Source organism: Urocitellus parryii, chromosome X (genome assembly GCF_045843805.1).
Source record: "Urocitellus parryii isolate mUroPar1 chromosome X, mUroPar1.hap1, whole genome shotgun sequence".
NCBI classification, from domain to species: Eukaryota; Metazoa; Chordata; class Mammalia; order Rodentia; family Sciuridae; genus Urocitellus; species Urocitellus parryii.
In genome coordinates, this window is record NC_135547.1 from 113,653,645 (window position 1) to 113,797,823 (window position 144,179).

The following is a 144,179-nucleotide window of genomic DNA, read 5'->3' on the forward strand; positions in this document are numbered from 1 at the left end:
TAAGATGGGGGTGGTTATCACATCTCATTGTTATCAATAAACAATCTTGACAAGTTGGGTCAAACTGCCCTGAAACTCTTTGGACTCATGGTTACATAGAGACACTATTAATCAATATGCTTCATGCTTTGACCAGGAGTCAGTGTCAAGAAAAATTTTTTAACCAAACATCTCATGCGAATTGCAGACCTACTGTGATTAACCCTTACAGTACCAAAGCACTGAATCTCAACAATTTCTAAAAAGCAAAACCATACAAGCTCCATTTTAGACCACAATTCAAAAAATGAATAAGCATGATGCATAAAAAGCAATCAAAATGCAAATTAAGACAAGGTACTTTTTTTTTAACAATGTAAGTCTGATGAAAATGAATAAGAATGTTAGTTCAGTATCTGTAAGGATCTGGGCAAACTTAGCCTCTTTATTTACTGCTTCTAGGACAAATTTGTGGAAACTTTCTCAGGTACCTCTTGGCAATATGTATCAAAATCCTTAAAAAGGTACATTCTCAATGCTCAGAAATTACATATTTGTCTTTTCATCCTGCGGAAACAATTAAGGGCTGATGAGGATGTTTATCACAGCATAGCAAAGCATGAATAACAGAAAAATATAGGAAAGAACCATGATGTCCAGCAATATACAGTGATTTCAGCAAGTTATATCTATATGAAATTATTCAAAATAATTTTGTAGAGGCTTATTTTGCAGCAGACCCCCTTAGTTGTATTACTAATATCCTTTCCTTTCTTCTATGCTAACAATCCAGATGTTGTTCAGGGTAGCAATATTCATTGTTCCCTACACAAAATTTTGACAGTCCTGATCCCAGTCTCCCAGCTTCCCTGGTGACTAGGAGTGGCCACAAGTTCCAGTTCTAGTCAATGAGATGTATGGAAAGGTCTAATAGGGCCCGCTTTTTTTTTTTTTTTTAGTTGTAGATGGACACAATACCTTTATTTTATTTATTTATCTTTATGTGGCGCTGAGGATTGAACCCAGGGCCTCACATGTGGTAGGCGAGTGCTCTACCATTGAGCCACTACCCCAGTTCTAATGGGGACCTTTTTGAGAAAGTTTTTGGCTTTCCTAATAGGAGGGACCAATGCTGTTGATGTCAGGAATCGTCTACTGCAGACCTTGTGTTACATGAGAAAAATGAACTGTTTATTAAGCAAGGGTCAGTTAGCTTTTCTGTTAAATGTGGTAGATTCTGTGATCCACCCTGGATCTCTCTTCAAAAACTCCCAGGTACCCTGTTAGCTAACTTCAGGAATTGTACTCAGCTGTACTTAGCTGTCTTGCCCAATGTCTTCCTAACCCCTTCCAGAGGCAGCCCACATCAACCTACACAGGGGTATAAAAGCCCAGCCTTCTTTCTTCCATTTGGGACGACTCTGTAGGGCCTTCTCAACTCCAAAGCTGAAGATCTTCTGGCTACTACAACATCACCTAACTCCCCCTACTGCTTTATCCTACCTTATTCTCTTCCCCCATAGGTGTTGATCTCCAGAACATTCCCTAATAAATTTCCTGCACACAAATCTCTATCTCAATCTATTTCCTGGGGAACCACACCCATAGCACTACTGACACATTTATTCATGCAAAAGATCTGATCTTTGGGGCTGGGGCTATGGCTCAGCAGTAGCACACTTGCCTGGCATGTGTGAGGTACTGGGTTTGATTCCCAGCACCACATATAAAAATAAATAAAGGTCTATCAACAACTAAAAAAATATTTTAAAAAAGATCTTATCTTCAAAATATATTGCTGAATGACACAACTGGTTAAAAGCAGCACAATGGTATTTTTTATTATATAGATTACATATCTGCATGGAAAAAATTCTCCAAAGAAATACATCTTAACAGCAGGACTTGTTTTTTCCAACAATATACTGCATTAGATGTTCAGAGAAACTTCTAGTTCAGAACACGTTAAGTAGGGGCTGGGGATGTGGCTCAAGTGGTAGCGCGCTCGCCTGGCATGCATGTGGCCCGGGTTTGATCCTCAGCACCACATACAAATAGAGATGTTGTGTCTGCTGAAAACTAAATAATAAAAAAATATTAAAAAATTCTCTCTCTCTCTCTCTCTCTCTTAAAAAAAAAAGAACACGTTAAGTGCCCAAAAAGTTTTAATATTTTAATATATAGGGTAATAGTGAGAAAATAAGGGAGTTCCTGTCAAGGTACAAATAATAGGAAAACACAAATCCACAAGAGCTAGAAATCGTATTTACTCTGGAGTTATCTACTGATACCTGTTGGCTTAGAGCCAAGTTTTAATGAGACCTTTCTGTGTGGGATGGGAAATGAAGCCCAGAGCTTAGGCGGTGGTCAAGGTCAGATTGGAGACCCTTGCATGTGAGAGTCAAGGACATACCATCTCAAAATATGCCAAATTAGTATATTGATTATTTCAAGCTGCACTCACTTGAGGAACTGTAACTGTCTCAGGAAGAGCCATTTGGCCTATCTTTCCCTACATGCAGCAAGCCATAAAAATTATTTTGGAAGGAATGTTCTTCACATACAAAGACCGGAAAATAGCCTTGATCACCAGAGACCGGTAACTGGGGCTTCAAAGAACCTGAATAAACAAACTCTTTCAAGTGACCCTTATCTTCTACTACACTGTACCCCATATATCTCTTAGTAACATCTATAGAATTTACCACTGTAGTCCAGATATCCATTTGTCCTGTCATTCCTTCACAAATGTATATTCTTTCCTTGAGTTATGCCATCAGACTCCATGCTCTTATGAAGATCCCCATATATATGTAAATTAATAAAACTTTTATGCTTTCTCCTTGTTAATTAGCACTTGTATTAATTGGGTTCCTAGATCCAGTCAAAGAGCTCACAGAATAACTAAGAGGGGAGTGGTAAAAAAAATCCCTTTTTCCCTTACACATGAAATCAGGAACCAAAAAGCAATACTCTCAGGAAGTTAAATTTGAAAAAGCCCATCCATGGCTGGGGTCTGTGGTACACTCCTATAATCCCAGAGACTCAGGAGACTGAGCAGGAGGCTGAGGCAGGAAGATCAGAAATTTGAGACCAAGCATGAGCAATTTCACACGGGTGTGGCCAGATGGAAACCTCAATCTTAGGCCCAAAGTAACCTCCATGCCAAAAATAGAGTTCAAAGTGGTCCTGAGTGGTACCTACAGGAAATAAAAAAATTCTCTGCAGATATACATCCTACAGACTTTAAAAAATTCCCATAAAGTTACAAATTCAGATTTTAAAAAGTTATCAAACCCATGAAGAAAGAAGCCATCATTAGGGCAGAAACATCAAACTTCAGAAGCAGGCACAGAAAAATGATGATAGATAGTGGGATTTTCAGATATTGTATATAAAGAATTAAAGATAAATTTTATAGAATTAGAAAATAAGAGACTATCAAAACTGTCCTGGAGCTTAATATCCAAAATACATAAAGAACTCAAATAATTAGCTAGCAAAAAATAGTTAATATGATTAAAAAGTGGGCAAGAGACCTAAATAGACATTTCTCAAAATAAGACATACAAATAGTCAACAGGTATATGAAAAAATGTTCAACATCACTAATCATAAGGGACATGCAAATCAAAGTTACAATGAGATATCACTTCATTCCAGTTAGAATGGCTATTATCAGCCAGAATCATTATTGAATAATTATAATCCTAGTGGCTTGGGAGGGTGAGGCAGGAGGATCTCAAGTTCAAAGCCAGTCTCAGTAACTTAGCAAGGCCCTAAACAACTTAGTGAGACCCTGTATCTAAATAAAAATTATAACAGGCTGAGGATGTGCTTCAGTGGTTAATCACCCTTGGGTTCAATCCTCATACCAATAAATAAATAAATAAATAGGCTGCTAAATTTTGGGCTAATTTGTAATGCAGTAATAAACAATACACTGTCAATTCTCTCTGAATTGATTGAATGATTCATTGCAACCCCAACCAAAATCCTTTCAGAAAGACTTTGTAGAAACTGTCAAGCCGACTCTAAAATTAATATATTTTTAGGCAAAGAATCTATACTAATTATAACAACTTTGAAAAAGAACAAAGCAAAGAACTCACAGTACCTGATTTCAAGATGTACAATGAAACTGGAGTAATCAAGATGGTGTGGTATTGGCAAAAGAATAGGCCCAGGGGCTGGGGCTGGGGCTCAGTGGTAGCACACTTGCCTGGCACATTTGAGGCACTGGGTTCGATTCTCAGAACCACATATAAATAAAGGTCTGTCAACAACTAAAAAAATTTAATAATAATAATAATAATAATAAAAAGAATAGGCCCAAAGGTCCATGGAATACAACAGAAAGTCGAGAAATAGAACCACACATATACAGCCAATTGATGTTTTAAAAATATTTTTTTTAGTTTTCAATGGACCTTTATTTTATTTCTTTATATGTGGTGCTGAGAATCAAACCCAGTGCCTCACACATGCCAGGCAAGTGAGCTACCACTGAGCTACCACCCCAGCATGGCCAACTGATTTTGATGAAAATGCAAAGGCAAATTTTAAAAGATAATCTCTTTAACAAATGTTGCTGGTGACATCCCTAACAAATAAACAAAAGAGCCACATTGTCTTCCTCATGTCCTGTGTAAAAAGGAACTAAAAATGGATAAGGGATCTAAATATAAAACCTAAAACAATAAAACTTCTAGAAGAAAATATTTTTTAACCTAGGTTAGACAAAGACTTCTTATTTCTTATATTAAAGGAATATCCATAAAAAAGTTAAATTAAGAACTTCTGCTTTTTTGCAAAACACACTGTTAAGGGGTGAGGGAAAACCACAACCTTGGGCTGGGGCTGGGGCTCAGCAGTAGAGCTCTTGTCTGGCATGTGTGAGGCACTGGGCTTGATTCTCTGTGCCACATATAAATAAATAAAAAATAAAGGTCTATCAACAACTAAAAAAAAAAAAGAAAGAAAGAAAAGAAAACCACAGCCTAAGAAAAATATTTTGCAAAACACATATATCTAATAGTTGGGCACAATAGCACATGCCTATAATCCCAGAAACTTGTGAGGCTGAGACAGGAGGATAGCAAGTTTGATAGGCCCTAAGCAACTTTGCGGCACCCTGTCTCAAAATAATAGTAAAAAAAGGGCTGGGGATGTAGCTCAGTGCTCAGTGGTAAAGCATCCCTGGATCCAATCCCCTGTACCAAACCAAACCAAACAATCCCACACATATGATAAAGGAATTGTAAGCAGAATATATACAGAACTCTCAAAAGTCAATAATAACAACTGTGGTTCTAGGGATTGAACCCAAGGCCTTGCACATGCTAGGCAAGTGGTCTACCACTGAGCTACATCCCTAGCCCTCTCTGGCCCAATTTTCTATGTGCAGTTTATAACCACAGTCATGCTTGACTAGGTACCCACCATTCACACAGCAAGGATTCAAGGCCTAAGTTAGTTTTCTCCTCTTTGAAAATTATTTATTCTCTCTATTTTTTTTTTTTTTTTGTACTGGGGATTGAACTCTCAACTGCTGAGCCACATCCCTAGCTCTTTTAAAATTTTTATTTATGGGGCTGGAATTGTGGCTCAGCCATAGAGCGCTTGCCTAGTACGGGCAGGACCTGGGTTCGATCCTCAACACCACATAAAAATAAAGGCATTGTGTTGTGTCCATCTACACCTAAAAAAATAAATATTAAAAAATAAAATTTTTATTTAGACACAGGGTCTCACTAAGTTGCTTAGGGCCTCCTTAAGTTGCTGAGGCCGGTTTGAACTCGATTCTCCTGCCTCAGCCTCCCAAGCTGCTAGATTTATTTGCTTTTTTTTTTTTTTAATATTTATAAGTTTTTTAGTTCTCGGCAGACACAACATCTTTATTGGTATATGGTGCTGAGGATCGAACCCGGGCTGCACGCATGCCAGGCGAGCGCGCTACCGCTGAGCCACATCCCCAGCGCCCGATTTATTTGCTTTTAACTTTCAGATTAATCAGGTTTGATCCTGATTAATTAGTACAGATCAACATTGGGCTGAAAGAGAGAGAATTTTAATAAAGGCAGGAGGAAATCAATGAAAGATAAGAAAACAAAACTTAATTAAAAATTCTATCATAAAGTGTTGCTCATTATTATTGTTGATCTCTCAGTATGAACAAAATAGTTAAGTAAGTATTATTGATTTCAAGAGTGAGGAGCTTCTAGTCTGGAACCAATAATGGAAAAAAATGGAGTCTTGTCAGAAAAGAAGTGTGACTGCATAATTCAACCTTTGTTCTAGCTATTGTAGTGTGCAAAGCCACACACTGTCTAACATTTATGCATCAAGAACATATAAGATGGGGTTGGGGATATAGCTCAGTTGGTAGAGTGTTTGCCTCGCATGCACTAAGGCCAACACACACACACACACACACACACACACACACACAAAGAAAAACATATAAAAGGACGGGCACAGTGGTACACGCCTGTAATCCCAGCAGCTCGGGAGGCTGAGGCAGGAGGATTGCGAGTTCAAAGCCAGCCTCAGCAACAGCGAGGCACTAAGCAACTAAGTGAGACCCTGTCAGACACTGTCTCTAAATAAAAAATACAAAAGAGGGCTGGGGATGTGGCTCTGTGGTCAAGTGCCCCTAAGTTCAATCTCTGATACCCCCCCAAAAAAAGAACATATAAGAAAATAATATAAATAATTATTATGCAAGTTGGCATAATGTGGTGAATTTCTTCTTAAAAAAGACTTTCATGTTGGGCAAAGAAAATAAAACATAGTTATATGCTATTTATCAAAGACACATTGGACTGGGGTTGTGACTCAGTGGTAGAGTGCTTGCCTAGCATGTGTGAGGCACTGGGTTCGATTCTTAACACCACATAAAAATAAGTAAAATAGGGCTGGGGTTGTGGCTCAGCGGTAAAGTGCTCACTTAGCACGTGCAAGGCCCTGGGTTTGATCCTCAGCACCACTTATAAATGAATAAAATAAAGGTATTGGGTCCAACTACAACTAAAAAATAAATATAAAAAATAAGTAAAATAAATGTCCACTGACAAGTAAAAAAACTACTTAAAAAAGACACATCAATAAAGCCAAAGTTAAAAAATAAAATCTGGGGCCGAGGTTGTGGCTCAGTGGCAAAGTGCTTGCCTTGCATATGTGAGGCACTGGGCTTGATCCTCAGCACCACATTAAAAAAAATGAATAAATGAAATAAAGATATTGCATCCATCTATAACTAAAAAATATTTAAGAATAAAATAAAATCTGAGCAAAGCTATACCAAGCAAATTCTGGCAAAAACAGAGCATTATGGAAATTTTAATAATAGGCAAAGTAGAATTCAAGAAAGCAAACTTTTAATAAGACAAAGATGGATATTTTACAATTATATAATATATAATCCATGAATCTTTATGTATGCCCAATAGTAGCAAAATATAGAAGAGCAGGTAGAAACACAAGAATACAGCCATAGAAAAGGCAGAAAGGTCCTGCCCTGTGACAGCATTTCCACCCCAATGGGCAGGACAAACTCCTCTTCTTTATGCTTTTTTGAACACTCTATTATGGCTTTTTTAATGATTGGTAATTTGCATTTGCCAGAAATTTATGCATACCAATGTGTTTACTGTCCCAGGGGCTTACATTTTAAAGTACTTATATTATTTTTAATTGTGGCTTAAAGATTCTTTCTTTAATTAAAGAGATTTTCCCATGTAAGTTAGTTGGGGAAAGGCAGGGCAATAACATGGCTTTTTCTGCAAGAACACCTGCTTCAGTCTTATTAGTGTGCCAAGTGAGGCGAGATCAAAAAGCATAGCAGAGTACATGGGCCAGGCCCCTTTTCCCCTCATCTCACTCCCATTCCTTGGCAGAAAGAATAATGAGGCACTTCGATGTGGTAGAAAACCCAATAGAGTAGAAGTAATGGTTCTAGCTCTAGCCAAGCCTTAACTAGTTTTATGTCAGTCTATACTTTAATCACTTGAAAAATGATGATAACCAAGAATACAAAACCAATAGTGTGCCTTTCCCTCTTTTGTTATAATCACATAACTCAGAAGATTTTTAAAAAGTAAAAAAAAATTTTTTTTGGTCCTGGGTATTGAACCCAGGGATGCTTTACCACCGAGCTACATCCCCAGCCATTTTTATTATTTATTTTGAGACAGGGTCATACTAAATTGCTGAGGATCTTAATAAGTTTCTGAGGCAGCCTTGAACTTGTAGTCCTCCTGCCTCTGTCTCCTGAGTTGCTGGAGTTACAGGCATGCACCACCACACCCAGCTTAAACTCAGAATTTTAAAAAAATTTACCTTGAAATAACTAAACCTACAGGAAGTGGCAAAAATTGTATAAAGTGTCCCATGTACCTTTCTCTCAGTTTCCCCCAATGGTGATATTAAAAAAATTTTTTTAGTTGTTGATGGACCTTTATTTATTTATTTAAATGCAGTGCTGAGAATCAAACCCAGTGCTTCACATGTGCTAGGCAAGCGCTCTACCACTGAGCTACAACCCCAGCCCCCCAATGGTGATATTTTATACAGTCATAGTATAATATATCAAACCCTAGAAAATGACACTGGTCAATTACTCTTAACTAACTACGCTGTTCATTAGACAGTTAGTTTTCAATCATTTTTAATCTGCAGTCATTTTAATCTAGATCTTTAGGTGGGTGTATATTTTATCCACATATAGATTTGGGTACCAACTACCACAATCAAAATATAAAACTGTTCCAAAACCACTAAGAAATGCTTTCTCCCTACTTCTTTGTATTTGCATCCAGTCTCCATCCTATCTTCCTGTTCTTGTTGTTGCCTGGCAACCACTAATTTGTTCTCCACCTCTATAGTTTTGTTATTTCAAGCATATTATATAGATGAAATTATACAGTGTATAACCTTTTGAGATTGACTTTTTTCCCACTGACAATATGCCCTTGAGGCCCATGCAAGTTATTTTGAGTATCAATAATTCATTTCTTCCTAAATACTATTCCATTCTAAAGATGAGTCAGAGTTTGTTCACTATTTACCCACTAAAAGAATTTGGGTTGTTTCTAGTATTTTCTAGTATTAGAAACAAAGGTGCTATGAACATTCATGCACAGGTTTTCTCATTTCTCCAGGATAAATGCTCAACAGTGGAAATATTCACTCATGTGTTTAGTAAATGGTTAGTTTTGAAGAAACTGCTAACCTACTTTTCAGAATGGCTGTACCCACTTTACATTCCCACTAGCAAGGTATGAATGGTCTAGTTCCTCTGCATCCTCACCACCATTTGGTTTTTTTATAAATATTATTTTTTAATTGTGGTTGGACACAATGCCTTTATTTTATTTATTTATTTTTATGTGGTGCTGAGGATTGAACTCAGGGGCCTCGCATGTGCTAGGCGAATGCTCTACCACTGAACCATAGCCCCAACCCAACCATTTGTTATTTTTTACCATTGTACCTTGTAGCCATTTTGATAAGTGAATGACAGTATTTCATTTTAGTTTTAATTTGGCTAAAATCTTGAACATATTTTCGTGTACTTATTGCCATCTGCATATACTTTTCAGTGAAACTTCTGTAGATTTCCTTTGTACATATTCTAATTTTTAAAATATCTTTACTCTTTAGTTTTGATAAGTCTTTATATATTCAAAATACAAGTCCTTTGATGGGTATGTGGCTTGCAAATATTTTCTCCTAGTACGTAGCTTGTCTTTTCATTCTCTCCCATTTTTGTGGGGGCTACCTGGAATTGAACTCAGGGGCACTTGGCCACTGAGCCACATCCCCAGCTCTATTTTGTATATTTTATTTAGAGACAGGCTCTCACTGAGTTGCTTAGCACCTCACTGTTGCTGAGGCTGGCTTTGAATTTATGATCCTCCTGCCTCAACCTCCTGAGCCGCTGGGATTACAGGTGTGCGCCACCACACCCAGCTGTCTTTTCATTCTCTTAACAGGGTCTTTCACAGTATGAAAGTCAATTTTCATGATGTCCAATTTATTAATTTGTATAGATTTTCCTTTTGGTGTTATGTCTAAGAATACTGTTGAGTGCTAGTTCCTGAAGATTTTCTCTTATGCTTTCTTCTAAAAGTTTTAGTTTTATGTGTTACACTGAAATCCATGATCTACTTTTAGTTATTTTTGTATACAGTTCAAACTAGGTTTTTTTTTTTTTTTTGCAGTATTGCAGTTTAGTTTTATTTATTTTTTTGTCTATGGCTGTCAAGCATTGTTTGTTGAAAAGACTATTATTCTTCCATTGAATTGCTTTTGCATCTTTGTAAAAAAAATTTTAGTGTGTTTTGGTCCATTTCTGAGATCTATTCTGTTCCATTGATCTGTGTGTCTATTTCTCCACCACATTTTTTGTGTATATGGTGCTGGGGGTAGAACCCAGGGCCCACGCTGTCTTGATTACTGTAGCTGCATAGTATGTTGATATCAGGTAGAGTGATTATTCCTACTTCATTCCTCTTTTTCAAAATTGTTTTAGCTATTTTAGAGCCTTAACTTTTCATATAACTTTTAGAATAAGCTTGTCTATATCTACACAAAAGTCCTGCTGGGATTCTGATAGGAATTTTGTTAAACCTGTATGTCAACTTGGAGAGAATTGACATCTTTACTGTACTGAGTTTGCCAATTCATGAATGCAGTATGTGTTTCCATTTATTTAAATCATGATTATTTTCATCAATATTTAAAAATTTTCAGCATATAAATCCTGCATATATTTTGTTAGATTTATACTCAGTATCTTTTTAAAAAAGTGATTTTAAATGGCATTGTGTTTTAATTTTGGCCATGAAATCTCCATGTTCATTGTTAGTTATAGAGGAATCGGATAGATTTTTATGTATTTTTCTTATACTCCACAATCTTATTGAACTCATTAGATTTACAAGCTTTTTGTAGATTCCTGAGGGTTTTCTATATAGACAATTGTGTCGCCTACAAATAAGGATAGTTTCCTTTCTTTATTTTCAATTTATATGCATCTTATTTCCATTTCTTGCTTTATTGCAACTTTTAAGACTCTCAGTACTATGTTGAATAAGGAACTATTACAGTGGTCTTAAGGGGAAATCATCAGTCTTTCACCATTAAGTATGATGTTACCTAAAACTTTAGATAGCTGGGTAGACACTTTTTATCAATTTGAGGAAGGTCCCTTGTATTCCTAACTTGTTGAGAGTGTTTATCATGCATGGGTGTTAACTTTTGTCAGGTGTTTTTCTGAATCAATTATATTATCATGTGATTATTCTACTTTAGCCTGTTGATATGGAAAATTACAATGATTGATTTTTTAATATCAAACCATTATATCCTGGAATACACCCCAATTGATCATGGTGTATAATTCTTTTTATATATTGTTGAATTTGATTTGCTAAATTTTTGAAAGAGTTTTTGTGTCTAAGTTCATGATTGATAATATTCTATAGTTTTCATTATCTGTGCTGCCTCTGTCTGCTTTTGGTATTAGGGTAATACTGTCCTTATAAAATGAGTTGAGAAATAGTCTCTACTCTTCAATTTTATGGAAAAGTTTTTGTAGAATTAGTGCTAAAACTCATAGAATTTTAAGCTGAAAGACACCCTTGGAATCAGTATTGACTGGAACCTTGATTTGACTATAGTGACCCCAGAGACCCCATTTTTTTTTCTCTCCACTTAGCTAAAACCAATTGTAGATTTCTATATCTTGGAGTATTAGCAAAAGGAATAAAGTGACTATTGTTGACACAGAGCACAAAGAAGACAGTATGTTCAGAAGTAGCTGAAAAGCCATTTCCTAACAAAGTTGACATTTTCTCTCTTCATTGCACCCAAACCAGGAAATGACAATGAATTCAAATGCAAAGGAAAGAATGAACCTAAGTAGTAAGGGCTGATGAGTCTTAGGTTGGTTTTGTCCAGAAGCTGATCCTGAGGCAAAGATTCTGGTGCACATAGTTTATGTAGAAGGTGCAAAAACCATACAAAAACAAACAAACAAAATCCCTCAGTAAGAGATTGGGGAAATTAGTGGGGAAGTGATACCTTCAAGGAAGCAAGACAGCCAATAAACTGCGTGCTATTAATTGCTTACCACTGTGGGTGTCTGGAACTCAATTGTGCTGAGAAAAGTCTGAGAACCAGTATAAAACACACACACACACACACACACACACACACACACACACACACCCCTTAGTTGTTCTTCAGAAGCAGAAGGAGTTGGGACATCTATATACCAAGTTCTCTGAGGCATTGAGTAAGAGCTACCCTTGAGGGCCATTAGTCCTTGACACTTTGGGTCTGCTTGCATAAATACCAGGGGCAGGAGATACCCTAAACAAAGGACTCCAGAGGCTGGTAAGTTGGAAGTCAAGTGGCAAAGGCCAGGAGATATGGGTAGCCCACCCACAGTATCTGCCACAGCAGATATATATTGGACATAGTGAGAAAAATTATTTTCCAGAGAAAGATTTTTATGATCTGAGAATAAAAATATGAATACCTTGATTTAGTTTATTCCAAAATTACTTGAACTGTAGAAATATATTCCTGGGGTGACACTGTAAACGTTTTGTCAAAAGTAATATTCCTGCTGGGCATGGTGGCACATGCCTGTAGTCCTAGCTACTAGGTAGGCTGAGGCAGGAGGACTGCTTAAGCCCAGGAGTTTGAGGCCAGCCTGGGTAATAAGCAAGACCTCATCTAAAAAAATTCCTTTTATGCTGTGCCTTTAGAAGTAAACTGTGAAGGCAAAAAGAGACTGGCAAAGCATAGTTTTTGCACAGAGCATTGCAATTTATTTTAAATTAATGCAAACCTAAAGATCATCATCTGATTCAATTTAGTTTAGCATGTTAAAAGAATTACATTAACTTATTTGTTAATGTAAAATGCTAAATGAGAAAGTACCATGAATAAGAAAAAAGTAATGGATTGCATGCTGAAAATAACCTATGGATTAATATTTAAAGTTTCTCAAGAGATGATGTCATAATAAAACTCCTTGGGACAGATAGTATAATGGCATTAGTCAGAGATTTCTGGAAATGCTGATCCAACATTTTTTGACACTGGAGACTTATTTATAGAAATCTGTAATAATTATTGATCTAAAATATGCTTAAGTTGTATTCAATTCTTTAAAAAAATTCTATTATAGAATGGTATAATTTTTGTATTCCTTTACTTGATCCATATCCTATCATATCTTGATATTTTCACTTTTAGATGTTTCTCATGTTTCTGCAAATGTTGGAGAATTTTGGAGAATATAATTTGACAGGTTAATTTGAGTGCCAAAGACTGTCATAATTTAATATTACCAGGGAAAAATGAATATTCACTTTTCCAAAAATACAGAAGGAAATGATTTACTCTTGGAGAACTTTAAAAAATGATACACATGAATATTTTAAACTTAATGTCATTTCTATGAATCATAGCTGAATAAAATACTGTAAATTTATAGACTAGGTTTGAAAATTTGGGGATTTGGGGCAATTTTCATTTTTTCACATCTTCTTGGCCCACAAATCTGAGCCTCTCACCTTACTTCCAAGCAAAAGATTTAATAGTAGAGATGAAGTAAGTTCTCATGTTGTAAAACTTCATTAATTTTATAAACAGTAAATTTTTTCACCAGTACATTATGAAACTGAGCACAAAACAATTTAAGCCACACTTAAAATAATTTAGTCAGGTACTGTTCATGAAAATGAAGATTTTAAGCAAATCAACATTTCTTCAAATTGTCATTTTTTCATTATTAGGGATTGAACCCAGGGCCTTGAACATGCTACAAAAGTGCTCTACTACTTAGCTACATCCCAGCCCTTTCAATTTTTTTTTTTAATTTTGAGATGGGGTCTCACTAAGATGTCCAGGATATCTTCGAACTTGCAATCTTCCTGTCTCAGCCTCCCAAGTAAAGTTATTCAACATTATTCTACAAATAATTAGCATTATTTAGGGAAATTGTATTGTTGTTTCACCATAGGAAAAAGCTGCAGAGAGCCTCAAGTTATAGAATCTTATTCTGTGTATTTTTACTTAAGATTAGAAATATGCTGGGCTGGGGTTGTGGCTCAGTGGTAGAATGCTTGTCTGACATGTGTGAGGCACTGGGTTCAATTCTCAGCACCACATAAAAAATAAATAAATAAAATAAAGGATCATCAACAAATAAAAAAAATAAATAAAAATATTAGAAATGTGAGATGACATTTTTTTCTTCTCTTTCAAAATTCTTGATTGTGTTCCTGCAAATTGTTCCTATGAAAACTGCAGCCGTTGTCAGTGGTGTTTGGTCAATGTACCATTGTTAAAAATGTCTTGAAAACCAGCAGCTTTTATACAAGTGGTTATGCAGGTAATAACTTTTTCCCCCTATTTTTATTGGTGCATTATAGTTCTACATAATGGTGGGATTTGTTACATATTTATTAATATATGCACACAATATAACAATATTATTTGGCCAATGTCATTCCCCATTATTTCCCCTTTTCCTCCCTTCCTCTTTCCCCAGGTCTCTTTCCTCTACTCTACTGATCTCCCTTCAATTTTAATGACAGTTAATAATTTCTTTAGGAAGGCATTGCTGCACTACTTTTATACTATTATCAGAGTTCTTTTGTCAGTTAATGTCAGTTACTTCACATATAATGTCTAACATTTTTGAAGATGGCTCCTGAGTTGGAGATTGCTATTGTTGGAAGTGACCCCTAAAGGCCCATGTGTTAAAGGCTTAGTCCCCAGACTATGCTGCTATTGGGAAGTGGTGAAATCTTCAAGAGGTGGGGACATGTGGGAGGAAGTTAGGTCGTTGGGGGAGTGTCCTTGAAGGGGATATTATGACCCTGACCCCTTCCTGACTCTCTTTTTGCTTCTCTGCTGCCATAAGATGAATAGGTGGCCTCTGCCACAGACTTCCACCACATGTTCTGTGCTGCTACAGGTCCAAAGTAATAGAACCAAGTGACCATGGACTGAAACTCTGAAAATAAATCTTTCCTATTTATAAGTTGATTATCTCAGGTATTTTTGACACAGTGATGGAAAGCTGACTAATACAGAGACAAAGCTAATGGTATAGAGTGAAATATAACAATTTGTCCCTCAGGAAGATTCTGTCAAGTTGCCCCCAAATGATGAAAATCCTTAATCATTACGTTATGTTTTTATTCTTTTCAGGTATGTAATATTCAACACACATTTGCTGAATTATTATTTTTGTGGTTGTCATTGTTTATAATAATAAAGAGTGAATCTCTAGATCTAATCACCAATTTACAGGAAATACAGAGGACAGAGGAAGACATCAGCTATATCATGGAAATTCAAACAGCACAATCCAGATCATGAGAGATGCTTCAGGATGAATGGAAAATCAACACATTTTCAGGGGGAAAAAGACGTGGGTGGAGAATCTACAGAATAAAAAGAGGTAAAAGCAATATAAAATATGGGGTGAAATTGGGGTTGGGGATATAGCTCAGTGGTAGAGTGCTTGTCTAGCATGTATAAGGTCCTGAGTTCAATTCCCAATACCACAAAAAACAAAAATAAAAAATAAAAAAAGCTTTAAAAATATGGGTGAAATTAAACCATAATGCATATGGATCATACATGCTTAGGTTATGAAACTATAATGAAATGATTACCCTAAACGCAAGAAATATAGCACTCTTTGGAGATGTAGGGGCAGGTGGAAGATTTCTAGGGTGGTCAGTCATGGTTCTAACATGGATGGTAGTTACAAAGTTGTCTTACCTTTCAAGAATGCATTAAGCTGTACATTTGTTTTATATGGTTTTCCATGAGTAAATACGTTTTTATCAATAAAAAAGTTTAAGAAATATGGGCTGGGGTTGTGGCTTAGAGGTAAAGCGCTTGCCTGGCATGCAAGAGGCACTAGGTTCAATCCTCAGCACCACATGAAAATAAAATAAAGATATTGTGTCCACCTATAACTAAAAAAAAATAAGTATTTAAAAAGGTTTAAGATATAAATAACAAAAATTTTATTTATATATAAATTATACACACACACACACACACACACACAATTTTAGTCAGCTTTTTCACTGCTGTCACTAAAGGACCTGACCAGAACAACTATAAAGGAGGAAAAATTTATTTGAGGGCTCACAGTGTTGGAGGTCTCAATCCATTGACAGAGGGCTCCATTTCCTCAGGGCTTGAAGTGAGGCTAAATAAACATCATGTCAGAAGAGTGTGGTGGAAGGAAGTGGCTCACATGATGATCAGAAAGCAGAGAGAGACTCCACTCTCTAGATACAAAATATATATCCCACAGCCACACCCCCAATGAACCACTTCCTCCAGCCCACACACCACCTGCCTCCAGTCACCACCCAGTTAATCCCATTAGGGATTACTCCACTAATTAGGTTAAGGCTATGACCCAATCATTTCTTCTCCAAACTTTCTTGCATTGTATAACAGGTGAGCTTTTAGGGGACACCACATATAAACCATTTTATATATAAAATTATATATATATATATAATTATGTAAATAAATAAATAAATATATATTTTTTCAGGTTACCAGCATGACATTGCACCACAGTTGGAATGAGAGATCCAGTAACACACCATATGTAGCATTTCTACCATACAGATAGATATAAATAACATCAAGAGCACAGACCATTGTCAAACATAGCAAAATAATTAGAAGTGATGAGTTTTGGGTGGGGAGTATAGCTCAGTGCTAGAGTACATGTGCTTAGAATGTGCATGATCCTGTATTCAATCCCCAGCACCCCCCCCCAAAAAAAAAGTAAAGAGTTTTGAGTGCTTAATCCTGAGCTTCTGGGGCTGGGGTTGTGGCTCAGTGGTAGGTACAGTGCTCATCTAGCATATATGAAGCACTGGGTTTGATCCCCAGCACCACATAAAAAAAAAAAAACTAGACAAAATAAAGGTGTTGTGTCCATCTATAACTAAATTTTTTTTTTAAAAAAACCTGTGCTTCTGATATGGTTTACTTAGTTGAAAGTTTATACAATTCAGTTTTTCATTTTGGCTGAACTTAACAACTGGCTCACGAAATTCCTGAAAAATTAAAAACCAGTGTGAGCAAGCTAAGTTATAAGCTTTTCCAGCACATTTTTGTCTGTATCTTAACAATTCTCTTGCTTTCTTTTTTTAACTTTAGTATTTGAAATGAAGTGCATACATGCACAGAGCTTTAAAAATAAAATATTTCTATAATGACTTCTATAAAAAACACTAGACACTGCCCCTATTTACTTTTTGATTGTTAGAGGCAACCATTTTAAATATTTTAACTGATTCTACTTTTTTTGGGGGGGTGAGTACTAGGGATTGAACCCAAGGGTGCTCTCTCTACCACTGTGCTACACCCCTAGACCTTCCTACTTTTTAAATTTTGAGCCAGGGTCTTGTTAAGTTGCTTAGGGTCTTGCTAAGTTCTTGAGGCTAGTCAGAAGTTGTGATCCTCCTGCCTCAGCCTTCTGAGTTGCTGGGACTGCAAGCATGCACCACTGCACATACCTTACCTGATTCTTTTAGTATTTACCTGCATATCTATAAATTAGATACTTCTGTTTATTTTTTTCATTTTTTTCATTTTTGTCTTACTGGAGATGGAACCTGGATCCCAATGATGCTCTACTACTGGACTTATATCCCTAGCTCTTTTTATTTTTTCCTTTGAGACAGGATCTCCCTAAATTGCCCAGTCTGGCTTTAAACTTGCAGTTCCTCCTCTGCCTCGGCCTCTCGGCCTCTCGAGTCTCTAGGATTTAAATTAGATACTTATTGAGTTTTAGTTTTGGATAGTGCTGTAGACTGAATGTTGCTACTTCTCCCCTCTTTACATGTTGAAATTCTAATCCTCAAGTGATGCTATTAGGAGGTGGGGTCTTTGAGAAGTGATTAGGTCGTAAAGATGAAGCTCTTATGAATGGGATTAGTGCCCTTATAAAAAGGTCCCCAGAGAGCTCACTTGGTGGTCATATTCTTGAGATAAATTTCTTCTAAACTTTCTGGAGAGTATAACTCTATCTCCCAGCATCATTAAGGGGTTTCAACATTCAATATGTAAACTTTTGCTTAATTCCTGTTTGGTACAGTACCCTGACCCTTAGTTGTGCCTTATGTTTTTTCTAGGCCAGAGAACTTTTGTTTTGCCCCCTCCAGACAAAAAAAATCTAATCTTGTGCCTAAGTAAAGGAAGGGCATTTGTCTGACTGCAGGGTGGGCATATTAGTTTCCTAGGGCTGCTGTAACTGAATACCTCAAATGGGGTGGCTTAAAACAAGGGAAATGTGTTGTCTCACTGCTCTGGAAGCTAGAAATTCAAGGTTAAGATATTTGTAGGGCCATACTCCCTTTGGTGCTTTGCTGGCAATATTTGACCTCCCTTGGATTACAGCTGCATAACTCCAATGCCTTCATCATCACATGGTCTTCTACGTGTCTGTCTTTACATGGCTGTCTTCTTATAGGGACAACAGTCATATTGGATTAGGGACCCACTGTACTCCAATATGACTTCATTTTAACTTAATTACATTTGCAATAACCCTATTCTGAAATACTGGGGTTTAGGACTTCAACACTCTTTTTTTTTTTTTTTTTTTTTTTTGGTGGTTAGGGTTGCAATTCAATCCCTAATGGTGAGGAAGGGATTTGGTGTTGTAATTCCTCCTCCTCCTCCCCCCACTTTATTTGCAGTGCTGGAGGATGAACCCAGTGCCTCACACATGCTAGGTGAGTGTTCATCCATTGAGTTTAAACCTCCAGCCCCACTCATTGCTTCTTTTTTAAAAAATATTTTATTTAGCTGTAGATGGACACAATACTCCCCCACCAGTACCCAGCTTCTTCTTCTTCTTTTTTTTTAGTTGTAGTTGGACACAATACCTTTATTTCAATTATTTATTTTTATGTGGTGCTGAGGATGGAACCCAGGGTCTCGAATGTGCCAGGGTCTCACATGTGTGAGGCGAGTGCTCTACTGCTGAGCCACAACCTCAGCCCAGTACCCAGATTCTTTATTATCAAGTGGTGAGAAAACAGCATGTCTACCTAGTAGAACATTTCCTAGTTTTGGTGCTTCCCAGGGCATTATCTACAGAACAAAATTTCATGAGAGAATTTCACACGGTTAGCAGAACAAGAAAAGTGGCAAATGTTATAACAAACAAACTATTGGCTTGGAAGGGTCTAAAAGGCCCTCAATGCCAGTGGAGAATAGCACCAGTGATTCCCTAAGCCATGCCAGTTTTGAGCAGTCACAAAGTAGGTATGAGACAGACAGACGCATCTCTGCTTCCCTCTGTTAATGGGCAGACTGACACCCAGGCCTGGGTAGGAGAGGCTGTGTCAATCACTCAGATGACTTTCTAGGATACAGAAATGGATTGTAAAACCGTGTGTTAGCAGTGATAATGCCATTGCCTTCTAGAATGAATCATAATACCTTTATTTTATTTATTTATTTTTATATGATGCTAAGAATAAAACCCAGTGCCTCACACGTCCTAGGCAAATGCTCTACCACTGAGCTACAGACTCAGCCCCACTCATTGCTTCTTAAACAGATTTTCAATAAATTCCTTTGCCTTTACTCCTCACTTCTTTTTGTTTTAAATGTAGATTGACAAGATACCTTCATTTTATTTATTTATTTTTTGGTACCAGGGATTGAACTCAGGGGCACTCAACCACTGAGCTACATCCTCAGCTCTATTTTGTATTTTATTTAGAGACAGGGTCTCACTGAGTTGCTTAGTGCCTCGCCATTGCTGAGGCTGGCTTTGATCTCGTGATCCTTCTGCCTCAGCCTTCCAAGTCAATGGGATTACAGGCATGCACCACCATGCCAGGCTATTTACTTTATTTTTAATGTGGTGCTGAAGATTGAAACCCAGTGCCTCACACATTCTAGGCAAGGGCTCTACCACTGAGTTACAACCCCAGCCCCTACTCCTCACTTCTCAAGGTAAACTTTTGTTACCAATTCCTGACTCTCTGGGGATCCTTTGGTATAAACTAGTTTGCTTCTTAGCTTTCTTGAAGACCAGCTTAAGACTCCATTTTCCAGATCTGCTAAATCAACTACCACTCATTCATAGGCTTTCCAACTGAAAATTTGCTACTGTTTTCTCTGATTTCTATCATTGAAAATTATCCCTGTTTTTTTAGAAAAATCCTCTTTATTCTAATTTTAGTAGGGTCTGAGGAGGGAGCAGAGGCACAGATATTCAAACAAACATTTTTTTTTTGAGACAGGGACTTGCTATGTTGCCCAGACTGTCTTCAAACTCCTGGGCTTAAGCAATCCTACCTCAACCTCCTGAGTAGCTGGAACCATAGATGTGCACCACAGTGCATGGCTCAAGTCAGCATTTTTTTTTTAACTGTAATATTATTTTTCTTTACTGTGGTAGACCATTATGTTTTTTCTCCCTTAAAAATACATTAATGCCCATCATTATGTACACCAATAAAATATGGGAAAAATAAAAACATTAATGTAATTTTAAAAAATTGACCTGTGTTTTTCCTTTATTCTTTGTGATGTGCTATTGATTTTGTATTTTACTTTTATGGCATTTTATTATATGTGTATGTATGTGTATATATGAAATTCACTCAAAATATTTTCACTTTGTTCCTTTTGTGGCCGTAATTATTAGTTTTATTTCATCATTATTTCTTTTTTTAAATATATATGTATATATATTTTAGTTGTAGGTGGACTGACACAATACCTTTATTTTATTTATGTGGTGCTGAGGATTGAAATCAGTGCCTCACATGTGCTAGGCAAGTGCTCTACCACTGAGCCACAACCACCAGCCCCTCATCATTATTTCTTAAAATAATTTTTATAGAGGAGGTTCTGTTAAAAAAGCATCCACTTGGGATTGGGGCTATAGCTCAGTGGTAGAGCACTTGCCTTGCAGCTGTGAGGCCCTGGGTTCAAGCCTCAGCACCACATAAAAACAAATAAATAAATAAAGATATTGTGTCCATCTACAACTAAAGAAATATATATATATATATATATATATATATATATATATATATATATATATATATTTAAAAAGCATCCTGGGCTGGGGTTGTGGCTCAGTGGTAGAGTGCTTGCCTCACATGTGTGAGGAACTGGGTTCAATCCTTGGCACCACATAAAATAAACAACCAAAATTTTTTTTAAATACAACTAAATATTTAAAAAAGCATCCACTTTACAAGCTGGGTATGGTGTGCATGTCTATAATCCCAGCAATTTGGGAGGCCTAGGCAGGAGGATTATAAGTTCAGGGCTAGCCTCAGCAATTTAGCAAGACAATGTCTCAAAATAAAAAATAAAAGGGCTGGGGATGCAGCTCAGTGGTAAAGCACCCCTGAATTCAACCCCCAGTACCACAAACAAACAAGGATTTACTTTGTGTATCAAATGTGCTAGGTATTCCCCTAATATTTGGTATGTATGTATGTATGTATATATATATATATATATATATATATATATATATATATATATATATTGAATGAATGAACTAATTAATACCAGTAATGCTGATGGGCACATTATGAATATCTTCTTTTCTCAGAATTATTCACAGGATGCCTTAGGAAGACCTTACCCATATTGAAAATGTATACTATATCTCCATAGTATATTTTCCTGACAGCATCAAAACTGTCCTTTTAATATGAAACTTAAATTGTGCTTTGCCTTTGCTGAAAACCCTCAAATAACTTTCCATATTATTCAGAATAGAATCCAGATTCCTTAGGATGACACAAAAATTCCCTATACAATATTTTTCCCTATCTCTGATCTTATTACTCCAGCCACATTCACCTTTAATTGCTATTCCGTCTGCATGGAACATTCTTCCCTAAATTTCTTCAGGACTTTTCTCAAATCACCATATCAGAGTTTTTTTTTAACCTAATCTATATAAACCAGTAAAGTCCTGCCAATCCCCATACTGTTTTATTTTCTTTCATAGAATTTGGCACTTTGCAATATTTATTTCTCTCTCTTTTCTCCTGAAGCCATAAGCTTTATGAAATAAGCCACTATGTTTTGTTCTTCTTGGCATAGAGTTGGTGCTGAGTGACATAGTTTTAGAATGAATGAACTTGCTCATGTACAGTAGAAGTAACATGTTATTCTTGTAAGTATACAGTTATTTTTAAAGGCAGCTGGACTTGGATTTTATGTTCTTATCTAGATAAAATAACATATGCCTGAAACAAACAAAAAAATGAAAAGTTTTGCACCCAGGAAAATAACTTTTAACTGGACCATGGAGAATATTCTGAAAGCTCAAGCCAGTATTTTTAACCAGTTCTACATCTTCCCAAATGGAGCCTTCTTTCTGAATTCTGTCACATTTCAAGCCACAACAAAGCCTTTAAGAAAAACAATTTCTCTGATCTCTATATGTGAAGAGTAGAGAGATGGATGCAAGGATAGAAGGAGAGAGAGAACCACAATTGGTTGATTCAAAACTCACACTCTATTCTTATAGCACTCTGCCTCCATGGAGTAGATAAACAAAAAGCAATCTAGTACTTACCATTCAGAGAGAAAAATGGCTGGAAAGAAATATGACAATGGATACAAATAACTATATATAAAAATGCTTAACACCTCTGGTGTAAGTAGTATCACTCTCAAGATTTTATCCCAAGGATATAATTCAACAGAATTAAATGACAGTGTGAGCTTTTACCTGCCCTGCTTCAAAAAAACCATACAAATCCTATGTAAAATGAAAAACAAATCTTTTAAAAGTCATAGTTGAGCTTGTAAGAAGGAAAATCTTCAGGACTAAAAAGTAAAGAGGGAATTGTATATATTAGCATGGTGAGTGACTGATGCCCTGAGCACAGTGTAGATACAGGAAACCTAAAATGTCAGGTATTAATAATCCTATGTATGTGAGACGCACGATCTTGGACTTAGGGAAAGTAAGAGATTGGAATTGAGACCTCTGCATAAAGTCAGACCCTCAAAGGATAGTGAGATCAAAAGAAACAGAAATAGAGGGCTGGGGATGTAGCTCAGTCATGTAGAGTGCTTGCCTAGCATGCACAAAGCCCTGGGTTCAATCCCCAACATGAAATAAGGAAGGAAGAAAGGAGAGGAGGGAGGCAGAGAAACTAGAAGCTAGACAATGTGGGAGATTCATGGTTAACTGAAGAACACAAAATACAAAGAGAAAATCTTAAAGGTTGTTAGAAAAGAGACATCGTCTAAAGGCAATAACAATTAGGCTTGGCAGCAGCAACCAGAAGACAGTGGAACAATAACTTCAGATTGCTGAACAATAACTTCAAACCACTGTTGATGTAGAATTTGATACATACTGAAATTACATATTTAAGAAAAGGACAACCAAAGCTGAAAGAATTATCACCAACAGATGCTCATTAAAGAAACTTCTAAGAATACATGATAAAGAAAGTATAAAGAAAAATGATCCCAAAGGAAAGTCTGAGATTTACAAAATAATATCTAATTTGGAAGTTAAAAACAAGATAATGTTAAAATATCAGCTATAACAATAACTTGTCACAAGGGGATGGTGATTAGCAGCCTGCCTCTGGGAGGAGAGTGGAGCTGTTAACTTCAGACTTTTAATAGCAGGATTCATTTTGACATATTCGTACATGCACACAATATTATCATTCTCATTTCCCAATATCCCCTTTCTCTCTCCTCCCTCCCTCTGATGTCCTCCCTTCTATTTTGGTGGGGGGCTTCTGGGGACTGAACCCTGGGGCTCTCTACCACTGAGCTACATCCCCAGCCCTTTTTATTTTGAGATAGGGTCTCACTAAATTACTGAAGTTGGCCTGGAACTTTCAATCCTCCTACCTCCCTAGTTGCTGGGATTATAAGCATGTACCACTGTGCCTGGCTCTAATTTTGTACATCAGTGTAACTTTAGCCTTTGAGTACACATGACAAAATTTAAGAGTAATATCTTAAGAATAGAAAGAGAGTGTAAGACTTCCAAAACAGTAAAGGTAAAAAAGTGGAGTCAAAAGAATAATCTGAAAGGAAACAGGAAAAGAGGAAAAAACAAAGAAATGCAGGAAGAATAGCACAAAACAAAATAGTAAAAAAATTCCAAATACATCAACAATGAAATAAAATCATTATAAAGTCTAAATGTAGTAAATTCACAAGTTAAAGAAAAACATGTACAGATTGGATTAAAACAAAATGATCCAGATACTTGCTGTATCCTAGAGAAAGTCTAAAATTCCAAGATACGGTTTATCAGAATAATTAATGTTAGCTGCTGTAACAAATAACCCATTAGATTGCTGGGCTTAACAGAACAAAGTTTCTCTCTCTCTCTCTCTCTCTCTCTCTCTCTCTCTCTCTCTCTCTCTCTCTCTCTCTTTGTGGTAGGGATCAATTCCAGGGCCTCAGGAATGCTAGACAGATTCTCTACCACTACATACCCAGCTTCAAAGTTTATTTTTTGACCACATCACAGTTCATCAAGCCAAGTTCCTGCTCTTCCTCAATCAGTGATTTAGGAATCTAGTATTCTTCACTCCTACTTCTACCACCTTGGAGTTCTTTGCCTCAGACCATGTGAACAGAGGAATGGGTAGGTAGGAACAGAAGATCACATACCCATGTACAATATTTTAGGGGCTAAGCCTAGAAGTGGTATACATCACTTCTGCCCACATTTCTTTGAAGAGAACTCATTCACAAGGTCCCAACATAACTACAAAACAGGTGTTTTTAAATTTGTTCCTAGGAAGAGGAAATGGAATTAATGAGCATCTAGCCAGGACCTGTCACATGAAAACATTGAGAATAAAAAAGATGAAGGGGCTGGGTATATAGCTCAGTGCTAAAGCACATGCTTATAAGTATGCACAAGGCGCTGGATTTAATCCATAGTACCAACCCTTTCCAAAAAAATATAGGAAAGGATATGGATTTGCCAGGCTGACATTAAGCAACAGAAAGCTAGAAGCTTATGTGTGTTTGTGGTACAGTGGTGCATGCCTGTAATCCCAGTGGCTCAGGAGACTGAGGCAGGAGGATTGTGAGTTCAAAACCAGCTTCAGCAAAAGTGAGGTGCTAGGCAACTCAGTGAGACCCTGTCTCTAAATAAAATACAAAAAATAGGGCGGGGGACTGGGGATATAGCTCAGTTGGTAGAGTGCTTCCCTTGCATGCACAAGGCCCTGGGTTCAATCCCCAGAACCACAAAAAACAAACAAAAAAACAGGGCTGGGGATGTGGTTCAGTGGTTGAGTGCCCCTGAGTTCAATCCCCAGTAATCTGCCCCTCCCCCCCCAAAAGAAAGCTAGAGTAGCTCTGTTCATATTGGAGAAACAGTCTTCAAGGAAAAATGCGTTATTAGGAATAAAGAGAGTTAACTATATAGTGATAATATATTTAATTCACAAGGAAAATATGTTAATTCTGAAATTATATATGTGCCTAATATTGTCTTTAAATAACATAAAGCAAAATTGACAAAAAAGTGTCAGTTTTCTATCACTATAACAAATACCTGAGAATCATCAACTTATGAAGAGAAAAGTTTACTTTTGGCTCACTGTTTTGGAGGTTTCTGAACATAATGAATTAGTTCTATTGTTTTGGGCCTTTGGCAGCACATCGTGGTGATGGCTAGTGTCAGAGTAAAATGGATCACCTTGTGTTCAGGAAGGAAAACATAAAGGAAAAAGAAAGGGCTGGGGTCCCATTATCTTATTCAAGGGCATGTCCCCCCATGACCTGAAGACCTCCCACTAGGCCCTACCTGTTAAAGGTTCTACCATCTCCCAATAGCCGAAGATGAAACCTTTCTCATATGGACTTTTGGGGGACACCAAAGGTCAAAACTATAGCACAGAATTATGAGGCAAAACTGACAAGTCTACCCATTGTGGTAGGATATACATAACGTACACCTTTCTCAGTAACTGGTGTCACACATACCAAGAATTAGGAGTATATAACAAAACATTACGTGTGTGTATATTCAGAAAGCATACTATACAGAAAATAATACAATTAACTAGCTTGATCAAAAGGACAAATACAGAACTTTGTATCCAACATAGACAGCATACATTTTTTCTTAGGAATACAGGAAACATTTATGAAAACTAATCATGTACTTGGCTATAAAGCAAGTCTCAACGAGTTTCCCAGAATAACATACAAATCATGTTCTCTGATTACAGTGCAATTAGGTTAAAAATAAATGACAGAAAAATAAATTTTAAAATATAAATAACAGAAAGATAACCAAAAGAAATAAGACTGAAAATATCTATCCTAGTATTAATTACCTACAGTATTAAAGAATTAGAAACAACTGAAATATCCAATGAAATGGGTATGGCTAAGTAAATTTTGCTTTATCAACCCATTGGGCTCCCAGGTGACCCTTAAAACTTATTTTTTTCAATATTTATTGTTTTAGTTGTAGTTGGACACAATACCTTTATTCCATTCACTTACTTTTATGTGGTGCTGAGGATCGAACAGGGCCCCACACATGCTAGGCAAGTGCTCTACTGCTGAGCCACAATCCCAGCCCCCTTAAAACTTATTTTTAAGTGCATTATATTTAAGATATAATATTAAGTGAAAAGCTTAAATCTTTACCTATGATTATAGTCATGTGAAAAATATATGGGCATTTAGACAGATTAAAAAGGTATAATCAAATGAAAATATTTTTGTATTATATTGTTGGGATTATATGCATTTTTGCTTTTCAAAGGATTTTCAGTCACATGGTTATATTGTTTATGTGGGATATCATGAGGAGGAAGTTACAGTTAATGAAATATGAGAGGTGGGTACCATGAGATACAGAGTGTGCCCTTCCTTTGTCCTTTTCCTCATCTTACTACCTGAAATCTCCCTTAGCTTTGTTACTTATTACATGGAATATGAGTACATTGAATGTGACAGGCATTTGACTGGATAAGGAACTGCTTTGCAAATTAATAAAAAGATGCATGACTCATGAGGACAAATAGGTGTTTTTCTATTCAACTAGTGTCCAGTACAAGCTGAAGACAAGGGGATTATCAAATATGTGTGTCTATGTGTGTTTGTGGTACTAGGGACTGAACACAGGGGTGCTCTACTACTAAGCCACACCCCAGCCCTTTTTATTTTGAGACAAGGTCTCATTAAATTGCCCAGGCAAGCCTCAATCTTGCTATCCTCTTGCCTCTACCTCCCTAGTCACTGGGATTACAGGTGTGCACCACCAAGCCCAACTTCCCTCTTTTTTTGGATATCAAATGAAGATGTATTAGTAACAAAGAGTGCATATTTATGTTAAATATATTCTAGTGGGAATCATACACATTTTCTCCAATATTCTTTGCCATTAAAGAGAATATTTTAGCAGAAGATAAGATCCTTTTGTAGATTACTATGTCTGAGTTATATCAGCAATCATGTATTTTAAATGTTAAGCAAAATTTTAAAATTATATTTTAAAAATTCAATAAATAACTGTACTTTTAAAAATTATCACAATCTCTAGTAAGGTTTGATATATTCCAGCAGCCTGGATCCAGAAGAAATTAATAATTTGCACTGTATCAGGACTGTGAATTTATCAATTCAAAATGAAATTGATACATATTACTCTAGTCTTTATACTTGAAAGATATCCAAGGTACAATATTAGAGCAGATGCAACATTCTGCCTCAGGTTCTTATAATGCTCAATAATGATTAGGTATGCTATGTCATGCCTACTGTGGCAACAAATCCATTATTATTTTTATTATAATTCAGAATAGGTCATTCATAAGCTGTTCTGTAAAAACATGTAACTAAAAAAAGACACTGTAGGCTGACTCAAGAGCATTCTTTTATCTTGTGAATTCTAATATTTATGCTAAGCATGGCCTGTTCAGATATTTTTTAAAATGAAAAAAATCAAAATTGGATAAAAGTCCCAGGGATTAATTTACTTATCATTTCTTGAATAAAACTGTATTCTGCTAGTTTGAAGGCTTTTAGTAGAAATAATTTATTTAAATTAAAATCCTGTCAATAAAAAATAATTGCACCCATGTTAATACAAAAAGGCTTACAAATATGTCACACATTTGGTTAACACAGCAGACCCAGGACCTGTTTCTATTTGACTGTCCTTTATTTACAGACAGACAAGCAGATTGTTAAACTACTTTGGTTTTCTGTCAATTAGCTGTGTATCAACATGAGGGAGAATAATCAATATGTAAGTCTTGATACCAGGCAAATAATTCCTCTTCTTCTTTTTCCAATTCACTATCTGATGTAGATTCATTAACTTTCACAATGTCAAAAGAAGGGGTAGAGATGATGATTGTCTCTTGTTTCTTTGCACTTGCTGCATTCTTTTGCAGTTCCTAGGCAGAATTATAAATAAAAGTGCAAGTGTTTTATATTTGGCTTTTACTACTTTATATTTTTTGACTCTTTATACTTAGTCTAATCACCCTAAAATTTATATCAGATTTTTAAAAATTACCAAATAATACATGAATACTTGTTCATTATAAATATTCTGACAATACGAAAGCATATTGAGGCAGACTTTACACAGTAAGCCTTTTATAAGTTTAGATAGAGCCATGCCTATAGTCTCATACTACTTGGGAGCCTGAGATGGAGGACCGCTTGAGCCCAGAAGCTTGAAGCCAGGTTGGGCAACATAGTAAGACCCTATCTCTCAAAAACAACAACAACATTTTAGACAGAAATGTCTTCCATTCTGAGAAAATCACCATCGAGATGTGCTGAATTTAACAGCATCGACATACGGAGACAATAGCTTTTTTTGCCAACTCATGCTGATGTGAAGCCAAAACAGCTGGTGTTTTTCAGAACAGCTACTAAAATTGTTTAAGAATTTTTCAATATGTGTTACTAAGATGAAAGTTGCTTTATACTATTTGAGGTATAACATGCCAAAAGTGTTTTGGCCTTGAAGTTGTAGATTAGGAAAATCTTACACAAGTAGAATTACTTATGGACAGTTTGAATATTGTTCAAAACAATGAATTATGTACAAGTTAAACTTACGGTCACCTCAGAAGCATTCATGTTTTTAGCCATCTTATAAGCTTTTCTCATTTTTTCAACTTTCATTCGAGCTTGCTTGGATCGACGACCTAGAGGTTTCATTTCACTTTGCTGCTGGTAGGGCTGTAATAAAGGCTGCATAATTGCAAAGGATGGGCACCTAGAAAATGTTTGTATTATAGATGGAAAAAGCATTCAAAAATTTAAAATGTGAAGCAAGTTCCAAATTGTATTACAGCATTCTCTAGCAAATATATCATATACTTCAGTATATAAAGCAGCATTGTGTATGAATTTTTTTTTGTACCAAGAATTGAACCCAAGGGCACTTTACCACTGAGTCACAAATCCAGCCATTTTTATTTTGAGACAGGGTCTCACCAAGTTGCTTAGGGCCTCACTAATTTGCTGAGTCCAGCTTTGAACTCGTAATCTTCCTGCCTCAGCCTCCCACATCACTGGGATTACAGGTGTGTGCACCTACTTGTATATGAGCTTTTAGTTTACCATCATCATTTCTGCTTGAGTTTACATAGGACTGTACTTTATCTGGCACTTATGGAGGTGTACAGGTGATGATGTTGATGATGATGAAAGTGGTAACATGAGGTAGTAATTTAAATAAGCTTTCCTGGAAAGTACTGTGCAGTAGCCATTTGAATATTCTTTTACACCATATAGTAACACCAAAAAGCAGCATATTTCATAATAGTGAAAAAATAAACTATTTTTTTTGGTACCAGGGATTGAACCCAGGGGTGCTTAACTACTGAGCCACATCCCCAGACCTTTTTAAATATTTATTTAGAGATAGGGTCCTGCTAAGTTGCTTAGGGCCTCGTTAAGTTGTTGAAGCTGGCTTTGAACTCCTGATTCTTCTGCCTCAGCCTCCTGAGCTACTGGGATTACAAGCCTGCGCCACCGCACCTTGCTAAAACAAGCTATTTTTTAAAATTGATGTTGGGATTAGACACAGTTGGTGCCCTGCCTACAACCCCCTTGGCCTTACCATTGCAGGCACATCAGTTCAGTTTCTACCTGCCAGCATCTGCATCACTTCATCTAAGAGCTGTCTTTGAAAACAAGAGCCTGTTCGGGGAAGACTGAAAGTGCCCAAGAACTAATACCTCTCCTTCTAAACAATGCTAAAGCAATGACTAATGATACTCTGGCCCCTGTGGGATAGCTCTGAGTTGCATGTTCTACACTGGCTCTGATATTCCCAGGAGGGATTAAACTCCAGTTACCCACTGTGGTAACTTGCTTGCAAACACACAGTTTTGGCTGCCTTCCCTTCTCTGTTTCGCTTTTCTATCCTCTTCCATTAGTGGTTCCTGGGATCACCTCCCAAATAAACTACTCAAACTCAAATCCTGATCTCAAGGCTTGCTTCTGGGAGATCTCAGATAAAGACTGCATTCAACGATGGCTTTATGAAAATATATTTTCCTCTTCAGTTGATTTAGAATTTGGCTACTTATGTGGCTCTTAAGTGACTCATCCTTGGATCATCAATAGCAAGAATCCAAATAGCAGGGAGTCTCGGTTATATATGGTGGCAAAGAAAATTACATTATTTATTTGACCTTGGTGGTATTAGGGTTAAGTTCTATATTCAGTGCCTATATGAATGAGTTAGAAAAAATGTATTTCATAGTGATAGACCATGCCCAACTAGGCCATCTGCTTGGCAAATGTATAGCCTTGATCATAAAATAAATGGGTTAAATTATATTATTGGGTCAGCACCACTCATCTATACTCCTGAAAAAAAGAACCCAGCATGTTTGCTTTACAGTGGGTCATCAGTGTCTTCTTCATGTACTAAGGGAGTATTTTTCATTTCAAATGAGTATGTGGAAATAGATTGCCAGTATGTCCTCTTCTGTCTTACCATCTCTATCTTAGAAAAAAGTCAGCTTTATTTGTAAATAGGATGGACAAGGTGAGTCTTAGTAATGGAAAGAAAAAAAGGAATGTAATTGGAGCAATCACATTCTGTCCATGTTGTTTCAGATCATAATACATCTATTCTGCTACAACATCCATTTCCAAAAGGTGAACTGGTTCACATGCTATTGGTAAAGAAAGGAATAATGTCACTGTAATTTATATGCAATTTATCCTAGGCAAGGGGAGCCAGAATAGCAAGAACAGAATTATAACCTTCAGCACAAAAGGAAAAAAAAATCCTTCGGCTCTGTGCTGCATAGGCAATAGGAGCCTTTTTTGATTTTATTTGTGAAAACAAAAATTAGTACTTGCACCCAGAGCTGTCTCCCCAGAGAGACACACCTATCCACCCCCAATCCACTCTTACTGCCCTCCATCCTCTTCCCCACTTTACATGGCTCTTAGTTCTTGCCAGGTTGCACTGCTTCTCATGTCCACTTAACAGGCAGCCATGCTGGCCTAAGGCTCCACTTTCATCTGCACTGTTTCCATGTACACTACCTGCTCTAATTAAAGAGTCACCAGCATTTCTCCTCTATCAATGTACAATTTTTATATTTGCTGTGGCAGCCTCCAGCCACCCTGAGTTGCCTATTCGTTGGTACAAGTTATCTCCCCAGGTACCAATTGTCCTTTTTGTTAGTGCTGTGTTTATGAAGTTGCATGTGTTTTGGGCAATCTGCCCCAACCTTATTTCCCCCAAATGCCCTATTATTTATCTTTAGTGAGTTCTTTGGCAGAATGTGAACATTTTTTGGAACTGTCTTTAGCATTGTAAGCCTGAGGAAGGATCTCTTTTACCTAACTTGAGAAACAATCTTTAGCTGGTGCTGATGCATCTCTTCTGTCCGTGGTCTCTGTAACAGATACTTCATTTCTTTTTGTAAACGGTTTGAGATTACTCCAGACTCTGCATAATCAACTATGTCATATATCATCATTGTCCTAGGAATGTTTTCGAGGTTTAATCTTCGCCAGTGGTTATTCCTGCCACCAGATGACGCAGGGGTCTCATCCAGGAGACTGGAATACTGTGTGGGAAAAAATGATTTGGAATGATTGGTTGCTGGCAATCTATAATGGCTTTAGACACACTTCCCAAGGTTCCATTCAAATGTCACTTAATCCAAGAGCCATTTCTTGGTCTCATCTCTGAACTCTATTGACATCTCTTCTATGACTCTTATCACCAACTAAATGTTCCATCTTTGTACATTTCAGCTCCATTACTGAAAGGCAGGATTCAAGTCACACAGTATAACACATTTATGCTCACTAAATGTTTATTTAATGCATATCACTCAGATAAATTAAACTCAGGAAAGGTCTAAAAATTAATACCCAGGTAGCTATGTGTTCTGCATATCAGTTGTGCTCGTTAATGACATGCTTGGGTTCAGAGGACATTTGCACAAAACCTTTTTAGAAATAATGAGTTCATCTCTGGTCCTAGGTGTAGACCTTCACTATTATCATTCAGTGTACTTGTAGAAATTCCACATTTTTCAACTTACAATTATATCACATTGGGAATTTAAAAATATAAATATATATAATCAATTTAATATTATAAATGCACATTTAAGAGAGAAATAGGGCAGGAGGAGCTACAATTCTAAGAAACAGGGTAATAGTGAGGTCTTTAGGGTACCTTACGCACAAATACACTCTCACACTTTCATGCACACATACGCACTCATGGATACACATGTGCATATGCACACACACACACACACAGAGGCAATGCTCCCTTTGTACCACCTGGGCATGCACAAATTTCAATTACCACCATCTCACTGAATAATCACACCAATCCCCCAACAACATAGTGCCAATTTCAGTTAGCCTGGTGTAACTGGGAGCAATTGCATAAAGTAGAAACACTGCTGCTAGCTCTTCAATTCATAGATCACTACATAAATGACAAATGTGCATCATGATTAGTGACAAATCACAATTTTCAAAATCTGTCAGTGTTTAGTTAGTGCAGATCTGTATTGAGTTTACATGTAGATAGTAAATCATGTAATTGTGTTGCCTCTTTGTCTCACAGTGATAAACTCACGTGACATTTTACAAAAATGGTTAATCAAAAGAGGTGATTAGATGCTGTGCCTTGGAGTATGGTGCAGACACGTCGAGATGGCTACAGTTTCTAATCTAACATTTTCTGGAAAAGTGCCGACAAACCCTAACAATGAGGGAAAGCTGGCTTTTCTGGATATGTCTCTAGATGACATTATAATCCTTAAAAAGGTAGAAACTACCAGCAAGGACAAAAAAAAGAATAAACAACAGAACAATAGAAAAACTGGAGCTTCAAGATGGCTATCAAATGCTGGTAGGCATCACAGGTAGAGAGGATGCATGAGATTCCAGAACAAGTTTGAGAAAAGAGATGATGATAAAAACAAAACAAAACAAAACAAAAAAAACAAGGACCTTTTGGAGTCAAGTCTGGACAAAGCCCTTGAATAAGAAGCCTTCAATTGAGCAGGAGAAGTGCAATGACAATTATAAGGCCCAATCAGAGAGGAATCAAGACCAATCGGAGAAACAGCATCAATCAGAAGGAAATCAAGGCCACTTAGAGATCAGTGAGATCTTCTGGCAAATCCAAGAGATTTCATAGTCAATCAGAGAGATCTCATGGCCGATCAGAGAGATCTCATGGCTACACAGAAAGATCTCATGGCCAATCAGAGAGATCTCATGGTCTCTTGGAGGGATCTTGTGGTAGCTCTGAGAGATCTCATGGTCACTTGGAGAGATCTAATGGTCATTCAGAAAAATATCATGTCATATTAGAGGGATGTCATGGTCAATCAGGGCTATCTTACGGCCAATCAGAGATTACTGAAGATGCTTACCAGGAGGAAGATTCAAATCATCACCTGAAACTGAGTCTGAGTTTGATAAGTTTTGCAATGGAAAAAAAAAAAAAAGGAACGAATACTTCCAGAGACGGGCACAACAAAGAAATAACAAATAACCTACTGAATATAAATTAAGAGATAACATCAGAAAATGAGTGCAACTCCAATGAAACTAAAAGAACTTATGAAAGATATGTGAGTCGTGGAATTGAAGCTTTCCAAATGAGAACTAAATATATAACCAAGAGTTCTCATAGCAGCCCAAAGGAATATTCCTGAATTTCAACTTTCAAGCACTGGGTAATCAGACTAAGCTTTCACTCAACAAGAGATTTTCTAAGCTGAAAATTATGAGAAAAGCAGGATCTATCATCAACTGAAGACCAAAATGTCCTTTCTTTTTAGAGGTTCACTCGTAACAGGAAGACTGTAGTGAATTATATTCAAGAGCCTATATACAATTAACTTTGTACTGTTTTGTTAAAGTATTTTGCCTTATATAAGTTTTTTAAAGTTATTATTTATTTATTTTTTTAAAAATGATTTTATTTATTTATTTATTTAATACACGACAACAGAGATATGAAAAATTGTGGTATATATGTGTATTAAGAATTGTAATGCAAAAAAAGAGTACATGTATAATGCCTTATATAAGTTTTAATAGAGTAATTTGTCAAGACTAAGTAAATGAAAGAAGAAAAATGTTTAGCTTTGTTTGCATAAAAGAACAGGAAAGTAAGCAAGAAGGAGGTGATTTCAAATAAGAGATTTTTAGGAAAAATAGCTCTTTTCAGAATTTTTGGCATTTGAGAATTTGTTTCTTTGTTTTGATTTTATTCCTTAAGCTCTAGAACCCACATGAGTCTTAAGTGGACTGCCTCCATTTCTTCAGTATAGCAAGGTAATTGATAAGGATCTGTTATGATTCAATGTTCTATGCAACAAAGGTCAGTCTTAAAGATTGATTTATACTCTGATTATTAAAATGCTCAATTTGTATCCTAGCTTTTACATTAGTATAAAGATTTTGTGGTTTTATTTTTGACATGGATTTATTGTAAGAACTTTTAATTCTTCTACTGACATTTTTTTTTGTGAATATGTTAAAGGAATAAAGTTTAAATATAAATGGGAAAAAAGAGGAAATTGTCCAGCAAAGAAACAGAAAGTGGTAACACTGGAAGGGAAACTGGAATCAAATGTAAATGAAGTTCTGGAAGAAAGAGGTGACTATGGAATGCTGACACTGCCATCATTTAAAAGACTACAGATGAGCACCTAGAGGAACTTTGTGAAGGTGAACTTATCAACAAAAATGAGGAAAGTGGCTATGATGAAAATGATGAAGCTCTCCCAGAGTAAGTGATGCTGGCCCAAAACAGCTTCACATTAAAGGAACTCTGACATATTTTGCAACATATAATGTGCAAAGAATAAAATGTTGTTGACAGTTGATCTAAATTTAGGAGTATGACAACTCACCAGGACATGAAAGATGCTTGCTCCCTATTGTAAACTTAAACAACAAAAACAAGAAGGCAAGCACTATTTTAAAATTACTTTTGATAAGTTGTTTTTCATAGCTTTCTTTCTTTTATTTGTGGCACTGGGGATCAAACCCAGGGCCATATGCATGCAAGGCAAGCACTCTACTACTGACTGGGCATATGCCCAGTCCATTTTCCACAACTTTATTGAGATACATATACTATGCAATTCACCCACTCAGAGTTTACAATTCAATGGTTTGTTAGTATATTCATGTTGGTAAGCTTTTACAAAGAAATAAATACTTTCATTCTTAATGTTTCTAATATTTAAATTATAGCATATTAAATGTGTTAGGTTTTTTCCTTTCATTTTCCTCTATGATAGTAAGGGAAAGATTTTAATGTTCTGACAAAAAATTTTGTAGGTCATGGGACAATCACAATTTTCCCCATTGATTAAGTTTTCCTTGCATGATTATAGTCTGCATTGTCATTTTTATGATTACACACTACCATGCATGGTGAGACTGCATGTTTATTTTATTTTCCAAGAGTAGAGTAGTAAGATAAGTGAATGTCACAGAGCTGTCAATGATATTCTCTGTCACTTATTCACTGTGTGACCTTGGGCAAGTTTTTTGAACCTTGTTAAGCCTCATTTTCTCATGTATAAAAAGGGTCACATGACATGTTCTGAAACTGATTGTAGTTGAGGTTCCACAACTTTCTGAAAATAGTAAGAGTATTAAACTCTACTTAAAATCTATACAGAGATAGTATGTAAATGATAGCTAATAAAAGTATTAACAAAAAAAACAATAAAAAGGGTCACATGATGGGCTGGGGTTGTAGCTCAGTGGTAGAGCACTTGTCTAGCACATGCGAGGCCCTGGGTTCCATCCTCAGCACCACATAAAAATACGTAAATAAAGTAAATAAATGTATTATGTCCATCTACAACTAAAAAATATTTAACAAACAAACAAACAAAGGGTCACATGATTTACAGACCTGAAGATTAAAGGAGATAACATACTAGTAAAGAGCTAAAAATCAATGCCATGCATAGGAGCTCAATAAATGATTGCAATCATCTTATTTCTCTTTTCCAATATGTCTATCTGGGTATTTATAGAGAGCTATGACACCAATCCTTGACATAGTCACATCTCCAAGTATGTTACCCATGTTCTTAGCAAAGATAGTTGGCACCCCTGACTATGTATTTCCTGATCCAATTCCCTATCTCGTAGGTTATCTCTTAAAAAAATAAAGAGGGCTGTGGATGTAGCTCAGTGGTAAAGTACCCCTGAGTTCAGTCCCCAGTACCAAAAAAAAAAAAAAAAAAAAAAAAAGAAAGAAAGAAAGAAAAAAAATCATCAAGAAGTCTCTAAGGCACTGTATTAATTTCATGTTTCACATTGAAGCAACTGAGTGCAGAGCTAAGGCCATATATTATCATTATTATGAGCCATAATTTTGTAGTCCCTTGTTTATTTAGAATTTGCAAAATGAGGATAATAACAGTACTTGCCTCTTTGTATTGTTATGAGAATAAAAGGAATTAGTGCTACAGAAGCATTTTCTGTTATTATTATTCAGGTACGTAATTTAAGCGCCCTGATCCAGCACTGCTATCCATCCAGTTAGACAAACCAGAAACCTAGAAGTCATGCCGAATACCTTCCTTTAGCTTCCTTCTGTATCTGTCACCCAGGACAACTGCTTTTTCTCTAATTATCTCTTTCATCTCCAGACTCAGACTTTAAACCACGTTATCACCATTTCTCCTAGAATACTCAGGAGCCTCCAGGCTAATAAAGGACTCTTGCTGCCTTCTAATTCATTCTTTATGCTGCAGCCAGAGTGATTATATCACTCATTAGATTTGATCACCTTATTTCTTGTAACACTACATCAGCTTCTCATTGCACACAGAATAAACAAGAAAAAAAACAACAACCTTACCATTGTCTATAGCCCCGCATGATCTTTTATCACCCTGCAGCCTGCCTGCATGCCACACCCTTTGTATGCTCTTTTTAAACCCCACAGACCTGTTTTGGAGCCTTGCAGCTCCTCCTGCCACAGAGCTTTTGCCTGAGTGTTGCCACCTGCTCACTCCCTACATTATTAATTATCTGTCCGACAACCATTTCCCACATCTCTCTTGCTCATAAAGCCCAGTTTTATTCAGATATGGAATAGCAATATCCTCTGGGAAGGAGAGCCCCAGCATATGCACCATGACTGTTTTAACTCAATTGTGGGAAAGGATGCTGTTTTCTTTTATCAGTGACTGGTTTAGGGAGAGTTCTAACCGATGGGACCTGAGAAATCTGTTTGGGAATTCTGGGAAAGATTTTCTTTCTTGAGATGAAGATACCAGGAATTCCTATCTTCTTCTCTTCAAATGGAACTGAGGGGGAATATGATTATCATTCTTGTTACCATGAGAAGAAGCCAAGAGGATCAGAGAGTAGTTGACCCAGAACCCTGATATCCTTGACCCAGAACCCTGATATCCTTGAGCTACTGAATTAGCAAGCTCTGGAACCACCTATCTGAAGACTTCTTTCACAGGTCAATAAATAGCCTTTATTACTTAAGTGTCTTATGTTGGGAATATTCTGTTACTGTAGCAGAGAGCTTCTAGAAAATAAGAGAACCCTTCCTTATGAGGTCAAATCCCCATCATTTACTATTCTAGCGCCAAGTGATTTTTGTTTATTTGCATTTGGTACTGAGGATCGAACCCAGAGCCTCACCTGTGCGAGGCAAATGCTCCGCCACTGAGCCACAACCCCAGCCCATAAAAGTCACTAAGCCATTTTAAAGTGTGCAACTCAGTGGGGTTTTCTGTTTGTTTGTTTGGTACTGGGGATTAAACCCAGGGGTGTCACATCCTCAGCCCTTTTTATTTTTTATTTTGAGACAGGGTCTCACTGAGCTGACTAGGGCCTTGCTAAGTTGCTGAGGCTGGCCTTGAATTTGAGATCCTCCTGCTTCAGCCTCCTGAGCCACTAGGAATACAGGTGTGGGCCATCATGCCTAGCTCAATTCAGTGGTTTTTAGTATATTTACAACGTGCAAAACCATTGCCTCTAATTCCAGAATATTCCTATCACCCCCAAAAGAAACACCATATCCCTTAGCTATTATCTCTTCTCAGACCCAAAAAGCCACATAGGACATTATATCATATTACACGAAATATCTATACTAGGCAAATCCATGGAGCCAGAAAGCAGACTGGTAGTTCACAGGGGCTGGAATAACGGAGAGTGAATGTTTATTGGATTCCTTCTGGGGAAATGAAAAAATCCTGGAACTAGATGGTGGTGATAGTTATATAACACCGTGACTATATTTAATGCCTCTGAATTATACACTTCTTTTTTTAAAAAATATTTATTTTTTAGTTGTAGTTGAACACAATACCTTTATTTCACTTATTTATTTTTTTATGTGGTGCTGAGGATCGAACCCAGGGTCTCACACGAGCGAGGTGAGCACTCTACCGCTGAGCCACAACCTCAGCCCTTGTTTATATTTTTCAACATCTAAATTCCTTACCTGCATGTAATCTTGCATGGTCACAATATCTACATGATCAGTTACTTTGAACTTCTGGAAAATATGTTCATCTTCCATAATTTGTTGATAAAATTTCTTTTTCCCCATTATCTTGCAAGCATCAACCATTGCCTAAGGAAAGAACAGGAAACAGATTTTTAAAAATACTAGTATAATACCTTTAATGATCAGCACACATTTTACACATATTTTTCTAACAATTATATATCAAACATGGTTCATTTTTCCTAGCAGCTTGCTACTGACTAGAAAGGCTACCTTTATAAAGAGGAGCATATAGAAATTTTAAAACCACTTAAAATTTGTTCCATAGCCATACCTATACAATTTTAAAACGTAGCTAGAGGAGTATTTGAGTCCATAATTCTTTTTTTAAGACTTTTAAAAATATCTTTAGTTTTATGTGGTTCTGAGGATAGAACCCAGGGCCTCATGCATGTGAGGCAAGCACTCTACCACTGAGCCACAACCCCAGCCGGAGTCCACAATTCTTAGAGGATAGTTTTTTTTTTTTTTTAAATCTGCTTTTTCCCCTTAAAAAACCTTATTTTCCTTTAACAAAACAAATCTACAATGTCATTTGTGCTGTCAATGCAGAGAAAACTTAGCTGGCTATTAAATAGGTTGCCTTAGCAATGAAAGGTGTTACTAAGACTGACGCTCTTTTATGTGTTAACTAATACATTGCCCCCGAATGGAAACATGTAGGCATCAGATTGTTTAGGCCTTCCTTTCTTTCAGATTTCATTCTCAGTAGCCAAAGACAAGCAAATAAAGGATTTTTCTTTCTCTCTCAAATGTCAACAGTTTATATTCAAGGAAAGCACCTGAGAGGTCAGAGAAAGAAGAATCACAGAACATACAGTCTCAAATGCTGTCTGGCTCTATTTGCATCATACCTTTTCCTGTACATCTATTCTCATGCTAAGGGGTATATGTACACTGGGAAGACAGACTTAAGTGCTTCCCACCCTCCCTAAGAATGTGCCAACTCTTCTAACATATATTTATATTCTGGATCTGTGCTTCTGGTTACAAAGGGTCTGCTTATGAAGAGGAAGGCTGGCCCAGAAGAATATTCCCACTATCTGATTCCAGATCAGTTTCTAATTCCTTTCGTATCTCAGAATGTATTATGAAAGTATGGGAACTCTGTTATAATGCCGATAGAAGGCCTTAAAAAGAGTGGTTGGGACAAGATCAAAAACCCCAAAAATCTGTTCTTTTTACTTAGCACATTACGTAACAGCTAGTTCCTCCACATACACCACCACTGGGATCAAACCACAGGGTGCTCTATTACTGAGATGCATCTCCAGCCATTTTTATTTTATTTATTTTTTAAAATTGTGGGACAGGGTCTCAATAAATTGCCCAGGCTGACCTCAAACTTCCAAACTTCCTGCCTTGGCCTCCCAAGTAGCTGGGATTATAGGCATGCACCACCACACCCCTGTCACCTTCAAGTATTTTCTACTTCAATTCTATTATTACCCACAATCCTTTTTGCTTATTTTTTTTAAATTCCCAAGCTCTGAAGACATATGAAAAGTGAAAAAAGAAGAAAATATCCAAATAGTAGTAGTTTTATTTCTAATGCAATAAATTGAAGGGACAGAAACAGTTTAGTGAAAATATGACATGGGGACTTCCTATATAGGTAGGTCATTTTTACTTTCCATTTCATTAATTTTTTAATACATTATTCATCTAAAGAAAAAAATCAATATTGGAATATCTCTCCATTTTGCTTCCTTATAATTTATTTTCTGTGAGTTCTAATTAACCAGTCCTATAGTGACACTAAAGGTAAAAATATATCAGTTTATACTGAACATGTATGGAAACCATGTAATTTCTGTTTTAGGAATTTCTTAAGGCAAAAGTATATTTTATATTAGCTCAAATTATTTAGAAAAGTTATTTATTGTCAGTTCCTCCCTCCACTGCCCCACTCAGCCACCACCATCTATCTCTCCAATCCCCAATTTCCTTATTTGTGCAGTGCCTCAACTGTGTGGTTCATCTGTGTCTGTACCATTCCAGTCCCTTGGCCAAAGTAAAACATGCTTGGCAGCATAGGGCAAGCCCTCTTCCCATTTGAGAAGGGTTTGAAAAAAGTTTGTTGTCCAAAGGCCAAGATGTTCTTTGTCAGACATCTCCTGACTCTGGACAAATTCAGGAAAGTCCTTCCTTATAGGAAGAAATGGAAGGCACTTTTAGGACAGTGCTGTCAAGCTGTATGGTGCATAGGATTACCTGGGGGCCTTACTAAAATGCAGATGCTCACTCAGGGGGTTTGGAGTAGGGTCTAGAGTCTGCATTTCTAACAAGCTCCAATGGATGTCAGTGCTGTGGGACTGGAGACCATACTTTGAGTAGCAAGGCTTTAAAATATTGTCTGGTGGACTAACAATAATACTGACCTTCTGTACATAAGCATTGCTCAGAAAATAGATCATTAAAGTGGGCAGCTGAAATGAGATCTTTTTTTACACATGGCTATCCAACTGTTCTAGCACCATTTGAACTGTCTTGGCACCTTTGAAGAAAATCAATTGATCATTTATGTGTGGGTCTGTCTTTGAATTTTCTATTTTCGCCTGTTGATCTATATGCCTATTTTTAGGTCCCTGTCGTGATTACTGTGGCTTTATAAGACTTAAATCAGTTACTGTAAATCCTCTAACTTTGTTGTTCTTCAAAGTTGTTTACACTATTCTATATCCTTCCACCTGTTTTGCTTATTTTTTTGTGAATATATAAGAAATGCAATTGGAAAATAACAAGAAAGGAAACTAGAAATGAAAATAAGGAGGAAAAGATGGAAAACAGGGCTGGGGGTGTGGCTCAGTGGTAGAGTGCTTGCCTAGATTGCATGAGGCACTGGGTTTGATCCTCAGCACCACATAAAAAAATAAAATAAAGATATTGTGTCCACCTTAAAAAAAAAGATGGAAAACCAAAAATGTGTGAAATTCTACATAAGTGAACTTAGACTATGAAATATCTAAATGGACTAAAACCAACTCATTTGATTCATATTAATAAATAGGTAAACTTAGCCAGGCATGGTGGTGCACACCTGTAATCTCAGTGATTTAGGAGGTTAAGGCAGGAGGATTGTAAATTCAAGGTCAGCCTCGGCAACTTAGTGAGACAGTGTATCAAAATAATAAATAAATAAATAAATAAATAAATAAAAAGGGCTGGGGATATATCTCAGAGGTAAAGGTAAAACACCCCTGGATTCTACTCCCAATATTGGCAAAAATGATAAAACTTTGAAGAGTTGGATAGGTTTGCTAAAGATATAATAGAATACCTTTGTTCAAAGAACAAAGGAGGTGGGTAACCTTAAAGTGAGAAAAATTTCACTTTTGCAAATTTGTTTTTTATCAATCATGAATCTAAGTATTACTGAGTCTGCTTTGAAGCTGAATAAAAGGGACAAGGGAAACCCAAACTGTTCCCTTGAAGTTGGGTAGATCACTTAAAGCACATTATAATACTTAGTGAAACACTCAAGATGAAGAGTATGATCACATTTTACAATAAGAACAAACAAAATTATACAACCTCTTTGTGTGAATATTTTCAGGGAAAAAAATGAAGAATACGTAACAAACTAACAGTGACTATTCCACGAAAATGATAGTGATAGCAAAGAAAAAAAGGCATAAATACATATTTTCTTTTTTAAATCTCTGGGCTATTTCCTTTTTTCCAACAATCACTTCCTTTTTTTCAAAAATTATTTCCTTATCAGAGAGTGAAGAAAGCAACAAAAATAAAACAAAAACATTTAATGAAGTAATTACACAGCATTCTAATGAGTATTAATGTACACATAGGGTTTTCCAGTCACTGCCTCTAAGGTTCTCATTTTCTCAAGCCAAGGCACAGCAGGAGCTTGCAGGAACTGACCCAGGAGAATTTCTGTTCCTGGAAAAGCCCCATTATATAACCTCAAAGAAGAAACAACTGATAATATTTTATAGAGACAAATATCAGCTTACTCCATAGATGAATGTGGCACGAATTTATCTCTCAAATGTAAGATAAACATATACTTTCCCTTCTGAAGTCAATCTATGTAAATGAATAAATACTAATGTTTTTGAAATACCATTTTCCTAAACGAAAATATGTAGTCCATTTAAATTCATTTCTGAAATAGAGTTCGTTACTCTCTGATATTGTCTGAAAACATGGAACAAAGCAGCCCTGCTCCTTTTCTAATGCTCTTCAGGGACTGAATACCACATATGCTGGATTTGATCAGAGAAGCTGTCAGGCTGTATGGTCCTCTCTCCTGAACATATGCTAGAACTTATAATTTCAGACAGGCTGCACTTTTTGTATGAAATATTTTCAGTAGGTGTTTTTTATGTGTGTATGGTGCTGGGGATCAAATCCATGCCTTTGCACATGCCAAGCAAGTGCTCTACCACTGAGCTACACCCCCAGCCCAGGAAATTAACCTTTGATGTATAATATTATTAAAGGTTAAATATGAAAACTGAACCTTTTTCCAAAACCAATTAAATATAGTCAGGTATAAGGGTCAGAGAAGTAAAACCTCTACTGTAGATCCTTATTATTAAGAGTGTGGTCCACTGAACAGCAGCAGTGGCAGGATTTTAACAAGATCCCCAGATGATTCCTGTGCTGTAGTGACTATTCATGAAATGTAAAAGTAAGATAAGAACTTGTGTAAAAAGGAATAAATATCTTAAAAGTTCATTTTCAACAGTATAGTCCAGCACATTTTTTAAAAATATGCTACTAGGATCAAAGAAAGAATAACATTTCATTAAAACAAACAAAATCTCATCAAACATTCTGTATAAGTACTGACCAATAGACTGCTTTAGTCCATATTAACCAACAAAAATTTTAATACAAAGAAAATTGATGGATATTTTCTATAGCCTTATATAAGTAATTCATTCCAAATGATTTTTTTAGCTAATAAATGGAGATACTTGGAAACATGGTGCTTTAAAAAAATGCTAACTGCTCAGTGGGCTGTTTAATGTCCAAATAACTTAGTCTGTACACTTTGAATGCAATTCAGACACACATAGATGATAAGAAGCTAAATTAACATAAAATGTACATCAGGAAACATCACCTCATTTGATGGCTGTAATAAATTTTTTCCACTGAAATACTTGTAACCACGGCCTTCAGTATGCAGAAAAATTTTAAAAACGATAAAAGGTGGAAACCTTTCACCACTAAATCTGAAATAAAGACCAAAAATAAGTCATTTACCATCAGTTTTGGGGCTCAATTACTTCTCCCCCCATACTTCAGATAGTTCATATAGTCTTTTGAATATAGGGTAAAGGCTATGCCAACAGCATACAATAATCTAGTAATGAAATAAACTGCAGATGATGAGAGACTCAGCACTTTGGGGTGCTCACAACTATTCTCATACTGTCAGAATGGACACTGAATGGGAGATGAGTGCTACCCTCATGACAACTTTTAGTGAAACAGTTATGCCGTAGTTTCTTCACATGACAAATGCAAATAAAAACAACACATTTACTTTGTAATTATATCCTGGGAAGTTATGAGGATTTAAAAAAATTAATTTCTGAAATTTCTCCTTATTAACTAAGTATTCTTTGAGAGAAATCAGCATAGACACATTACCTGAATCTGACTTTACACTTCATGCTAGGATCTTTAATAAGTTCAGCCTCTAAGGGGCTCACTTTCTTCAGAATTTCATATGTCACATAATGTTCCTGAAATAGATGATGGCACTGTAAATGAAAAGTATCACACTAGCCAGATTTAATTTGCTGACTATAACAGAGGAAGCATGATGAAGTGGGCTTGGAGTTCTGAAGAGGTGTGCTCCTATCTTGGCTCCTACTTTGTCATCTGTGTAGTTTGGAGTCAGTTACTTAATCTTTTGGGTATCCAAATTTGGGTATGTGTCCCTTTTGAGATCACAGGCATTATTCTTTCCCTATGACAATACTTTTCACAATCTATTGTAATTACCTGTAAACTTGACTATGTCTCCTACTAGTCTTTAAGTGACATGAAGATAGGGACAATGTCTTTCTTCTTTACCACTATATCCCTAACATCTAGTACAGTGCCTGGAACATATGAGATGTTTAACAAGAATTTGATGTTGAATGAATTGCTGTAAAAAATGAGGATGATAATAGTAATGCTACCGGCTTTTTAAGCACCTTTCATGTACCACAAAGTTTGTTAGATGCCTTATATATAAAAAACCTCATTTAATCCTTACAACAACAATATTATTAGAATATTATCACTCTAGGGAGTGGAGTGGGAGGAAAGAATAGAACTTCAGTGGATTAGACAAAAGGGAATGAAGGAGCTGGGTGCAGTGGCACACACCTGTAATTCAAGCAGCTCGGGAGGCTGAGGCAGGAGGATCAAGAGTTCAAAGCCCGCCTCAGTAATGGTGAGACCTTGTCTCTAAATAAAATACAAAATAGGGCTGGGGATGTGGCTCAGTGGTTGAGTGCCCTGGAGTTCAATCACTGGTAGCAAAAAAAAAAAAAAAAAAAAAGGGAATAAAGGAAGTGGGGGTGGGAATAGGAAAGAGTAGAATGAATCAGACATAACTTTCCTATGTTCATATATGAATACACGATCAGTGAAACTCCAGATCATGTACAACCACAAGAATGGGATCCTAATTAGAATAAGTTATCCTCCATGTATGTATAATATGTCAAAATACACTCTACTGTCATATATATCTAAAAAGAATAAATAAAATAATTAAAAAATATATTATCACTCCATTTTACAAATGATAAAGCTGAGGCCTGGGGAGTTTTTGTAACTTACACAACAGCATACCGATAGCAAATAGGGAAGCCAGAATTTAAACTTTGATCTGTTTAACTCTAAAATTCCCACTATTTATCCTAAACAACCCCACTCAATCTTTATACCTATGATAATCATATAAAACTGTATAATAAAGGGCTTTTAATAAGACCAAGCATTATTAATGTAAAGTATTGACTTGAAGCATTTGGATAACAGATGAAAAAAGAATTTATTTTCTTCTTTCTGTTGCTAAGAGTATAAAATTATGAGGAAACCTGTAATATGATACTTAAAACATGATCTGTATACAAAGACAATGGACAATGAGCCTGAAATGTCAAGAGTTTACTTGGGTAGGTTTTCTTTGGGATGTTCTATTTTTACTGACCTCAGAAATGGGTCTGTGCATCAGAGGGTGAAGAAGTGTACACACTGCTCAGAATTTATTATTTTCACTGCTAAAATTTCCTTTAATATGACTATCACTAATAGTAAACTACTGGAATTATGGGTTCTTCTTTTTAAAATATTTTTTTAGTTGTAGTTGGACACAATACCTTTATTTATTTATTTAATTTTATGTTGTGCTGAGGATTGAACCCAGCGTCTTACATGCGCTAGGCAAGCTCTTTAACGCTGAGCCACATCCCTAGCCCCATTGGTTCTTTTATTAGGAGAGTATTTGGCAACTAGGGTTGCCAAAGTTGTTTACATAGGGGGGATTAGGGATATGCATCTGTTTCTGTTTTTTACTCAAATAGGATTATATTCTTCATACTGTTCTGACTTGACTTTTTCACTATCAAGCTATGCTGGTTATTTTTCTATTGCAGAATATTTTAATGCTGTAAGGTTAACACTATGAAAACAGCCAACACTTATTTAATCTACATTATATCAATGGACATTATGTGGTTCATTTTCTTTGCTATTATAATCAATGCTACAATGAAGTTGTACATATATCACAGAATGGACTCTTAGAAGTGAAATTCTGCCAGGCACGGTTGTACATGCCTGTAATCCCAGTAGCTCCGGATGCTGAGACAGCAGGATCATGAGTTCAAAGCCAGCCTCAGCAAAAAGTAAGGCGCTAAGCAACTCAATGAGACTCTGGCTCTAAATAAAATATAAAAAAAGGGATGAGGATGTGGTTCAGTGGTTGAGTGCCCCTGAGTTCAATCCCCAGTACCAAAACAAAACAATAACAAAAAGAAGTGAAATTCCTAGGGGCAAGATGGGGGAATAGAGGGGTTGTTTCCCTAGTGGCTCAGTGGCATGAACCAAGAAAAGCAAACAGGCAGCTTTTCGGCAAGGTGGATGAATGATCAAGAATTAGGGGGACAGGGCTACTCTACCACTCAGTGGTAGAGTGTTTGCTTAGCATGCATGATGTACTGGGTTCAATCCTCAGCACCACATAAAAATAAATAAATAAAAATATTGTATCCACCTAAAAAACTAAAAAATAAATATAAAAAAAAGAATTAGGAGGACTTTACTGGAATTTAATATTGGTCACTCAAAACAGATCAGGGACTCAGGAGATCTTGTATAATAAAATAAGGGGGATCAGCCCCCATAGCCATGACAGTGGCTGAAGACGCAAACGAGAATAGTCCCTATGTGAACGCAGTAAAGCAATAAAGGAATTAAAGGAACCCCCATTCTCAGGAAGCCTGAGGCATGTTGGGGTACAGAGAGTTTAGAGATCAGATACTGCTAGAGAAAACAGTGAGCTGTGCTGCACAGTATCCAGGAATGGGAGGAAAGCTCCATCTCTCTTGGCAGTGTGCACAGAGGACAGCAGAAGGAACCATTTTGTAGCTGTAACACAAGGGCTAGCAGCTGGGGAAGCCAATTACTGGCAGACCAAAGTCTGGCCTGAAAAACAAGATAGCCAAACTCATACAGCAGTATGACAGAGAGTGTACCTAAGTGACCAGGAGAAATGGAAAGAGATTTACAGAGGGGAATACTGGTCACAGAAACCCACCTGGCTTCCCTACCCAAACAGAATCAGGAAGATATACACAATTTAAACAGGCCAATTTCAAGCAAAGAAAGAGAAGATGCCATCAAAACCTACCAATTGAGGAGCAAGGTCTGGGGTAGGGGCGGCAGGAGCCATGTCTGGCTGGGAAGGTGGCAAGAAGAAGCCTCTGAAACAACCTAAGAAGCAGGCCAAGAGATGGATGAGGAAGATAAGGCTTTCAAACAGAAACAAAAAGAGGAGCAGAAGAAACTTGAGGAGCTAAAAGCAAAGGCCGCGGGGAAGGGCCCCCTGGCCACAGGTGGAATTAAGAAATCTGGCAAAAAGTAAGCCAATTCTTGTGCCTAAAATGATGGTGACTGTTGATCCATTCCTATTTAGACATCTGGATCCCCGCTGTAACATCTTTTGTCACCTATAGCTAGAATGAAGTGTTATGTTGGAGTCTGTTGTAAATTTAATAAACTTTCATAAAATAATAATAATAATAATAATAATACACACACAAAAAAAGCCTACCAATTAAGAAAAGCCCAGGACCAGATGGATTCTCAGCCAAATTCTACAAGACCTTCAAAGAAGAATTAACACCACCACTACTCCTCAAATTATTCCATGAATAGAAAAGGAGGAAACCCTTCTCAACTCATTCTGTGAAGCTAGTATCATACTGATAACAAAACCAGATAAAGACATATCAAGGAATGAAAACTTCAGACCAATATCCCTGATGAACATAGATGCAAAAATTCTCAATGAAATTCTGGCAAATCACTTACAAAAACATATTTAAAAGATAGTGTAGGGGCTTGGGATATAGCTCAGTTGGTAGAGTGCTTGCTCTGCATGCACAAGGCACTGAGTTTGATCCTCAACACCACATAAAAAAATAAATAAAATAAAGGTTTATTTAAAAAAAAGTCAGTGGGATTTATTTATATATAAAAAAAGATAGTGTACCATGATCAAGTGGAGTTCATCCCAGGGATGGAAGGTTGGTTAAACATATGAAAATCAATAAATGTAATTTATCACGTCAATAGACTTAAAGAATCATATGATCATCTCAATAGGTGCAAAAAAAATTTTGACAAAATACAGCACCACTTCATGTTCAAAACACTAGAAAAACTAGAGATAGAAGGAACATACCTCAACATTGTAAAAGCTATATATGCCAAATACAATGCCAACATCATTCTAAATGGAGAAGAGCATTCTAAATGGAGGAGGCATTCCCTCTAAAAACTGAAACAAGACAGGGATGTCCCCTTTCACCACTTTGATTCAACATAGTCCTTGAACCCTAGTCAGAACAATTAGACAAAAGAAAGAAATTAAAGGGATACAGATAGGAAAAGAAGGACTCAAACTATTACTATGTGCCAATGACATGATTCTATATTTAGAAGACCCAAAAAAATGACACCAGAAAATTTCTAGAACTAATAAATGAATTCAGCAAAGTAGCAGGATATAAATTCACACCCATAAACCAAATGTGCTCCTATACATCAGTGATGAATCCACTGAAAGAGAAATTAGGAAAACTACTCCAATCACAATAGCCTCAAAAAATAAAATATTTGGGAATCAATATGACAAGAGGTGAAAGACCTCTACAATCTAAACTATAGAACACAAAAGAAAGAAATTGAAGAAGACCTTAGAAGCTAGAAAGAACTCCCATGTTCCTGGAAAGGCTGAATTAACATTGTCAAAATGGCCATACTAACAAAAGCGTTATACTGATTTAATGCAATTTCTATAAAATTCCAATGACATTCTTCATAGAAATAAAAAGCAATCATGAAATTCATTTGGAAAAATAAGAAACCCAGAATAGCAAAGCAACCCTTAGCAATAAAAGTGAAGCAGGAGGCATTACAATACCAGACCTTTATACTACAGAACTATAGTAACAAAAAACACCATGATATTGACACCAAAACAGACATGTAAACCAATAGTACAGAATAGAAGACACAGAGACAAACCCACATAAATACAGTTATCTCATACTAGACAAAGGCACTAAAAATATATATTGGAGAAAAGATAGTATCTTCAACAAATACTTCTAGGAAAACTGGAATCCATATATAGCAAAATGCAATTAAACCCCTATCTCTCACCCTGCACAAAACTCTAAGTGGATTTCTGTTCTAGGACTTAGGCACTAGAACAGAAACCCTGTGTCTAATAGAAGAAAAAGTAGGCCCAAATTTCTATCATGTTGGCTTAGGACCTGACTTCCTTAACAAGACTCCTAAAGTGCAAGAAGTGAAAACAGGGATCAATAAATAGGATGGAATCAAACTAAAAAGCTTCTTCACAGCAAGATCATGATGAGGGAGCCTATAGAATGGGAGAAAATCTTTGCGACCTTCACCTCAGATATAGCATTAATCTCCAGGATATCTAAACAATTCAAAAAACTTAACACCAAAAAACCAAATAACCCAATAAATGGGCTAAGGAATGAACAGGCACTTCACAGAAGAATACAGTCAATCAACAAATATATGAAAAAAAATGTTCAACATCATTAGCAATTAGAGAAATGTAAATCACAACTACACTGAGATTTCATCTCACTCCAGTCAGAATAGCAATTATAAAGAATATAAGCAATGATAAGTGTTAATGAGGATGTGGGGAAAAAGGTCCACTCATACATTGCTGGTGGGACTGCAAATTGGTCCAACCACTCTGGAAAGCAGTACAGAGATTCCTGAAAAAGCTTAGAATGGAACCACTATTTGATCCAGTTATCTCACTCTTTGGTTTATATTCAAAGAACTTAAAATCAGCATACTATAATAATGCAGCCACATCAATGTTTATAACAGCTCAATTCACAATAGCTAAACCATGGAACCTACCTAGGTACCCTTCAAAATATGAATCGATAAAGAAACTGTGGTATATATACACAATGGAATATTACTCAGCCTTAAAGAAGAATGAAATTATGGCATTTGCCAGTAAATGGATGGAGCTGGAGAATATCATGCTAAGTGAAATAAGCCACTCCCAAAGAACAAAAGGATGAATGTTTTCTCTGGTATGTGGATGCTAATTCACAATGGGGGCAGCTAGGGAATAACAGAGGTACTTTAGATTAGGCAGAGGGGAATGAAGGAGGGGAGGGGGTAAGGGGGTAGGAAGGATACTAGAATTGTACATTATTGTCCTATGTATATATATGATTACATAACTGCTGTAATTCTACATCATGTACAATCAGAAAAATAAAAAGTTACTGTCCATTTATGTATGATGTGTGAAAATGCATTCTACTATCATGTATAACTAATTTGAGCAAATAAAAAAATTTAAAAAAAGAAACAAAATTCCTGCATGAAAGGTAAGGGCATTTTTAGTTCAGAGTTTGGTTTGGTTTGGTTTGCTTTGGTGCTAGGGATTGAAACTAGGGTCCCCCACATGCTATGCATGGGCTCTACCACTTAGTCATACCCTCAGCCCCCTAATTCAGCATTTAAAAAATTAGTTTTTTTAACAGCGTTGGGGATTGAACTCAGCCTTGTGCATGCTTAATTCAGAGATTTTTTAATTGTTGGGAATATTTTGTCTCATGTTTTCAAATAAGGAATAAAATTTTTTAAAAAGACAGTATTTTTACTTCAGAAAAAGAAATAATAGTCATCCATATTAAAATTAAATCCAGAAATATTCATTTGTAGCTAACAAAAGAAGCAATTTCAGGACCCTATGCAATGTTATTAGATCAAAATGAAAGAGATAAAGAAGATTATTTATTCTATCTTTAGTTAACAGATATTTTAGCTGGGTAATTCTGTCAAAGAAAAAAAATACATACCGCTGCACAAACTGTATGTTTTAGGAGTTGAAATATTACTTTGTCCATATAAGTGAACCAAGATTTCTGTATTTTCCGAGCTGAAATTTCTCTATCAATTATGCGAAGAAAAAAGAGGTTAATATATATGACATAAGTTTAATTTTTGTAAAGTCTTGGAAAACTCTCAATTTATGTTTATTTCTCCTATATCTCTTAATCTTCCAGGCTAAGAACGACTTAATGAGGGACATTTGGACACAAGAAATGGAACTGGTAATTTGTAGAATCTAGTCAGAATGAAGACATGCATACTTGAGAATATCTCCCTTGAGATTAAAAAGAAAAGTCCTGGTAAAAACCTTATCATTTTAGGCAAATATATCATAAATTTATCATTAAGACACATATAATACATAGGGCTGGGGGTGTAGTTCAGTGATATAGCACTTATCTACTATGTGTAAGGCCCTGAGTTTGATCCCAAACACCCCAAAAAGAGGCATATAATAAATAAGAATTGTGAAGAGATAAGCTTGCTTCCTAACATGATTTGGTTACAGTTCTTTAAAACTGTCCAACTGGTTCAGGTGGAATGAAAATGGAATGTGGACTAGCTGAAGTTACAGGAGGCCCAGGTCTCTCTCTTCTGGGAGCTGATAACTACTCTCTAGAAAAAGAAACTCCGTTCTCCAATATTTGCTTGAACCAACTAGGCTAATCCTAGTCAAGTCAGACAACTATTCTCTATTAATCATATCTCAGCAGTGGCCGATTGTGAGGGTCTTCCTATATAATATCCTCCCACCCCATCATTATCCATAATAGAGCCATGTGCAGAGAGGGACTCTTTTTTAATATTTATTTTTTACTTGTAGTTGGACACAATACCTTTATTTTATTTATTTATTTTTATGTGGTGCTGAGGATTAAATTCAGGGTCTCCCATGTGTGAGGCGAGCGCTTTACCACTGAGCAACAAACCCAGACTCAAAGAGAGACTCTTAAGGCTGCTTATAGTTTACATTCTTTGTGTACTGGAATATGTGGTGTGTTGGAAAGACAAGTGAATTTACCCATAGCCTTCTAATTAGACTGTTTAATGTCACCATTGACTGGCAAAATGCAGAACACAAGATGCAGAGACGACCTGAAGTATGGAAACAAACCTTTGAATACTAGTTGATACCATTTATTAGTTTAACTTTCTGCAAGTCACTTATCTTCTACTAGTTGTTTCTTCCTCATTTATAAAATATAATAATAAGGGGCTGGGGTTGTGGCTCAGCAGTAGAGCACTGGCCTAGCACATGCGGGGCACGGGGTTCCATCCTCAGCACCACATAAAAATAAAATAAAGATATTGTGTACAACTTCAACTAAAACCCAAAATATTAAAAATATATAATAATAAAACTGTTTCATAAGGTTGTATCAGGATCAAATAGATGTGTGTTAACCTGCTTTGTAAATTATAAAATATATAATTATAGTGGTCATTCAACTTGACAATAATCTTAAAACATGAGAAACTTGGGCTGGGGTTGTAGCACAGTGGTAGAGCCCTTGTGTGAGGCACCGAGTTTGATAATCTGCGCCACACAGAAATAAATAAAATAAAGGTCATTCAACAACTAAAAAACTTTTTTGAAAAACTTTAATTTACACAAGAAGTGTTTGAAGTTATCTGGGTAAATACGGATAAGTTTGGAAACTGTCCATTTGTGAAGAATGACACAAGGCAAAAGATGGGTACTTACAGTCGTTTTGCCTTTGCAACATTTAGAAAATGTGCTTTATGGCCTTTTCTTGGCTGTTGATCATCTGATTTTGGAATACGGGTGTCTGCTGCACTTGAAGAATGACTCATTTTCCTTATGATGAAGTAATCTGAAATTACATAAATTAAGCCTTTTTAATTTATTTTTGGGACTGGAATTGAACCTAGTGGCATTTTACCACTGAGCTACATCCTCAGCCCTTGTAAACTTTTAAAAATTTTGTGACAGGGTCTAGCTAAGTCACCCAGGCTGGCCTTGAACTTGCAATCCTCCTGCCTCAGCCTATTTAGCAGTTGGGACTAAAGGCTAAATTAAGCTTTCGAGGTCATAATCCATATTATTATACTCCTTGGACTTGACTCATGTTAAGATTGTTGTGCTAATTAGAGAATTCTTTAAAAAGGAAGGCATCATGGATCTCTTAATGTTGCTTATGATTTACATTCTTTGTGTACTAAAAATATTATTTGGTATGTGGGAAAGACAAATGGCTCTCCCCACAGTCTTCTAACTGGTCTTTGTCTCTAGTCTCTTTCTCCTTGTGTTCATTCTTTACACTACAGCTAGAGTTAACTTTTTAGAGCAATAATCCAGTCTTATCACTCTCCTATTATCACCCAGAAATCCTGTTGAGGGCAGGAGGCACTTTTTTTTTTTTTTTTAACCAGGGATTGAACCCAGAGGCACTTAACCGCTAAGCCACATCCCTAGCCCTTTTTATTTTTTATTTAGAGATAGGGTCTCGATAAGTTGCTTAGGCCCTTGCTAATTTGCTAAGGCTGGTTTTGAACTTGTGATCCTCCTGCCTCAGCCTTCTGAGTGGCCAGGATTACAGGTATGACAACTGCACCCAGAAGGAGGCACTTTGATAACTGGTGCCTAGCAGAGTGAAGAGGTTTTATAAATTTGCCTGAAAACTTTTCATCCTACATTTAGCAAATAGCCATAAGACTTTAGGCAAATCATGTAACTTCTTCATGTTCAACTCTCTCATTGGTAAAGCAAGAGGGTGTATACTAAATTACCTGATTCTGCCTCTAACTTTTTTAGTTTTTGAAGCATTACTCCAATTTGGATGCAGCTCCCAAATTCTTAGTCACATCATGGAAACATTTTAAAAGCAAAAATTATAGTAATGTTTGTGTCTTCTTTATACATTAAATAAGAAATCTAATAGCTATTGTACTTTTGAAGTATTAATGAGCATAAATGATATTTTGAGCTGTCTGCCATGATTGCAACATGGTATGAAAATATCTGTGCTTTCTACTGATGACAAAGTCAGAGGTACTGTTAATACTACTGTGGGTTGTTGCCTACACTACAATTGAAAGAAATGCTAAAGTTCAGTTAGAGGTTAGTAAAAATGAAATTGTCATTTTCCCCCAAGTTCACATATCCCTTGAATTTAGAACACCTGCTCTAATTTATCACTATGCTTCATACTTTTATGTATAATGTTACATTATTGATGCAGAGCCTTCAGAATCCATTCAATATTTCTTCTTAGGGATGGGGATGATTATTAGAATATACAATATTCTTGAGAAAAGCAGTCCTAACATCTGGGAGTTAGCCTAGCACCCATAGCTGGGCCTCGCTGTTACCCCCACTTCCCAACAGAGCCTAATGCAAAGCAAAGCTCTGCTTTCTTGAACTTGCCCCCAAATCACCCAACCAAAGCCCAAATCCTAAAATGTTTCTAACACCTTCTTACTGAAATGCGCCACCTTCCCCCAGATGTGTGTTTTTCTAGCAGCAATGAGAAACCTCAACTTCTTCAAATACAGTTGTTTCCTAGTAGCCTTTGGCTGGTAGGCAGTGACATGACACTGCCCAAATCCCAAAATCTTTCAGATGTCCATATGGATGGGACTTCCATTTTCTATCTGATTAGAATGGAAATACAGAATGAAACATTCCCTTATTATTTAGAGAGTATAAAAGTTGTTTAGTCTGAGTACAGGTTTCAAAGGCACACTACCTGGGTTTGGACCCTGGTTTCGCATTCTCTATCTTTGTGGATTTGAATCAATAAATGACTTCACTGTGCCTCAGCTTCTTCATCTATAGATTGGGAATGGTAATTGTGCCCACCTACTTGGGTTAAATGAGTATGTGTAACAAGCTTTGATCAGAGCTGCGCACATAGTGCTGTATTAGTGCTTGATATTCTTGTTAATAATTATTCCCATTATTACTTACTTCTACAAGTATTAAGGGACAAATATTTGAGTCCCAGGGAGGAACTTCCACGTAAATATCTTAAAGAGAATAAAGAATGTTAGAACCTTTCGCGACTAAAGGACGTGGCAAATAAGTTTAAATTTAAACCCTGAGAAATGTCCAGCCCACGGTAAAAATAAAAAAAAACCTTTTGTGAGGTAAATCCAGGCCCTGATCAACGACTTCCGGCTGGAAGGCTTTCGAAGCTTCTCGAGGTCCGCCGAGCGCCCTCAGCCGGCCGCCTCTGCGTACAGGATTCCTAACCTACACGGTGGAGCGCCCAATCGTGGCCGCGAAGGCAAATTCCCAGCGCCTCCCTCCTCTTGCCCCCGCGTGCAGCCCACACTGCCGCCTAGCAACAGCTAGCGCAGAGGCGGAGACTCCAGGAGGGCGGGACTTGCACTTGTCCATTGCCCCAGGCGCGACGCGCTGCAGCTCAACAAGGCTGCTTTTAGCCAAGGGTGGTTGAACTAAGCCTTCGCGGATCAAGGTGGTTGTACCGCTGTCAACCGTGGGGCAGTCCGTGTGCGGTGTAGGAATCTGGGCCCTAACGGGCCTCCGTAGTTGCCTTTCTGTAGTGGGCGGGGCCGAGGCCGGGGTGACCCTGCCGGAGCCGCCGCTGCCAGCGACATGTTCAAGGTGAGAGCTTGGAGCCGGGTCACAGTTGTCATCGCCCCCTCCCGGCCGCCCGGAGACCTCCCCACGTTGTCGTGGGGCCTCTCCGGGGACCAGGCCCGTCTCACCCCTGGGCTTTTCCCGCCTCCGAGCCGGCTGCGTCCCGGCCCCGTGGTTCATTCACCGGTCTTCTTGGGCAGCGTGCGGCTGCCGGGTGGAGGCGTGAGACCCCGGGGTGGGTGGGGTTGGCCCTTTGGGTCATACTCGTGAATAAAACACTTTGAAAAGTCTTGGCTTCCCCCAAACTACCCACCTTCCCGGTGCACTCTTGGGATCGTGGGTAGGTGAGGCCAGTTCAGGACACTGCAGGGTTCGTGGCTTTGGTTGCTTGGAAGAGTCAGGTTTCAGAACCTGGAATGTGGGTGGGGGAGGGTCACCTTCGGAAAAGCTGCTCGAGGTTGTGGGGGAGGCTGGCATGAAACGGATGCACGTGGAGGGAAGCTGGAGCTTTGCTCAACTCTTCAGCAAGTCGATCCCCTTACGTTTTCTTTGAACTCGTGTGCTTTGAAAGAAATCTACTCATACAGTGAAGGTTATTTCGAAAAACCTACCTTTTAGCATAAAGTCCCTATTCTATCATCTTTTTTTAAAAAAAGCATATTTTCAGTATAAAAAACAAATCCCATGCTGACGGAAACTTATCTACAGAATTGAGTCTTCAAGAAACAGTATCCATAAAATAGTGCTAATGAAGTCGGGAAATTGTGCTACTCATTTAAAAGTTTCATTGAGCTGTAGTGTGCTGTGGACACATTCTAGTAATGGCTATAAAATCAGAGCATGGATTCTACTTTCCAAGTTTTCCTGTTGGTGAAATTAGGGTAATAGCTTACAACTCATAGGGTTGTTAGAAGGAGTAAGTTGGTATGTGGAAAGCACATGGAAAAGGCCTTAACACATAGAATTGCCATCTGAGTATTTGCTTTTACTTGTTTTAGGCAGCTCAGTTGGGTCAGGAATACAGATCCCATAATCAACTTGCATTCATTTTATAAATTGTGTTAAACACCTGGTAGATACTGGGAACTCGGCTGTGTTACAGAATTACAAGGATGATGGGTATGCTATAATCAGCTAAACTGTGTTGGTATCAACAATGTAAGTATGGTAGTAAAAAGGAGAGTTGGATCTATTTGCCCTAACTGGGGGTTCTTAACCTTGGGTCCTCAACTCCTCAAATGGTCTGTAGCTAGAGCTCATGGGTTCCCTAAACTGTTAGAGGGAAAAATTTTTATTTTTACCAGTCTCCATCGGTAATGAGCATTTCCTTCAGTTATGAATATGGCTATTCATTTTAGTTATCTGTTGTTGGATAATGAACCACTGCAAACCAGTGCCTTAACATGATTTACTAATTCTTAGAATCTGTGGTTTGGCTGGGCAGTTCTGCTAGTAGCTTAACTGAAAGGTGGCCTTCCCCCGTACTGAGGCTTTGTGCCCCTCCTTGTGCCTCCTATGGGCTTTCTCATGAGGCTCTAGGAGGGCAGGTCCTAATACACAAACACTTATCTGCATCACATTTGCTGTTGTCAAGCCATGTCCAGAGTTGATATGGTACAGGACTACACAAGGGCATGGACATGGAGAGGGCTGGTTGATTGGGGACCATTGATTAAACAAGCTCCTATAGCAATAAACCACTGCAGGTACCTGTCATCAATAGAAGTCACAGTACCTGTGCAAGTCACAGACATTTTCTTATGTTACAGTTGTTGCAGCTCTCAAAATACCATTTGTGCTTATCACTATATCAAAATTAGTTAAAAATCTAGATCTTTAACAGGCTAGTAAACAAGCACATATTACTGTATCAGGAGTTTGAGTCTTAAAATATGATTATTTTAATATAGTTAGTATTTTATGCAATTAGAAGCATTATTTTGAGAAGAGTTCCTTGTAAAAAAAAAAAAAAAGGTAAGGAATCCCTGAGAACTTCAGGGAAGGCTTCACAGAGGAGACATTTTAATTTAGTTTTGAAAGACAGGAATTTTAATCAGGTGAATGAACCTGGGGCATATCAGCAGTGGTACTCCAGCTGGTAGCTCACTTATTTTTTTGTACTGGGGATTGAACCCAGGGACACTTAGCCACTGAACTATACTCCCAGACCCTTTTATTTTTTTATTTTGAGACAGGGTCTTGCTAAGCTGCTGAGGCTGGCCTGGAACTTGTTATCCTCCTGCCTCAGCCTCCCAAACTGCTGGGATTACAGGTGTGTGCCACCATACCCAGGTGGAGGCTCACTTTTGATGTGTCAAGAGAAAGGTACAGTGAGCTGAAATTATTCCAGGTGAGCATGTATTTTGAGTAGAAAAGATCACAGCAAACCTTGGAGGACACCAAAATGTAAGGAGAAGGCAGAGGAAGAAGGGAGGCCAGGGATGGAGTAGTAACTTTTGAGAAGTAGATAAAAGAGTGATGTTTAGAAAATCAAGGGAGAAGGGGTACTAGATCTGTAGCTCCATGGTAGAGCTTACGCAAGAAGCCCTGGGTTAGACCCCTAGTGCTGTGGGATGGAAGGTTTGGGGGGGGGGGGAGAAAAACCAAGAGAGGAGGGTTTCAAGGAGGACAGACTATGCTTTTGTCTGGGAAAACCTAATCAATAAATAGTAACTCAGGGCTCATTGATTCAGTGTCATCAGGGACTGGTCTCTTCTTGGCCTTCCATGGTAATGTTGAATTCCCTTATACTTCCAAGATGACTGCAAGTAACATACACACTTTCTCATTCACTAGAGAGAAGACAAAACTCCCATGCTTCCTCCAGGTGTGATTGGATGAATTTAGGTCAGGTACCTAATCCAATAGTAGTTGCCAGAAGAATGCCATGCTCTGATTGGCTTAGACTGTACAGGATCACTTTACCTTAATGGAAAAGGAATGAATTCATGAACACAGTAGGGTTCTTTGGGGAAGGAAGAGGTGGAATGGAGACTGGATGCACAACCAACAATGACCATTTCAGAGAGATAAGTTAGATTTGAGTTTGGATACATGCTCATTGATTTGGGCTCTTGGGAAAGCTTTCATGAACCTTATACATGTACATTTACTGATGGAAGTAAAATATTAGCATGGGTAGGTGACTCATAAATAAAAGGACAGAGTTTACTGTTAAAGGAAGGAAAGAACTAATTAGAAGGAAATATTGGATCAAAATTCTAGAGTGGGGGGCTGGGGCTGTAGCTCAGTGGTAGAGCACCCACCTCACACATGTGAGACACTAGGTTCGATCCTTAGCACCACATAAAAATAAAGATATTGTGTCCAACTACAACTAAAATAATAATAATAATAATAAAAAGATTCTCGAGTGGTTTTGTGGTTGTAATAGCATCCGAGGTTTGGCAGTGTTTATGGTCTTGGGAGGAATGTAGAGAAGGAAGTTTTTAAAAAGAGAATCCCTCAACTTCAAAAAGGGGCAAGAGACTCCTTTCTGTGAGATGGAAGGAAAAGAGTGGGAGTGATTATAGACCCATGTTCTCAACTGAATGGTACCTGCCCCTTAAGGTACAATTTGGAAACTCAAGAGTTTAAGTCTTTAGTTGTATTAAACATTTTTACACTGAAATAGAATTCTGATAAATCATTCCTTTTGTCATCTTTATATTACCATCAAATAAGTATGCTGATATCTTCTTTTGAGCTTTTGTTTGTTAGTGGATGATGGGATTTTATTACAGGATATCAAGAGTGTTACCAAATATTTGTCCTAAAATAGTGATGTTAGGTCTATTAGTTGAGAATCAGTGCTTGTCAAACTTTAATGTAAATGCAACTCTTGTTAAAATCCAGATTCTACAGATTCCAATTCAGTAGGTCTGGGATGGGTCCTCAGATTCTCCATCTTTTTAGTGAGCTTCAGGTGCTATAGATGTTGCTGGTTCCCCCATCACACTTGCAATAGTTAGGAATTAATTAGTTAAGAATTAAGCTAAATTGATGGTGAATCATTTATTCTATTTTTTGAGGTGGATGGTTTTATGAATTTGGTGGAATTGGGAAGACACAATGATTAAGAAACAAAAAAGGCCAGCAGCTAGGCTGATATAGCTCAGTGATAGAGAGCTTGCTTTAGCATGCAGGAGGTCCTGGTTCAATCTCTAGCACTGCAGAACAAAACAAACAGAAAGGCCAGAGGCATTGCTGATTGGGAATAGAATAAATGGTAGGATTGATATGTCTTTGGAAGTTAACTGCTTGGAGTAAATAGAACTGGAGGGCAAGAGAGTTGATAGTGTAGGTGTTGGTGGAATAGTACAATGTGTGTAACTAGTTATGTGCATGTTTAATAGCCATTGTTTTGATTTAGCTATTCATCTTGTAGTCAGTAGGGGGCATTAGTGGATTAAAAACACATTTGAAAAACTTCCCAGTATTTGCATTCTATTGTAGGAAGTTTTCTTAGTGCCAGTTCAGCAAGTTTGAATATTGAATATATACACCCAGTCCCCAGGTTCACATTACTATATTTCATTCATTTCTCAGATTTTATCACTGTCCAACTATAGGCTGTGTACCATGCTAGGACCCTGGTGTGTACAAGTGACATGACCCAGTTCTTACCTAAGACAGTTGCTAAATCTGACCACACACCAGAATTATTTAAGGACGGAAGTAGCTTCCAGGACCCTGCTCGTGCTTCCAATTTACTTTCTTAGGTGGAATTCAGGAACTTTTAGGTTTGAAAAAGGCCCCAGGTGATAATGAAACTTTCATTTCAGAAGCCCACATGTGGTTATCAGCACAGATATATATTAAAAAGTGTATTATAGTGCAGTGAGTCTCAACTTTGCATGTTAGAGCCCCTTGGGAAGCTTTTAAAAGTCCCTATGCCCAGTCTGAACCCCAGACCAATAATGTTAAAATCTCTAAGGGTGAGATCTAGGTATCAGGAGCATTCATCCAACCTTGAGAACTACCAGCTTAGAAGGAAGAACACCAGCAGGGGGCAGTAGAAGACCTTATAGAGAAGAACATGCTTATGCTGACCTTTGAAGCTAGCCAAAACAAGGTTGAAAAGGACCTTCCAAACAGAAGGAAAAAAAAAAAAACAACTCATGCAAGGACATAGGAGAGTTCAGCATAGCATTAAGACCTTGAACCTCACCATGTTACGTTAAGTGAAATATAAAGGTCTTTTTAGCTGCTGCTTCATCTGTAAGGCAAGGGTAAGACTGGCACCAACTTCAAATAGTGTAGATTAAATTCATTCAAACCTAAAGCTTAGAACAGTGCTTGGTACAAAGGAAGTACTCAAGAAATGTGAGCCCAGATTTAGTTACCATCTTGAGGCTGCTAAGGTTGTATTGTGATAGTGTACAATCTTGGGGCTCTCAAAAAATTTTTATTTCAAAAGTTGGTAGTTGATCAGATGTAACAGAGGAAGGAGGAGGAGGATTCAAGGACACTGTCCAGACTTTTGGTTTGGAAAATTGAGTGATTGTCAGGTCTCTTCATTGAAATGAGAAAGTGGAAGAAGGCTGAGTTGGGGTGGTAGTAGGGAGGTGATAATGATTGAAGCATCTGTGGACATCAAGAGATAGTACTCAGCTTAACATGGAACCTGAGGGTATGGAGTTTTCCTGAAAGAGATGTGGTGGGCTGGGGATTGGAGATTCATCATCTGGTTTTCTGCTAACTGAGGCCTCTACCTTGAGAACGTGACCTAGTGAAAGCTGAGTCACTTCCTTGCTGAAGGGCAAAGATGTGACCTGTACTCAAAGCTTGCCACACAGAGGAGCCTGAGTAAATGTGTCCTTGGTTATAAGTCATTATTACCTCACACATTCTTTGTGGCTTGGTGTAATGCCTGTATTGCTTGTCTTCCTGAAAGTAATTTTCTTACCATGTTACTAGCATGTTACTAATACAAACTGAGTGGAGAATTGCAATATTAAATGGAAAAAGAAAAGCATCTTTAAATTAAAAGTATTTCTTTATACTGAATATTATTTGAAATGTCACCTATTTTGAAATATAGTCAAGAGTTTTTTTCCCCCTTACAATTTAAACATATCTGCGGGAATTCTTGAGGAATTATAGTACATACATTTTTACTCACATAAATCACTTTTTTATGTGCAGAATTAATTGGTTGTTTTTTTTTTTTTCCTTTCTAACCCTTCAAAGAAGTTGAACAGTAGATCACAAAGAAGAAGAAAAAACTGCCCTGCAGCTCTGGACGCAGTCTGAAAGCACAGGCTCAGGTTCTAGTTGTTGTGTTTCTTGTTTCTGGCTGAGCAACCCTTGATGAGGTTTCTTAATCTCTCTGAGGCCCTGATCACGGTACTGTGGGAATAGTCATTTGCCCCTCCATATCTCATGGGGTTGTTGGGAGGTTCAAAAAGATGAAATAGAAAACATAAATGTTATGTGAAATAACAGATATGGAAAGTGTTATATGAATGTTTGGTGTTTAACATTACTCCTGCATCACATCTGTCCACTAAAGTGATCTATGGTTGCAGGTTAACCCTTTGCTTACAGTTCCAGAGTGATTCGAACTTAGATAAATTCTCATCTTATTTAGAAGTGAATTCTCTCCACTGTAGCACTCTTCCATCTTCTTCTAAAATGCAAACAGCTTCCCAATTGCAAATAGCACTAGAAGAGAAGGAAGAGGTGAAGCAGATGAATGATGACTGATGCCTTAAACGAATGGGGAGGTCAGAAACAAAATGGAGGAGAAAAGTAGATAATTTAGTAGACATTTATGATAAATGAATTTATTACCCCATGAGGCCTGTTCATGTTTGTAGACTTTTATGACTTAAAGGTTTAATTTATCATCTATATGTAGATGTGTTTCACAGAACTTGTCAGAGGCTAAGAAATGAACTTTGATATTTGTATGGAAAGTTACCACAAGTAATTATACGCATAAGAAATCTCTGTAGCAAGATACCTATCTGTTTCAAAAGTTTAAAGTTGATTATTTATAATACAACAGCAATAGTGCCAAAAGATGTTTTTTAAATAGAAGAATCGAGTTTGTATCAGTTCCTTTTCCCCAGTAATGCTTAAATGAAATTTTACAGTTAGTTCATACAACATGGAACTTTATATAGTTATTTTCAGGGAGGAAAAAAAAATCCACATCTAACGATATGTTTTATAATTTGGAAGTTATTTTTTGCTTTTTCTGGGTTTTTCCTAATTTTTGCATAGCTTCATGCCAGTTTTATTAGAAGACTTCAACAGTGCCAATTTCTTTCTGTGGTGTTTTTTTTTAAACTTGTGTTCATTATACACTGAAACTTGGAGAAGCAAGAATTTAGAGTAAGGGTCATAGCGTTTTCAATATACTAAATGCCTGTAAGTTTGAATATTAAGCTGTGTTTTCATGATTTTATAGCTTTATGCATTATAGATAGTATAATTATATTTTGGGTGAATTTTGTTTTAAATATGCTTTAAGTACAGTCACCCTTTGTCTTCTAACTTCTTTCTGAGTCTTTGAAGCAATTCAGTGTGTTTTATTCAAAGCCCACACTGGCTCCCACTTAAGGACTTCTTTGTTTGGTTCCATGAGGATGAGAAGCCCTCTGTGAAAGCTAAAGAGAGATTCACAAGTGTGTGTTCATTTCCTTATTTGGGAGGGATAACCAGTAGATTCTTTTTCAGATATGTCTATTCATTCCTTTGAACAGTCTTTTTAAATACAGTATGTGAAAATAATAAAGGATCTTTTCTTCTCTTTTTCCTCATTCCACAAATTCAGTTCTTCTGAAATAGCAACTTGTTTTTCTTTATCTGGCTGAAATGAATCTGCTTTACTATTGGAGGGGCTGATTAATGTGTCATATTATGACATAGGTTAGATGGGTAAGTGAGCAAAAAGTGATACAAGAACTCCAGCAAGTTTCCTAAATTGTCTGTTGTTAATTTATGTCACTTTGCAAATATTGATTTTGAGCCTGTTTGTGGTATCGGTCACACTGTTTGAGAACTCTGTTAGAGTTGCTGTGTATAGTCCAAATATTTATTTTTCTTGTTTTTATGCCTTATTTTTGCAGAGATTTTCATTATGAATTCAGATTATAATCAGCTGAATTGAGTCTTGCATATGATTGTCTTTCAAAAAATTTTTGTATTCCTATTTTCCTTACAGAAGAAAAAGCACAAGAATAGCTGAGATGATGCTGGAGGCATTACTCACCAGAGTTCAGAGTTCTCTGTGCATATAGTCTATTAAGAAATGAAACTTGGGTCTAGATAAATTTTACTTTGACAGAGCTTTTCCTATTAATTTATATACATTGTTTTTTAAAAATTTTTTTTAGTTTTAGATGGACACAATACTTTTATTTGTTTATTTATATGTGGTGCCAGGGATTGAACCCAGTGCCTCACCCATGCTAGGCAAGTGCTCTACCACTGAGCCACAACCCCGACTCTGTACATTGTTTTTAGTTGCTTGAAAACATAGACACATTTGAAAAGTAAGACTTGAAATAAATGTTCCTCTGCAATTTTTTCCTTTCTATATTCCCTGAACTCAAAAGAGACTGAATGGATCTCAGGACCCATTCCAAGAGGGAGGAAAAAAGGATATATTTGGGAGTTTTAGGCAAGCAGCAATCAATTTCTGTCTGGATGAGGAAGTTCGAAATAAATTTGGAACCTGCTAAATTACATATCATCAGTGTTCCAAGTCTCTGAAACCAATTCAGACCAACTGGATAACTCAAAACCTGCCTAAATTAATAACTATCTTACTTTTCAGTCCTGAGGTTTCTTGTTTATCACACAAGTTTATTATTTTTCTACATAAATTTTATAGAACTTGATAGCTATTTTTAAGAAGTAGAAAATGAAACAATTATAGATTAAATATATTTTCTTTGCTTTGTTGATCTAATTTTGTGGGGAATTCTATCTCCCAAAGATAAAATAGAACTTCATTTTCTGTGAGAAGAAGATGATATTAATCTTGAAACAGCCTCATTTTTTTCTTGGCTTATCTTTTTAGATTAAAGTCTATTTATAGTGGATGGGGAAAAATAGGAAATATCAGTTATTCTAGTATAGAACTACAGAATTTAAAGTTTCTCATAAAATAATCTTGTTTAAAGTCTGAACTCTGAAAAATATTGGTTATATAATCCCCTTTACTATGGCCCAAACTGAAATGATTGTGGCTTCTATTGTTTCTGATAAATATGAGTGTCCCCAAATTTATAATCCAAATGAATGCCTGTCAAAGCTGTCATTTTGAGAATTTAGACTTAATTATTCTCTTGATATATTTATTCCCATAACTATTGCTGGTCACTGTATTTATACAAAAACATCACAGAGCAAAACATTTTTACCCCTCTTTCTTTGGAATTATCTTAATATTTTGTGGCAAATTCTTTAAAGTAACCTCAGGAGCTAATCATTTTTGTTCTTTGCATATTTTAAAATAAATCAGGGTTGGGGTTGTAGCTCGGTGGTAGAGCGCTTGCCTAGCACGTGCGAGACCCTGGGTTCGATCCTTAGCACCACATAAAAATAAATAAATAAAATAAAAAGGTATTGCGTCCATTTACAACTAAAAAAATATATATAGAAAAATCAATATTCATTGTAAAAATGTTAGGAAATACAGATAATACTAAAGAATCACCCTTAATATCACTACCCATACCACCTTTAATACCACAATCACCGTTAACATCTTTGGAATCTTACCACAAATTTCCCATCTTCCCCCTTTTAGAAACAACTGCTATTTTCTAATATGCATTCTCATTTTTATTTTAAATATACTGAGACTGAGTTTCTTCCTTCGTTCCTTCCTTCCAGGGATTGAGCCCAGAGCCCCATGCATGCTGGCAAGTGCTCTGCCACTGAGCCTTTAAAATATCACAAGCCCTAAAATTATTTTGTTTCAAATGAAAAATGCTTTCAGAATGGAAACTTTTGCAGAAAAGGTTGGTTGAAGATCAAAGAACCTGTATAACATTTGGGCAAAAAAGAATATGGTTGTGCCCCTTTCTGTAAATAGGGGACTAATTTTAGATGCCATTTACTTTTAAAATATCCTCTGATACATTTATTTTCCACAGAGATTTTAAAAATTATATTATGCAACAACTTTGGAAAGAACTTCATGTTTTAATATATAAGTTATATGACAGCTGAGTAAAATAATAGCTTAAATGAAATGATTAAAGCATTAAATTTGTTTATGCAGTTTTTTTTGCAGTGCTTGGGATTGAACCCAGGTCCTCACACACACACAAGATAAGCACTCTACTACTGAGCCACATCCCCAGCATTTATACATTTTTTTGTGTGTATGTGTGTGGCGCTGGGGATTGAACCCAGGGGCTGTGCATGCGAGGCAAGCACTCTATCAACTGAGCTATATACCAGCCCTATGCAGTTTTCGATATCAAATTATTTTGAGTCATGAGACCCCTTCTGGTATATTAAAAAAGAACAACATTGGGCGGTGCATGCCTGTAAGTAACTCCAGCTACTCAGCAGGATTGCAAGTTTGAGGACAGCCTTAGCAACGCAATGAGACTGTCTTCAAACAAAGAATAAAAAAAGGCTGGGAGGGGCTGGGGTTGTGGCTCAGTAGTAGAGCACTTGCCTAGCATGTATGAGGCACTGGGTTCGATTCTCAGCACTGCATATAAATAAATGAATAAAATAAAAATCCATCGACAACTAAAGATGTTAAAAAAAAGAGGGCTGTTAATGAGCTCAGTGGTAAATATTGGTTCTATTCCCAGTAGCCCCCACCCCCACCCCCCGCCACAGAACTTCTTGATTGAGAATTTTTTTTTATATCACTCAAGTAGCAGCCATTAAGTGGTCTTCCAAGTTTTCTTTGTGTATTGATCATTTCTACTCATGGGTGTAGCTGAAAAGATTGTGGTATGTTGAAAATCATCTTCATGTTCCAGACCTTTAGTTTCTTTTGTTACTCCTTCTTGTAGAGGATGTTCCTAGTGGCACTGATTCTGTTTTTTTTTTTTTAATTGTAGTTGGACACAATTACCTTTATTTTATTTATTTATTTTATGTGGTGCTGAGGATCAAACCCAGGGCCTCGCATGTGCTGGGCAAGCGCTGTACTGCTGAGCCACAACCCCAGCCCGTGGCACTGATTCTTAACCTCCAGTCTGTTGGGTGACTTTGCATTTTAAAAAAAATTTATAAACTTTCTAATTGTTGATTTTGCCTCCTTCTGTTTTTTCCAAGAGTTTTTTGGTTGTGGTACATTAGTTTGTCTTCTGTGTAAATTCTGCCCCTTGTCAGTTAGTACACTTATCACAGGTGGTGTTATAATTTCTTTCTCCACATTATCAGTTATACCAACTGAGGGTGAATAACTGGTCCCTATGGAGGCCTGAATCACTTCATATTATCTTTTAAATCTGTTTTCATTGTTTCACTAAAGAGTTGCTTTGATGGTGTTTTTTGTATGGATTGTGGAAGCATTAAATGAGGAGAGAATTTGAGACAATTAGGTTTTTGGAAAAAGATAAATTTAAAATATCATGATGCACTCCTTAAATATATATATATATATATATATATATATATATTTTTTTTTTAGAAGATTTTATACACACACACACACACACACACACACATTCATGAAGTACCTTTCATCACCTCAAGAAAAAATGGCAGGGCTGGGGTTGTGGCTCAGTGGTAGAGCATTTGCCTAAGATGTGTGAGGTATTGGGATCGATCCTCAGCACCACATTAAAAAAAATATGTCCATCTACAACTAAAAAAAATTTAGAAAAAGAAAAGAATGGGGTGTCACTTTTGGATAGGTCTGATCTGAAGTAGCAATTGAAATGCCTGTCATATAACCTATATGTTAAATGTCCATAAGGGAGTGAGACATGAGCCCAAGCTTAGGCAGAATCCAGGCCTGGGTGTGTGTGTGTGTGTCTAGATATGTATGTATGTATGTATTTATTTATTGGTACCAAGGATTAAACCCAGGGGCACTTTACCACTGAGCCATATCCCCATCCCTTTTTTATATTTTATTTAGAGACAGGGTCTTGCTGAGTTGCTTAGCACCTCACTAGTTTTTGAACTGGCGATCCTCCTGCCTCAGTATCCTGAGCTGCTGGAATTACAAGCATGTGCCATGTAACTGACGGGGATATTGATTTGGCCATTGATAACAAGTGTGGGAGGAAAAGACCTAGATTTAAATGAAATTGCTCTGGAGTGTGAAGAGGAAAGGAGTCTGTCAACCCTAGGGCTTGTTCAGGGGAACACAATGCCTAGAAGCAACCTTGCAGAATAGGGGCAAAGAAGAATTCTGGAAGCCAAGGAAAAAGTTTGAAGATGCTAGTTACCAGTTTCAGCATGCAGACAGGATTCCAGCTATCCAGTGGGGCCATTGGGAAGAATAGTTTTAGATGAGTTTGAGTAGTGAAGGGAGAAGGGGATAAAATCAATAAAGCAAGTTTATTTTTTGTGTTATAATATGCCATATATGAAAGTACATAGATCATAAGGGATTTTTTTTTTACAAATGGAACATGCTAGTATACCTAGGATACTCTAGGAGTCCTTGTATTCCTTCTAAGTCACTACCTAGCTTGCTAAGGGTATCCACTGCAAACCTCAGGAGGAGGAGAAGATTGGATACTTTATAGAGTTGAAAACAAAAGCACATTATCAGGGATTTGAGCCCCATCATTCATTAGAGTCTGAATAATTTTTGGAATGTCTTATTTAGATTGAGGAGTTTTATTTGTCTTTTAAAGCAATTTTACCAGGACACAATCAGAATATGGTCTTGGAGCTAGAAAATTCTGGACAATGCTCTTTTACTTGGAAAGCAAAAACAGTTTAGCTTTCTGGGTACCCATTATGATCTGAGTGTTTACGGCCTCACCAGGTTTATATCTTGGTTAACTGTGTTCAGGAACCCACCCTTGCTGCTGGAGCTGAAGGATAAACTCAAGTATGCCAGAGTCTTTTTAGAATACTAATTGAGTCTTTTTAAATAAACTCAAGCTTCCTGAAAGCTCTGTAAAGCAGGGATTGCATATACTTAGTTTGCCTGACATGGAGTAGGTGTGCATTGAGCATTTGTTTTTGAAATGAAATTCCAGTTGACCTCTTGTAATTGTTATATCATATATAACACTGCTTACCTGGCTAGATTTGTTTTGCAGTCATCAGTCCTTGCCAAGCTTCAGTGGAGTGAAAGAAGCAAATGAGTGCTTTTAAGATAATGGCAGCCTACCCCTTTATAGCAAATGTTAGGGCTACAACTAATCAAAGGCCAATCTTGTTGCTCAGTTTCCATTGACAATTAAGGTGCCTGTGGGCTGAATAAAACAAATGTTGAAAGATAGAGTCTAAGGTAGAGAATGTACTTTGATAGAGTGATATCTTGCTGGGGAATAGAATCACACTAAAAAGAAAGATTTAGTCACATTGAGCCAAGAAATTCAGTGACATTCCTGAGTTTTGCAGAGCTGAGGGTCATTAACTCTATCTGAGCCAAATTTCAGTTTTCCTTATGACTGTGGATCTCATAACTATATTCAAAAACTCAGACAAACCAGCACATTGGGGACCATCCTTTGTGACCCCTGCCACCACCATCTGAATCCCAAGAGTCAACTAGTAACTGAAGGGTGTAGTCCAGAGGGGTTGGATCTATAGAAAAACAGCCTTTGGATCTAGTCTATAACCTAGCACTCATGAAAGATGCAGCTCTTAACAGAGTAGGTGTGGCTTTGATCTCCAAACCAGACTCATCAAATCTGGAATAGGGAAGGTGGACATATGCAGAGGCAGGGTAGAGTAGTCTCCCACCAAGAAAACCCCCTTTGGGGGTGACCCCCCAAGGTGTTGAGTACATCAGCATCAATGAACTTTTTACTGAGGCTTCTATGGGTTTCCATACATCACATGGGGCAGTACTACCTAGTTCCTTACTATGGTTGGGTGTGTGGCTGACTCCTTAAGAATAATCCTTGGCCTAAAGTTCCCATCTTTATCTTGGCATGAACTTAGCATGGATGAGGTGTGCTGGAAGCTATATATTTTTAAAATGAAGTTTACATTCACAGATTTAAGATTGTACAATATTAGATATACAATTTGAGTTTTGACAAAAGCATACACTTTGTGTGACCTGTACCCCAATTAAGATATAGTTCATTTCTTTCACTACAGAATATTCCCTTCTGAGTTCACTCCCTTTCATCTCTGAGTGGAGACTATTCTGCTTTTCACTATGTATGTTAGATTTAAGGCCATGAGTTAAAACATGGAGATTTTCTTTAAGTCTGGATGATGAGAGATGTCAGAAGTTAATGTTTATTCAAGTAAACCAGTGGTTCTTAATGTGGGGGTGTCTCCCCAGGAGGCATTTGGCAATGTCTAGAGACATTTTTGACTGTTGTGACTGGGAGGGGTACCACTGGCATCCAATGGGCAGAGGCCAGGGATGTGGCCAGACCTACAGCGCACAGGACAGCCCCACAACAAAGAATGATCTAGCCCAAATGTTAATAGTGCTGAAGTTGAAAAAGCCTGAGTAAATTATGTGCTCTCTATGAAGAGAGCATCTGTGGATCTCTCAAGTCTTCCAGTTGAGGTTTGCTTTTGCTCTTTTTTTTTTTTTAATCTGTCAAGAGCCTGTTAAAGCTAAGACGGACTCTACAGGGGCTGATTTCTTCCATGCTACCATTCTGTGGTTACACTTCTTGATGTGGGATGGGAGTTGGGCATCTTGGGAGGAAAACTAATAGGAGAAAAGAAAGAAGAAAACAACTTAGGCAGTAACGGGGGCGGGGCAGATTTAGAATAATATTAAATCTAGAAAAATGAGTAAGGGGGAAAATACAGTAGAAATTAATAGTTAAAAATTTAATATTAAAAATGTAAATGAAGCCAATTGTGGTGGCACATACCTGTTATCTTAGCAACTAGGGAGGCTGAGGCAGGAGGATCACGGGTTTAAGGCCAGCTATGTCAGCTTAGTGAGATCCTGTCTCAAAAAAAGGCAAATGAGTTGAGCTTTAAAATCAAAGATGTGAGTGAGAATGTTCATTAAGAACTTAAAAGTTAGCTGGGTGCTGTGGCACATGCCTGTAATCCCAGCACTTGGGATGCTGAGTCAATAGAACTTTGAGTTCAAAGGCAGTCTCAGCAATTTAGCAAGGCCCTAAGCAAATTAGTGAGACCCTGTCTCTAAATAAAATATATAATAAAGGCTGGAGGACGTGGTTCCGTGGCTAAGTGCCCCTGGGTTCAATCCCTGGTACCAAAATAGAACATAAAAGTGAGAGTTGGGTGTAGCTCAGTAGTAATGTTTGCTTAGGATGTACAAGGCCCTGAGTTCTATCCCTGGCACTGAGGGGAAAAAAGAACATAAAAATGGAAAGAGCACTGAAGAGGTAGACCATGAGAAGGCAAATATAACATGTGAAAAGTAAGGTTTGAACACAGCAATTGAGAATGAAAAAGGTCAACCTGAGGCAAGATATGAAACAAGGACAAGATGGGACACTGCGGATCCAAGCTGCCTAGTGATTTGAGGTACAAGTGCTAGATGGGGGAGTAAGGAGGGGTGCAGCAGCTAGAGCAGATAAGGGGAGGGTGGGAAACAAAGTCCTGAGGTGGGGCCAGCTCAACACCTTTTAAAGTCCCCAGTTCAAGCAACCAGACACAGAAGGCAGAAAGCAATGGATTCATGTCTCCAGATACCAGCAGCCTGTGTGCCTTTACTTCAGGCTCAGGAGGGACTCCATGGAAACTGCTTAGAACTCTTGGGTGACTCAAGCATCAGATGACCTGTCCTCTTTAAAAGAGGCCAGGGGTGGGTAAAGAGCTACATGTTGATTAATCAAAACTGAATTTTTAAAAAACAGACCCTTTTGAAAGTCTTAGCAATTTTCTAGGAGGGGTATTGATTTCCTTAGGTTGGATCAAGTATTGCTGGTCCTGCTGAATAATTGTGATGCACACAAACCACAGTGACCACCAATATCAGCAGAAGCAAAAGAAATCTGTAGGAACATTGTCTTGAAATTAAGACTTTTGAACAGGAACACTTAATACTTCAGGGTATGTTAATTGTTTTTATACCATTTAAGATAATAACCATTTTTCTTTATGGCTTTCAGCTCTTTTTTCTGAAATATGAGAATTTATTTTTTGTGTATACATGACTTTAGGTGTGTGTTTCAAGAGACATTTTTGTTATATATTATCTAGCATTGTATTACAGGATAGCCTCATCTTTCACATTGTAGGCACTGAAAATCTTAGTAATATAATTTCTTTTATGCTAAGTCATGCCTAACTAGATAGAATAAGACAACTACTCCTTTTTTTTTTTTTTTTTTACCTCTTTCTGTTTCTCATTGAGGCAAGCAGTGAATAGTCTCTCTTATGTGCCAGGTACTGCCATAGCAATATTTAAGACACAGTCTCATCCTGAAAGTGATTCCAGTGTGGTAGGGAGAATTTAATAGACGTAAGTAAATGGGTAAATAAAAAATAAAATAAAAACATGCATTCTCCCTGCTCTTAGGCAATTCTACCGAAAGACAAAGCAGGTAGAGGAATTTTTAGAGGAATCAGCATGCGTGAACCCATGAAGCTGAAAGCAGCATGAGAGAAATATAGGGAGTTCAAGTTTTGTGGGCAAGGGTGGAGTGACAGATGAGGTTAGAGAGGGCGGCTGTGGTCAGTCATAACAGACTTTTTGGTTGATGTACAAGTCCAAGGTAATAAATACCAAAAGATCTTAATTGAAGTTAAGACCTTTCAACATGAACACTTAATACTTCAGAGTGGGTTAATTGTTTTTATACCATTGAAAGTAATAACCATTTTTCTTTTGGCTTTAAGGTCTTTATTGATTATAGAACATAATCAAGGTTGTCATTTAGAAAAATCATTATTTAAAAAAAAAAGAAAAATCATTCTTTCTTGTTTGGTGGTTTTAATCCTTAGAGGGCCAGTGACCAGTTAAGGATGCTGCTAAAATAATCCAGGAAAGAAATGAGGGTCCAAGGAAAGATTGTATAGGAAGGGATACATAGAAAAAAGTAGCACTGAGATTATTTAATAGGCAGAATGGCAGGATTTAGTGATCCATAGGATGAGGGTGGTGGTGAAGATGACCTCAGAATTTCCTTTTTAAATTGTTGATCAATTAATTATAAATGGGAAAATAAAAATCATTTAATGTGTACTAAATATGATGTTTTGCAATATGTGTACATTATGGAATGGCTAAATCAAGGTAATTAACATGTTGCTTCATATATTTACCTTTTTTATGAAATCTGAAAATGTTGAACTAATAGAAGCAGATATTAGAAAGGTCTGCTGGGGCTGGGAGGGTTGGGGGAGGGCATTGAAGAGATGTTGGTCAAAGAATAAGAAATTTCTGTTAGACACAGGAAGAATAAGTTTGAGAGCTATATTGTACAACATAGTGTCTATTGACTAACATAGTTAATAACAAAGTATTACATTTTTGAAAATTGCTAAATTCAGAGTTTCTGATGAGGTTGTCACAATTCCTGAGAGAGGAAATGGAGAAAGAAGGGCAGGTCTTAGGGAAAGATGATGAGTTGGTTTTGAACATGTTCCAAAGATTCAATATCTATTTATCTAGCTATATCTTTTTAATTTTTTACTGGAAAGCCTAGGTAGAGAAACTTAAAAACTATTGTCTTGTGAAAATCAAGATAAAGCTGAGCTGAAATTTTATGTCTGTGAAAAAATGTATTTTAGGTTCTGACTTCCTCAGAACTTCAGGAATACATTTAATTTTCATGGAGTGCTTGTATGTGTCTTTCAGGGCAGGAGTGGCTGAGCTTATGAATATGTCATGTTGTACATATTTGGTTTGTAGCATGGATAGAAGGCTAAAAATTGCTTCTGCATTTCAGGTAATTCAGAGGTCCGTGGGGCCAGCCAGCCTGAGCCTGCTCACCTTCAGAGTCTATGCAGCACCAAAAAAGGATGCGCCTCACAAAAATTCCATGAAAGTTGATGAGGTAACATGCTGTTCATGCAGTGATATATTTTGGACATCTGACTTAGTTACTGTAGAAGAGATTTTACAAATTGTATATCAGGAGGATAGGTAGAAGATAATTATTTTAATTTTTTATTTTTGCAGTGCTGTGGCCTTGTGCATTCTAGGTAAGCACTCTACCACTAAGCTATACCCCAGCACAGTTAGAAGATATTTAAAAGGATTATTTGTGTTTTTCATTTGGTGTTAAGTTTTTTGAGCTCTTTGTATATTCTGGATATTAATGCCCTGATTAGCAGTGGCAAAGATTTTCTCCCATCTGTAAATGGGCAAAGGAACTAAACAGACACTTCTCAAAAGGAGAAATACAAAGAGTCAACACATATATTAAAAAAAAAAGTTCAACGTCTCCAGCAATTAAATGCAGATTAAAACTACATGAGATTTCATTTCCAATCAGAAAGGCAATTATCAATAATACAAGTAACAATGTTAGCAAGGATGTGAGGAGGAGGGTACACTCATACATTGTTGGTGGCACTACAAATTAATATAACCTCTATGGAAAGCAGTATGGAGATTCCTCAAAAATCTAAAAATGGAACCACCATAGGACCTAGCTATCCCACTCCTTGGTATATATCCAGAGGATTTTAAATCAGCATACTAGGCTAGGGCTGTAGCTCAGTGGCAGAATACTTGCCTAGCAAGTGTGAGGCACTGGCTTCTCAACAGTATATAAAAATAAAGTAAAAGTATTGTGTCCATCTGCAAAAAATTTTAAAAATAAAATCAGTTTACTACAGTGATGCAGCCACATCAATGTTTATAGCAGCACAATTCACAATAGTTAAGCTGTGGAACCAACCTAGGTGCCCTTCAACAGATGAATGGATAAAGAAAATGTGATACACACACACACACACACACACACACATATAATGAGTATTATTCAGCCATAAAGAAGACTGACCTTATGGCATTTGTTGGTAAATGAATGGAACAGGAGACTATCATGGTAAGTGAAATAAGCCAGTCCCCCCAAAATCAAAAGCCAAATATTTTCTCTGATATGTGGAAGCTAATCCTAAATAAGGGTGGGGAGGGATGTGAAAAAAAAAAGAATAGAAGAAAGATCAGAGGAGTAAACAAAGGGCAATGAAAGGAAGGGAGGAGAGATGCGATAGAGAAAGTCAGTGGAATGAACTTTCCTATGTACATACATAAATATACCACAGTGAATCTCATCATCACATACATCCATAAGATACTAATTAAAAAAAATAAGTAAATAGCAGGAGGATCAATAAAGTAGAGAGAAGGCAACAGGGGGTGGAAGGAAGGGAGGGGAAGGGGAAATACTGGGGACTGGCCCGGCATGGTGGCACATGCCTGTAATCCCAGAGTTCCCAGAGTTCAAGGCCAGCACAATTCACAGTAGTTAAGCTGTGGAACCAATTGAGTTGCTTAGCACCTCACCTCAGCAACGGTGAGGTGCTAAGCAACTCAGTGAGACCCTGTCTTTAAATAAAATACGAAATTGGGCTGGGAATGTGGCTCAGTGATCCAGTGCCCCTGAGTTCAATCCCCAGTACCAAAGAAAGAAAGAAAGAAATACTGGGGACTGAATTATAAGAAATTATATTCCATGCTTTTATAATTATGCCATAGTATATATTTCTATTATCATATATAACTAAAAAGAAATATATTTCCTTACAGTTTGTTTTCTTTGTGGGAAATTAGTAAACTGCGGCTTTTTCAACAGATGAACTTTAATGGTGGTATTGAACTTTAACAGATGAACTAAGGGTAAAATTAAGAAATATTTTATAAATTTTTAATGGGGAACCTGCCATATCCCAGTAGATTATAAATAGAGCTTAACTTTTTTGTTTTTTGTTTTTTGTTTTTTGGTACTAGGGATTGAATTTAGCCCAGAGCCACATCCCTAGTTCTTTTATTTTTCATTTTAAGGCAAGGTCTCATTAAGTTGCTTAGGGCCTTGCCAAATTGATCAGTCTGACCTTGAATTTGCAATCCTCCTGCCTCAGCCTCTGAAGCCACTGGAGTACTGGCATGTACCACCATGCCCAACTGCAACTCACTTTTCTAAGCAGCCTTCCTGATTCTGGACTGCTTGATCAAGCCAAGGAAATATTCACATTTTTCTTAAAGAAATCAGAGATCTGATTCTCTCTGCTTCTTGGCTGGTAAAAATTCTAAGTAGATACTTAGTATACATTAAATAATCAAACAAGAAATCTTCTTTACATTGTTTAGATTCTTTTTTTGTCTGTACTTCCCACTGATTATTTGGATATTCAGTTTCTGTTTCCTTTGAATAAATTGCGGTACAGTTTTACCTTTAGTCCCTTGTAGGGTTACTTGAAAGGTGTTTATATAAAGCTAATTAGCTTATCTTTTGCCCTTTACTCTTTTCTCAGGCTTTGGGACAATAGCATTGTTGAGAGTGAAGAGGGCAGCCAGTAGTGTCTAAGAAAATTCTTCTCTGGGTGGGGAACAAACCTGCTCTCCTTTGATTAGCACCAGACTGATCATTTGAACTATGTATTCAGTTATTCTTCAGTTACTCTCAAGCATTTTTAAACCCCCTCCTCAACCCATTCCTTTTTTATAATTTATTTTTTAGTTGTAGATAGACACAATATCTTTACTTCTTTAAATATTTTTTAGTCATTGATAGACCTTTATTTTATTTGATTATTTATATGTGGTGCTGGAAATCGAACACAGTGCCTCACACGTATGTGGCAAGCACTCTACCGCTGAGCTATACCCCAACCCCTCAACCTACTCTTTAGAGAGATAGACTCCTTTTTCTAAACTAAACCTGGGGTGAAATTCCAGATACCAGTGTAAATGGATGAAAGAAAGGTGCTTTGTTTTCCATCAGTGGATGAGGAGGGATATGATACCATGTAGCTCTGCCCTCTTATCCTTATCCTTATTTTTTTTAGTTGTAGATGGACATAATACCTTTATTTTATTTATTTATTTTTATGTAGTGCTGAGGATCAAACTCAGTGCCTCACACATACTAAGCAAGTGTTCTACCACTGAGCTACAACCCAAGCCCCTTGTCCTTATCCTTATGATTAAGGAAATAACGTGCAAAGATCATCTGAAGTAAAGTTTTAGGTTGTGTGTAACCCTTAGAGTCATTGTAATTTATAAATTATTAGAAATATTGTACCTACAAATTTGATAATTTATTACATGATTTCATTACTGTGTATGCTTTTTTATTTTTGTTTGAATGTGTGCAGCTTTCACTCTACTCAGCTCCCGAGGGTCAATGTAAATATGTGGAGGAGCCAAGGACTCAACTTGAAGAAAGCATCTCACAGCTCCGACATCATTTTGAGCCGTATACAAGTTGGTGTCAGGTACAGCTGTTTAGAGTCAATAATGAAAAGTCTATATAGAGCCAGCATGGTAGCATATACCTGTAATCCTGGTGACTCAGGAATGCACCTGTAATCCCAGCTCCTTGGGAGGATTGCAGGTTTGAGGCCAGCCCCAGCAATTTAGCAAGGCCTTAAGCAATTTAGCAATTCCCAGTCTCAAAAGAAAAAATAAAAAGGGCTGGGACATAGTTCTGTGATAAAGTATCACTGGGTTCAGTCCCCTGGTACCAAAACAACAACAATAACAAAAAGGTAAGAAAAAAAAGTCTATGTTGGATACATGATTTTAGAAAAAGGCATAATAAAAGGGTCAAAGTTAAGAGTCTCTGCTTACAAATGTTCATCAGTGCCACAGGGAGAACAGGTGCAACAGTGCCCTGGATTTCTTGTGGCACCAGTTGCTGTAGCTGCAGAGAAAATTTTCCTCTCCCTAGGTGGGGTTTGTACCTTGACTAGAGAGAAGAGGGCTGGTAATTGCCTTGCTGGTTGTGGTTATGAAAACATTGTGTTTACTAGAGAGCATATGGGACTGTAATGAAAGTAAACGGATATAATGTAAACATACTAAAACTGGGACGTTTTTCTTTCCTAGAGATTCTATAAACTGAGCATCTCTAATCGTGGGGCATTTTGGATATTGGATTTTCAGAGTAGAGATGTTCAACTGGTATAGTTTATGCAAGTATTCCAAAATAAAAGAAAACTTCTAAAATATAAAATACTTCTAGTCCTAAGCATTTTACATAAGGTATACGACACCTGTGTCACTTTAAACAAATGGTTTTAGTGCATTTAAAATGCTGTAACAGAAAGGTAGATGCCAAAATAGGGTAGAATTACATATTTGAATTGTTTGTCCCAATGAACTACAGGTACAGGTCGGCTTCTGTCTCTAACTTATGTTTTAGGTCAGACATTTGTCATGATGGGAGTGAAAGTATTTGTGTGTTTTTTTAACACCTGAAACCAAAGTTTGCAACTTACAGAATTTGTAGGTATTGATACATGTTTGCCATATTTCATCTTGATTTTGAAAATTGAGGACCAATGAATAAAAACTAATATGTTGGTGTGTATGAAATGTCAGATTTACTTTGCTTGAGATTTACAAGTTCAATTTTTATCCAGGGCTTGTCTTAAAATTTGAAAGTTTCATGTGCCACTGCTGAGTTTTTGTTTACCAAGTGAGATAAAAAAGTACTGCCCATGACCTCTATCAATAATATAATTTGGGCCTTTATACTTAAGTGAGTTATGAAATACCTAAAAACTTTATACATATTGTGTTGTAAAGTGCTTAGACTTTGTTATCTTGTTCTAGGTTTTTAATCTGTCTGTAAATAGTTTAGATAAAGTCAGCAAGGGGCTGAGGTGTAGCTCAATGATAGAGAGCATGTTTTGTGTGTAAAAGGACCTGGATTCAATCCCTAGCACCATAAAATCAAACAAACAAACAAAAAAAAGAAAGAAAGAGAAAAGATAAGGTCAATAAATTTGTGTAAATATTTTTGTGTCATGTAAGCTTGACTACTGTTATTTCTGGTATGTCTGATTTTGTTTTGTTTTTGGTGCTGGGGATTGAACCTAGGGCCTTGTACATGATTTACCACTGAACTACATCCCCAGCCCAATATATTTTTTTTTAATGAAAGTATTTTACCTTTTTACCTTTCAACAACCTAACGTTGTTTTTGTCTTTTCCTTTTCCTTTTATGCATGATATTCAGTGCAGTAAAACACCTCTCTGGATGATAAAGTAGTTATCAGCATATCTGTTTGCACTACTTCTAAATGATTTTCTTCTAATTGTAATGGTTTTATTTTCCTGGGTGGAATGAAGTTTTCATGAATGGAAATATTTCTAATTCCTGGTTTCTTTTTCAGACCACCAATTTCTAGTCCTTCCTTGAAAATCTAATTTGTTTTAATAGTAAAATATTTTTTACCTTTATTTTATTTGTTTTTAAATTTTTTTTTAATGTGGTGCTGGGGATCGAACCCAGTGCCTCACGCATGCTAGGCAAGCACTCTACCACTGAGCTACAACCCAGCCCCAATAGTAAAATATTAAGCTAGCAAAAGAAGTGGATTGTCACACTGTATTTCAACCTGTAGGTTTTCTTTCTCTTTAATGGGTGGAAAAGAAACCTATAATGGATTTTATTGAAGAAATATTCATTTCTTTGTGTCTTCCCCCAAATTCAGCATTTGTTACTTAAGGCCATTTAATAATGAGAGTACCTTTTTTCTGGCTTGAACTGAATTATCTAAAACAAATCCTTTTCTAAATGGCAGTTCTAATCCTTCTAATACCCTAATATCTCCTTTTCCATCTTTGCTGGTCTTGAAGGTGGGTATCTTCTAGCTAGTCCCTGGTTTCCTTTAGGATCATCTGATGTTCATATACAAAGCTTTTCTTTTTTCTTTTTTAACTTTTTTGAGATGGAATCTCAATATTGCCCAGGCTCCTCTCAAACTTCTGGACTTAAGGATCCTCCCACCTCAGCCTCTTGGGATATCTCTCCAAACTGAGTCATTTGATCCTTTGTCTCATTAAAGCTGGTCATTTTCTGCTTCAAATGGGTACTTTCCAGATATAAGCTATAAAATAATAGCAAAATCAGGAAATAGACAATATGAAACACAAATTTAATTTCATAGGAAAAGGATTGCCTCTAAATTATCAAGGGGATTGATCTTTAGTCTTTTTTTTTCCATTTTAGGAGAAGAGTAAGAAGGCTGGGTTGTTAAAAGCACTTAGTTGGAATCTTTGCCCCTGTGGCAATAGGAAACCATTCTGCTAAGCAGTTTGCAGTGAAGGGAAAATTACAAAAGAAAAAAAAAGAACCCAGAAAGTATCTCTTTATACAAAATCTGTTAATAGCTAGGAGTGTAGCTCAATGGTAGAGCATGTTCTTAGCTCTCCCAGGGCCTTGGATTCAGTTCCCAGCATCAAAAATAAAAATGTTCAGTAAAGTATATATATTTTGTTACTTTATAATCAGCAAATTCTACTCATTCTGTTCCTTTTTACTTTTTTAGGAAACATACTCCAAAACTAAGCCCAAGATGCAAAGTTTGGTTCAATGGGGGCTAGGTAAGTCATTTTGTTATTAGGCATAATCAGTTACTTCAATAATATTGAACTGTTTAACTGGAGTTCTATGAATGGAATCTAGAGATATATGGATTTGTTTAAATCTTACGCAGAATTTTAGAACTGTGTGAATTTTTCTAGAAAGAAAATCTGTTCTTTTCATCCAGATTTCAGGGGGCTCATATCCCCTAAGTTTCTTCAACATTATTAAGATTATAGGGTTAGTAAGTACAGATACACTGTGTTTTTAACAAAATGGATTTCCAGGTACAATGTAGTACAGCACACTAACTCATCAGTAGATTGCTAGAATCAAAGTAGTTAACTTACATTGCTATTATTACATGCTATAGAAGTTTAGAGGCAGGAAGGAACGGAGCTGCTGTGCCTGGGAAAGGTCTTATTGCATAATTAGTAGTGTTCCTACATTTTTTTCATTGTCCTTGATTGTTTCTCATATATAGACCACTTATCACCTACCTGTACTCATAAACTGAGCTCACAGTCTACATTCTGACTAATGTCAGGAACTGGTAAAACAGAGACTGATCATATTTCATTTCCCTCATTGTGCATCTTGGTGAATCAAAATCTTGTTTTTAAAAGGATGTGTTTTCATGATGGAACAAAAAAAAAACATGGGACTGAAGAAGCCTTTTCATGCATTATTTGCAGTATTTGTTTTGTTTTTTCTTTTCCTGGACTCAGTTACTGCAAAAACTCTAAAGCAGAAACATTCCATTATGAGTTATTATCTGCCAAAGCTCTCAGACCATTTTCCAGAAGCTACAATGAAGGCATGTTACCAGAAGCTGGGCTCTGGCTTCAAGTGCAATCTTAAAACATCATTTTCCTTATTTCTTTGTAATTTACCTACTTCTGCTCAGCTCACGAAAAGCTATCTGGGTCTCCTCCTGTCAACTGTTCTTATGTGTATGTCTAGAATTAAACAACACTATGCTGGTAGGCAAAAATAAAGGGAAGTAGAAAATTGCCTCAGAAGACCAAGTTGAGAGGATAGAAAGTCAAGACTAGGTTGAAGACAAAATAAGTAAAAATTTTAACCAGGTAGAAGTTAATGCAAATGTATAACACAAGACCTATAATAGTGTTTAAAATGATTATCACATCTCCCAAAGAATCATGAAAGGAAAATTTTAAGTATCTGGTGTTTTCTGGGGGAGAGATTTACTCAGTATTCTAGCTTATTGGTTCAGTTCAGCATATGTTTGTCAAGTCACATCATGCCAGTCATTGAAGATCAAAGTTGATTAAGAAAGTGGTCACAACCAGTAAGATACATATAATAAATTATTCAATACTAATGCAAATACAGAAGTAATTATAGACCACTATTAAAGGTACAGAGGAAGGAGACTAGTTGAATAGTGATTGGGGAGTTGGGAACAGTGAGGGGAAGGATTTTTAAGATGAATCCTCAAGGACCAGTGTTAGCCACACCAACACGTGGGTGTTGCAGACACAGTGTGATCAAGACTTGGAGGTGGGACTATAAGGAGATAGAGAGTGCTGAAGATGAGGCTGTGAGAGACACAGGAGGGCTTTGTAAGTCATGACCTAGCTGGAATTCATTTGTTAATTCATCCAGTATTTCTCAACTCCTGTCAGTGTTCTTAATAAATGTCTGTGGAATGACTATCCGCTGTTAACACTGAGGGAAGATAACATGTAACAAGTATCACAAATCCACCATTTAGGAGCTTATATTCTCCAACTCTATAGCACACTGCACTTAACTATTCAGATGGGAGACAGGAAACACACATCTGGATAGTTAAGTGCAGTGTGCTATAGAGTTAGGTACCAAGTGATGGTATAGAGAATAAATATGTGATTCCCAATGAAGACAAAAGGTCTGGGCTCATGAACTTAGAAAACACTTTTCTGAAGCGATAGGGCCCAAGGTAGGTCTTATCTGGGTGAGATTGGCTCATTGAAGGGGAGAGGAGAGGATGCATTATGTGAATGGAGTCACAAGGCATGGTGAATAGGCTTATTTTTATTTATTCTGTCACCACCAACAGCTGGCTATTTCCCACAAGTTTCCTTTATTATCCAAATTTGTTGTTCTTGAGTTCAAATAATGAGTTCAGATGGCAAAGGATACTTATTTTTCCTAGGCTTATATATTTGGTTCCTGAAAGAATATAAAAAGTTTATTAGCAGCATACAAACAATATGTGGTTTGAAAAGCATTTGATACTGTATGTACTACTTGTTTGTAAGACTTTGGTTTTTAATGAGTAATTTATGATTTTTTTCCAATCTGATTTTATTATAGATAGCTATGAATATCTCCAAAATGCACCTCCTGGATTTTTTCCAAGACTTGGTGTTATTGGTTTTGCTGGCCTTGTTGGACTCCTTTTCACTAGAGGTGGGTGCAATTTTGTGGGTTTTTTTTTTTTTTTGAACAGTCAGTTCTTGTGGGAAAGATAGGGTATGTTTGGTTCTTTACTTTCAGTGAACAGTTTTCAGAATAATGAGCTGGTTCCTGAACATTGACTTCTTAATTTGTAATTAATATAGTCGTTTACTCCATTCTGTTTAAGCAAATATAGAAATTTTGTACTCTTTGTAGAAAAGAAATTAGTTCTTTCTTATAAGTACATTTACTGTTCAACACTTTACTGCTCTTAGGTACAGAGTGAATAATTATTATTATTATTATTATTATTATTATTATTTTGGCATTGGGGATTGAACTCAGGGGTACTCGACCACTGAGCTACATCCCCAGCCCTATTTTATATTTTATTTAGAGACAGGGTCTCACTGAGCTGTTCAGTGCCTCGCTTTTTGCTGAGGCTGGCTTTGATGTCGGGATCCTTCTGCCTCAGTCCCTGGAGTTTCTAGGATTATAGGCGTGCGCCACCATGCCTGGCTAGAGTGAATTTTTGTTCAGTCTTTCATACCTGAGAAATAAACAGTTTCTAAATGTTTCACTGTTATGGTCAGGCTATTAATCACAGTAAATAGAGCACTAACTTAATAGAGAACTTATTAACTTTTTGATGTGTCATGGCTTCAGTCAGTAATGATGTAAAAATTTTTTAAATGCTTAAAATTAAAGCTGGGTTTAGTGGCCTGTAATCCCAGCTACTCCGGAGGCTGAGGCAGGAGGATCAGAAGTTGAAGGCCAGCACTGGCAACTTAGCAGGACCCCATGTCAAAAAAAAAAAAAAAAAAGCTAACAAATGTCAACTTAAATATATTTTGTAGGTACTGAAGGTATTGCTCAGTGATATAGCACTTGCCTAGCATGTATGAGGCCCTGGGTGAATCCCCAGCACCACCAACCCCAAAATAACACTACACTCACTGTTAGATTACAGAACATTTATAAAAAATAAAGGATGATAAAAGACTTTACTATGATGAGTTTAAGTTTTTGTGAACTTCTTGAAGTTTTGCTGACTCTAAAATGAATGCTTATGGTATAAAATTCAGTTAAAGAATTCTTTTTCTTTTTAAATATTTTTTTAGTTGTCAATGGACCTTTATTTATTTATATGTGGTACTGAGAATCGAACCCAGTGCCTCACACATACTAGGCAAGCACTCTACCACTGAACCACAACCCCAGCTCCAGTTACGGGAATTCTTTTTTAAAAAAATAAATATTTATTTATTAGTTTTAGGTGGATGCAATATCTTTATTTTACATTTATGTGGTACTGAGGATCGAACCCAGTGCCTTGCACGTGCAAGGCAAGCGCTCTACAACTGAGCTTCAAACCTAAATTCTTAAAGAGAAATTCCTATAAAGAACCCTGTAATCTGACCCCCCTAAAACAGAACCATAGTTTGATACCTATTTCACCAGTTTTAGAACTCTTTCTTCTGGATGCATTAAGTGTTATTTTAGAATCTGGAGCACAAATGCAGCCCTAGTGCTACTCCCAATTCACCTCCTGAATGAACTGTGTCTTGGTCTCCTTGCCTATCTCTCATCTTGTACTAAGCAATGAGAATTAAATTTCCATTTCTTTTTTTTAGTAATCAATTTGCAAAGCAACACTATTTTTCATACATCTTTCCCTTTATTTCCTGCAAAGCTGTTCAGAAAAGGATTCCATTGTCATTTAAATAGTGCTTGGGATTTATAAATATCCCAAGGCCAGGGGTATTGGAATTGTGGCTATGACTGGAATGTGGAATCCAGTGAGATAAGCTTCTACCTCTCTCTCTGTTGTTTGAGCACGTGGGGGAGTCTTTCAAGCCCAAAGAAAGCTTTCAGTGCTATGGGTAACTTCCTGTCCTATTAGGTGTTTGTCGGACATCCTCTAGGGTGACCATCCTGAGGAGGGTTGGAGACTGCACTCTCCTGGGCAGAGTGTACCTGCTACCATGGTCCTATCCCTTTGTGTTTGTTTGCTTATTGTTCCTAGCTTTCTTTATCCCTTCCTGGGAGGGCCTGGTAGCATTAAAATAATTTGAAACTTTAATTCTTTTTTTTTTAAAAATGTCCACATAGGCACATGCATGTGTGCGTGCACACATTCATGCACTCACAGGTGATAGTAAATTTTTTTTCATGGCCATTTAGAAGGGCCTGAGGTGAAAAGCATCAGAGGGGTTCACTGAGCAAGATAAATGGGATGGTAGACTCATTTATGGGAGACAAGTGTGGTTTTCAGGCCCCTCCAGGGAGATAATCCTCTATGCAGCAGCAGGATGGGCTCAGAAGTCCCTCCTGGTAGGGTTTTTTGAGCACACCTGCTAAGTAGTGTGCCTAAGTTAATGAGGAGGCCTGCGACTATAATGGTGACACAGTGCTCCCAGAGTGGGAGCTGTGCCTTCTGGTGGCTCTTCCCCTCACTGACAGCCAGTGAGTGATTGTCCTCTCACAACGCTGATACTCAACTGCCTACACCACTGGCTTTTTGGGAGGGGTGAACATGAAGGTGGGCATGCGGGCATGCAGTCATACCTCCTTCCTAAGGTGTGTGTGTGGACCTTCCAGCTCATTGTGTAGACCAGCAGGGCCCAAAAACCCAAGAGCTGCTGCTTATCAGCTTTCCCTAGAGAAGTGAAAAATGAGTGTTGTTAGTTTTGCTGGTCTCTTCAGCTGGTCCCCACCTGCTTGGGCATAAAGCTCCAAGTGGACAGGGAGGACCTGAGGAATAACAGATTTTTCTGTTCCAGGATAATTATATCCTTTTAACACAGGCAATAGGACTTGGAGAGAAACATTATTTTTTAATATATTTTTTTTAGTTGTAGATGAACACAATACTTTTATTTTGTTTATTTATTTACTTATATGTGGTGTTGAGGATCGAACCTAGTGCCTCACACGTGTGAGGCAAGCGCTCTACCACTGAACCACAACCCCAGCCCCGAAACATTAATTTATTAATAGTCTAGTTGATAATACTCATATTCTCAGTAGCCCCAGTTTTATGTTTGAATATTTATCTGTTTAAAGTTTAAAACCAGGGGCTTGGAGTGTAGCTCAGTGGTAGAGTGCTTGCCTAGCATGCCTGAGGCCCTGGGTTGAAAACCCAGCCCCACAAAATTTTTTTTAAGAAAAATAAAGTATAAAATTAATAAGCAGCACTTGCATTGGTAGAGTTGTACATTATTGTACACATTGCCCTAACGTGTATCCATCAAAAACACCATGCCTCTCAGTGGAGACTACTTCTTTTTTAAATTTTTTCATACACATACACACACATACACACACACACACACAGTTGTAGATGGACAAAATACATTTATTTTGTTTGATCATTTTTATGTAGTGCTGAGGATTGAATACAGTGCTTCACACATGCTAGTCAAGCGCTCTGCTACTGACCTACAACCACAGCCCTCAGTGACTCTTTCTAATGTTAAGTCCACCTGCATTCTCCTTTTTCACCCTCTGCCACTTTTTGTTTTTACCTCATTCTCAGGTTTCTCCAAATTCAGCATCCTGTTGTTTATCAATTCCTCTTTTCTCCATAGCTCTTCATCCTCTGCAGCCTGACCTCAGACTTCAACACAGCTGTTGTTTTAGGACTTCCTTTATGCTCTCTTGGGCTTGAGCCCCCAGTTCTTATCTTCTGGTTTATCTTCTCCTTGGTTTATTTTGCCATGTTGTTCAACCATATGCTTAAATTTCTTTTAAAAAAGAGTCTCTTTAAAAATATATGGGAGACAAACTTTCCAAGACCTTGCATGTCTGCCCTTATACCAAGTGATAGTTTAGATAGTGATATCATTTGTTTTCCACTAAAACTTTGAAAACTGGGTCTTGTAGCATCTGGCATATAGATGGGAGAGTCAGTAGCCAGACCTGTTCCTTCTGAAGTCATTCTTTGTTTTCCCTCCTCGAACTTTTAAGGATCTTTTAAAATCTTTTGTTTTCTGAATTTCTATGGTGCTGTGACTATATAGATGTTTTCTTCCCTTGATTGGACATTGGGTGGCTCCCAGCCTTCAGCTAAAGGATGATATCTATATGGCACATCTTTGAAAATTTGCTGCACTTCTATTAATTAGCAGTTGAGTTGTTTAAAAATGACCCTATATATCTTAATATTTTCTTGATTGTTTTGTTTCATTCCTTTTAGATTTTTTTTTACTTTGTTCCCTTCCTTGAACTCTTTCTTATTCCCTGAATGTTCCTTTTTTTCATAGAATTCTTTTTTCTTTTAATGTAGTTGCTTCTTGAATTTATTTGATGATACTTAATAACAGGTCTAGTTTTGTTTTGAAGTTCTGTTTCCCGTGGGGTTTTTTTCCTTGCTTGTCTTAGGTTCTAGGCTTTCCTCCAACAATTGGTGATCCTTGGTTGTCAGGTCAGGTTTCAGAATGGGGCAATTGAAATGCTAGTAAGCATGCTTTTGTGTTAGATGGGGCTTGCTGACAGACACTTCTGCCTCAGGGTGAGCTGGACTGGACTCAGGATCAGTTTTAGAAGGGCTTTACTCTCAAGCACTAACCCGTGTGCACACACACACACAACTATCTTGGTTGTTAGTAGAAAACCCCTGGCATTTCTTTAGTAATACCCTGCCCCGCTTTAAAAATTTGGCCTGGCTTGAATTCCTGGCCATGGGCAGTTTTGCACTGGGATGGCATAGGGAAAGGAAGGGGTCAATTTGTCCATGTATAAGACTTGCACTTGTCCCCTATCTTGATTCCTGGGTGTCACTTCCACTCTCCATAGTACATGCCATCTCTGCCTGGGACAGGTCTGCTCCCTCTTTAGCTATAACTCTTATTCAAGACTTTAAGGCTACTTCTCTTCACTCTTCAGCTTCTGAAAATTGGTTAACACTTTTTTCTTTTGCATTGCTGGGGATGGAACCTGGGCCTTTGCCTGTGATAGGCAAGTGCTGTACCATTGATCTACACCTCCAGTTGATTCTTCTTATCTGCCAGTGGCCTCTCCACACATTTTTCTTCATGATGGATTTTTAAATTTGTGTTTTATTCTTTTATTGTTATTTTAATGAAGTCTCAGGAAGAAGAGGAAGGGAACAATTGTGTTTATTGTTTAAATAGGAAGCCAGTTTGCTGTTAGAAAAACATAAACCTTAGAAACCAGAATTCTGATTTGTTTGTTTGATTTCAAAATAATGTTTTTCTGCTTCCTTAGAAATGGTGGTTCTCTTGAAAACATTTGCTGAGTGGTAGAAGCCAAAGACAAAGGAACATATTTATATTTATATGAAATATTCAGAGTAGGCAAATCCATAGATATAGAAAGTAGATTATTGGTGGCCTAGGACTGGCGGGGGGGGGGGGGATTGGGAAGTGGCTGCCAATGGATATTGGTGGGTTTCTCTTTCTCTTTCTTTCTCTCTCCCCCCACCCCTCACCCTTACCTTCTACCTTCCCTTTTTCTCCCTCTCTCCTCTTCCTTTTCTCCTTCTTTCTTTGCCTTCCATTTCTCCCTCCCTCCTTTCCTTTCTCCTTCCTTCCCTTCTTTCTGGAACCCAGAGTCTCCCACATGCCTAGCACATGCTGTACCACTGAGCTACACCCCCAGCCCAAAGGTATGAGTTTCTTTTGAGGATAATAAAATTGTTTTTGATGATGATTATGCAACTTTGTGAAAATACTAAAAGCCATTAAATTTTGAACTTTAAATGGGTCAATTTTGTGAATTCTAATAAAGCTGTGGGAAAGGCATGTAAGTACTGTTACTAAATGCATTCTCTGAATTTAAGGTCAAAGCAATCTTGTTCAGTATTAAATGTATAAGGTAAATTGTAATGGTGAGACAGATAATGAATCATCTGATGGTGTGTACAACCTTTTGTTTATTAGGTTCAAAAATAAAGAAGCTTGTGTATCCACCTGCTTTCATGGGATTAGCTGCCTCTATCTATTACCCACAACAAGCCATTGCATTTGCTCAGGTGAGATAGACCCAGTAAGTTAGGATTCCTTCATTCTTGTGTGTGATATATGGATTTGCTGCTTAATTTTATTTTATTTTGTGGTTACAAAAACACCAGATTAAAATTTGGCTGCACGTATAGATGAACTACAACAAATTGAAATGTTTTTCTCCATTGCATGCCTCAGCACTGGCTCTCCATCTATGATGCCAGTATTCAAATGATGCATGCTAATTTAAACATTAAGCCAAGAAAATGTAAGGCAATATTTCTGTATACTTACACAGAAGTCTAAAGACCCATTCTAAATTGATAATTATGGGTCACTCGGTTCAGATGTGTCTGGTCATAACCTCTCTTCAATAGACTTGCAGGCACAGGCTGTGCTTTGGCCTCCATATCTCCCTAGTGCCAGCCTCAATTTTCTCACTGGGGACTTGAGGGCATGTGGTCCCTTCTGCTGTTGCTCCTTTCTTGCTCTTCACACCTCAGCTTGATTGTATCCTGGAAGGAGGTAGATCACAGTGGTAGACAACATGGGTAAACTAAACCATTCTCCAAGGGTGGTTCCTGGACCAGCAGCATTAGCATCCCCTGGGAATTTGTTAGAGATGGAGATTCTCAGGCCCCAACACAGATGAACTGAATCAGACACTCTGAGGATAAAGACCAGGCTTAGGAGGTATTGTTCGGAGAATGGAATTCTAAACATAGGAGTCCCTAGGAAAACTGGTAAGAGTAAAGCAGGCTGTAGGTTTTTAGGTCCTGAACAGATTATGGAGATAGGGACCCAGTTGCCAGAACTGCCATATCACAAGGAGACTAAGTCCCAGAAGAGGACAATAGTGCAGTCACCAGTATTAGGCTCTGAGCTAGATAGGTTGATAATGAACTCCCTGGATTCTGCATGACAAATTCCTGGATGGGACTGTAGTTGTAGGTGGGATTCCAGTGGCCCCCAACTGTGAGAAATTGATGGCTTTGGAAGGGCCAGTATGATCTTCCGGGCATAGGTTTGATATTGTTTATAAGGTCCTGGAGGCAGTAGGTAATGTTCTTGCCCCTGCTCCAGTCCCAGCTCAGGAACAGGGAGTGACTTCTGATTGCCTTAGATTTAAAAGAATGATTAAACATCATCTCAGTCTATTATGATTTAAATAGTAAATGGCTGGGTTGGGGAAAGAGGCTGGGCTGCTGATTGAGAAGTAGATATAGCTGCCCCCAGAGTGGAGGTCTTTTTTTTTTTTGTCTTAATGTGTCACAGCATGTTGCAAAACATCTTTTATGTTTACAACCAAGATAGTAGGATGTAAATCTGAGTTGATTCTTATTATTTTTAAAGTCAGTGGGAAGTAGTTTTGTCTTTTTTTTTTGTACCTAAAATGAACCTGAACAAAACAATTAATTTGGGTTGGGAATATACCTCAATTGGTAGAGTGCTTGCCTCACATGCACAAGGCTCTGGGCTCAATCATCAGCACCACAAATAAATAAGTAAAAATAAGTCACAATATTCTTTAAAAAAATTTTGTTTTATATTAACTTTATTTTCACTAGATATAAAACTTTATGGGGCTGGGGTTGTGGCTCAGTGGTAGAGCGCTTGCCTAGCATGTGTGAGGCACTGGGTTTGATCCTCAGCACCACTTAAAAATAAATAAAATAAAGGTCCATCAACACCTAATAAAATTTTTTTAAAAATTATGGATCTGTTGGAATGATGAAAATATTCTGGAAATGGAGATTGGTTGTGGTTGTACAACATTGCACATAAACTTACTGTCACTGAATTGTACACATAAAAATGGTTACAGTGATCAACTTTGTGTTGCAAATATGTTTGGTGACTTGTTTGGTTGTAATGTACTAGGCAGGGTGCTAGATGGGATACATAGACACCTTTTTGCATGCGATTTTCAGAAATTTTCAATATTAACAGTGGTCTCTTATTTTTTTCTCTGAAGTTTCAAAAGTTTAGGATATATTCATTTTGTGGGCTGGGATGTGACTCAGTGGTAGTGTACTTACCTCACACGCATGAGGCCCTGAGTTCCATTCCTAGTACCACAAAAATATATATACCTGCAATTTATAGCAAATTATTTTGAAAGATAACTTATACAATCAGACTATTTTTCTTTTTTTATTTTTATTTTTAATTGTAGATGGACACAATAACTTTGTTTTATTTATTTATTTTTATGTGGTGCTGAGGATCAAACCCAGGGCCTCAACACACGCCAGGCAAGGCCTCTAACACTGAGCCACAACCCCAGCCCCAGAGTACTTTTCTTCCTATGCTATCATTCTTACCTTTTTGTTTTAATTTTTTCCTCTTATTTCTTTGTTTTTATTTTTTCATTCTTACTCTTTACTTGCTTATGTTACTCAGTTTTAATGTGTATGTCCTAAGACTTCCTGTAGTGGTCATGTGCTTAAATGCAGTTCTTCCTGAAAACAGGGAATTCTCTTCCTCGCCAGTTATGTATGGAATAGCAACAGATCTTTTCCATTTCATTTCAAGGTCACTGGAGAGAAGTTATATGACTGGGGTTTACGAGGATACATAGTCATAGAAGATTTGTGGAAGGAGAACTTTCAGAAGGTGAGAAACATCATTTTTATTATCTTTCTTTTGGTTTAAATATGTGGTTTCTCTATGGTTTTGTAAAATACTTGATAACCCTGTTGTTTTACTTGCTTTTTCTGTTTGTTTTTAGTTGCATCTCCAGCTCGGACTTTTTAGTGGAGAAGCAATACAATTTCTGAGCACTTAGTTATTATCAGCAGGACCAAATCAATGGTGACCCTAAAATGCATTCCACTGCAGCCTTAGACCCTAATTTCCACTCTATTTATTGTTGCTCAAAGTATAGCACCTTATCCTAAAGTCTTATCAAAATTGGATTCAGAGCTGCATTGTGATACACACCTTTAATTTCAGGAGGCTGAGGCAGAAGGATCTTGAGTTTGAGGCCTGCTTGGGTAATTTAATGAGACCCTTTCTTAAAATAAAATCTTAAAAAGCTAGGGATTTAGCCAAGTAATAGAATCTTGCCTAGCATGTGTGAGGCCCTAGTTTCAATCCATAGTACTGAAGAAAAGAAAGAAAGAAAAAATAATTTGAAAAAAAAATGAATTCAAAGGGAATATACTGTGCTCCCCAAAAAGACATAATTGAAATCCCCGCCTTTTTTTTTTTTAACTTATCATAAACTCTGTTCTTTCCTTTGTCCGTACTGTGTCTTTTCATCACCCAGCTAAGTGTGTGAGCCATGGTGTGTTAGGGACTAGCCACCAGCTACAGGCCACATTCTTTGTGCCATCTGGTAGATGAACAGCAGAAGGAAGGGTTGTATAATCATAAGGATATGTTACCTCTCATCTCTCCTAGCAGTTACATAGCTAGAATGTGGCCTGTGTTTGCTAGTATGTTTTCCCTTTCTCCTGTTAAAGAAGAATGAGTACACAACAAGGTATCATGTTTCCTCTAAGCATTCAGAGGCACAGCTAGCCAGCTAAGGGAGAATTAGGGTTCTTTCTTTTCTTTTTTTTTTTTTTTTTGCAGTACTGGGGATGGAACCCAGGGCTTCATGTTGGCTAGGGAAGTGCTCTACCACTAAGCTACCTCACCATCTCTTTTTAAATATTTGTTTTGATAACAGAGTCTTGCTAAATTGCCCATGGCAGCCTCAAATTTACAGTTTTCCTGCCTCAGCCTCCCACGTAACTGGGATTATAGGCCTGCACCACCATACCTAGCAGAATTAGGATTCTTTTTTAAAAATAGTTTTTGGTTGTAGATGGACACAATACTTTTATTTTTATGTGATGCTCAGCATCGAACCCAGTGCTTGACATGTGCTAGGCAAGTGCTCTACTATTTAGCCACCTCCCCAGCCCAGAATTAGGGTTCTTTTATTAACATATCTTCTGCATCTTAGATTAAAGAAAATTCATTTAGATTCCAATGATTTGAAATGAAAATACTCTTAAAAATATATGGGACTAGGAGTGTAGTTCAGTAGTAGAGTACTTGCCTACCATGAGGCCCTGAGTTTGATCCCCAGCACTGAAGAAAGAAAACAAAAAAAGTATATATGTATATATAAGTGGCATGGGGATGTAGATCAGTGATAAAAGCACATGTTTAACATGTGCAAAGATTGAATCCCTAGCACAGCTGTCTCAAAATTCAGAATTTTGAGCTAGAACGTGCAAAGTAACATTACAGAGCAAATTATAGACTAAGCTCAGTGGCATACACCTATAATCCTAGCTACTTGAGAGGCTAAGGCAGGAGGATCACAAGTTCAAGGCCAGCCTGGGCAATTTATTGAGACCCGTTCTCAAAATAAAATAATAATTAAAAAAAGGACTGGAGATGTAACTCAGAGGCAGAACACTCCTGGGTTCACATACACATATACAAATAAAAGTAAATTACAGCATTCATTGTATACATAAATCATCTTCCAGTGAACTTTTTTTTTTTTTTTTTGGTAGCAGGGATTGAATCCAGAGGCACTTAACCACAGAGCCAATATCCTCAGCCCTTTTTATTTTGAGACGGTTTCACTAAGTTGCCTAGGGCCTTGCTAAATTGCTGAAGCTGACCTCAAACTTGCCATCCTCCTGCTTCAGCCTTCAGAGTCATTGGGATTACAGGTGTACATCACCATACCCAGCCCAGTGAAGTTTTAAGATTAATTAAGATTAATTTTTACACTGGTAGTTTGTAAAAGAATGAGTCTCTCCCATCCCCCCCCCCTTTTTTGAACTGTGGGTTGAACCCAGGTGTACTTAACCACTCAGCTACATCCCTATTCCCTTTTATTTTTATTTTAATTTATGTTTGTTTTGGTATCAGATTGAACCCAGGGGCGCTCAGCTACTGAGCTACATCTCCAGACCTTTTATTTTGAAACTGGATCTTGCTGTTGCTTGGGGCCTCATTGAGTTGCTGAAGCTGGCTCTGAACTTGTGATCCTTCTGCCTCAGCCTCCTGAGTCACTGGACACACACTCAGCCAAATGAAATCCCAAGATTAATTTTTACATTGGTGGTTTCTAAAGGAATGAGGCCTTCTTGAGCCTTTTTTAAGCTAGCTCTCGAGTAGGAAGTTCTATATTAGTATCAAGTGTACTCTGGCAATCCCTTTTAAAAAATAAACACAGTTTTATTTTCATTTCTCTGACATTTTCTTTGGATACTTTCTTTCCTATTTAAAAAAAATTCATTAACAAGTCCACACCAGATATTTTTATGGGAAAGGAAATAAAATATCAGGAAAACTATCCACAGCCCTAGAAAGAAATGTGGAAAGTGAGACTAAATCAGTCTCAATTCCTAGTGCTGGCTGTGGTGTGACCGCAGACTGTGACACACCAAAGCCAGAGGGGATCCCCCAGGAGCCTCTAAGCCTCACTGTAGTGCCTGCAGCTGTGCACGCACATCAAGGCTAAAGTGAGGGCATCTTGCAAGCAGCTTTCTCTGACTGCTGGGAGAATTCAGCCAGTGCTGGCAGGATTGTGGTTGGAACACAAATTAAACAGGCCAGCATTATGTGGTGATTAATGCTACTCAGATTTCTATGCAAGTCTGCTAGGAGTGGGGTGGTAAAGATTTCTAATTAGCTCAAGATTGGTGTGCATTTTTTTCTTTCCAGTCTTTTCTACCTTTGTCCTCTTCAGAGTCTATGAGAACTTAAAATGTTGTCTTATTTGTTTACCCTGAAGGCATAATTTTCCTGACAGCTGTTTGTTCTCAGTAGAAGGCAATAAAATTTATGTTGAATGGCTTGTTAAACATTTACAAGTTTGAAATGAAAAATATCAGAAAGCCCTAAGAATCGATATACGTAGGTTTCAGAAATTATTTGATAAGGAAGTACCTTTGGGGTTTGGTGACATATCCCCGCCCCCAGTGCCTTGTTGGGTTTCATAGATTTCATGGCTTTTTTGTTTTGTTAATGAGAACAAAGATTCAAATTCCCCTGGCACAGGAATATTTGGAGGCCCTGGGCAGAGTACATTTTCTTCATAGAATATCAAGTAATTTAAAAGTGTATGTATGTATGTGTGTGTGTGTGTGTGTATATATATATATATATATATATATATATATATATATATAATCTAGTAAAAGAGATAAAGTGTACAACCAAAATACAAGGCAAAACATGATAAAGTGCCAGAGGAAAGGTTCTTTGAAGGGAGTTAGGGGACACTTCATGAGGGGGGACTTTTGTTTGTTTCTTGGCTTGTTTGGAAGTTAGTTTTCAAGTTTAATTATAGTCTCAATGAAGTATTTTCTAATTTATAATTGTTTATTACTCTAATGATATAACAGATATACATCCCTTGGGTTATATGCAAAGAAGCTGTGGACATTATGTTTAAAACAGGGCCCTAAAATTTTAAATATTATGAATGATGTTTTAGTTCTTAATTGTATTATTTCCCATGTGATCATAGTACTCTCAAGTACCCAAAAACAAGTCTGGCATTATGCTGCTCAGACACTTCCCTTCTAACTGATTCTAAATGTTTGACCTATGTCTTCTACCATTAGTTTGGATGAGAATGTCTTTCAGTCTTTCGTTTCAGTCATTGGTCATTTAAGAGATTTCATTTGCTTCAGCTAAAATGGCTTCTGTTCAAACTGTGAAGCAAAGATAGGGGTGTCCAGAAATACTGTCATTGTATGGTCTAAGGTTTGGTTTTTTGTTTTCTATTAAAGAATATATAACATGTATACAGGTTAAAATTCAATAACGTAATGACCACACATATGAAAACCATCTATCTACCTTTGAAAATAGGAAATTGCCAATGCCTTCCCAGTCTTCCATGGAGCCCCTCTGTCTTCCCAGGGGCAACAACTATCTGGAATTTTGTAATTTCATTTCCTTGTTTCTCTTTAAACTTTTCTTTTTGTTTAACCACATGTGTATATATTCTAAAACACCATGGTTTAGCTTGCTTGTCTTTTGCCTTTATAATATAAATGTACCAAATATATGTTTGTGCATGCATATATATGTGTGTGTGTGTGTGTGTGTGTGTGTGTGTGTGTATGGTTTATCTCAAAGGAGCCTTTCTGTATTTATTTGCCTTAACATTCCCTTAACATTATGTTTATGGACTATATATGGCAGTAGTTTGTTCATTTCTCACTACTGTGACTTACATAGGGTACTGTACACACATAGGATATTTCTGGGAAAATACCCCATGTTGATGGCTAGTTGGGTGACTTTCAACATAATGTTTTTACAACATACAGCTGTGAGCATTTCTGTACCTACTTTATGATCTGTGAGTTTTTCTAGTCCAGTATTTCTGATTGCTGCTTCCTAGAATGTGCTCATCTTCAGTTTTTCTACATGATGCCAAATGGTTATTTCCACTTTTTGCCAGTCTGGTGACTTTAAAATAGTTTTTCATTGTGGATGTGTGTGTGTGTGCACATATGGTATTACTTTATTCCCCAATTTTTATTTTGAAAAAGTTTCAAAACTAGGTCAGTTACAGGACTAGTACAATGAATATGCTGCTCATTTAGATTCACAAATTAGCATTTGTTACATTTGCACAGTGCTCTCATACACATACTATGTATTCTTTTTTGGAACCATTTGAAAGTTAGTTGTAGATATCATTGTATTTTCCACCTATGTCTAATTCAGCATGTACTTCCAAATAACATGAAGAGTTACTTATATAATCACAATACCATTATCATACTCAAGAAAGTTAACATTTTGTTGTTGATATATTATCTAATATATAGCTTATATTCAAATTTCCCTTGTTGCCCTGTTACTGTCTAGGATTCTTGGGTTTGTTGTCTTCATTCAGCAAAGAATTAAAGAACAGGACACAGAGATAGCAAGCGATAGCAACAGACTTCTCTGAAGAGAAGGGGCCCCAGAGCTTGGGGCCCATAAGAAAAGTTTTGGATTGTTCTTTTTATGGTCTCTCTAATTCCTCTTTTTTTAAAAAAATCTTCTCTCCTGTCCATGCTCTTCTCTCTATTGTTCATTGGTGTTCTACATGTCCACTTGTGTATTTTAGTATATCTTTTGGATTGTCCCCTACTTGTGTCCATGAGCACTTTTCACCAACCAGGATGTTGACCTCATTGGAGGATCTTCTTCATGTTTCTTTGGTCTACACCTGCCCTTGACTTCCTCATTCACCATTTTGTCCTGGTTGCCTATATCCTTCTACATTTCCCTCAGCCCCAATAATGGGCTTTTCTAAGCTTTTTAATTTAGGGTAACTAAATGAATTATTAAAAGGCAGACATCCTTGTAAGCCATTGTCTTAGCAATAAAAAAAAGGAACTTTGCCAGCCCCCCACAATTCCTCCATGTAGCTCATTCCAGGAAGACCTTTCCTTTCCTCCAAAAATCACTGCTCTCTTGACTTTTATTGTAATAGCTTTGTCTTTGTTTAGGACTTTCTTACTTAAGTACCCATCCCTGTCACTTTAGTCTTTCCCATTAGTTTTTACTTCCATGCCTTTTAATTAACTTCTTTTCTTTTGAGTTCTTCATCTAAAGGTTTTCCTCCTTTTTTAAAATTTTCCTTACAGTTTAATTATTAAAAGAATCTGGTAGCCTGGTGCAGTGACTCAAGCTTATAATCCTAGTGACTTGGGAGGCTGAAGCAGGAGGATCAAAAGTTTAAGGCTAGCCTCAACAACTTAGCGAGACTTTGTCTGAAAATAAAAAAAATAAAAAGGGCTGTGGGTATAGCTCAGTGTTAGCATGCCCCTGGTTGAAACTCTAGTACTGCAAAAAAACAAAACAAAAATTTTAAAAAACATAGCATGTTTGGGGCTGGGGTTGTGGCTCAGTGGTAGAGCACTTGCCTTGAGAGTGTGAGGCACTGGTTTCGATTCTCAGCACCATATATAAATAAAAGTTTGTCAACAACTAAAATGAATAAAATAAATCAATTTTTTAAAAAAATAGCATGTTTAGCCTATAGAGTTTTTAGCAGTTTGGGTTTTGCTGAATATACACTTAAGGTGCAGTTAACATGTTCTCTATATTTCCTGAAAATGGGCAGCTGCATCATGAGGCTGCTTGAGCTGGTTCATTTCTGATCCTTTGGCAAGGCTGTAGGTTTATGTAGGCACATAAGTCTTGTTTTTGGTTTGCCTTTTTGATAACCCAGTACCAAGACTCATTGAATCATGGGGGTTGGAAAATGGTGATGTTCTACTCTATCATTTCATTTTCACATATTAGCTGTAATATTTTGATAAGGAACCCCTTCCTTCCATCTACTGTTTAGTTGCCCAGTTCATAGTTTATATAGGAAAATAGGATAAATACTTGATTTTTTTCTCTTATAAATAATCCGAATTCAAAATAGTGAATCACTTTCCTCTCATCCTCAGAAGGTCACCAATTAGTTTTTAAGTATCATTATGAATTTGTAGATTTAGAAATATTTGATGATTTTAAATGCTTTGAAATTCTTATCTTTATTAAACTTCAAATTGTCCCATTTTGTAGTGGTAGTTGGCTCTGAGTCCTTTTGAACATGACTCAAATTTTCTGGGATAGTTTCCTCACTACCTGGCATGTCAGAATGTTCCTAATATTTCTCATTGTGGTTTTCATTTACATTTTCTTGGTTACTAATGAGATTGAATATTTTTCCACATATTTATTAGTTTCTTCTTGAAATGCCTGTTTATGTCTTTTGGCCATTATTTTGTATGGGTTGTTTATCCCTTTCTTATTGACTTATAAGGAATTCTTTATTTTTTCCTAGATATCAATATTTTTGACTACATATTTACAGAGGTTTCCTAAATTTGGGGTTTGTCTTTTCAGTTTTCTTCTGATGATAATCAAAAGTTGTTTTATTGATCTTCTGTATTGTGGTTTCACTCTTTTACTCTAGGAGCTTAAAATAAGCATGGATGTAATACTTATTGATTGTCCATTGCTAATCTGAAAACTTTTCAGAATAGTCTAGCCTAAGATCTGAGTATCAGAGTTGGAGGCTAGTTGTAGGTGTCAGTCCTTAGTATCACAGATGGCTCTTTTGGAGTTGTTTTATAATGAGCTAAAAACAATGCCATGTCTCAGTAAATGTCATACTTTAGTTTGTCACTAGGCTTTTAAACAATGCAACAAATTACTTTCAAAGAATTCTGGAATGACTGTTAAAGGCCAACAATAACTAATTATTTAAAGGACAGGAAAACACATACAGATACATAAACCTGTTCCCAGCATGAAAACTGAGCAGAATTTCTAAAGCTGAGCTTTTAATAGTTTTATTCAGTCCTTTGCTAGCTCAGCAGGAAAATGAAAGGGAAGCAACAACCACCACCCTGAGTAAACATGCCCTGCTTTCTCTTCCTCTATTCCAAATTCCTCAGTTCTCTCAACACACTGGACAGTTTAGCTAAAAGTAAGTTATGTGATCTTAAAATATTTGTATTTGAAATAAACCAGACATAGGAGGACAAATACTGCATGATTCCACTATTGTGAGGTATCTAAAATTGTAAGCTCATAGAAACAGATAATAGAATGATATTTACCAGGGCCTGGGGGAGGGAGAAATGGGGAGTTGCTAATCAATGGGTACAATGTTTCAGTCAAACAAGATGAATAAGTTCTAGAGATTGCTATACAACACTGTGCTTTTAGAGGACAATCCTGTATCATACATTTAAAAGTATATTAAGGGCTGGGGATGTAGCTCAGCAGTAGAGTGCTTGCCCAGCATGCATGAGGCCCTGGGTTCAATCTCTAGCACTGCAAAAGAAAAAAAATCTGCTAAGAGGGTAGATCTCATGTTAAATGTTCTTACCACTATAAATTTTTTTTAAAAGTAAGGACAAATCGTAGGTTCTTCATAAAGCCAAATTTGTTCTGAATTTGTACCTTTCTTATAAATCTAAATTCTAATAAATAAAAGTACTAGGTCATGATTTTTATATATTTTTTAAAAAATATCCTTAGTAAAATAAAAAGCTAGAAAATGTGGGGGGCGGAGGGTAATCATCTCTTGAGTTAAGTATATGCTTTTGGTACCAGAGAAGATTAGCTGGCAGAATGTAACATGGCCTGGTGGCTAAGAGGGTGGACTTGAGCAAAAGTACCAGACTCCTTCTAGGCCTCTACCTCATCCTAGCCTTGAAACCTTGGGAAATTACTTTAGCCCTCTGAGAAATAGGGATAGTGTCTCCTGTGCTATTTTGAGGATTAAAGGAGCTTATCCAGATGAGGAGCATATAAAATGAATGGACTTTAGCACTTGATATCCATTAATCACCACTTATATACACTGCACAATTTTGCATCTGTCCGAGAAGATAGTCTGTTGGGAGAAACTGGAATCATATGGCTTATACACCTCAGTCAAGAAGCCTTATATAATTGTTTTTGTTTCCTGTTGCTTCCGAATAAATGGCTATAAATTTTCAGCCTGAATGTAATACAAATTTATCACTTCAGCTCCGTAGGTCAGAAGTCCAATACTAAATCAAGGTGTCAGCAGGGTCGCATTCCTTTCTGGAGGCCCTAGAGGAGAATTTCCTGCTCATTTATGTTGTTGACAGAATTCAGTTCCTTGCAGCTATAAAACCAAGGTCTGTTTTGCAGGCTGGCAGCCGAGGCTCTCCCAGCTTCTAGAAGCATTGCCTCACAGCCTTCTTCCATTTTTGAGGCTAGCAACAGCAGACCAAGTCCTTTTCAAGCCCCTTCTCTCTGACTCCTTCTTGTGCCTCCTTTGTTAGACCCTACTAACTCTTAAGATTTGAGTGGGCCCACCCAGAGAATTCAAGATAATCTCCCCATTTTTAAGGGCAACTGACTAGCAACCTTAATTCTAAAGCAGCTTCAATTTCCCTTTGTCATGTAAGGTAGTGTGGTCTCAGGTTCTAGAATTAGAGGACACAGACATCTTGCAGAAGTATTGTTCTGCTTACCACATTCCAGTGAACTAGAATTTTAACAGGTCATTTATCATTACTTTTTGGTTTTTCATTTTTAAAAAAGTGATCCACCACATAGAGTAGCTATGTGGTAGATACTTGACCTGGGTACAATGCTTTTTGCTCAGGCAGAGTCTATTAATATCCCCATTCTATGAGTGAAGAAACTGCATTTCAGAGGAATTGTTATTGATTGAAAACAACTCAACTGGTGGATGAGGGACTAAAATATTTCAGTAGGTTGCTATGTCTCAAAGATTTGCCTTGCAAACCCTCTTCATATGGCAGTGTATACTAATTAGAAATCAATATTTTGATTTTTTTAAAAAAGGTTCAGTTTTGTTAACAGAAATTGTTATTCATGTTCATGGATGTAGTAAGAAGATAAATTTAAAAACCAAAACCAGAGGGGCTGGAGTTGTGGCTCAGTAATAGAGCACTTGCCTGGCACATGTGAGGCCCTGGGTTCAATCCCCAGCACCACATAAAAATAAATAAAATAAAGGTATTGTGTCCAACTACAACTGAAAAATAATTTTTAAAAACCAAAACCAGGTATGTATTAAATATAATATATATATAATATAATATAATTTATATGGAAAATGAATTATAAAATATTTTAAAACAATTTCTGTCTGAAAATGAAAAAAAAAAAAGATTTGTGGCTTGTGCTAAATCACAAACTGCCATTTGAAGTCAGAATGTTATTTTCTGTGAGGTCATTGGCAGTCTCTGCCAGGAGAGGTCTGATTTGTAATAGGGTAGGTGGATGGGCCCAATCCTTTTTTAGTAGATATTTGACTCTCATGTTTTATTGTTCTATAAGTAATATATTAACCAAACAAGAAAATTTTCCTAGCAGCAGAGTTGTTTTCCTTAATCAGAAGAATGTTCTGTGTGCTTATTTTCTTATTGTCTAAAAGATTAAAACACTTTAAATTTAGGATATTATTTTTGGAGATTGAGATACTGGGAATAGATAGTAGAATATCATAGAATATCATTAGATGTATTGGCAAGCATTATGTTAATTGAGACCTAAATATATTTAACTGAATATAGAATCACATTGTTTTCATGGAAGACCCAGTTGTTAGCCATGGTTCTCTTCCTCACCTTCATAAGCCTCTTTTTATGTCTTGTTCTTCATGAATCACACACCCAGACTTTTAAAATATTCATCAGATCTCCAGGTTCTACCCTGCTCCATTTGTTTATTCACCAAAGATTTTAATACTCTATGCTATGAGGTCCCCAGGGATAGTATGTCCTCATGAAGTTTATAGATTAATGGAGGATTCAAACATGAAGGAAGTAATTTTACAAATCAAGAAGGACATGGTTGCTATGAAAGTGAATAAAAGGGTCTCAGTTGAAAGGCAGGGCACGAAGAAATCCTTGACCCAAAGGACAAATTGCATTTATCCAGGCAAAAATTGAGATTGACCACTCCAATGTATCCAACGGATACATTGTACAAAAATCATGTCCAGGAAGGAGGTTGGCAAGTTTGAACAATGGCAAAAAGGCCTTGGGCTGTGGTGTGGTGTGTGTGTACGTGTGTGTTCGCGTGTGTGTCCACGTGTGTGCACACGTAGGGGCTAGGGTTGGGAGTGACTTTGGAGAAGGAAGAGAGGAAGAGGACAAGAAAGCAGAGAGGTGCTGGGTCCTGTAGAGCTCTGTTCAGAGCATTAAGTAAATCTGAGTATTATATGTTGAACCATCAAGCAGTGCATATGGCCTTGTTCCCCAGAATTCCATCATCAATTGAATATGGTGTGTAGATAAGGTGATCATATAATTTATCATCCAAAGTAGGATACTATTGAGATTGAAAGGGGACACTGTTAATCATGCTGCAGCAGTGGATATAAAGCAATACTTATAGACCAGTTCTCAATCACTCCAGGAAGCCACAAAGTTGCTTAGAAACTATACCCTGAAATTACAGGGTCAGTTGGGTGTTCCTGCTTTCTTATGCACCCCCACCCCAGCTTCACCATGAATACCTCTGAAAGAGGGCCCCCAGGAGAACTGTGCCAAGTCCAGACCAAAGGGGCACAGCCCCATTGCATGCCTAGCAGCAGCCTAGAGATTTTCAGACTGCCAGCTCGTGGAAGCTCGACTATTGTCAAGTAGGTTTTATTCACAAGATTTCAGAATTAAAGTTTTAAAAACATATAGGAAAGAAATTAAGGCCTTAAACATTTAGCATATTAACTTTTCCCACTAGAAACTTTCCTCCACCACTTCTCATGGATGATATGACCTAGTTATGTGTTCCTGGGTGGTGGCCAGGCAGACTGGGTGTGGTCCACTTTTAAACCTTTCAGTTTAATTGTGTTTGGTGAATTGGCCCCTATGGTGGTTAATGCAGGGAAGGAGTACCTACAGGAAGCCCTCCCACAGGTATAAAGCCCTCTCCAGCAATGACAGTGGCATGAAGTAGTAAATCTAAATCTTTCAGGAAATACAAAATCTTTTCACTATTGATTTGATTTTTTTATAGAATCAACTGTTTGGCTGAATCTGCATGATGGAGATTAATGGAGCTTTATTTACTGCTCTCTGTGCGGAAGTTACTTTCTACAGCAGGGCCCTCAGGGAGCCCTAGTAATCCTTCAGTTTACTGAGAAATGGGTCACTTTGCATTATGATATTTAATGGTCAGTGACTGCAAGTCTGGCTGAGAATTTGGGATCTCATTGTCCTCCTCAGCCTTCTTTGATTTCCTCGAGCCCTTCAAAAAAATGGCTTGATACCCCTCAAGAAAATAATGACACTTAATGTTTGTATTCAGCCAAATACTGAAAACACTTTGAGGAGTTTCTCTATTACTTTTCAAACTGCATTAAAGCTTTCACTTTTGTTTTACAAGCCAGGAAATGTGAAGAATTCACCTGGAAATAAGTAGAAAACTCCATGTTCTGCCCATTTTAATCAGGTAAAACCAAGAAATTTCTGGTTATTTTTGGCATTGTTCAGGCCAGCTGAAATGATTTCTTTTTAATTAATTTAATATATTATAGCAGTTTTCACCTTATGTGGAAAACATAGGGCTTATTTTTTTCCATCTTTAATTTCTGAGCTTAGGTGCCATGACTTAACTTAACTTCATTTGTTCCTGAGGAGCACCTGGGTTTTTTGTTTGTTTGTTTGTTTGTTTGTTTTAGGACAATCTATAACCACAGAGTTGGGATTTATCTATGAGTCTATTGCCTGCCTGCCTTTCTTTCTTTCTTTCTTCTTCTTCTTCTTCTTTTTTTTTTTTTTTTTGCTTGGAATTGAACCCAGGGATGCTTTACCACTGAGGTAGATTCCCAATCCTTTTTTAGTTTTTATTTTGAGACAAGAGTCTGGCTAAGTTGCTGAATCAGCCTTGAACTTGCAATCCTCTGAGATTGTAGGCATGTGCCACAGTGCCCAACTTCAAATCCATTTCAAACAATCAAAAAATGCCCATATTTTTTTAGTTTATTTTTTCAAACAACCCTTTCTTATAATAAGCATATTTGGATTCATCTAATACTAATTCAGTAAACATTTATTAAGTACATTACTATTGTAGGGAAGCTCAAGATTATGTAGCAATATTAAGTGACTTAGGAAGTTCTTTATTATTAGGCATAATCATTTTCTTTGAAGATTAAATAATCTGAGGCTAGATAAACTTAAGGTTTATCAGATGAAGGCAGAAAATAAGTGTGATTTTTTTTATCTTAAGTCCTTATTTTCATTTTTTAAATCAATATTTACTTATCACCTGCTAAGTACAAAAACACTATTTATATTAATATTACTTTGTGTATATATTAAAAATTTTTACAATAGCTCTTATGATATCCTGATAGTTTGATTATATTGAATTTGTAAACAACCTATAAAATAGTTTAATTATGGTATATTCATAAAGAGGAATATTATTCTGTTTCAAAAATATATGTGTTTGCATGGGAGTATATATACAATTATTATTCAGCGGAGAAAAGAAAATGATAATATGTTACATTCTTAGACCATGATACATAAAAATTTAAGTGTGCATCTTTCAGGTAGTAGGATTATTTTTATATTCTTTACAGCTTTTCTGTATTTTTAATATTTTCTGCAATGAATATGAATTTCCTTTTATAATGAGAAAATTTTTTTGTGTATGTGTGTATGTGTGCGTGCATATGTGCACACATGTGTGGTTCTGGGGTTTGATCCCCAGGCCTCTACCACTGAGCTATATCTCCAGCCCATATAATCAGAAAATTTCTTAAACTTTTGTATTATATTTATTGAAAATTATGGTTACTATTTAAAATTCATGAGAATGATGAATTTTAGTGTTTTTTTTTCTTCAAGCTATTTCCATATTTGTAGAGAGCTAGAAAGTCATATAAACTTAAAATTTGAGGGAGTACTGACCCAACCTAAGCCTCAAGCAGAATTCCTTATAACCCTGTGTGTTCTCCCTTTTACACCCCTACTGATAGGAAACACCAGACAGCACAGCTGTCTTTGGACAGTTCTAATGTTTAGGAAGCTATTTCTTTTACTAAGTGAAGTCTCCTCTGACTCCTATGCAATGGTACTAATCCTGCTTTGGGTCATAGAAAACAAATCCAGTTCCTCTTTCAATTTATATATAGCAGGAAATTAAAGCATGTATCTTTCAGGTAGTGGGATGAATTTTAAGTTTTTTTGGTTTTTTTTTTAACTTTCTGTATTTTTAAAATTTTCTGCAAATAGTATGCGTTTTCTTTTATAATCTAATCAGATTTTTTTCCTTTGGGATCAAACCCACAGTTTATACTTGCTAGGCAAATGCTGTACCACTGAGCTGCATCCCCAGTCCCACATAAATATTTTCAAAGCTTTTCTTATCTTTATTCCTTTCCAAGAGGTAATTTTGGTTCATAATTTTAGTATCATTTTGTACTTTTTAGTTTATATATAATATATGTGTATGTGTGTGCGCACACGTGTTTATATAAATACATATATATGCATACATGCATGCTTTTGTTTTTTTGACAAAATGAGATCATAATCATAATTGTATTATGACAAGTAAAGAAATTAACAGTAATTCCTGAGTACCATCTAATACCCAATCAGTGTACAAATTTCCATGATTGTCTCATTAGTAAATTTTTGTTTTGGTAGTGGGAATTTTGAACCTAGGGGTACTCTACCACTGAGCTACATCCCCAGCCCTTTTTTGTATTTTATTTTGTGACATGGTCTTGCTGAGTTGCTGAGGCTAGCCTCAAACTTGCTGTCTTCCTTTTTTAGCTTCCCAGATCACTGGGATTACAGGCATATGCCACTGCACCTGACTCATTAATAACATTTTTGTAGTTTGTTTGAACCAGGATTCAAAAAAGGTCTGCCCCTTGTGCTTGACTTAAGTCTCTTTTTTAGTTGGTACTGATATTACCCATTAACTTTCTTTTTAAATTCTTTTTAGATATACATGACAGTAGGGTGCATTTTGACATATTCTATATACGTGGAGTATAACTTTTAAATTGTGATGGTTCTCTCTGCCTCATTAATCCTTTACCATTTTTTTTCATTGAAAACTTGGTTTATTTGTCCTTTAGAATTTACCATGTTCTGGCTGTGATTGAATACATCCATTTACTGTCACTCCATTGTTTCTTGGCTCTTTTCTTTATTGTTTAGTTATCAATGGACCTTTATTTTATTTATTTATATGCGGTGCTGAGAATCGAACCCAGTGCCTCACACATGTTAGGCACGACTCTACAACTGAGGCCCAGCCCAGCCCCTTGGTTCTTTTCTTCTATTTCCCATAAATAGATAATTAGATCCAAAAACTTAACCATATTAGATTCCATTTTTTGGTAAGAATACTTCATAGATGGTAGTATGTTTAGCTATGTTGAATGAATGAATGACCCTACTTTTTTTTTACTTAATATATTATGTACATAGTTTATTGTCAGTAGTTATTGTCATTCCTTCTTTTTTTCCTTTTTGTTTTTATTTTTCTTTTTGGTAATGGGGTTTGAATGCATACCACTGAGTCCACTTTTTAAAAAATTTAATATCCTCCCTCCCTTTTTTTTTTTTTTTAATTTTGAGACGGGCTCTAAGTTGCCGAGGCTGGCTTTGAACTTGCAATCCTCCTGCCTCAGCCTCCTGAATGGCTGGGATTACAGGTGTGTGGCACTGTACCTGGCCTCATTCCCTTTTTATTTATTTAATGATTTCCTAGTCTGGATTACTATTGTGGTCTGCTTAATCCTTGTTAATATAGGTTGTTTCCAGTTTTTAGAGTTTAACAATGTAGTAAATGTACCAAATTCTTAGAGAAGTCAAAAACAGATTAATAAATTGACATAGAAAAGATGTTAGTGGTCTATATGTTTAACTTACAATTTTGGGGGTTTGTATTAAATGATCAAGTGAATATTCACTGGCCTCTAAAATATTGGTTTTGAGGATGTAGTGCAGTGGTAGAGTGCTTGCCTAGCATGTGTGTGGTTCAATCCCCAGCATTTCAAAAACAATAAAATATTTCTAAATCTCCAGTTATTTCTTTGTATTCATTACATATAAGGAAAAAAGCAATCTGGAGAAGACTCAGTTTGGCTTTGACATGTCTTTGAAATCACATGTTTCATTCTGAAAGACAATGATGAGGTGATATGAGGAGAGGTATATATCTGAGGATAATATTCTCTCCTCCAGCAGATGCATGGAAATGTAGTTGTTTGATCTTTAGAGGGAGAGAGAGGTATGGTGTGTGCTGTGCCATTTAGGCCTTTACTTCATATTCATCCATTTATCTGTTTAATTATGCATAGAGACACAGCCAGTTGAGAATCTGAGTGTTCATTTGTGAAATGAGAATAATTAGTTTTCTCTGGCTCGTGATCCTTAAGGTCATGTAATAATAACATAATATTTTATGTGGTTTCTCTATTTAAATCTAAAGATTTTCAAAATATTAAATTTTAGAGTCATTTTTTTCTGGCACAGTTTGCTTATGTTTTTCTTTTTTTTTCTTTTAGTTGTAGGTAAACAATGGAAACTCCAGACAGTAAATCAGTATTTCTACAGAAAAATGGCAGAGAAGTCAGTATTGAATATAGTAAACTGGCCTTCTTCTTCAGGAAAATCTATAGTAGGCCTTTTCATTATCTTGGGTAATGCCATACTACAAGTGGACTAAGCTGAAATCCTTTTACCTGGAGATAATGTACAAGCCTTAGAACTCTTGATTCTCATGTCACTATTTATGTACATAATTAAAATCCAAATTAAAAAAAAAAGGTGTCCTGCTTTCTTTACCGATATCATTGATAGTTTAAGCATATCTTGTATTCACATATATGCATAGTTAGTGTGCGTGGTGCATGTTTCTGTGTGTATGCATGTTGTTTGCTAAAGACAACATTAACTCTTCTTTGGACAGTAGCAGATAGCAGTCTGCAGAGTGTGATTCCCCAAACCCAAAGGAGGGCAGAGGAGAGGGGCTCTAGGTAAGAGATGATGCTTTAAAAATCAACACAAGGAAATGCTGGGGAGTGATATTGGCCAAATTATGTTGTTATATTGTATGGATGTATGAATATGTAACAACAGATCCCATCAATATATACAACTACAAAACACCAATAAAAAATGTGGAAGAAGAAAAAAACCAACACAAGGAACAATAAGTAACACAGTTTGCCTGTACTAATTAGAAGACATAACAGAAGAAAACTGTAATAGTAACCCTTGTTGGGACTGTCATCTCCCAGTTTATACAGATCTTCCAGATCTTGAATGGAAGTGAGATTCATAATGAAGCAGTATATGTGCTCTGCCAGTGGATGAATGGGGATGTGGCTATGTGTATCAGCTCTTTGTATAGCTTGTGTCCTCCCACTTTGTGGCCCTTGAATGCACCACAGATGGATTTCTCTGTTCCCAGGGCAAGGATCAGCAGGAGTCTCTTTTTTTGAATTGTCAACTAGCCAGGAAGGATGGCAAGGGCAATATGAGAGGATTTAAAATTTCCAAATTTTAGACTGTTTTGGAAACTGTAAGCCTTTGATGCTTGTCTTCAGTATAATTCCTAATTGTTGATCTTCCAGAATCGATAACGGTTGGGAAGATAGCCATGCACAAATAGAAATGCATGTATTAGTATTAAATACTTTTAATAGAACCAAAATGGCAGGAACACAGCTGGTATTGTTACTGAATTCAGTGAGCTAAAGCAAAGTTGTACATGGGATAATCCTAGTCACCCAGAAATCTTACTTTTTTGTGTTACTGGACAAATCATACAAATATATTAAAGCTGTGCCTAAATTATAAATATGCTTTCTCCATTTGTCTTGGGGTTCTGTCACTCTGCAAAGTGGAAATTCCATGAGTTTCTTCATTGAGGTTGCTTGATCTATAGAATATTAAGAAGAAATGGCTTATACCTCAGCATGCTCTGGAGATAATTAATCAATAGGTATTTGAGTGCCTCCTTAATGTACAGTATTACTTCTCATTGCTAATCCTTCAGTCACTATTGAAATGTTTCTTTGAAACCTCTTAACTCCTCCATTTGGTGGTGGGGTTAGGTATCACCAAGCTCTACTATTGTTTGATCTGTGTTTAGTACAGCAGAGGAATTACCTACCAACACAGATAGCTTAGTTACCCTTTGAACTAAATTTGATTTATGGATGGTGGCCCAAAGATCTTTTCCTGGTTGTTTGTATCCAAGTGCAGCTTTCTTTTTATACTTAATACTTTCCATGACTCCTATGTATATTGAACTATAGGGAATATAAAATATGCATATTTGGGGTTGGGAATGGTGGTGCACACCCGTAATCCTAGTGGCTTGGGAGGCTAAGGCAGAAGGATTGTGAGTTCAAAGCCAGCCTCAACAACTTAGCAAGGCCCTAAGCAATTTAGTGAGACCCTGTCTCTAAATAAAATATACAAAAAGGGCTGGGGATATGGTTCAATGGTTAAGCACCCCTGGGTTCAATCCCCAGTACCAAAACAAAAAACAAATGCATATTTGGAGGCTAAGGATGTAGCTCTGTGGGGGAGCATAGACAGCATGCACAAGGCCCTGAGTTCAATGGCCTGAGTAGTGGCCCATATAATGCACCAAAAAAATAAGTACTTTAGTCCCTAAAGTGTTTCTCCAATTCTTTATACTTTCAAAGTGCCATTTTCTCTCTCTTCTCTCTTGCCTTATTCCTGAATTCGGTACATTTGTACTTTATTTGTTTGGGGTGCTAGGGAATGGGCCAAGATGTGCTTTACACTGAGCTACATCTTCAGCCCTTTTCATTTTTTATTTTTAATTTTTTTTAAATTTTTTGGTGCCAGGAATTGAACCCAGGGGCACAACAACTGAGTCACATCCCCAGCCCTTTTTTAAATTTTTATTTAGAGACAGGGCCTCACTAAGTTGTCTAGGTCAGCTTTTAAGTTGCAATCCTTCTTCTTCAGCTTTCTGAGCTTCTGGGATTACAGGAATGTGCCACCATGCCCATCCCTTTTTATTTTTTATTTTTAGCCAGGATATCTCTATATTCCTGAGGCTGGCCTCCTGAGTTGCTGGGACTACATGCATGGGTCATCATGCCCAGTTTTATTCTTTTTTTAAGCATTTTTTAAATTTGTTTCAGTTGTAGTTGGACACAATAACCTTTATATTATTTTTATATGATGCTGAGGATCGAACCCAGTGACTCCCACATGCTAGGCAAGCACTCTACTACTGACTGAGCTACAGTCCCAGCCACCAGCTTTATTCTTGTTATTCTTTTTCTGTCCCAAGATACTTTTATCTACTGTTATACTTCTTATTCCATCTTTTATGGTCATATCTCCTTATAATAAAAACCATGACTCTCCATCTACTTTATCTGCAACATAATCAACATAGTTCTGTAGTTCTATTTGAAGAACTTCAGGGACTCTGGAGGGAATGTTCTCTACCTTACAAATTGACTTAAACTCCCCTGAAGAGATAAATGTGGCTTGGTTTGTTCTGTGATGACAGATTCCCAAGAGAGTGCTTTGTAAAAAATCAAGATTGGTTCAGGAGCAGCGGTGCATGCCTACAATTCCAGAGGCTTGGGAGGCCAAGTCAGGAGGATTGCAAGTTCAAAGTCAGCTTTAGCAATTTAGCAAGGCCCTAAGCAACTTGGTGAGATTGTGTTTCAAAATAAAAGTTAAAAATGGCTGAGAATGTAGCTCAGTGGTTAAGCGCCCCTGGGATCAATACCTGATACCAAACAAACAAAAACCATCAAGATTTTCCTCTGCTTCAACCAGAGGAAAGAAAGGATTAGGAATACTAAAGAATGCCTTCACCAATCTTACCACCTTTATCACACCTTGAGACAAAAGCTAAGCAGTAGTACATAGCAGAACCCAGAGCCAGTTGAGCTGACTGACAGTACCACCCAGAGTGTAGGGTAGAGGTGTCTAGGCCTGTGGGTCAGCAGCTTTTGTCCCAAGTGCAATGCTGGATCCCAGCCCAGTAGTGGCCCACATAATGCAGAGCACCTAATCCTAATGAATAAATCAATTATGTAAATACCCCAAAGAAAATCCAAAGCATAGGTGAAATGTGTGTTTTGCATATACATGTGTTAAAAATAGGACTTACTAGAGGTCAAACAGGAAGTCAATGAAAGTTAAAATTAGGCCATGTAGTGAGTATTACTGATTTTTATGAGTGTGGAACTATAATTCAGAATCCTTGACTTCTGAGAAAATAGATGGGACTTTTATTGTCATTGTCATGTTTAATGAATGTACCTTGCACTTATCGTTTGAGAAAAGCTAAATATTTAGAGAACACTTTTCTTTGTGGCCAGCAATATTCATTCCTATTGTATAAACTGACTAATAAACCATGAGTATGAAAGTTATCACTTTTTAGTTCACCAAGTCTAATGCAAAAACAATTTTGAGGGGATCAGCATTATATTTGTGGAACTAAATTCACTTTCAAGCTTAATTTTCATTAAAGGCAAACATTTGAAATAATGGTTTTGTTCACCGTGGGTTGAAAGAAACTTGGTTAAGGTATTGGTTTTCACTCTGTAAACCTCCTGTCTAATATCCTTTTATTCATGTTTCAGATCAGTAATTAGCCAGCACACAGGAGTAAAGGTACAATCAGGTCAAACTCCAGATGTGACTGAAGTTCAGGCTTATTTATGTTTATGAAATTATGGCCAAGGAAATTTCTGGATGAAAGAAAAGTTTGTTTTTATAAGCAAGCATTTCACTTCACATTTTGTTCCCTTGACATACTGAATAAATCACCTATGTCTCATATTTAGGGGCTTTTATTTTCTTTTTTTTTTAAGAGAGAGTGAGGGGGGGAGAGAGAGAGAGAGAGAGAGAGAGAGAGAGAGAGAGAGAGAGAGAGAGAGAGAATTTTTAATATTTATTTTTTAGTTCTCGGTGGACACAACATCTTTGTTGGTATGTGGTGCTGAGGATCAAACCCGGGCCGCACGCATGCCAGGCGAGCGCGCGCTACTGCTTGAGCCACATCCCCAGCCCGGCTTTTATTTTCTTAATCAAGTGTAGTGCTTTATTCCTGAACTCTGAAAGACAAAAGAATAGCAAAGGGAGTGACTCTTCTCCCTGCCTATCTCAAACTGTGAAATAACCTTAATCAAAGTCCTTATAGGACTGGTGGAGTAGCTCAGTGGTAGAGTGCTTGCCTAGCAAATATGAGGCTCTTGATTCCATCCCCAGAATCTTAAGAAAGAAGGAAAAAGGAAAAGAAAACCTTGTAAATCTCCCCCTTCAATGCTGCCCTATTGATGGCATTGTAAAAGACAGATGGAAGAAAAGGTAAAAGGCAAAGATAGAAAAAAAGCTAGGTGCAGTGGTGCTCACCTATAATAGGACTATTATATTTACATTAAATATTTTCAGGACACAAGACATTAAAAGAGTTTTTAGTCATCTTCCTTGAGCAAAAAGTAAATAGTTTATGAAAGCCACAGGAAACTCTAAGCTCCCTTGTTTAGACCAAATTAGTGATTAGGGTGTTTTGTTGTTGTTTTGGGGTCCCCCCCCCCATTCTCACAGTAAAGTCTTTCTTCCCTCATGCTATGGCAGCAAGCTGTTTGGGCTGGTTCATAAGTAAATAGGTCATAGATTGCACTCCATTCAAAAGTGACATCTTTATGAAAGCATTTATTTGTCCTTCAGAGAGCCCTGGCTCATTTCAAATATTGTTCTCAACTGAGATCAGAATGCTGAAGAGTACACATTGTACATTTTGTTTTAAACACAATAGTTCGTTTCTTTTTTTGATAGTGCCATGGTATTTCCCTGGGGAAGCACTACCAATAGGTAAGACTTGTAGAAGTCTGTGTGGGTTCATATACCTAAATGACAGAGCTAATAAGACTATCAGAAGACAACATAGGAGTAAATCTTGGTAAAGGTAAATTTGGACCTTGGGTTGGGCAATGGTTTCTTAGATACAACACCAAAAGCACAACAAACTAACCATGAACCCATAGAATATGTGAAAATAAATATTTGCAAGTCATATATCTGATAAGAGACTTGTATCCAGAATATATAAAGAACTTTTACAACTCAACAGTAATGTGTGTGTGTGTGTGTGTATATATATATATATATATATATATATATATATATATATATATATATTTGAATAGTTGAAACTGGACAAAGGATTTAAACATTTTTCAAAAGAATTTACATAAGTGACAAACACATGAAAACATATTTACTATCATTAGTATTAGTCATCAGGAAAATAGGCATGAAAACCACAATGAAATACCCAACTGTTGACGATAATGTGGAGTAAATGGTCTGGAAGTTCCTCAAAATGTTAAGCATAGAGCTATGTGACTCAGCAGAGCCAGTCCTAGGTATATACTGAGAAATGAAACCTATGTCTACACAAAAACTTATATATAAATGTCCATAACAGTATTATTCATAATAGCCAAATAGTGGAAATAATTAAAGGTCTATCATCTGGTGCATTGATAGACAAAACATTTCCATACAATGCAATATTATCCAGCCATAAAAGGAACCAAGTATTGATACATGCTACATTGGTGACACTTAAAAACATGCTAAGTGAAAGCCAGTCACAAAAGAGCACATGTTGTATGATCCCATGTATTTTAAATGTCTAGAATGGGCAAATCCATAGGGGCAAAAAGCAGATTAATAGTTGCTTAGGACTCTAGGGGTGGGAGCTTATCAATGGGAGTTCAGCCAAAGAAACTGATCAAGTAGGAGATACATACCGAGAAGTTTATTGCAAGGACTTGGCTTAGGCAATTGTGGGGCTGGCTAAGTGAGTCTGAAATAGTCAGAAGAGGCAAGTGAATTCTTAGGCTGAAGCTATAGTCCACAGGCAGAATTTCTTCTTCAGGAAAACCTCAGTTCTGCTCTTAATGACCCTTTTCTCTGATTGAATCAGGCCCACTTAACTGAAGTCAACTGATCATGGACTTTAATCAAACCTACAAGGCAATCTTCACCATAGCACCTAGATTAGTGTTTGAACACCTGGGAACTGCAGTCAAGTTGACGCATGAACTGACCATGGGGAGTGACTTCCAGTGGGATTTCTTTTGGGGGTGATGGTTGCACAACTCTCTACTGAAAAATATTACGTTTTACACTTAATTTATATGTGTGAATTATATGGTATATGAATTATATCTTAATTAATACATTTTTAAAAGACTATGTACAGGGGCTGGGGCTCAGTGGTAGTGCACTTGCCTGGCATGTTTGAGGCACGAGGTTAGATTCTCAGCAATATATATATATATATATATATATATATATATATATATATATATATATATATGAGCTGGTGGGACTGCAAATTGGTGCATCGAATATGGAAAGCAGTATGGAGATTCCTTGGAAATCTGGGAATGGAACCACCATTTGACCCAGCTATCCCTCTCCTTGGTCTTACCCAAAGGACTTAAAATCATCATACTATAGGGACACAGCCACATCAATGTTTATAGCAGCACAATTCACAATAGTTAAACTGTGGAACCAACCTAGATGCCCTTCAGTAGGTGAATGGATAAAGAAAATGTGGCATATATACACAATGGAATATTACGCAGCAATACAAGAGAATAAAATCATGGCATTTGAAGATAAATGGATGGAGTTAGAGAAGATAATGCTAAGTGAAGTTAGCCAATCCCCAAAAAACAAATGCTGAATGTCTTCTCTAATATAAGGAGGCTGATTCATAGTGGGGTAGGGAGTAGGAGCATGGGAGGAATAGATAAACTTTAGATAGGGCAGAAGGATGGGAGAGGAAGGGAGGGGGCATGGGGTAATTAATGATGGTGGAATGTGATGGATATCATTATCCAAAACATGTATGAAGACATGAATTGGTGTGAATATACTTTATAAACAACCAGAGATATGAAAAATGTGCTCTATATGTGTAGTAAGAATTGTAATGCATTCTGCTGTCATATATTAAGAAAAATCAATTTTAAAAAAGCTTGGAGGAAAAGGATGAACAGTGTGAATAGTTTCCCTTTATGAACCTAGGTGCCTGAGATAGGCAGGGCAAAGAAATCCACTGAGCAAAAGGTCAATTGTGTCTGGAAAGGAATCAACTCATTGCTTTAAGATACTGACATTTCCCTACCATTTCCCTTACCTACACCCCTTTTAAAGTTAATCTGTGTAAAATTCTGTACTTGACATTGGAATTCCAGATAAAACATTAACACCCTTATGCAGAAGAAAAGATTTCAGGTTTCTGATTTGCACATCAAAATGGTAATAAATAAGTTATGAAAGAAAAAAAAAGACTATGAGACTATGAGCATATGCTGGGCGAGATGGTGCATGACTATAATCCCAATGGCTCAGGAAGCTGAGACAGAAGGATCACAAGTTCTAGGGCAGCCTCAGTTACTTAGCGGGACCTTGTCTCAAAAAATTAAAAGTAAAAAGAAAAGGCTGGGGATGTAGCTCAGTAGTAAAGTGCTCCTGGGTTAGATCCCAGTACCAAATTAAAAACAAATAAAAGACTGCATATTTGTAGATTCATGTTCATAGCAGAACTACTCACGATAGCCAAGAGGTGTCCATCATCAGATAAATGGATGGACAACATGGTATGGCCATACAATGGAGTATTATTCAGTCTTTAAAAGAAAGGGGTATCCTTGGGGCTGGGGATATGGCTCAAGCGGTAGCGTGCTCGCCTGGCATGCATGTGGCCCGGGTTTGATCCTCAGCACCACATACCAACAAAGATGTTGTGTCTGCCGAAAACTAAAAAAAAATATATATATATATATATATATATATATATATATATATATATATATAAAATATAAAATTCTCTCTCTCTCTCTCTCTCTCTCTAAAAAAAAAAAGGGAATCAGGGCTGGGTTTGTGGCTCAGTGGTAGAGTGCTCACCTAGCATGTGTGGGGCACTGGGTTCAATCCTCAGCACCACATAAAAATAAAATAAAGATATTGTATCCACCTAAAACTAAAAAATAAATATTAAAAAAGGGAATCATGCCACATACTACAGTATGGATAAATTTGTGAAGACACTAAGTGAAATCAGCCAGTCACATAAATTCTGCAAAATTCCATTTATGTGAGGTAAAGTAGTCAGATTCACAAAACCAGAAAGTAGAATGATGTTTTACTAGGGGTTAGGGGATGGGACAAAGGAGAATTATTTTTTATTAGTCATAGAGCTTCAGCAAGATAAAGTTTTAGAGATCTGTTGCACAACGATGTGAATATACTTAAATAACATATTCCCTTAAAAATGGTTAGAAGTGCATGCTTAATATGAACAGAGCCCTGGGTTTTATGCCCAGCACACAAAAAAGTTGATGGTAAAATTTATGTTAAGCTGGACATGATGGCACACACCCATAATCCCAGCCACTTGGGAGGCTAAGGCAGGAGGATTGCAAGTTCAAGCCAGCTTCACCAATTTAGCGAGACCCTAAGCGCCCCTGCTACCAAAAACAAACAAACTTAAGTGGTTTTTTTACCACATTTTTTAAAAAGCCAGAAAAACCAAAGGCTGTGTGTCCTACATTGCCTGAGCAGCTCCCTGGTTGTCTGAACTCTGCCTTGACACTATTTTCTGGCCTATACAGGATTGTATATAGTGTCTAAAATGAGAATGAAGGATTGCTTCAAAGTTTAATCAAAATATACTCTGGGAGTTTGGGTGATACTGGCTCAGTTGTTTATCTTTGTGGCTTATTTCATTAACCTATTTCTAGGAAGTTGATGATAGAGATGATGAATTTGATAGGATAAAAATTTGAGGTAGAGTTGCATATATTTTTTCCAACTGACTAAGATAGTTGCAAAAAGCAACTAAAAATAGAATCTTGATCGACAAAAAAGTGACTGCTTGAATGCTTCTCTGAGTTTGATGGGCACTAAGAGGTCCTATTAAGGGGACCTATCAGAGCCCAGACACGTGATGCCCACCCGCCTGTGTGTCCTGAGTTATTCTCTGACTTTCTGGCTCAGCTCAAACCGTGAATAAGAAAAGTAGCCCCCAGCTGAAATGTTGAACCAGGAAGTATTCATCCCCCTTGCAAGTCCCACTTCCTCATTTATACCCCTTTCCTCCCAGAGCATCTGTTGCCACTTTGTCACAGTAGACAAATTCACCCACAGGGATGGACAACACACAGGTCACAGCCTTACACCTTCCTTATACTTGTTGTTCTTTTTTGCTAGGAATGCTCTCGGTTGGCTTGGTGGGTCTCTGGCTCTCAATTACTTTAGTGTCTTCATCTCAGAATTATTAATAGGATTAAATAAAATTATTTTGGGGGCTAGGGTTGTGGCTCAGTGGTAGAGCATTTGTCTGGTATGTGCGAGGCACTGGGTTTGATCCTCAGCACCACATAAAAGTGGGTGAATAAAATAAAGGTATAAAAATGTTCTATCTGTTTTAAAAAAAGAAATTATTTTGTGTGAATCTAGATGATGCTCAATAGATTCTTTCCTACTCAAAATTTTGAATTCCCAGGCACACAGGCATTCTCCTCACCCCCCTTCTCCATTTAGCTGTTTTATTTCCCAGGAGTTCTTCTTCTTCTCAGATTGTAATACTCCAGAAACTTTTCTTGGTCTTGAATGTCCATTTGTACTTGTCTCAACTTGGGAGAGGGTGCTACTGCTACTGGTTTCTTGTGGGTAGAAGCCAGGGATGCTGCCAAACATCCTACAATGCTCAGGACACACCCATACCAAAGAATTATCCATCTTGAAATGTCAATGGGGGTGTGGGGAGGAGTGAGCCTTGGACCTTTGCAAGGCTAGTTCCTTGTCATCTAGATCTTGACCTAAACTGACCTTTTGCTGGGTGGGTTCTGAACAGCCTAAAATACTTTTATTTTTCTTGTAGTGCTTTCACTATATATTTATGTCTATTTTTAAAAAATGTTTCTGTTAGTACATTATGTTGCACACAATGGAGGGATTCATTTTTACATATTTGTACATACATGTAATATAATTTGCTGCATTTTAATCCACAGTATTTCCACTTTCTCTTTCCTACTACCTCCCCCTGTTCTCTTTCCTCTAACTGGTCTTCCTTCTATTTATTGTTTTTGTTTGTTCTTTGTTTTTTTTTTTTTGTTTTTTTTTTTTGTACTAGGGATTGAACCCAGGAGCTTAACCACTGAGCCACATCCCCATCCCTTTTTAAGTTTTATTTAGAGTAAGGGTCTTGCTAAGTTGCTTAGGGCCTCATTAAGTTGCTGAGGCTGGCTTTGAACTCATGATCGTCCTGCCTCAGCTTCTCAAGTCACTGGGATCACAGGTGTGTGCCACCACACCCCGCTTATTTATTGTTTTTTAATTGTCACCTTATAGATACTCATAAAGGTGAAATTCACTGTGGTATATTCATATATGTACATAGCTTAGTTTGGTCAATTTCTGTGCACAGTTCATCCCTTTCCCTGCCCCTCCTCCTTCCTCCTTAATCCCTTTTCTCTACTCCACTGCTCTTCTATTTTCATGGGATTCCCCCGCTTTTTTTTATTTTCTTATTTCTCTCTAGTTCCACATATGAGAAAATATTTGACCTTTAACTTTCTGACTCTAGCTTATTTCACTCAGCATGGTGTTCTCCCATTTCCATCTACTTACCAGCAAACGTCATAATTTCATTCTTCTTTCTGGTTGAGTAACCCTGTTGTATATATTACCACATATTCTTTATCCATTCACCTATTGTCAGGCTCCTAGGCTGGTTCCATTACTTTGCTGTTGTGAATTGTGCTGCTATAAATATTGATATGCCTGTATGTCTATAGTATTCTATCTTTTATGTATACCAACTCCCCCTACACTGTGTACAATACACTATTGAGTAAAAAGTAATAAAAATTCCCAAAGTTAGGGCTGGGGTTGTGGCTCAGTGGTAAGAGTGCTTGCCTAGCATGTGTGAGGCCCTGGGTTCGGTCCTCAGCACCACATAAAAATAAATAAATAAAATAAAGGTGTTGTGTTCATCCACAACTAAAAAATATTTAAAAGAAAAAAAATCCCCAAAGTCTGCAAAGATTAGAGACCTCGTTCCTCATTGCCATATCCCCAGGTTCTTGAATAGAGCTTGGGACCTAGTGAGATGCCATAAAGATTTGATGGATCAATGAATGAAAAGGAGTTAACTTCCGGGAGCAACTCAGCCTCCTACCTGCCCCCAGGCTATGCCAGCTTCTCATTTCCCTCTCAGTCCCAGAAGCCTCTGGCTCTTCCCTGCCTCCCCAGCTCCTCCAGAGAGAGGAGTAGAATGAATCCTTTGGGGGATCCATTGAGGGAAGCAGGCCTGCAGGACTGAGATAAGACTCAGGAGTGAAGGAGAGGAAGAAATCTTGGGAAATAAAAAAAAGCTAAATAGAGAATGGTGGGCTGGGAAAAGCCCACGTTCCTGGGAATCCAATATTTTCAGTGGGAAAGAAAAGAACTAACATCTATTAAGAATCATCTAGAGGGGCTGGGGTTATGGCTACAGTGGTAGAGTGCTCATCTAGCACCTGCGAGGCCCTGGGTTCGATCCTCAGCACCACATAAAAATAAATAAAATAAAGGTACTGTGTCCAACTACTTCTAAAACATAAATATTAAAAAAAAGAATCATCTAGAGGGCTCAGGGGTAGAGCGCTTGCTTAGCACATGTGAGGTGCTGGGTTCGATCCTCAGCACCACATAAAAATAATAAAATAAAGGCATTGTGTCCAACTATAATTAAAATAAAAGAATCATCTAGACGTGGGGCAAAGTAATTTCATTTAATCCTATTAATAAGTCTGAGGTGAAGACGCTAAAGTCTGGCAAGATTAAGTGCCTTATCTAAGGCCACATGACTGGGAAGTGCCTGAGTTGAGATTAAATGTGTGATTCCAAAGCCCAAGCTTTTCCCAGTGAGCCAACTGGCTTGTTTTTCCCATGTTGCTAAATCTTTTGGGGAAGACTGGATAAGGTAGTCCCTGTCCTCAAAACAGTTTCTAATCTGGTGTGAGGGGAAGCGGGGAGGCAGACAAGCACACAAATTAACACATTAAAGTTGTAGTTTGTGTGACCCCTATACCAGATTGGAGAGAGTATCAGTTTCCTGTAATCAAACTAATTGCTCAATGTGCACATACTCAAATTAGTAGGCAGTCTAGTATTGTGCTTGCTCTCTCTCTCAGCTCCCCAACCCAGTTATATTTAAGAACCCTTGTGGTTTACTAGGTCTGAATCAGTTCTAAATGAAAGATAGCCACATAATCATTACCACCTGGCACTACTGAACATTAATCATTGCAAGGGTTGGAGTAGTGGCCCAAGGTTACCATTTTTATACTCCTATAGCTGTGTTTTCATGGACTCAGCCATTATCCTAAAGGGGATCCCAATGCATACTCAGATGGTTCCAGTCACAGGTACATGTTACCAAATGTGCTGGGACCCAAAATGGCCACAGCAACATTTCTGGTTCCATTGTTCTTACAGAACCTTCCTACCAAAAAGTGGGGTCTAATTCCACTCCCTTTATATACAGGCAGACCTTGGTGACTTCCTTTGAATTGATTAGATAGAGCAAAAGTGACATTGTGAGTTGGGGATATAGCTCAGTTGGTAGAGTGTTTGCCTCACATGCACAAGGCCCTGGGTTCAATCCCTAGGAACACACACACACACACACACACACACACACACACACACAGTGACATTGCCTGCCTTTTGAGGTAAAGTCATAATCTTTCACCTGTTTGTGCGTGTGGTGCCTGTCCCTCTTCCCCCTCTCAATATACTCATGCTCAAAACCCAGCCTCCATGTGGTGAGGAAAGCCAGGCCACACAGGAGGCTATATGCAGACATTCCACCCGCAGCTGGCATCGCCCACTAGACATGTGACTGAGCCTTCCAGCAATTGTAGCCCCCAGCCTTCAGGTCTTCTAGCTGAGGCATTGTGAGAATTGAGAACTGTCCCTGCCACACCATGATGAAACTGATGGCTTACAGAACCCATGAGCATAATAAGTGATTGTTTGTATGGCTCCAGGCTTGGGGATAATTTGTTGTTATCCTTTCAGCTGTGAGAATTTGGGCTCCGCTATCGAGATTACAAGCTCAGGTACCCCTAGCTTCATTGTTTTTCAAGACCTGATCAAAGATCAACCTTTGTACATCATTCTGATTATTCCTAGGGAGAATTTATCTGCTTCTCTGTTTTATTATAGCATTTGTCACCTTGTATTAAAATTACTTGTATCTACCTCCCAGATCAGCTATGAACTCTTAGAGGACAGCACACATTATATTACCTCATTACCTCTCTTGATGTGTGACAAGACTAATAGCTCCTTAGGTACAAACCACAGTATCAAAATTCAACACCCCCTACAGTATATTTTCAGTAGCTTCATTTATGTGTGTGTCTGTATGTATGTATACAGACACACACATATTTAGAATAGTCAAATTCAGAGACAGAAAGTGAAATGGTGATTTTCAGGGGTTGAGAGTAAAGGGGGATGGAGAATTGTTGAATGGGTTCAGAATTTTGGTTTGGGAAGATGAAAAGTTTCTGGAGGTGAATGGTGGTGATGTGAATGTACTTAGTATCATAGAACTGTACTCTTAAAAGTGGTAAATTTTATGTGAATTTTATCATGTTAAAAAACCAAACCAGGGGCTGGGATTGTGGCTCAGCAGTAGTGTGCTCACCTAGCACGTGCAGGTTGCTGGGTTCGATCCTTGGCACCACATAAAAATAAAATAAAGGTATTGTATCCAACTATAACTAAAACATAATATTTTAAAAATACAAACCAAATGCATAATGAAAAATAAAATAAAATAAAATATGTGTCATAGAGTGAAAAAAAAAAAAGCCTCCCTAGTCACAGTGGTGCACACCTGTAATCCCAGTGACTCAGGAGGCTGAGACAGGAGGATCACAGGTTCCAGGTCAACCTCAGCAATTTAGTGACACCCTAAGCAACCTGGGGAGAACCTGTCTCAAAATAAAGGGCTCAGGGTATAGCTCAGTTGTAAAATAACACCCTTGGGTTCAATCCCCAGTACTATATATAAAAAAAAAAGTTTCTCTTTTACTTTTGCCTTTGTGTTTTCTGGTGATAGGGAATGAATCCAGGGCCTTGCCTATGTTAGGCATACCCTCTAACACTGAGCTATATCTTTAGCCCCTCAATTCTTTTTTTTTTTTTTTTTTGGTACTGGGGATCGAACCAAGGCGTGCCTTGCCACATAGCCACATTCCCAACCCTTTGAATTTCTATTTTGAGACAGGGTCTCACTAAGTTGCCCAAGCTGCCCTTGAATTTGCAGTCCTCCTACCTCATCCTCCCAAGTTACTGAGATTATAGGCATGTGCCACCATACTTAATCTCCCAATTCTTATATTGTCATTTCTGAAATCACCAAGAAGTTGTGAGAATGTTGGGGGATCTCATGAAAAATTGAAGAGAATTAATCAGAGTAGCAGAAAGGGACTAAGGGAAGGGAGGAGGAGAGGAAAAAGGAGGTAGTGGGGAATGAAATTGACCAAATTATATTGTTATATGCATGTACAAATATGTGAGAACAAATTCCACTACTATGTATAATTAAAATGCACTAACAAAAAACAGGGAAAAAAAGAAACTATAAGACCCATAACAAACTCAGTCCTGGAACAAAATATAAAGATGCCTTCTAGGTGCTAGGGTTGTGGCTCAGCGATAGATCGCTAGCCTAGCACATGCAAGTTGCTGGGTTCAGGCCTCAGCACTACATAAAAATAAATAAAATAAAGATTTTTTAAAAAAGATGCCTTCTAGATGGTTTCATTTCTTCCTTGGGAGACTTCTGTGAAAATAAGAGAAGACACATGCACAGGACGTGAACCAACATCATGTGCTGCTCACAGCCTTCATGTTGAAAGTTCATGATCCTTTCCCCATGCCCCTCTCTGTGGCTTCCTGAAGCCTTGGCTCTGCCAGCACATTCCAACTCAGTAGAACTCATGAGACACAAGTCTCACTCTCAACATGCTTTTCATGATAATCCTGGATTTAGTAACACCTGTTCTGAAATGCAGTGCCAAAGGTGCCTGACCATCTGGTTTGAAGGAAAGAATGCTGAAGCAGAGCTGGAAGACCTGGATTCATGTCCCAGGTCTGCACCTCACTGACTCTGTGGCCTTGACAAATTATTTTACTTCCATGTTCCATTGTCACACACACCCAAAATACCCCCATGTATTCCATCTCTTACAAATGCATTCTGAATTGTACACTTGGAGAATGCCTATATGCCTACCTTTCCACCCAGGTTAAGACTATTATTCATTCTCTTACTATGAATTAATTCAATTGGATTACAAGGGAGTGTTGGACAATTTTGCCATATGGAAAATTCAGGCTTAGATGGGGTTGAAAGTGAGAAGTAGACAGGGCAAGAGTAATCTTTGGCAAGCACCATAGCACTACACTGGCTTCTAGAATCAGAGGAGAAGAGTCAGGAGCCAGAGACTGCCAGTTGGGTTAAACTCCCTAAACAATTATCCAGGAATATATCAAGAAAGCAGCCCAAGCTGGAATGCCTGGTAGATAGAGGACTGATTTACCCTTCATACAGTTTAGGCTGGTTTGAATTATTTTCTATCACTTGGCACCACTGGTCCTGATTAGGTATTTCCCACAAGATGGAAGTTACTTTTCATAGGAATATAGGGTGTTTTCTTTGCCTTCCATTGTCACCAGTTCCCATTTTAATCTGCAAGTGAATTAAAACAGCAAGACAATTTTTGCAGATTTTAACTGCAAAATCTACCAAATTTGGGCCTTCCTTCACTTGTTCAGTACTGCTTCTGATGCAAGGCATATTTGTAACACTTATCCTATCTGCTGATGTCCTTAAAAGAGCTGTGACCCCCTCACAGAGGGGAAATCTCGGTCATATCTTATGGGGAAAGAAAGGAGGTCATGACATTTTAGGCAACACTGAGAATCCAGAAAAATGGAATGTAGTATGAGTATCTATTGTTTCAAACTGAAGGGAGCTGTTTCCCTGAAAGGGAAAAAGTTTGCTTTACTACTAAGAATAGCATAAAAGAAACATCAGCCCAGTGCCTTTAGCTGAGAAATGAATTTCATTAGAGTCACAGTTATTGTCTATTGTTCCCATTGGTTGTTCTAGTTGGGCTGAGATCTGATTTTCATTTCAATTCTCACAGTTGGCATTATTACTTCCCTTTGTGTAACTTTTGGGAAAAAGTTCAATGTAAATCAGATTTTGTTTTTAGCTCCCACCAAAGAGAGACTTTTTTTTAATACAATGAAAGCAAATACAATTAGATCAAAATACTTAGGTCACAATGGAGTAACTTTTAGGAGTGTTGGTGAGTCCTCTGCCTTTCATTGTTTCATAATCTGCAATTACATGACTCTTCCCGTCCCTAACTTAGATGGGGTGCACCTGCTGCCCAAACCCTTTGACTTCCTTTAATGAAGGCTTCCTCTTTTTTCCATGATATTTGCAAACCTGAAATTTATTACTGTATGTTTCCCAGTAAAGGGAGGGTGCAAACCTCTCAAACATCAAAGGAACACCACTTCACCACTCCCAGTTTTTTGTTGTTTTTTGTTTTGTCCTTAGAGGCTAAGTTTGGAACTTCAACTTTTCTCAGAGATTCCAAGTGACCAAATAGCCTTCCCAAATTTTCACTCTTAAATTCCCCAGATTCTATTTCTGATGTGTAAAAACAAAACAATATATATATATATATATATATATATATATATATATATATATATATATATTACTGTGGTTAATCACATAACAAAAAATTTACCTTTTTTGGTACTGGAGATTTATTTTTAAATTTTTTTTTTTTTTAGTTTTCAATGGACCTTTATTTGAGTTATTTATATGCAGTGCTAAGAATCGAACCCAGTGCCTCACATGCTAGGCAAGCACTCTACCACTGAGCTACACCCTCAGCCATTTTTGTTTTTGTTTTGAGTCAGGTCTCACTTAGGGCCTAGTTACTGAGGCTGACCTTGAACTTGAGATCCTCCTTCCTCAGCCTCCCAAGTGGCAGGGATTACAGGCATGTGCCACTGCACCTGGCCCATCTATTCACTTTTTTTGGAGGAGGGGGTACCAGCAATTGAACCCAGGGGTGCTTAACCACTAAGCTACATCCCCAGCCTTTTTAAAAAATATTATTTAGAGACAGTATCTCGCTGAGTTGCTTAGGGCCTTGCTAAATTCCTGAGGCTGGGTTTGAACTCATGATCCTCCTGCCTGAGCCACCCCAGCAGCTGAGATTACAGGTGTACATCACTATGCCCAGCTCTATCTATACATTTTTAAGTGTATAGTTCAGTATTGTTCAGGCAGTATTTGTCTTTTTTCATCTGGCATATTTTATTTAACATCATGTTCTCAAGGTTTACTCATGTTGTAGCATGGGTTAGGAATTCCTTCCTTTTTAAAGCAGCATAACATTCCAGAGTACAGATATACCACATTGTGTTTATCCATTCATACAGCAATGGACATTTGGGGTTGTAAATTGTGCCACTATGAACATTGCTGTGCAGATGCCTCTTTGAGACTCTGCTTTCAACTCTTCTGGCTACATACCTAGAAGTGGAATTTCTAGATAATATGGTAGTTGTATTTTTAATTTTTTTGAGGAACCCCTATGCTATTTTCTTCTTTGAGTTTTAACCTAGATTTGTAAATTATAATATTTTCAGATTAAGAAGCATATGTCAAGGAACCAGTAATGTTTTGGGCAGACAAGTAGAAACCAAGTGTGGAGCAGAATCTAAATTTAAAAATGAAGTCAGAGCAATGTTATAGCAGTGAGGCTTTTATTTTGAGATTTGGGTTCTTCAAAATTTAATTTCATTTTCAATCTGTGATTCTCACTTCCTTATAATGTGTCTGGCCTCTTCTCATTAAGCTTCATTTCCTCCACTAGAATGAATTCTCAGAGATAATGAGGAGTCAGAGATCCACTTTTTCCTTTCTCCAAGCTTTCTTTACTTATTAGGCAGGTAAAATAAAACTAGATAGAAATCAAAGTCCTGAATGCTCACCTTACATTGTTTTTTTGTTTTTTGGTGGTTGTTGTTGTTTTGAGGGGTTGCTGGGGATTGAATCTAGTGTCTCTAGCATGCTAAACACTTTACCAGTGAGCTACACCCCAGTCAACATCATTTTCTGGGAGGGATTCTTGAGCTGAAACCTAGAGCCTCATACATGCTAGACAAGTGCTTTAATCAGTCAGCTACATCTTCATCCTAACATATTTTTATGGCTGAAATTATGTGCAATTTTTTTCCAGATCTTGCTATCAAAAAGTTTCACATCAAGCAGTGCTATGCTACATCATTATTTTTTTAATTTTGTACTTGTAGATGGACAGAATGCCTTTATTTATTTTTTTGTAGTGCTAAGGATCAAATCCAGTGCCTCACACATGCTAGACAAGCTACAGCCCCAGCCCACTGTGCTACATCTTCACACCAAAATACTCTGAATATTTGTCAGAACACACAAAGGGGGTCCAATTTCTTAAAGTATATTTTTGAACATTTTCTTTGTCCAAATGCTTAGTCTAAATGATGGAGGTGAGCAAACCCAGCATGTCGGATATCAGCCATGGACATTTCCTGTGTACCACTTTTCCCAAACATCTGAAAGAATGGGAAGATTAAATAGTATTATTTGATACCCACATTTCTGGAATTTCTGAGGATACATCTGTGGTAGAGGAAAGGTACTAGACTAAAGAGGATAGAATAAGGGCTGTGAACACTGCCTACCTCAAGAAATTCCTGGTCAACATGATGGCACACCTGTAATCCCAGCTACTTTGGAGACTGAGGCAGGAAGATGGAAACTTTGAGGCCAGACTCAGTAACTTAACGAGACTGTCTCAAAATAAAAAATATAAGGGGCTGGGGATGTTGCTCAGTGGTAAAGCACTCCTGGGTTCAATCCCCAGTACCACAAAAAGGTGGATGGGGGTGGTAGGGATGTAGCTCTCAGTGATAGAGTGCTTGACTAGCAAATGTGAGGCCCTGGGTTCAATCTCCAGCACTGCCAAAAAAAAAAAAAAATTCCTTCTTTTTCCAAGAACTTGCTTTTCTTTCATAGCAATCCAGAATACAATGGTTCTTAGCATAACTGCACAAGCAAATCACTTGGGGTGATATTTTTTCCAATTCCTATATCCAGGTAGCACCCCAAAACCAATGACATGAGCATTGTTAGGAAGTGGGACCCAGGCATCAGTATATTTGGAAAGTACCCCAAGGTTAAGAATAGCTATGCCTCAGATTAAAAGATTGCTACTGATTTCTGTACCCTATCATAATGATTTTAAATTTACCATTTTTATTAAAGAACAATACATAAACTTTGATTTCAAAGGTAAAGTGTCACATAATCCATGACATTTATGCTCCAATAAGCATAAGAGCAAAGATTCCTCAAGTATCATTCTCTCTACAAGAAATAAACAAATAGATAAAAATATGCACTACAGGGCTGCGGCTGTAGTTCAGTGGTAGAGTGTTCACCTCATATGTGGAAGGCACTGGGTTTGATCCTCAGCACCACATAAAAATAAAAATAAAGGTATTGTGTCCATCTACAACTAAATATATATATATATATATATATATATATATATATACATACACTACAGGGCTGGGGCTGGGGCTCAGTGGTAGAGCGCTTGCCTTGCACGCATGAGGCACTGAATTCGATCCTCAGCATCACATAAAAAATTAATAAAAATAAAGATATTTTGTCCATCTATAAGTAAGAAGATATTTAAAAATATGCACTACAAATCAGCGTGTCCCCAAATTAATTTCCATGAACAAAATCATTTTTCCATTTTATGACTATTTGATATCACTGTGGCTTATGTATTTTTCACTATTTTTATAGAACTCTATACTTTTCAAAGAGCTGCAGGTCTGCTCTTCCTTGGGGTATCTGCTTATTGGTTCCCACGCAGTTTTGTTTCTAGTGGTTCTACTGAGTATTGAATGCTTGTGACTCATTGGAATGTTTACCTTTTAATTCTTTTTAACAGCCTACCTCCTGGTCTCCTTCTACCTTTGATGTTAACTGGCTAATGTTGTAGTTCATTTCCTGTTATTTGCAACTTTGGAATTAAATGCACACATGAAGTCAAAGCAAATGAAAGACCCAGGTCAGTAGTCCTGTTTAGGGCTGCAGCTGTGGTTTTGGAAGGTCCCAGTTCAACAACTGGCTTGTCCTCTCTCCTCTTACCTCCCCCATCCCCGCCCCCACCTCCATCCTGCAATAGAGGCGTATCCTTCGTAGTCAGGGTTATTAAGGTTGGCCTAGTGTTGTTTGTGCCAGTAGTTAGCTTTTCCTGGGCTGAATCATGTATTTTGTTTGGAAAATGTATTTGACAAAATTCAAATGGAGAATTTGTCTCCATTTATGTAGCATGTAAGGCCCTGTCCTTGAATGTCCTTTAACCCCTGAGATTTCAGATATAATAATATGGTACACGTTTGCTTGTTGATTGCTGGGGGTGAAATGAACAGGAGGTATTATGGGCAATTGTTTTCTATGTGGAATTTGGAGTCAGAGATACTTGGTTTCAGTTTATAACTTAGTTCAAACATCCAGGATCATAAACTTGAACCTTACAAGTTGGTTGTACAGATTGACTGAGATAAAGTTAAGTTATGCAAATAAATATTTGTTCCTTAATTAGCCACCTATGTAATCACAAATTAGAAAAACATTCCGGTTTTATTAGACTTTTCAGCATTATAAAATAATAGAACTGACCAAGTTTCACCCTACTACATGCCAGGCTTGTGCTATACAAGTTATGAGGAAGGAAAAAAAAAAAAAAAACATGATGTGCTAGCAAGCTGTTTAGGACTCAGACAGGAAGAAAGTTACACCCATGTGATCTATTGAGTAATATGAGGCAATTTATAAGCAGGGGCTACATTCTGAACTGGAATGTTCCCTTTGCCTGGAGTGGAGCCTTGAGTTGATGGTTAAAGGACTGAGAACACAGTAGGAATTTGTGGAGTGAGAAATATCACAAACTGCTCAGTGCTTATCTCTGATTCCCACAGGTCTTGGCTGTGCAGGGAAATCACAACTCTCTTTCCCTTTTTTAGGGTTCCAGCTTGGTCTGAGAATTGAGTTGACATAAAATAGATTAACAGGAGAAGAGTATAGAAGACACAAGGGTTTTTTTTTTGTTGTTGTTTGTTTTTTAATCTACAAGTTCAATAGAAGTTTTACTTGCCCTCATAAGGAAACAAAGCCCGAAAGAAGTTGCAAAATGTATGTGTTTTTGTATTAGGTTGAACAAAGGCAATTGTAGAAAAGTAACTAAATTATGTGGGAATGCTAAAGAAAGGTAATTATTTTAACAAAGTCTGTTTGTACAGATTTTTCCCAGCTTTGACTCCCAGAGGAAGAATGTTTCTTTTCTCCTGATACAGACCATGTGGGTGGTCTATCTCCTGTGTTCAAAAAGAAAAAGGGAGGTTAGAATGTTCTTCTTTCATCTGCTGTTTTTCAGGTGCCTTTAGCTCAAAATAATCCTTATATCAAAATGGCATATAAAGGATTGTTATATTCTCCCAAGCATTTTACATCAGGGGCACCCTCCAGGCAAGGAAGATGGCAGCCAATGGCCCCAGGCTATAGCTTCTAGCTGAACGGTGGTGGTCCAGTGCACCCATCCCTGACCCAAGTCTGCGGATTGTGGGGGTCACTGAGTGACAGAGAACATTATTATTGCTCATCTTATTAGAACACCAGGCTGATGGTACAGGAGTTCTACAAATCAACAAAAGAAAGGAAAAGGAGGAGTGGGCTAGGCAAAGGTTCTAGCCACTACATGCCATGATACTTGGAATTTTATTTGCTTTCCAGGCAGGAAACTAGAAATCCAAAATGTCCCAGAAAAACAAAACAAAACACAGGAACCAAGCAACCCATAATATAGTCCCCCTGTATTACCTACAGGATTCTGCATTAATGTTACTGTCACCCCTATATAGATACTTCAAAAAAATGTTCATTATGTTGCTCATCTCTTTCCCCTTGTGCTCAGGGCATTTTCTCTATAATTTCTTATGACATATTTCGGTTTTTTCCTGCTTTTTCTCCTTGCCTTGTCTGTAAGTTGTGATTCTATTTTGAAATATTCTCTTTTTCTCCTCATCTTCCTTATCTGTTAGACTTTTTACAATGTCTTGTTTTGGACTTTTCTTTTTTGCAGTACTGAGAAGTGAACCCAGGGACACTGAGATACATCCCCAGTCCCTTTTTAGTTTTTATTTTATTTTATTTTTATTTTGAGACAGGGTCTTGCTAAGTTGCTGAGGCTGGCCTTGAACTTGTAATCCTTGTCTCAGCCTTCCCAATAGCTAGAATTACAGATGTGTGTCACTGCGCCTAGCTTGTTTTGGACTTTTTCTAAAAGAAGTCACTAATAATGAATAGCTCTTCTGAAAGTTGTTAGGATGTTGTATGCAATGTATGCTGAGAAAAATAGGGCCATCACCCTGATAGTCACACCAGACTTCACTGTTGGAGTACAGTGGGGAGTGCAATAATGATATGATTCCATTTTATAAATAGGAAGAAGTTAGGTATGAATCCAATAGCATCACCAGAACAGCTTTAAAAAGAAGACTTCTATATAAATATTCTTATTAAAAGATAAGTTTTTAGTCAGAAGAAATAATCCCATTCTCAACACTTAAATGATCCTGAAAAATATACAATTCCTTGAATATATATGTGTGTTTTATATTCTGTTTATTTTCAGTACTCAAACAGTAAAGGCAAAGGTTTATCTAAGTTCTGACAATACTTCCTTAACAGGAAATGAAACTGCCGATGTTTCATAAAGCAGACAAAGTACCTAATTTGATGAAGACATCATGCTGATTCACCATACAAAAACTGTCTTAAATGTTATCAACTGAATATTTATGTATACTTTTAAAATTAAATTGCTTTCAAAAATCAAATTGCTTTATAGACAAAGTAATGTAATGGTGTAATCCACATTCAAAATGTATTTTAAGAATTTCTGACTTACATCTGATTATAAAACATGCAAGTAACAATCACATTTTGAGGGGCTGGGGATGTGGCTCAAGCGGTAGCGCGCTTGCCTGGCATGTGTGCGGCCCTGGTTCGAACCTCAGCACCACATACAAAGATGTTGTGTCCGCCGAGAATTAAAAAATAAATGTTAATAAATTCTCTCTCTCTCTGAAAAAAAAAAAAAACAATCACATTTTGAGCTGGGGCAGTTGGAGTTGGAAGTGGAAAGAGAAGCACTGGAAATTTTTGACAACAAAGTAATGTCTGGCTATATGTACTACTTTTTACTTTTTGAGAGTTGGCATTTTTAACTGTTTTTTTTTTCTTTAATTCAAATAGAAAGTTGCATGCTTTACGCAGTGTCAACGGTTTGGGTGGTATTTGTTTTGTTTTTAAAATAAGTACTTGGTGGGGGCTGGGGTTGTGACTCAGTGGTAGAGTGCTTGCATAGCATGTGTGAGGCACTGGGTTCCATGCTCAGCACCACATAAAAATTTTTTTAAAATATTGTGTCCATCTATGACTGAAAATAAATAAATAAGTACTTAGTTAGCTGATTATTTGGTTTACCTCATAGTCTTAAATTGTAGTTTATAATTCTTGCAATGTATGCTTTATCACTTTGCTCACTTTATACTGCTGGCTTTCTCTATTAGAGAAACTGGAAAATATTAGAATACCCAGACTCCCTCATAATCAAATTATGCCTCCTGATGCATTTCAGCTAACGATGTAGGTGGAAATGCTTGGAGATTACTTTCTTCAGAATTTTTTTTAAAAGATCAAACTATTTGAGGAAAAGCTTTTTATTTTATTTTATTTATTTTTTAAACTCTGTGCTTTCCCCCTTTCCCCATGTAGAAAATTGACACAATGGGGTTGAGGGGTGTGGCTAAGTGGTAGAACACTTGCCTGGCACATCCAAGTCCCCTTGATTCAATGTCCACCAAAAAGCAAGAAGGGATGAAGGAATGAAGAAATGAATGAATGAATGAAGGAAGGAAGGATAGAAGAAAGGAAGGAAGGAAGAAAAGAACAAAGGAAGGAAGGAAGGAAGGAAGGGAAAGGAAAGAGAAGGGAGGGAAGGAGGGGGGAAAGAAAAGAAAATGGATGCATTGCTTGCAGGTTCAGGAAGTGACATTAAGCTCAGAGTTGAGGAAGAGTAGGAGTTAATTAAGTGCAGAGAATTGAGATCTTCAAAGAGAAGTGTTGCTGTCCCAAGAAATTATACCTAATAAAGAATGATTGAAAGACTAGATATCTGATGTGTTTTATCTTTGAGTCATCAAAAGCTGTTCCCTCGATGAGGGGGTATTTCATCTCCAGCAGGCAGAATTAAGGACACAATTGTGTGAATGGAAACAACAGGGACAGCTTTCAACTCTAAGCTTGCTGAACTTTTTAACAAATACAGCTTTCAAACAATGCTTTGAGCTACTGTGTAGATAGTAATTTCCCCATCACTGAATGTGTCCAAGCAGATTCAGACTGATGACTGCCTTCCCAGGAACAATAGAAATGGGAATCTTATGTTAATGTAGTAATCGTTCGATTTCAGTTTCACTCAACTAGTTTTGCTCACATATGCCATGAAAGAATTTTGAGCAACTTTGTATCCTCTCATATATTTTGTCTACTTAAAAGTTCATTTTGAGCCGGGTATGGTGGCACATACCTGTAATCTCAGAGGCTCAGGAGGCTGAGACAGGAGAATCTCTAGTTCAAAGCCAGCTTCAGCAACAGGTGAGGCACTAAGCAACTCAGTGAGACCCTGTCTCTAAATAAAATACAAAATAGGGCTGGGGATGTGGCTCAGTGGTTGAGTACCCCTGAGCTCAATCCTCAGTACCAAACAACAACAAAAAAGTTAATTTTGGAGTTTGGGGTATAGCTCAGTGGTAGGGTACATGTTTAGTATGCATGTGAGGCCCTGGTTTAATCCTTAGCACAAAAACAAGCAAACAAATAAAAACATCTCATTTTAAAATTTTCCCTCGCATATTTCAAATTGACATTTATAAAATTATAGGTTAAATGAGTCCAAAGAATATAATTTCTGGAGTACTGTATATTATACAGATATTTTGGGACACTTAGGGATTGAACCCAGGACCTTGCACATGCCTAGGCAAGAGCTATACCCTCGCTCCATTAAAATGTTTTTTAAGATTTTTGAGACAGGTCTCAGTAAATTGCCCAGGTAGGCCTTGAACTTATGATCCTACTGCCTCATCCTCTTGAGTAGCTGGGGTTACAGGCCACTACATTAGCTAAATATATTCATTTTTAAAAATATATTTTTAATTATACATGGGCACAATATATTTATTTTGTTTATTTATTTTTATGTGGTGCTGAGGATTGAACCCAGGGTCTCACATGTGCGAGGCGAGCACTCTACCGTTTTTCCACAACCCCCCAGCCCCTAAATATATTCTTATTGCTTCAAAATCTTGGCCCAGTTATTTATCTCATTCTGTTCCTGGAAAATGCCTACTGTATAACCTAATGAGAAACCCAGTTTCCACTATCAGACCAATCAACCAGGAGCTGCTGGGCATAGTGATAGAATTCCTGCTTAGCATACATGGCCCTGGGTTTGATCACCAGCAAAACACACACACACACACACACACACACACACAAAAGGGTTGGGGACATAGCTCAGTGGTAGGATGGTTACCTGGCATGCATGAGGCCCTAGGTTCAATCCCTAACACACCCTTCCAAATAAACAACAACAAAAATAAACCAAATCAAACTAACTTTAAAAAAGAAATTGTGCAAAATATTAGCCCTCTTCCTACTCGTCAAAGAATGGTGAGCCTAAAAGTAACATGATTTCTGCCTTCCTGGATCTTGTGCTGTAGTGGGAAAGATAGATCTTAATCAAATAATTTTACAAGTAAACAGGAAGCCACAACTGGGAAAAGTGCAACGAAGGAGGTATTAGTAGAAGGTACAATAGGAAAAGGTGGATGGGTGGTCTGGGATGACTCCCTGAGAAAGTAGTGTTTAAGCAGAGAGCCATGAGGAGGGTTGAGGAAGAATAAGCATTATTTAGATGAAGGGGAATGAAAATATTCAAAGAAAATCAGACTTTGTTTTTCAATTCAAATAAATCTCACTCCTAGATAAAGCAGTTTGTCACTTGGATAAAATAAGTTGCTATTCCCTTCAAAAAAAATTTTTTTAAACCAGAGCTCTCTTTTCAGATCTTGAGAAAGAAGTGTCCCAAATCTAGGCCAGGATAGAACTTTTGTGTCTAATGTAATTTGTAGTCTCTCTAGGGAGGTAATCAACAAATCCCGATAAAACACTTGGTAACATTTTTCTGCAAAGTTATGGTTACCTCCCAGCTGACTGACTGCTGACATCCTGTACCAATAGTTCACTCATTGTAATCCTTGTATCTCCAGCAGGACAGAGATCTTTGAATTGGCCTGTTCAGGAGCCTCTTTGTGGAGTTTGAAAAAAAACCTTGAACCCTATGTGGTAGCATATACCTGTAATCCCAGCTACTCAGGAGATTGAGACAGGAGAATTGCTTAAGCCCAGGAGTTAGAGACCAGCCTGGAGAATATCAGGAGACCCTGTCTCAAAACAAAAACAAACCCTGGTTCATGCTCCTGTGCAATCTCATTAAAGTCTAGGAGAACTCTTCCCTAGGAACTGTACACTCCTGACATATTCTTAGGTTTAGTTCCCGTGGATTTTTACACCTTGAGGTAGCACATTATGCTAAGATTCAGGGTGGGCAAGAGGTCCACTTTTCTTTAGTCAAGTGACAGAAGGTGAGAAGACAAGAGGAACTGAGCATGACTTCTTCACCTCAGGAGCATTTTCAGGCAAATTGTACCCAAAAAGAGTAGATATGGAAGGAAGTTGAGGTTTAGAACCCGAGTCCCTTAGAACTTAATTCTAAGTTGAAAATTTTGTATACCTCAAGTGGCAAATGTTTCCCAGTTTGACTTTGCTGAACTAGATGGCTTCTACATACTGGGGACAGAGACTTATATAAATGACTCTAAAGTGATTTAGAAATCATATCAAATGATTACTCTGAGGGCTATTGGATTCTACATTCCCTGGGGGCAGCCTCCTACCTCTTTTTGCGTTTCCCCTGTTGGGGCTCAGAAAACAATACCCCAAAGTAAGGCACTCTGGCATGCTGAGTTGTTTGAACTGAAGGACCTTAGAAGGGCTTCAAGCAAAAATCTCTTTCTGAGCCTTTCTTGTTCTTTCTCACGCTCCCCTTTCTGCCTTTAGACAGGCCACAGAAGCTAGAAATCCTCCTCCCCAGGGTGGGTCATAGAAACCAGAACCCCCATCCCCCAAATCTAGCCAGAAACCTAGAAATATTGCTCCAAATTTTCCCCACCTTTCTGTGTTAGAGCTGGCCATGAAAACATTCTCTGACCTATGTTGTCTGCTGGTAAATCACAAGACTCATTCCAGAAGGGATCTTGCTCTATACTCAGGAGGAAAGAATGCTACAAGGAAAGGTCGAGAAAAAATAAGAACAAACAGGGCTTGCTGAGTTCCCGGTCTCACTCTATTACCATTATTTCATTCTCTTTGTCGATTCACTGTTCTACGTGGCTATTCTTGCTTCATCAAATCTAAGCCTAAAAATAGGCAGTTTTCCCTGGGTCTTTAGATCTTTAGTTTTTCAAGGCTCATGTACATGTAAAACTGATTAAATAAATTGGTTATGCTTTTCTCTTGTTAACCTGTCTCCTATTATAGAGGTATCAGCTGTGACCCTAATGATGGATGAGGAAAGGTGAAACCCCAAGACCACTCTTCTCAATGGCTCCTTTGAGGAAGATAGGGTAATTATTATTCAGTGGTTATTGTTCCAGAAAGATCATATGGTGCTCATTAAAAATAGAATCTTAAAAGGCAGGTCTTGATGCAGTAGACCAGAAAGAAACAAACTGTTCTGAATTTGCCCTTCCCCCAAGGGTTTGTTTTAAAAGGAAAATCTCAAATAATTATTGCCTAAACCAAAAGATTATATATATATTTCATTGGAAGGAAGGCATATTCTTTAAAACAATACTTTTTATTTTGTCTTTTTATCACTTGCAAATGTCAACTTCATGTTTTTCACTTCCTCTCTTGGTCCAAATCTTAGGAAGATATCATTCTTTCCTACAAGTAATTGGCAGGAAATACCTAGGGTTTAAAAGGTACACTCTGCTTTTTCCCACCGAGTTGCAGTTGGAAAGAATAATAAACTTCATGAAATTCAAACCTAGGACAATACACCCAGAAAAATACTAACACAATAACCTGGGTTGCAAAACTTGTTTAGCAAGTTTCAGCTGGGGGTTAATTAAAACCTGCTTAGAAACCTCTTAAAAGACAGCCTGGAATGTAAACCACATACATGCCATCTAGGAGCTTTCTTCTCCCCACTTTCCTGGATTTTGGTGGGAACTTTCCCCCAGAATTCCATGTGGTCTGACTGAGACCATAGTGTCTGTGACTGTGACACAACCCTTTGCCTCCCATCTCAGGAAAGAAAAGAGCAAGAGTACAGTGGGTAGAGCCTCTCAGTACTTGAAAACAACTGCGTTCCTTTTACCTCCTTATGTGATTTGGCCCCCCTGGGAGGTGGGGTGGGTTTGGGGTGAGAATAGGGGAGTGAAGAGTTGTAAAAAGTTTCCCCAGTAGTTCAAGTTTTAAGCCTATGTTTTTTTAAAGTATTTTTTAGTTGTAGATGGACACAATACCTTTATTTTTAAGTGATGCCAAGAATCAAACTCAGTGCCTCACATGTGCTAGGCAGGCACTCTACCACTGAGCTATAGCCCCAGCCCCTCTATGTTCTTTTTTGTTTGTTTGTTTTAGTTTGCTGCTGGGGATTGAATCCAAGACCTTGTACATAGTCCACCACTGAGCTACACCCCAGTATCTAAGTTTCCATGTTAAAGAGGAGTTAAGTGACGTTGTTCTGCACAGGACAAGAGACCAAAGTGAGATCAAAGGCAAAGCAGGAAAAGGAAGAAATGCAGCCTGACATTTGACATGCCTGTAAAAGAATATTGAACTGGTGGAATATTCTCTAACCTTAGCTGTATATTCCCTCAGAAGTTCCTCAGGTTACCGCTATTATTTCTTTTGTCCAGGCTTGTTCAGAGTGATTGTCAGTTAACACCCTGTTGGTGGATAAGAATCTGCGAGATGTGCAGGAAACAAGGCCTGGTATAATTATAATATAATGCCATAACAACATTGCTCAAGACTACCTCAGTACAACATGCCAGAGTACATAATGACCATCACGCTGACAGGCATTTGGATGACGATTAGTGCTGGATCTCATCTGGGAATCAGGCTGCAAGCCAGAGAAACTGGAAAATGATTTTTGTTTTTTAACTCCTTGGAGGCTCATGTGGAAAATTTAGGAGAGCAAACTTTTGTTTCTAGTAAGTGGACTCAGGTATAGTTAAAGGAAGAGAAAATGAAATGGGATAGTTCCTGAGCCATTTGCCTTGCCTTGAAGCTGATCTTTCATGGAAAAGCTGAATTTTCCTGCAGAGCTGGCTGAGAAGTTTTGTGGTAGGGAGCTAACACTAGGAAGCCCACATTCCTCCTTGGTTCCTCTAAGTTCATCTAAGTGCAGGCAAAACCTTTTCAGGTTTCAAAGAAATAGTCTCAGTCCTAAAGTGTCAGTATTTTTTAATGACAAAAAGGCCACTAAGTAAGGGCTGGGGTTGTGGCTCAGTGGTAGAGCTCTCGCCTAGCATGTTCGAGGTGCTGGGTTCAATCCTCAGCACCACATAAATAAATAAAATAAAGCTATTGTGTCTAACTACAACTTAAAAAACATATATATATTTAATATATGATATATATTATATATAAAATATATATATTATATAAAATATATATAATATATTTAATATATAATATATATAATAAATAAGTAAATAAAATAAAGCTATTGTGTCTAACTACAACCTAAATATATATATATATATATATATATATTTTTTTTTTTTTTTAAAGGCCACTAAGTATGGTTAAACTAGACAGTGAAATGTGGTTTGTAAGGTGTATGTGGAGCCCCACTGTCCCATTCATAAAATTAATTGCCTCACTCCCTACATGCTACCTTCCCTATATACAACAGAAAGGCTTTATTTTAAGGATTAAATGACATAATCCATGTATACCACGTGGGAAGTAGAAAGTGCCCTATAATTATTAGATTTTGTTTTCCAATTAAATTGTGGCTTTCAAAATGGGTGTCTATTACAAATAAAGAATGCTGTTGGAGTTGATTTCTAGTTTTCAGTTCTCCCCCTAAAACTGGGGCTGCTTTATTCCATTTATTTAATGAATGTTTATTAAGAAGCCACTGTGTGCCATACAAAGAACAAGGCTCTGAGGATACAAAGTTTATGGGACATAGTCCTTGCTCCTGGGATGTTTATAGTCAGGGGAGGTAAATATTTTTGCTTACACTTTTGCCAAAAGCATTATTAAATAATTCAGTCTGAGATCAAATATAGATCAACCATTTAGAGAAGTGGCAGTAGGGTGATAGAAAAGCACACTTTGTTGAGACTAGACCTGGTTGACAGCCCAGACTTATACCCCCTGCAGTGGATCCAGGTTGATTAGTTTCCAAGCTTCTACTTAGTTATCTTCAAAATGGGCCAGATTCAGTGGTGCTCTGAAGCTAGTTCCTATTAGCTTGAGACAGTCTTCAGGAATTTTGCAATGATTATTAAAACCATTGGTACAGCTGGGGATGTGGCTCAGTGGCAGAGCACTTGCCTAGCATGTGTGAGGCTCTGGGTTCAATCCCCAGCACCACACAAAAAACTAAACAAATAAAGGCATGCTATCCATCTACAACTATAAAAAATTTTAAAAAATATTGGTACAAACTTGGTAGAAGTATTTAGGCTGTAAAAATCAGCAAATTCTACAAATCAAGGTTATTCCCATCCCTAACTGGTTTACCAGCACACCACTGGAACATCCTACAATATCATTATGGGCATTAATGAAATAAAATTAGCGTCTCACACACAGTAGATGTTCAATCTAGTGTTACCATAAATATGTCATAAAATATATTTATAATGTACATTTTGCAATTCATATTCATAATTTCAGTCATCACAGCTCTGAAGTAGTTTATTTTTAGTCCCAAAAATGAAGTTTATTTTTATTTTCATCAACAAAAGAGAGCCAGGATCTAATTCAAGTTTCTTTTGACTTCAAGTCAAATGTTCACTAGATCCAAACTGCCTCTAGACCCTGTCTCTCTACTGACAAAGCATTGTCGTTATTGATTTAGCTGTTTTGAAAGTACTTTTTTGTTGTTATTGATTTTCTGGATGAAAGAAAGTGGTTAAGAAACGAGGTGGAAGAGAGCTCTGACCCACAGCTGGTGGAACCCTCCCTCAGCAAAGCCTGAAGTGAGCACTACCACTCAGGCTCCATTTAAAAGGATCTCCCTGCTGTGCCCATGTCATTATCAAAACAGAGAGCTGTGAACACCACCTGCTCTCAATAAATGTTGTTTCCCTTGGGAACCTCTGAGGCTAGGAATTACCTAGTCATTGATGTCAGGTCTGAGGAAGGAAATGTACAAGATGAGTCTGGAACAATTTAACAGCAGGAAGCTAACAAAGGCTTCTGGGGTCGCATCCAAAGGACTCTGAAGCCAACTTGAAGAAGTTCTCACTGGACCATTAGGGAAATCTGAGCTTCAATAAGAAAAATAAGGGCAATGAATTAAGACACAAGAAATGTTAAAAGTCCATGCATTAATAATGATACTTGAAAGAGGAAAAAAAGCCTCATTGGAAGATGCTGAGGAACCCAATTCATTTTTTGAAAACTAGTAAATAAAAGGGAAGAATAAATCATGTCTTTTCTGGGTGAGCTGTACCTCAGGGTAAAAAAATATAAGATGAGGGAAAGTTCTCTTTATACAAGTATCCTAGCTCATTAATGACAAAGGCTAGAAACAGAATATCACCATTTTGCAACTTCTAATGAATAAATGGACTAGAAAGAGATGCCAGCCATCATCTCTTGGTGGAAAAAATCACCTTTCAAATATTTTTTTTGCCAAAAAATCAAATCTGAATCTGATCAAGTCTTACTTCTGATAAACGTAGGCACTTTTTTTTTCAGTGCTAGAAATCAAACATAGGGTGTTGTTCATTCTGAGCATTCGCTCTACTATTGAGGTACATCTGCATCCCCTGGCACTTTTTAAAAAATTCAATATGTTTTAGTTGTAGATGGACATAATACCTTTATTTTATTCATTTATTTTTATGTGGTACTGAGGATTGAACTCAGCACTCTACCTGAGCTACAACCCCAGCCCACACCTTTTTAAAAACAAACAAACAAACAGAAGCAGGCAGTATTGCAGAATGGTTATGACAATGTTTCTCAAACTTGAGTAACTTGAATTAAAATAATTAGAATTCTCAGAGACCCCCAGTGATGATTGAAATTATATTACTATAAGCATATAACTAAGCCAGGTGTTGTAACACAACTGTAATCCCAGCCACTTGGGAGCCTGAGGCAGGAGAATCACAAATTCTAAGCCAGCCTCAGCAACTGAGACCCTAAGCAACTTAATTCGACCCTGTCTCAAAATAAAAAGGGCTGGGATGTAGATCAGTGGTTAAAGTGCACGCTGGGTTAAATCCCCAGTACTCTGCTCCCTAAGAAAAGCATCCAAGTAGATAAGAATATTTTACGCTTACTGCTAATATAATGTAAAGCCAATATTTATTTACAAATCAAATACAAACAAAATTACCAAACTAATAAAATTCAAATGAACAACAGTGATTTGATGGGAAGGGAATGGTTTTATTAAAATGAACTTGCTGGTTACAAAGAAATGTGGTACTGAAAGCTGGGGTCAATGTTTTTGGTTTCAGCATGGTATGGTGTGGAATGACACAATTCTCCCAGACATTTTTCTCCAAAAACTCTTCAGAAGGCTCTCCTTCATGAAATGTGCTGTGACTCACTTGGTCTTTGCTTAGCAAGAGTTCACCGTTAACTGCAGGTTGCCAAGGTGATCAGTTTGAACACAAACTGAAATGGTTATATTTCTTTTGTGACTAGGGTTTAGTTACAAGCTAATTGTCCAGATCAGTGAGTCTCAATCCTGGATTCAATTTGGTATGTACATGAAACTATAAGTAAATTTGAAGTCTCTCAGGGTGGGGCGTTGGCATTTTTTTAAAGCTTTTTAATGTTCAGCCAATGCTGAGAACCACTGACTTTGATGATCCAGAAAATAATTATACTGATTATTGTTCAGTTTGTAATCCAAAAGAAACATCAAATTCAATCATTCTTGTAGAGACTGTGAAGGCCTCAGAGAATATGGCAGGAACCCCCAGAGGATTGAGAAATTGGTTTGGAGCCTGGTTCCCTGGCCTAGTTGTGTGGCTTTGGACAACTTAACTTCCCTGAGGTTTAGTTTCTCAATATAAAAAGAAACTAATAAACTGGGTGTGGTGGTACACGCCTGTAGGCCCAGCTACTTGGGAAGCTGAGGCAAGAACATTGCTTGAGCCCAGGAGTTTGAGGTTAGTCAGGTCAATGTAGTGAGACCCCCATCTCAAAAAAAAAAAAAAAAAAAAAAAGAAAGAAGAAAGGAAGGAAGGAAGGAAGGAAGGAAGGAAGGAAGGAAGGAAGGAAGAAAGAAAAGATGATAATAGTTATAGCAGTATCTTCCTCATAGGGTGGTTGTAAGACTTAGATGAGATAATAATGTGTATAAAGAGTTGAACTTAATGCCTAGTTCCTGGTAAGTACTTAATAAACATTAGCTATCATCATTAGCTATTATGTTGATAACCATCTGGAAACTACTGAAACATTTTTTCTGGGCAGATGTGAACCACAAAAAAGAAAGAGCTGATGGGGAAATAGGGTGCTGGGAGAATATTATGAGGAAGGGCATTTGATGGCCTTTGATAGATGAGACAACAAAGGCAATGAAGATGGGGGTGGGTTCCATAACAGTGTGGGCTGTCTGTCAGTCTGAACTGTGAGTAACAGCTGACTGGCTTGAAGCCCAGGCTGGAAACACAAAGGAAAGGGGTGGGAATGAAGCACAAGGTCACCTGAGGTGACAACTCACAGAAAGAGACATGAAAGCAAGAAAACAAACATGGCCCCAGTCAAGCAAACAGGATTCTAGGAGCAGACAAAGCCATCTGCAGATTCTGATAGAGAAGCCATGCCTATCCTAGACAGGGAGGAAGCTGCTTCATTACAAGCAGGAGGTGGTGGTTGGTTTCCCAGGGTACCATCAGCACTATTAGTTGATGCTGAGCAGCCACTTGCCTCAAGGAGCAGTGATAAGTGTCATCTGTTCTAAGCTCTGCTGGGTACCCAGTGAAAAGGAGACTCCTAGGAAAAAGTAGCATGGGTCTAAGGTGTGAATAAATCATTAGGTTGATCAGGATTGTTTCTTCTGTATTTCTGTGAAAAAGTCTCTACTTTCTTTCCCTAGAAAAGATTACCTCATGGAATCTATGCAATTGATGATCCTGGACTCTAGTTGGACAATGACAGGCCATGGCTGTACTTTCAACCCTGTAATCAGATAAGTAGCAGATGTCTTAAGTCTGTGTGGACAAACTCAGCTATTTCTTGCTTTTATAGCATCAGAAATTGACTTTTTAAGTCTTTTAGGGGCATCATAAACTTAGCAAATAACAGTTGTTTTAAAAAACAAACCCAGAAATAACCTGATGTTAATAATTGGCAAGTCTTTAGGTCTGAAATACTATTCCTCCCAAATGATGGTCAGGTATAATGTTTTAGTAAATTACTAATTTTTAAGTTACTTTTACAGGGGCATTGCTTACATGGACTTTTAAAAAAAATTTTCCAGGTCTATCATTGTTTGTTATTTTATTTTCAATAATTTCCCCATGTTTTCTTACTTGTCTGGTGATTTCAAGTTGTACAATTTTGCTTTATAGTTCAGTTTTTAAAGAGGCGTCTTTGTAAGTGAGTTGAACCTTCTTTGGACTGATGTGGGGTTTCAGCATCTAAATTTTACACTTAGGGGATTTCTCTAAAATGGATACAAAAGCCTCATAAAAGCTTTCCTCCTGATAGCACTGGGCATTAAAGGTTAAACTCTAAGATGGATGAGAAAACAAAGAGTTATATTGTAAATAGCTTGGTTAACTTATTCA

At 37.3% G+C, this 144,179-nt stretch overlaps 3 protein-coding genes and 1 pseudogene across 5 annotated transcripts; 3 read left to right on the plus strand and 1 right to left on the minus strand.

Moving 5' to 3' along the window:
* Positions 1–28,118: 28,118 nt before the first annotated feature.
* CXHXorf58 (chromosome X CXorf58 homolog) lies at positions 28,119–55,945 on the minus strand. Its single transcript, XM_026401379.2, has 9 exons — positions 55,870–55,945; positions 53,475–53,604; positions 51,736–51,826; positions 44,726–44,820; positions 44,193–44,304; positions 39,035–39,166; positions 31,891–32,120; positions 29,137–29,296; positions 28,119–28,460 (listed from the first exon to the last, which is right to left on the minus strand). Exons 2-9 carry the CDS (start codon positions 53,582–53,584, stop codon positions 28,284–28,286), a joined length of 1,107 nt encoding a protein of 368 aa, XP_026257164.2. The 5' UTR covers positions 53,585–53,604; positions 55,870–55,945; the 3' UTR covers positions 28,119–28,283.
* Positions 33,232–34,100, plus strand: Luzp4 (leucine zipper protein 4). Its single transcript, XM_077793997.1, is given in 4 exon segments — positions 33,232–33,498; positions 33,501–33,552; positions 33,555–33,681; positions 33,683–34,100. Coding segments are annotated over 4 exon segments (864 nt in total).
* LOC113191594 (translation machinery-associated protein 7 pseudogene) lies at positions 48,028–48,221 on the plus strand (annotated as a pseudogene).
* A 175-nt stretch (positions 55,946–56,120) lies between the features above and the next one.
* Positions 56,121–108,326, plus strand: Apoo (apolipoprotein O). Of its 3 annotated transcripts, XM_026401370.2 has the most exons (10): positions 56,122–56,360; positions 62,529–62,605; positions 74,300–74,407; positions 77,679–77,798; positions 80,862–80,916; positions 83,219–83,314; positions 89,206–89,297; positions 91,804–91,884; positions 104,134–104,199; positions 108,287–108,326. In XM_026401370.2, the coding sequence occupies exons 3-9, from the start codon at positions 74,393–74,395 to the stop codon at positions 104,167–104,169; spliced, it is 495 nt and encodes a 164-aa protein (XP_026257155.1). In that variant the 5' UTR covers positions 56,122–56,360; positions 62,529–62,605; positions 74,300–74,392; the 3' UTR covers positions 104,170–104,199; positions 108,287–108,326. The 3 variants fall into 3 exon arrangements, with proteins under 3 accessions (XP_026257154.1, XP_026257155.1, XP_026257153.1); XM_026401368.2 differs by lacking the exon at positions 62,529–62,605; XM_026401369.2 differs by lacking the exons at positions 62,529–62,605; positions 104,134–104,199 and having other exon boundaries at positions 56,121–56,360.
* Positions 108,327–144,179: the final 35,853 nt, after the last annotated feature.

Coding starts and splice junctions, on each gene's coding strand:
- CXHXorf58 (XM_026401379.2), bottom strand. CDS start 53,584: ATGAGTCATTCTTCAAGTGCAGCAGACACCCGTATTCCAAAATCAGAT. Junction 44,821..51,735: donor AACATACAGTTTGTGCAGCG/GTATGTATTTTT, acceptor CATCTATTTCAG/GAACATTATGTGACATATGA. Junction 28,461..29,136: donor TGAATGCTTCTGAGGTGACC/GTAAGTTTAACT, acceptor AATTCTGCCTAG/GAACTGCAAAAGAATGCAGC.
- Apoo (XM_026401368.2), top strand. Junction 83,315..89,205: donor TGGACTCCTTTTCACTAGAG/GTGGGTGCAATT, acceptor TTTGTTTATTAG/GTTCAAAAATAAAGAAGCTT. Junction 89,298..91,803: donor AAGCCATTGCATTTGCTCAG/GTGAGATAGACC, acceptor TTTCATTTCAAG/GTCACTGGAGAGAAGTTATA.